The sequence below is a fragment of the Esox lucius genome, chromosome 7 (genome assembly GCF_011004845.1).
Source record: "Esox lucius isolate fEsoLuc1 chromosome 7, fEsoLuc1.pri, whole genome shotgun sequence".
NCBI lineage: Eukaryota > Metazoa > Chordata > Actinopteri > Esociformes > Esocidae > Esox > Esox lucius.
The window spans coordinates 8,319,613-8,460,841 of record NC_047575.1 but is presented as its reverse complement, the minus strand read 5'-3'; the positions used below and the strand labels follow the sequence as shown (position 1 = coordinate 8,460,841).

Genomic DNA, 141,229 nt, shown 5'->3' with positions numbered 1-141,229 from the left:
GGAAAAACATCCAGTATGCGGCAGTCCTGTGGGCGAAAATGCCTTGTTGATGCTAGAGGTCAGAGGAGAATGGGCCGACTGATTCAAGCTGATAGAAGAGCAACTTTGACTGAAATAACCACTCGTTACAACCGAGGTATGCAGCAAAGCATTTGTGAAGCCACAACACGCACAACCTTGAGGTGGATGGGCTACAACAGCAGAAGACCCCTCCAGGTACCACTCATCTCCACTACAAATAGGCAAAAAGAGGCTACAATTTGCACAAGCTCATCAAAATTGGACAGTTGAAGACTGGAAGTATGTTGCCTGGTCTGATGAGTCTCGATTTCTGTTGAGACATTCAGATAGTAGAGTCAGAATTTGGCGTAAACAGAATGAGAACATGGATCCATCATGCCTTGTTACCATTGTGCAGGCTGGTGGTGGTGGTGTAATGGTGTGGGGGATGTTTTCTTGGCACACTTTAGGCCCCTTAGTGCCAATTGGGCATTGTTTAAATGACACGGCCTACCTGAGCATTGTTTCTGACCATGTCCATCCCTTTATGACCACCATGCACCCATCCTCTGATGGCAACTTCCAGCAGGATAATGCACCCTGTCACAAACCTCGAATCATTTCAAAACTGTACTGAAATGGTCCCCACAGTCACCAGATCTCAACCCAATAGAGCATCTTTGGGTTGTGGTGGAATGGGAGCTTCATGCCCTGGATGTGCATCCCACAAATCTCCATCAACTGCAAGATGCTATCCTATCAATATGGGCCAAAATTTATAAAGAATGCTTTCTGCACCTTGTTGAATCAATGCCACATAGAATTAAGGCATTTCTGAAGGCGAAAGGGGGTCAAACACAGTATTAGTATGGTGTTCCTAATAATCCTTTAGGTGAGTGTATGCTTCACAGTAAGTGGTAAGGTCTGCAATCTAACTCAGTAGAGAGGATTTACTGTTATGAGGCTTTGGGAGAATCTTGGTCCTTTTCAATCTGAAAATAAATAACGTGATAAACGTATTATGAAGTGGAAAGACTGGACATGTTACATGAGTATGTAAGTTCTTAAATAATACACTATTCAGCATGGTCAGTGTTAAAGAAAACGATTCTGGAGACTACCAATTGTAAATAGATAATTTAAGAGTCAAAATGTGACTTGAGATAAAAGGTAACAAACTTTTTTTCATCTTAGAGGAGGAGATCATTTGAAGTTAACTGTCAGTACCATCTCTGCTCTGTTGAATATAATATTAGCATGAATCATGCATGAAATAAGTTCACTGTCTGTTTTGTTAGATCATGCTACTGTGGCAGTGGAACTGTGGAATGTCTTTTTCTTTCTGTCAGCCCCAGTGTCAGAGACCGTTTGGTCTCACCTCTGCCTCATGGAGAGACCATGGTCATATGTTCCTCAGAGGGTGACAGTCTTCAGTTCAGCTGGACCCTAAACAGTCAGATTCTGTCCAGGACTTTAGCCTCTGTTCACTACCACAGCAGTGTGTTCACCCTGAAGACTGATGTGACAGGAGCACTGACCTGTATGGTTCAGAATGAAGTTAGTGCCAGCAAATCCACTATGACTCTCCCAGCCTGTCCAGTTAATGTCAGGACAGTTTAATTCCTATATTGCAGAAATTTGAGTATGTAGAGTATGTATTTGACTCTTTATTATTATATTGACTAGTTGTGTATTTACATAAATGAACCTTTCATTCACATTGATAAAATAATGTCAGCAGAATAATGTCCAAAAAAATGTTTTAACAATCTGGATCAAATTACAATTTATCTCTTACATTTGGAAAGCCAAACACCATCGATTACGAAAGGTTTTCATTCAAAGGCCCAAAATCCAGGCAGGCTCGGCTTTACCCAATATGCACTATTATTGGGCATATTGGGTAATATAAAAAATATGTTACACATGCTTGATTCTCACAGTCATTCAGTGGAAGTCGAAGACTTATCATGCCTAATGAACCTTTATCAGTTGTTTTGTGCTCACCCTTACCTCTGCCAATATCCAGATATATGTCATTTTATTGTGAGACAATCTTTGAGAATAAGGCAAGAATAGGCAAGCAGCTTCATGAGAAGGCAACAACTGTTGGTGCAGTTATTAGAAAATTGAAGAAGTTCAAGATGACGGTCAACCTCCCATGGTCTGGGGCTCCATGCAAGATCTCACCTCGTGGGGCATCAATGATCATGAGGAAGGTCAGGGATCAGCCCAGAACTACACGGCAGAACCTGGTCAATGACCTGAAGAGAGCTGGGACCACAGTCTCAAAGAAAACCATTAGTAACACACTACGCCGTCATGGATTAAAATCCTGCAGCACACGCAAGGTCCCTCTGCTCAAGCCAGCGCATGTCCAGACCCATCTGAAGTTTGCCAATTACCATCTGGTTGATCCAGAGGAGGAATGGGAGAAGGTCATGTTGTCTTTTTGGTCTAAACTCCACTCGCTGTGTTTGAAGGAAGAAGAAGGATGAGTACAACCCCAAGAACACCATCCCAATCGTGAAGCATGGAGGTGGAAACATCATTCTTTGGGGATGCTTTTCTGCAAAGGGGACAGGATGACAGCACCGTATTGAGGGGAGGATGGAGGGGGCCATGTATCGCGAGATCTTGACCAACAACCTATTTCCGTCAGTAAGAGCATTGAAGATGGGTCGTGGCTAGGTCTTCCAGCATGACAACGACACGAAACACACCGCCAGGGCAACTAAGGAGTGGCTCCGTAAGAAGCATCTCAAGGTCCTGGAGTGGCCTAGCTGGTCTCCAGACCTGAACCCAATAGAAAAATGAATTAATGTCCGTATTGCCCAGCGACAGCCCCGAAACCTGAAGGATCTGGAGAAGGTCTGTATGGAGCAGTGGGCCAAAATCTCTGCTGCAGTGTGTGCAAACCTGGTCAAGAACTACAGGAAATGTATGATCTCTGTAATTGCAAACAAAGGTTTCTGTACCCAATATTAAGTTCTGCTTTTCTGATATATCAAATACGTATGTCATGCAATAAAATGCAAATTAATTACTTAAAAATCATACAATGTGATATTCTGGATTTTTTATAATTAATTACAGACTTTTACATGCTTTGTAAGTGGGAAAACCTGCAAAATCGGCAGTGCATCAAATACTTGTTCTCCCCACTGTATATATTCCCGACGTCCTGTGAAGATGCAGCATTGGAGGTATGGTAGAGGAAGGGTGTATGTTCATGTATGGATGTTTTAATACACAATCATTTTGCTCCCTTTGACCAACTTGTTAAAAACTTTGAAATTCCCAGGCGTAATTTCTTATCATTATCTAGAGGTACGCAAGTTTGTTAGTATATTCATGACCTTTCTTTTAGTTTCACAATTTTCGATATTAGATAATATTTTATTGCAAGGTCCGAAAAGGAAGTAAAAAATGGCTATAATGTATGTGGGCTCTAGTGGATCATTATTAGCCTCGTACGACTGTCCTGTTTGTGCGAGTGGTGAGTGAAACAGTGTGTGCTCGCAAGATCATGATGTCTGTACGAGGCTACCGTTATAGATTTGAGTCGCCTCTTCACTGTTGAGACTGTTTTGCAGGTATTCTTTGATAAAGCTGCCAGTTGAGGCGTCTGCTTCTCAAATTAGGCACTAGTTTGTCTCTGTATTTGTGCTCTTGCTCAGTTGTGCACCAGGGCCTCCTACTCCTCTTTCTATTCTGGTTAGAGAGAGTTTCCACTGTTCTGTGAAGGGAGTACTATACATTGTTGTATGAGATCTTCAGTTTCTTGGCAATTTATTTTATGGAATAGCCCAGAGACGTCGCTAGGTCTATTTTAGGGGGGCTTTAGCCCCCCTAAAATAACTAATCCAGTTTAAAATGATAAACTTGGATTAGCAAACACAACATGCCATTTGAACTCCGGAGTGAAGGTTGCGGATAATGGGCAGCTGTATGTTTATGTAGATATTCCATTAGAAATAAGCAGTTTACAGCTACAGCATAATAGTAATTTCCAACATTAACAATGTCTACACTGTATTTCTGATCAATTTGATGCTATTTTCATGTGCTTTCTTTTTAAAAACAAGGACATTTCTAAGTGACCCCAAATTCTTGAACAGTAGTGTAGACTCCTGACCAACTGTCTGATTTTATTGAATTACAGATGGTATATTTATATTTTGTTCTGTTCGATACTTTATCTAAAACACTGACAATAAAAAAATCAATGGTTGTAAAGTGGCATTGGTTTTATCATGGTTTCATCAAGTTTTTTTTCCACATTGGTGGGGCCTAAGGTTAAGAACAGGTGACATGCTAGTAACACTTGTAGTATACTGTGATGTAATTCAACAGGATTTTCCTTTTGATTGAACTTGAGATCCGTGTATTAGCAAGTAAGCAAGCAAGTTCATTTAAATAGCACAATTCAATGTGGTTTAGAAAAATAAAATAATAAAAATACAATAGAATTAAAACAAGTACTAGAATATAAACATACATAACGTGGCATACCTCAACCATGGGATTACGTTTATTGACAATTTCAATATCTCATGGAACTGTATAGACTGCTTTAGACCTGATGGGATTCATCCAAACATCATGGGATTCTGGCTGCTTGTTGCCAACATACATCACGTTCTTGGAATGCCATTCCCATAGGCAGAGTATCCACCCCCTGTCTCCTGACCCTCTGATTAAATCACCCAATGCTTCCAGAAGTTGTCCTTGTCCCAAACAGGGGCTCAATGACCCCCCCACTCCACTGCACTCACCCTCTCCCCCTTTACCACACTCACTGCCCCCACCTCACTCACCCTCTCCCCCTTTACCACACTCACTGCCCCCAGCTCACTCACCCTCTCCCCCTGGACCTCACTCACTGCCCCCACCTCACTCTCCCTCTCCCCCTCGACCACACTCACTGCCCCCACCTCACTCACCCTCTCCCCCTCGACCACACTCACTGCCCCCACCTAACTCACCCTCTCCCCCTCGACCACACTCACTGCCCCCACCTCACTCACCCTCTCCCCCTCGACCACACTCACTGCCCCCACCTCACTCACCCTCTCCCCCTGGACCACACTCACTGCCCCCACCTCACTCACCCTCTCCCCCTGGACCACACTCACTGCCCCCACCTCACTCACCCTCTCCCCCTTTACCACACTCACTGCCCCCACCTCACTCACCCTCTCCCCCTTTACCACACTCACTGCCCCCACCTCACTCACCCTCTCCCCCTCGACCACACTCACTGCCCCCACCTCACTCACCCTCTCCCCCTGGACCACCACCCTCTCCCCCTCGACCACACCCACTGCCCCCACCTCACTCACCCTCTCCCCCTCTTTTGCATTGAAGGGAGCCCCCAAAATGTTGTTTTTAACCATTTGCAGACCTCCACAATATTCTGCAAATTGTATTGATGATTTTGCAGAACTACTCTGTTATATCAGTTGATTATAACTTGTTTATCATTACAGGGGATTTAAACATCCACATAGATAATAATACGGATAATAATGCCAAATAACTCCTTGCACTACTTGACACTTTTGATCTCACTCAACATATGAAAGAGCGTACACACACTCAAGGCCACATTCTAGATCTGACCTCTAAAGGTCTTGATATTTCCTCTATCATGGTTAAAGACTTTCTGTGTCTTTTTTTAATCACTGATCACCCTGGTTGTTCAAGTAAACTCTGTTTCTGTTAAGAAAAGGTACATTAATGAGAGTACCAATGCTCAGTTTATTGAAGCCATAGCAACTGTAAGTGCTGAGTCAGTTGATGTACTCCTGGATAATTTTAATGCCAAAATATTGAATGTCATGGATTATGTTGCACCGGTAAAGGTAAAGAAAACAATAGCAAACAGAAAACACCATGAAGAGCCACCATGATGGTAAGCACCCTGAAAAGAGAATGTAGGAAAGTGGAACGTAAGTGGAGGAAAACTAAACTTCAGATCCACTTGGCAGCTTCAACTATGGCTAGACAGCAACATTTATCAACAAGAATATCAACAATACAACTGCACTGAGATCTAATAGAACCAGAATGGTTAATGTATCAGAATCAGTATTCAGCCATAAATCATTTAAAACTTTTATCAGGACTGTTTCAGTACTGTGGTGAGGTCAGAAGCCTGACTGAAATTTGTCTAAGGGACCGCTTGAGTTCACAAAACTGCTTAGTTGAAGACAACCTTGTCAATGATATAGTCTACAAAAAGGGAGATTTGATACAGGTCTATAGTTGTTCAATATAGATGCATCCAGTGTTCTCTTTTTTAATAGGGGGTTAATGGCAGCTGTTTTTAGAGACATTGGGAAATAGAGAGCTATTGACTATTTGCTGTAGGTCCATTGTTATAGAGTTAATATTGTTTTTAAAAAGTCTGATGGCAGTGTTGAGACAGCAAGTGGAAGCTTTAAGATGTCGAACTGTTTCTTCTAGGGATTTTTGATCAATTGTATTAAATTGTGGCATAACCAAGTTATGTCTTGGTGTTCGTAGTAACTGTACAGTGTCATTGTTTGATTGTTTAGTAAGGAAACCCGCAAATTAATTACATTTCACTGTGGACATGAGTTCTGATGTTATCTGCTTTAGGGGGTTTGTAAGCTTGTCGTCCGTCGCAAATAGAGTGCATGTATTGTTGATATTTTTGTTGATTATTCCCGATAAATGTAGCTGGAGAAGGAAATTAATTAAAATTAATATTTTTTTTATTCGTTTTTATGATTATTTGTTGATTACAACCTCATCAGGTGCACATAAAAATACATTCCTAAAAAATTACCAGTTGGAGCTAAAGAATTCTAAAATTAGGTTATATTTTCAGTAGTCTCTGAAAACAAGTAGGGGGTTTTGGTTTTGCTCTAAGACACACACAGGCTGATCTACAATTTTCAAGGTAAGCACAGTACACTGTTGGAATAGCGACCGCTTATGCCATTTATGCCTGAAGCTGGCCCAGACATCAGGTGAACTATCAAGTTATTTTTTTATATTTTATATTGAGTGGTTCATAAGATGGTTAGAGTGGTTAATAAATGTTTGTAGCTCAAACAAAATCAGTAGGTTGGCTTGGGCCTGCGGTCAACCAAAAAGTCACATGGTACATACTTGAGATTATCAAACTCATATGCTGTGATGTCTTGTGCTTCTGAAGTTCACCTTTGGCAGTAAGGTGGGAGAAGTTGCCTCATAACAGGAAACATAATTGTGACAGAAAATATTGCTATGTCAGCGTCATTAAAACCAAAAGTAAAGTTGACAAACTTTGGACTTTACAAACATGTCCTCTCCTCAGATTTTTGGAGTTCAATACAACAAGAACAACAACATTGTATTGGTGCATCAAAGATGGTGGAAAATAAGTATTTGGTCAATAACAAAAGTTAATCTCAACACTTTGTTGTATACACTTTGTTGGCAATGACAGAGGTCAATTGTTTTCTGTAAGTCTTCACAAGGTTTTCACACACTGTTATACGCTGGTATTTTGGCCCATTCCTCCATGCAGATCTCCTCTAGAGCAGTGATGTTTTGGGGCTGTCGCTGGGAAACACGGACTTTCAACTCCCTCCAAAGACTTTCTGTGGGGTTGAGATCTGGTGACTGGCTAGGCCACTCCAGGACCTTGAAATGCTTCTTACGAAGCCACTCCTTCGTTGCCCGGGCGGTGTGTTTGGGATCATTGTCATGCTGAAAGACCCAGCCACGTTTCATCTTCAATGCCCTTGCTGATGGAAGGAGGTTTTCACTCAAAATCTCACAATACAAGGCCCCATTCATTCTTTCCTTTACACGGATCAGTCGTCCTGGTTCCTTTGCAGAAAAACAGCCCCAAAGCATGATGTTTCCACCCCCATACTTTGGTCCCAGCTCTCTGCAGGTCATTCACTAGGTCCCCCTGTGTGGTTCTGGGATTTTTTGCTCACCGTTCTTGTGATCATTTTGACCCCACGGGGTGAGATCTTGCGTGGAGCCCCGGATCGAGGGAGATTATCAGTGGTCTTGTATGTCTTCCATTTTCTTATAATTGCTCCCACAGTTGATTTCTTCACACCAAGCTGCTTACATATTGCAGATTCAGTCTTCCCAGCCTGGTGCAGGTCTACAATTTTGTTTCTGGTGTCCTTTGACAGCTCTTTGGTCTTGGCCATAGTGGAGTTTGGAGTGTGACTGTTTGAGGTTGTGGACAGGTGTCTTTTATACTGATAACAAGTTCAAACAGGTGCCATTAATACAAGTAACGGGTGGAGGACAGAGGAGCCTCTTAAAGAAGTTACAGGTCTGTGAGAGCCAGAAATCTTGCTTGTTTGTAGGCGACCAAATACTTATTTTACAGAGGAATTTACCAATAAATTCATTAAAAATCCTACAATGTGATTTTCTGGATTTTTTTCCCTCATTTTGTCTCTCATAGTTGAAGTGTACCTATGATGAATTACAGGCCTCTCTCATCTTTTTAAGTGGGAGAACTTGCACAATTGGTGGCTGACTAAATACTTTTTGGCCCCACTGTATATGTATGTACAAGTAAGAAATGAATAGTTGTGCAATTAGGCAAATGCAAGTTCAAATGGCAAATCTGACTGTGCAAAACAAAATGCTAATACAATGGGAATTCTAAATGTGCATTGAAGGCAAGGTGAAGGTGCATGTGCAACTGAAATGCAGGGATGGCAGCAATAAAGTTCCCGAGGTAGACACGTACATGTAACAACTGAAAATGTATCCTTTGCATGGCAGTATCAGTGTCCAGTAGTACAAGGGAGTAGTGCAACAAGGTCCCTGAGAGGCAACAAAGACACCTGTTCCACCTGCCTGATGGTACGAAGGCAAACAGTTGGTGGCATGAGTGTGAAATGTCTCTGATGATGCCACACCCCCTACGCAGACACTGCTTGCGCTGGAAGTCTATGAATTGCTGGGAGCTGGGCACCAGTGATGTGCTGGGTGGTTTTCATCACCCATTGTAGGGCCTTCAGGTCAGCCACGGAGAATCTGCCAAACCACACTGTGGTACAGTTTGCCAGAATGCTCTTGATTGTACAGTGGTAGAAGTTCACAAGGATCTGGGAAGACAGATAGGCCTTCTTCAGCCTCCTCAAAAAGTACAGGCGCTGTTGCACCTTTTTGACCAGTGTTGAGATGTTGAGGATCCAGGAGAGGTCCCCGGAGATGTGGACACCTAGGAATTTGAAGCTGGACACACGCTCCACCTCAGTGCCATCGATGAGAACTGGGGCGACTGCAGCGTTTAGACTTCCTGTAATCCATAATGAGCTCCTTGGTCTTCTTTGGTCTTAACTGAGAGCCAGGTTTTTGTCAGCACACCATGCTGCCAGGCACTTTGACCTCCACCCTGTAGGCTGACTTGTCATTGTCATTGATCAGGCCTACCACCGTGGTGTCGTCTGCAGTGTTTTAGGTCTTCAGTCCAGCTTTATGTTTTAGGTAAATATACCCAATATTTCCTGAATAACTTCTTCACATTCATTTTTCTTCTGGATCTTAGCTAAGCTTCTATGGAAACAAATTCATCACAGGTGATTTGTAGATGTTTCCTTCTGATCCAAACAGTTTTTGTTCTGGGTATGAAAATAGGAGTGCCTCATACTAAAAGTTCTGCTTGAACACATTCGTGATAAACTCCTTAGTTTTGGTTAAAAAAGTATTCTCTAATCTCTGATTAAGTTTCCAATATTCTCTTTCTTGTGGAAAGTTTGCAATAGTTATTTGTATGGATAGCAGATAATTGTCTGATCAGGGGCATCTCCTGACTGTGTAATTTGTGTAATTTCTACATTTAATGTTAGTTTAGCACAACTACTTTTTTTGGAAAATTAGCATTTTGGCTAATTAATATCACAAAGGAAATGCTGGGTCATGACTGACACAATCTGGTTCAATTTGGGTCCAGGGGCAAAACCAGTTGAAAACCACTGGTCTATGTCATCGAGAGTATGCTCAGTAAAAAGCTCAGAGTAAAGCTCAACCTCCTGTTAAATGTATGCCCGAGTGAGCAAAACCCTGTTCTACCACTAACATCCACCATCTCTCCTTGGCCAACACTGGGCATTCAATCATCCTGACATTCTGAATGAGCCACAACATTAACCACATAGTGGTAACTCACTTCAGGGTTTGACTGCCAACTGGCCGAGTACCTCATGGGTGCCACTTTCACAGAGTCTTAGGTGCTATCCTCTCGGGTGATTAGACTTAGCAAGAAAAAAGGCTGTAACAGACATGGTTGCAGCTATTTTAAAATGTATAGTGTAATTCTGGCCTTTTTTTATGTGTTATTACCCTGAAAATAAATCTGCCATTTGAAAAAAAATTACATGCTTAGATCTAAAGCATTCCAAATGCATTACAGGAATAAGCATGAAATGCATGAATTAGGTGCAGGATTATTGTATGATAAAATTTCTCACATGTGATAGTTTTAATACTATTTAAAGATTTGACAATTGGCATGGTATTTTTTTAAATAATTAAATAGTAATGTCCATGGTATATGATAGGATGTAATAGAATAGTTTTCTTTAAAACAACATTATACAATCAGCATATTATTCTGCGGATCTACAAGACAATATTGTTCTTTTTGAGCACGTTCGTGTAGCATACATATGTACCGCTTAGTGGCAGTAACGTGACGGAGGAAACTTCCGGAAAAAAACTCTTGAACTCTCAACCCGGTAGCAGTGAATCTTTCCTTTCCTGTTTCGGCTTTACAAGAGACACACACAGGTAAATTATCGCAGAAGTTATATCCAAAGTAATCACGTTTCCATTAAAGAATATCATTCCCATTTTATTTTTAATCTATTAACTGAACTTGGATAGGCATGGAAAATGTGCAATTTGACTGAAAAAAGCTTTAGGAGTTTGTCGATTAGGTCTACATTATAGTCAGCTGAAAGCTGCGAGTTTTATCACTGGAGCTAGGCCTGAATGTTGCTCCCTCAAAGACATTTAGAGTGATTTATTGCTATGTTAACGGTATTGTTTTCATCGAATTGCTTTTTTTCTACCGTGAAGTCTTAAGCCTTTAAATGTGTGTACAGTTGTGTTACTAGGACTTTGCTAATGGTTAGCTAGCAAGATACTGTGGCTATCTAGGCTGCTGTCGTCGTGGTTGGTTGATGTGATTTGCTCGAATTTTAGACATTAGCTGCATTGCTTTGACATTAACGCAAGTTCCTCAAGTCGTGTTTTACGTTTTGCGATCTCTGGCAACGCCAGCTTACTGTTGGTCTAGTGCCATGTGATGTTTGGATTGCAAGTTGGTCTGTTGCAGTAATACCGTAACTAACGCTGATGCTTGTCAGACGTCGCTAGTCAGTGTAATTTGCTAACTACAAATGCAGTAGTAAAGGAATTGCGTGTTTACGGAGGTCCCATCTTTACCAGCACCTCCGTTGGTGACTAGTTAGTTCTCGCTACACCAGGGCGCTTGTTGGGATGCTAGTGATGGACTGGTGGAATGACCCTATGAATGCATTGTTGTTTCAGCTATGGCACCACGTAAGGGTAAGGAAAAGAAGGAAGAACAGGTCATTGCCTTGGGACCCCAGGTTGCCGAAGGCGAGAATGTCTTCGGAGTCTGCCACATCTTTGCATCCTTCAACGACACCTTTGTCCATGTCACTGATCTCTCTGGCAAGTAAGTACTGCACCCGTTGCCTTGGGACGCAGCATTCCCGGTATCGGAAGCTGTAAAATCTGTGTTCACATGAATGTTGTTGGCACAAGCTTTTTGCCCTTTTCTAACTGGCCCTGAGTTGTTAACTTGTGGTGTAGGGATGCCTGTTTTTAAGTGGTCTGTGTCCGTGCCCCCTCAAGGGAAACAATCTGCCGTGTGACCGGTGGTATGAAGGTGAAGGCCGACAGAGACGAATCCTCTCCCTACGCCGCCATGTTGGCCGCCCAGGATGTGGCCCAGAGGTGCAAGGAGCTTGGAATCACAGCCCTGCACATCAAGCTGAGGGCCACTGGTGGCAACAGGTAAGGAATCCCTCCACCTGATCTCATATGGTGGCCCTCTTGCACTCACCTCAGATGCGTCTTTTGCTTGTCTTCAGCCTATACGCTACTTCCCACTCATTTTGTATAGGAATTTAAGTTCACATGATCCTGTCAACATAAATTGTGCTTGTTTATTGGCCCACAGTTGTTTAGCGCTGACTAGTGCTATTGACTATCCACTTTGCCCATACTAGTACTTCTGAGATGTACATGCAGTCAGGTGGTTGTTTGTTTCGGTTGTTGGGGTTCTGAAGGGCTGTGTGAATACTTTAATGTTGGTCTCAATTGAATGTTCAGTGTCAAGGGCCTGACTGTAGGCAAGCCCTTTCACATGGAGTTAACCCTACATGTGAATCAGTTTGCTTTTACGTGATTGAATTTGGCAACAACTCTCATCCTTTGGATAAGTCAATCAGATGTCCGGTTGACTTCTGCATGTGTTTTCCTGAAATGGACCATCGAACTAGTGACCTCAGTTTGCTTGGCTGTCTGGAATAGTTTCTGTACTTGACTATGTTCCCATTTGTCTTTCAAGAACAAAGACCCCGGGACCAGGAGCACAGTCTGCCCTCCGTGCCCTGGCACGTTCTGGCATGAAGATCGGACGCATCGGTAAGATCTGGCTGGGTTCCACAAAAGAGAATGCCGTTTATTTGGTCTTGGATGTACTTAACCCAACTCCATGGATCCATAGATTATCCGCGTGTTAATGGTCTGCCCTGCTTTTGGGTGTATTTCTGAGGAAAGTGTTGGGTTTTATTGCTTTTATTTTATGAGGTTTTAAATGTTAAGTTGCATGTATTCCAGGCCTGTATATTTTTTCTTTCCGGCAATGTGTTTTGTCCTTTCCATAAGTGTGGCCCTAGTGTAGGACATTGTTCAATGCCCTTCAGAGAGAGAAATTGTGAGAGTCATTTCGGGAATATGTGAATCCCACTAATCCGTGGTCTGTTTTTTCAGAGGACGTCACCCCTATTCCGTCAGACAGCACCCGCAGAAAGGGCGGTCGACGTGGACGCCGTCTGTAAATGTGCTTATTTTGAGACTTTCACTCAATAAAAGGTTAATTCCAATATGTGCTTTCTGTAGTTTTTTTGGAGAATGAGGTCTTATTACAAATGGATATCCCTGTGCATCAGTGTTTTCATTATTTTATCAAGAGTTTGGTCTGACTGAATACTTGTCAATTTGTAAGAGTAGTGGCTTTATGATGACTTTCTTAAGTCCAATTGAATACATTGATTTCATCAGTGGACTCACTGATCTATTGCATTGTTTTACCAATAGATGGAGCCAGAGCTGCTTTGATCTATACTAATCAGATTTCCTGATTGAATACTGTAGTCCACCTTTAAATACATTTTCTGTTTGATTGTTTTACCAGAGTCTATGATGTAATCAGCTGCTGCCTTCCCATGTGGATTTGAGTTCGCATTTAATTAAGTAACCGCATTATAAATGTGTTCTCAATTTACTCCTGGTCTCCTCTTCCAATGTAAATGTTTTCCATTTAGTTGAGGTTGGTCCATATGTTTCTGGGCCCATTTCTAGAAGTGATGGCGCTATGAGGGCAGGGGGTAAATAACTGTTTTGAGTGCAGCTCTACAGAAGAACACTGGCCCCTTGGACAGAATTACTTGGACACCCCTGTGGTAGTTAGTAGGACAACTAAAACATGGATACAGCATGTACAGGAGTATCACTAAACCATATAACGGCTTAGTTTAGACATGCAACCTAATTGTGTTCTGTTCCACATGTTTTTGACCTCACCAGATCAATCACTTCATTTACAAAGCTACTTGATATTTCCAAAACAAGCACATGTCGGTTGAAATCGTTTTTTTTCTAGGCCTAATCTTTGAAAAGGTCTTTAAGTTCCAACTAAACATTGGATTACTTGAACCAATTCATGTTGACTTTAGTTGCAGCCAATTCAAGCTATGTACTTCCTTTTTGAGTCTAAGAAGATCTCCTGCCAACAACTGGTGATGCTGATCAGTTCACCAATCAGCAGTACTTAAATGTGACCAGACCTAAATGAAACTTAAACTCCTGTTAAATAGCTGGGACTTTCCATGAACCCGAGTAGTGTCAGTTCTCTTCAGATCGTTTATAAGTGGTGTGATTTGGCTAAACCATTTGAGATTAAAACACATTTGGAAGTTTGTAACCGAGAGATCGCTGCAGGATGGCCGAAGCTCAGCATGAACCCCTGATCCGAGCTCCAAGTGAGCAAACAGCAATAAATGTTGGAACTACAGCAGGGTAAGAAAGCTAAAAATACATTAGTTTGAAAATTTCTATTATTTTCATGTTATTTATATAAATACAAATGCGTAACTCAGATAAGAATCTGTGAAACAACTCAATTCCCTATTGTTATAGATCTTGTGTATATGCCAGCATAGAGCTTGCTGTAAGATAGTCTAATAATTGATTCACATCTTAAATAGCCTTTATCACTTCTATATGTATTAGTTCATATATAAGTTATTTCAGAGGAGCTAAAACACTACAAAACAATATTGTATTAAAATGATCTTTTGTATATTTCTGCATTCTTCACAGAGGGTCCAATAAGCGGGCTTTTAAGATAGCTGGTTTTACCCTCCTGGCCTGCCTGCTCATTGCTGGCCAGGCTCTGACTGCCTACTTTGTCCTGGGTCAGAAGGGTGACATTAAAAACCTGGAGGAACAGGCCAACTCCCTGAAGAAAGAGCTGAGTAAAGGGCGCTCTGGTGAGACTATTCCCTCATAATCTGGAAAATAATGCTAATTCAGAATATACATATGTATTATGTAATCTCTTTTAAATCTATAAGAAAAGTTCTCTCTGTCTTTAGTTGCTGTCCCCATGAAGCAACATGCTTCCATGAACAGCATGAAACTGATGGATGATGACTCTACTGATGAGGTTAGTCACCGGCTATGGACCGTGACATAAAACTAGTTATGAAGCTCAGCAGTCTCTTGAGTAGGCTTTCATTCTCTGTTCTGTATTTTTACTTCCTTTTTCAGGAGACCTCTACCCATGTTCACAAGGAAGGTATGAGATGTAGTGTTTTTCCCCAGCCTCTGCATCAGTTCTTGTTGCTTGCTCGTGGGTGTTTCAGGCTGGATGTTTGTTTTATCTGCAGATGGCTCAGCTACCAAGTGTCAGCTGGAGGCTGCAGCGGCTGAGCATTTGGGTTTGAAGTCCTTCCAACCTCAGTGTGATGAAGACGGCAACTACAAGCTCCAGCAATGCTGGGCGGACAAAGGCCTCTGCTGGTGTGTGGACACCAGTGGTAAGGCACTTCCTGGGACCATAAGATCTGGACCTGCACTTTGTGGTGCCAAATCTGGTAAGTTGGGGTCGGGTTTGAAGTTGATTTTTAACCTTTCAGAATCTTTTATTTAGTCATGATTTCCTTATTTAGATGCTCTACAGATGTTCATACTATCAACAAACTGTCGGTTGATAAACAACTGTTTGCACAGGTTAGGGTTAGAATAAGAGGTAGGGCAAGTTATGTGGATGAAATGTTACTGATTGTCAAATAAAGTTACCCAAATTACATTCATATTTATAGATGCTTGAGTGAATGAATCCATGTATTCACATACATGTTGATTACCTTTTGCAGGATTTGGACATATGATGGCCCTACCTAACAACCTTCTCATCGGTATGTAACCTGAAGCAGGGACTCTCCCGTTAATTAACATTTATTGTTGACCATTTTTCACAGCGCACATTGTTTTGATCTTGTGACCTCAATTGTATGCTGTTAGAAATAATTGATCTGGCTCTTCCACTGTTCATTTTCAGATGATGTGGAGCAGTGAAGCTTACCTTCTGGATGTCATATCTATATGTACGCGCTTCCTCTCGGAACTCCCTGATTCTCTGGCATTTAGAAATAATCTGGAACAGGGTTTTGGATACCAACAAGTTCTCTTTTAAATGTTTTTTCTGTAGAAAAGCTTCTCAAATAATCAATATTCTATATAATGTAGTCAGGTTCATGGGTGTACTGTTACTAAACTAATTGTTATAACTGAGCTGAAAGCAGTCCTAATGTTTGTGTTATTCTAGCTAATAAAATACATTTGAAAGAAATCTAAATAAATGCCACAAACTAAACTTTATTTATTGATTCTTGAAAATGGAACCCTGTATGACGTAATACTTCTGCAAGTTTTATATTGGGAAATTTTAACATTTTGGAAAAACTGAACTGAATTTATTTCCATGCCATCGAAACAGTCTGCCCGTTTTTACAGTTTAAATGGTGCCAATGCTTTTTTATTTTTCATTTCACATTCATACTACCTGAAGTAAATTGTTCTAATAGAATTGTAATGGTATATTATAACTGCACTATTTTATTGAGTTGTGATAGGGTCTGTAGCCTGAAACTGGTAAACCATTGTTAGAAATTATTCAGGATGTATTACCTGATATTAATTTGTCCTGGTCCACCTGGGTGGCCATTAAACATTGGAGTTCGCTGCTTTACAGTAGTGTAAGCTAGTTTTACATGTTTAAGTAAAAGTCTGGACATATCCAAAATGAAATTATGTTTTTAAACAAATTATTTTCTTTTAATGTTTATATTTATTTCTAATAAACACGCATAAAAACAGACAGACCATTATACATGATTCTGTTGTTTTTTTGTGGTTAAGAAATTTGGGGAACAAATAAGACCCATACAGAACAAGGGCATAAAAAACAGGAAGCACCTATATCACAAAAGATTATGTTCCAGTGACTAAATTGTGTCGTTTGTGGCATGTAAGTTTTTCTCAGACAGTCGGACTCAACATAATCAGCTGGCGGCCTGGGTATGTTGGATCTCAGAGATGTTTCAGGAAATATGCTATCCAACTTAGAGTTGTAGTGTAGTATACAATCTTTATATCTTCTATATGTGCATGGTGTAGGTCACTGCCAAGCAAACAAAATGACTATCTAGGAGAGGTAGAAGAGGTAAATGGGAGGTTCCTCACTACTGTTTGTAAATGATAGCATTTTAGCATTTCTGGCACAAATCCCATCTAAGTCCAGAGACCTATCAGTACCTAGAAAAGCTACTGAGATACTTGGAAATTGAAAGGGAAGCTGATCCTCCGATGGAACATTTCCCTACACCCCAGAGAGCGCATTTTTTGAAACAGGTGGGACTTTCTAGAAAGTAGACTATAGTGGTTCAGCACTATAGTTTTGGTTTAAAAATCAATAAATAAACGTATTTTAGAAACCTCAAGATTATATTGCTCAGGTTGTGTTGTTTTGTGTTTGCTTTGTATATTTCCAAAGGCTTTAAGTTGGTTTTATATTCAGAGATTAAACAGACATTTGCTGTAAACATATTTAAACGTTAAAAAATACCTTCATTCTTCACTGGACAACTTTAACAACCTTTGATTTGGTCAAGAAATCACACCTAGAGTGTTTGCAATTACAGCTCCAGAAAAAATGAATAGACCACTGCACCTTTTTCTTTCCTTTCCAAAAAAGTTGATAAGGAAGGTTTTAAGTGAGGAACAGAAGGGTTAAAATTAAGAGAGTTAAAATGTTAAAACGCTTCTGTTCCTCACTCAAATATTTCCTCTTCAACTTTTTTTAGAAATGAGAGAAAAGGGTGCAGTGGTCTTAAATTTTCTGGAGCTATATATTGCAATAACTTAAATAAATTATCATATATCATATATATTGAATAAAGTTTCTATGATAACATTGAAAAACGTCATTATATCGCAACACATTTTTAAAAAATGTACATAAAAACTTTATTCCAAATTCATCTTCTTTAGACTAGCTCAGTATCTTCTGCATCAGTGTTTATGGGTTCAATTACAGGCTCAAAATGGCCAGAAACAAATAACTTTCTTCTTAAAGTCATCAGGCTATTCTTGTTCTGAGAAATTAAGGCTATTCCATGTGAGAAATTGCCAAGAAACTGAAGATCTCATACAACGATGTGTAGAACTCCAGAACATACAGAACAGCGCAAACTGACTCGAACCAGAATAGAAAGAGGAGAGGGAGCCCACGGTGCTCAATTGAGCAAGAGTTCAAATATGTTAGTGTCTAGTTCGAGAAACAGACGCCTCACAGGTCCTCAACTGGCAGCTTCATTAAATAGTATCTGCAAAACACCAGTCTCAACGTCCACAGCGAAGAGGTGACTCCGGTACAGTTACAAGTTACCTGTCCACATTTGCAATCAGTAACTTTTTGATTACTCAAACTCAGTAACGTAATCTGAATACTTTGAATTTGATTTTAGATTACATTCATATTAAGAGGCAGTAGAAAACAAATAGGAATAGCCCGTAACCAATTGAACACCTTTTGCGGGATCAATCAATGTTAGAATTTGCATAGTATTGCCAGAAATAGAATTTGCACTTTACCTTATGGGTTATGTACAGTGCCTTTGGAAAGGGTTTCTAAACCATGGCTTTCTACTTCAATATGATTGGGCTGAATCTCTACATTACATGCTCAAGGTCTGTCAGATATTCAGTCATTCCAAATAATCCAATAACCCTTTTTCTTCCAGACCTGACTTTTTATCTGAACATAACCCAAAATCTAATGATGTGTTAAACTATTCTGTTATTTGTTTTATTCATGTTTTTTATTGCTTCAAAACATTGTTGAAAAATAAATGTCAATTTCCCAAAAAGGGTACTGACATTATTGTATATAAGATTTGTTGCAGATAACGTTGCAGAAACCCCAGGCATGCGAATGCACGTTTGCACACAAAATGTACGTTTTACCCGCACAAAAGTAACCTGTGATTATTAGGGCAACCATCATTGGATTTTCAAAACGCAAATGAAATAAACTGTAATTATACACCTGCACACTTAGCTTAAAGTCAATGTCATCAGCAGCCAATGATCACCAATTAACAAAACTTTCTGTGATGCAAAGCAAGCAGAATCACCTGGCCAACCTGTATGGACGGAGATGAGGTGGCTGCGTCCAATGTAAATCATCAATGGCGGACTCAGGCTATCTGAGGGGCAGGGGCGAAAAAAATTAAAAGGGCACCAAATGCATGTGGTGGGGCAGATATCTGTGATACATTTATGGTGAAACAGCTCCAAACCCTTGTTAAGATTACAATTTGTCATTGAAACACATTTTTGAAACACAGATTTAATGTTAACAAACTATAGTTCTGGCCAGTCGGTTAGGAATATTTCACCTATAATTCACTATATCACAATTCCAGTGGGTCAGAGGTTTACATCCACTATGTTGACTGTGCCATAGGCTAATTTACATAATTTGAGTAAATTGGAGGTGAACCTTTGGATGTATTTCAAGGCCTACCTTCAAACTCAGTACCTCTTTGCTTGACATCATGAGAAAATTTAAAATAAATCAGCCAAGGCCTCAGGAAAGAAATTGTAGACCTCCACAAGTCTGGTTCATCCTTGGGAGCAATTTCCAGAACTGTAAAAGCGTGTGTGAGCAAGGAGGCCTAAAACCCTGACTCGATTACACCAGTTCTGTCAGAAGCAATAGGCCAAAAATTACTTGTTGTTGTGGGAAGCTTGCAGAAGGCTACCCGAAATGTTTACCCAAGTTAAACAATTTAAAAGGAATTCTACCAAATACTCATTGGCCCTCATTTATCAAAAGTGCGTACACCAAATTTCCAGCGTACACCTGGCGTACACCCAAAACCACGGTGACTTTGAGATTTATCAATATGGACGTTGGCGTACCGCACTCTCAAATCCTACGCCAGCTCAGGAGGTGGTGTACGCACGTTTTGAGTTAGTGCGGAAATGCGCATGTTGAGTTATATGTTCTCATCATTTATGTTATATTATGTTGTTTAATTATGATACTGACTGTTGTATACCCAAAATTGTGCAAGAGTTAATTGTGCGCATGTGTGAAGAGACGGGACTTTTATTTTGACCTCAAGTAAAAAATGTGTAGCCGTATACTCAGCCCCTGCTGCAGTTCCCTCGTGCACTGATGTTATGCCAGTACAGAGATGTAAACTGAAAATAAAACAGTATTAATAGTTATATTTGGAGTGATCTTTGGTGGATGGATGACAACAAAATATTGCACATGGACATGGCGGAGAGAAATGAAACCTTAACAGCGCAGAAAAGAAAATCCTAACGCACTGACAAACTAAAAGATGTGATATATTATGACCTACTGTAAAAAAAAAAACAACAACATAATTACAAACTTCAGTGTTTATTTTTGTGCAACATGGACTTCAAGGTTTCATTTGTGTGACTTTACCAAAGCATTTGACTTATATGTATTCCTTCAGATGCGAGTCTGTGCGCTTTACATGACGTTTCAGGGTTAGGCCCGGCAGTTGCGCATGGACTGGGTTCAGTAATAAAAGGCTTTCAATTACCAAAATATAATTCAGACTGACAAAATAATAAAAATGACATTCTTCTTCTTTTAGACAATAATAGAAATAATAATAATAACGACATTCTTCTTCTAAATAACAATAAACGTCATTGATAAATATCATGAAATAATAAGACGAATATTACAAATTGTCATGCAGTTATTAATGTGAATGAATGGTACTCCACATCACATCATCATCTTTTATTCCGCTTTTTAAACTGCCAAATGAAACAATTTTATTTCTTTCTACCTCCCTGGTGATCGTCTCAATCTCCACGGAAAAGGGTCCAACTGCAGCTTGCAGCAGTCGCTCACGCCAGTCCCCCCTGCTCACGCCGTGCCCACTCACGCCGCGCCCCCGCTGGCACGCAACTTCCGACTTTCAGACATGTACGGTTTGTTTACAAGAGAGAAGGGTCCAACTGCAGCTTGCAGCAGTCGCTCACGCCAGTCCCCCCTGCTCACGCCGCGCCCACTCACGCCGCGCCCCCGCTGGCACGCAACTTCCGACTTTCAGACATGTACGGTTTGTTTACAAGACGCAGATGGACCATATTGCCATATTGAGTCATGGCGGCAACAACTCCCGGGAAGCACCTGGTAAGTTACTGATAATAGCAATATGGAGTTATTTAGCCCGTTACGGTTTGTTTAAAATTTATATTAGGCTACTACCGATAGCTATTGATTTCAGGTTGACGATTGCTTATAGTTAAAAGGGTGTTTTAGAAGTATGCTAACGTTAGCTTAAAATACCTATGTGTATGCACATGTATGCTAGCGTAGTGTGTGTGTTAGTTTGAGTGAGGTACTTCGCATTATATTTTTGGCTTTGGCAACCGTTGTTACCATACCATCTTTAGGTTTCGTAACATGACAAAAATCAGCCCTGTTCTGGGGCTTGTTCAGTATTGAAATCCTATAGAATTCATAGTACTCCAAAAATGCAGGTACAGATTGTCCAGATTTGGCCAATAACAAAATTCACAACCAACAGGTCTGCAACAGGGTACTATGATTTGTATTTGGATTCCATAAGCATGAAAGTAAAGCCTTGTTCAAAGGCTGTTTTAATGTTTACCCTCGTTCAATGGCTATATAAGTTAGTTTATTCTGTTTAAGCCCTGTGGGTGGCTATTGTAACTCTTCTATTTCAATAGCATACAGTGGTATTTTGAATATAAGGGAATCGAGTAATATGAATTGTCTTCAGTTTTTTGATACTATTACAAGTATAAGGTGTGTAATTTGTAATTTTGATTGATTTTGACAGTGACTTAGCTCATCACATTGCTCTGGGCCAGTGGACAACTAAATTTGGCAAAGACATTGAGGTGCATCTCTCCAACAACTTATGTACCTGGATGCACATGTCTATATTTCTGATTTGACCCAAAAACTTTTATATTGCTTATTTAACACTTTGCCCAATTGTTGCAGGGTTTCCCTCATCAAACTACTGTAAATTCTTGTGGCATCTTAATGTTGATGGTAAATTGCTTTTTAGTCTCTGATTTTTTTATTATCTGAAAATGATATAACCTCACAGATCTTTGCCTTTTACACTTTACAGTATGCACTCAGCCTGAGCACAGAGGCTCCATTTTGGTTCATTATTGTTCTTCTCACATAAGAGCAAGTATAAGAGGAACTTAAATCCACCCTAACATAACATTGACTTTGGTTAATTGTTTACAATTTCCAGAAGTCTAACTAAGCATGATCTATAAAGTACTTTGCACTACAGTATTAACCACACATCAAATAACTGTTTGTGGGACTATTTAACATGGCTCTTTAACTTTTTGTACTCTGCTGTAATTGACATGCCAATGGTTTGCAGACAAATAGTGATTTGTGACTGAACATGAACATTCCTCCTCAACTTAAATATTCTGGCACGCATCCGAAAATGGTGGTGCATTAGTCTAATGGAACAGTTCCAGATTGACGGGTAAGACAACTCTAAATGTTACTTCCTACAATACATTGCTTCTACATTAGTTTACTTTTTTTTATTATTTTACTAATATACTTACTCAAAAGCCATGGACAGAGGTTTGCATACTGGACTAATGAGGCCAGAGCATTGCTCCAAGGTTCACTGCAGCCGATATACAGGGTCCCAAAGGTCAGCAAGAGGGAACATGAGGTGAGCATGATGATGGCAGAGGACACCCAGTGGCCTTATCCGGTCTTGATTAATTCATAAAAAAAACGTAAGGTTGTTTTATATATATAAAACAACCTTATGTTTTTTTTATAATATAATTTTCTTTTTTTTATATATAATATCATTTTCCTCAAAAGGTTTCGATTAGAAAAGGATGACAGGTGCATCATATTGGAGGTAATGTTTACTTACTGCTTACACTTTTTACTGGCTATATTAGCCAATAAACATGGCACAACACCTCCCTTTATCCTTGCACTATTGGACTTATTTGCACTACCACCATGACACACACTATAGAGCACCTTATGCACAATAATTGCCCTGTCACTGCAAGAGTCTCATGCTTATACATCCCTTAGTACAGTCATATCAATATCAGGGCAATGCGTTATGATAGATGTTCTCACCAATAATTGTTAATTTTCATATTTCTGCTATGCTATGATTGTTGCCATTTGTACAGGCAATAGTGTAGTCAGTGTGTTGTCTTTACTATGCTTGATTTTGCCTGACCTGTATTTTACAGTTACTAACATGTGTGCTTTCTGTAATCCTAAATGAAGTGGTACTACAGGAAGGAGATAAGGCATACTTAAGATTGGCTCTTGTGTGTCCACTGACTCCTTCAGGAGATGGGCACATTTTCAGTGGCTTGACAGTAAGTGTTTAAATAAAGGGTGCTGTGGTATACAATACTTGAGTACCTCACGTGTGTTTTCACTAACCTTATGGAAATGTTCACTTTTGATTGATAATTTGTTTTTCACAGGTGTCGCTACATGGAGCAGGTTTTCTGAGTCCTAAAGAAAATAATTCTACACCATGTACTCCGTGGACACCTGTCGTGAATGTGGAATGCTTTTCAAAAACTGCACACCTGGTAAACATCTTAACACTGGATGGATTTGAATCTTTGTCATTATACTCAGTATTGATGTCATAACTACGCTTAGACCACATCCTGAGTCTAGTGGTCACTGGTCAGTATAATCATCATTCTGTTTTTTCTTTTTCTTTTACAGGATATGTTAGAACAGGACAAAGGTGTGTACTTGAAGCAGTTTACTCAGAAGACCCACATCCAGGTTACTGCGATCACTTTTGCCGCCAAATGCAATAGGTAAAAATAAGGTGTTTGTGTGTAACAAAGGGGTGTGGGGGAAAAAATAATTGAATATGTATTTGCTACATTTATTTACTTATTTTCTCTTTCAGTGAGAACGGACACGTATACTAACTGTTGGCAGACAACCCTGAGCCAGCTGGGTGTTTTTCAAGCTGCAGGCCCCCGTGAAAATTTGTGGCTGGAAACTTGGGATTGAATTTTGAATTCTCCAGTGTTATTACAGACTGTTAATTAATTGGTTATGACAAAAAAGAGATGTCATATGTTTAAACAACCTTTGGGTGAACTTTTTGTATAATTTTAAAAATGTTAAAACTAACATCTATTGAGAGTCTACTTTATGCTTTTTTGGTTTTAATAACATCCTGTTCAATGTGGAATAAAATTCAAATCCTCTGAATATTGAGTCCATTTCTGAACACTGGGGAGATCGTGTGTACAACTGGTGATCCGGTTTATTGAATGCATTGCACCAATATGATTTCTACCCAGTGCTGTACATTTATCATTTGTTAATATAATAATACAGACAGTCTGACATTTCCATACCCACAGGATTAAAGGGCCTACATCTACGTACAGATACTGATCAGCATAAAGTCCTTTGGAATCACATGTAAACTGCAGTAGAGGATTTTTCTTTCAGTGCTTCGACCCAGAGAGAGCCTTCTAGTCCTCTTGTGACCAGCCCACTATGTGATAGTACTGTCACATAGTACATAACTTACATCCACTTATTAAGACCAAGAATAATTAGATTGTTGAATTGTTACATTGTTGTGTGTTTTTGCTTACTTCTAAATAAATAGTTTTGTTTGCAGTTCAATTTATTATACATTAGCAAATACAAAAAGTAATCCCATACAACATGAAATGATTGTTTTTTTAATTGCATTCTGTAGTTCCACCCCAAACTATAAAGAACGGGCATTTATTTAGAAAAATAGAATTTAGAAAAACACAATTATAAATACATTTTTTGTACAGCTATAAATACATTTTTGTACAGCCAAAAGAAGAAGGGGGCTTTTATTTTGAAGGCAAAGAAAACGGGCAGGGGGCGCGGCCTGAGCAGGGGGCGCGGCCTGAGCAGGGGGCGCGGCCTGAGCAGGGGGCGCGGCCTGAGCAGGGGGTGCTGCATGAGCGACTGCTGCAAGCTGCAGTTAGACCCTATTGTCTCCACGTCAGAGAAGTTTCTCTTTTTTGCCGTCTTCCGTGTGTCAATGGCGTAAAATGAGGGCGTGGGGGAAGCGGAGACTTGAATATATAGGGGCGTGTTATTCTAATGACGATCGTTTTCATCCGAGGCATTTATCAAGGGAAGGTGTTGCGTACACCTGGATTTTAAAGGTACGCACAGTTTCATAAATCAGGCGATGAGAGGAGTGTAAGCAAAATCTTACGCCAACATATACGCCCGTTTCTACGCAAGAATGATAAATGAGGGCCATTGAGTGTATTTAGACTTCTGACCCACATAAGCTGAAATAAATCATTCTCTCTACTTTTATTCAGACATTTCACATTCTTAAAATAAAGTGGTCATCCTAACTGACAGGGACATTTTACTAGGATTAAATGTCAGGAATTGTGAACAACTGAGTTTAAATGTATTTGGCTAAGGTATTTATGAACTACTGACTTCAACTGTATGTTGAGGAGCATACTCAGGGTAGAATCAGAGTAGATAAACGTGACTACAGTTTCTGTTTGATTTGAGTTGGATCAAGTCCACCAGTAAGCATAGAAATGGCTAAGTAAGCTACATAGCAAGGCATCTTCTATCATATTGTATAACATGGTATACAGCTTAAAAACCTAAACAAAACAGAAAATGCAGTCTACACACATTAGTAATGCATCTTAAGTAAGCTGCAATCTTTCCATTGGTTTAAATGTAACACATTTTGCTATGTAACCAACCTCCCACACTATGGGGGTGTGAAGGTTACAGCTCAGACTGCACTAAACCCACTCACACCAATATTCTAAAGAGGGTGTGGCTGAGTGTGTGTGTGTGTGTGTGTGTGTGATGATTGTATTAAAAATAAAGGTGTTCTCCACCCAAGAGATGATTCTACCTCATTTCCACTCTCATTTGGTACCAATAAACTCATCCAGACAGTTTTTACGTTTTTTTCTTTCTAAATATGCTAACTTTTTAACTTCTACACGCTAACGATTCGAAAAACTGTCTAGATTAGTTTATTGGCTCCAAACAGAAAGGAAAGAGGTAGACTGTTTTTTAAAAGGATATATAAAAACAGGGGGCACCAGGTTGGCATTTTCCACAATAGGGTTTCCCTGCATTCAAAGTTCAAAGGCAACAGCCTCCCAAGCATGGCAAAATATTCAATTAAAACGTAATAACCTCAAACTAAATCTAATCCGCATAACTTTTTTTTTTTACTTTTAACTTTTTTTTTTTTCAGGTGACAGTAGCCTAAATTTACAGATTTGTTTTTAAAGAGAGATCTCGAGACAAACAAGATGACTGGTGAAAAGACCATCAGACTGGGGTATGTACTAATCACCAAAAACATTAGGGCTGTATATGCAATATATAGAGTAAAAAAATGTATATGTAATTAACATATTTAAGTTCCTCGCAATATAAACATATGAACGTGAAGACGCTGGATAAGCGACAGCAGCAGAGCCTAGTACAGCGCGAGGAAGATAAATGACTTGGCGTCAAGGCAAGGATGGGGAAAAAATTGCTTGACAAGGCTGTAATAAATACAGCTCTGTTTCGTTTTTTATGCAAGTCTATATTAACAAGAACATAGCATAACAAAAATAGACAAAAATAATTTTGAATGCGATAATTATAAAGCTCTTGGGTGATTTGATATTTCTTTTTAAATAACGTTAAAAGTTCAAGGTTATGTTAAGAAGAAATATATTGCTTGCATATTTTGGTTGATATTCGGGAGGACATTGTAGCGTGCAGTAGCTGCTCAAGTGGACATGGACAATAGATTTAACACTATAATAGTTGTATTTTTCAAGTGTGTAGCCAAATTATATAAAGTATTTCACAGAGGGGCGTCCGGTAATGTGGGTTACCACCTTTGCCTAATAGTGACTGAACCAGTGAACAAGACAGGTTAAGATGTTGCACACCATAGTCAGATTTTATCAAATAAAACGTAATTCTCCAACAACAAAATGTTGGCTAGTAACTTTGGAAAACCACTAGCCACAGGGGCTGATGAGCAAAAAAGGTAATGTCTAGCGCTGGTGACATCACAGGAAAACTGCCATGACTCCACCTCCAACGCGACAGGTGCTAATGGATAATTCCTTATTCGATGTAATTTTTTTATGTAGATAACGACCAAAACAGTTTGTTTTACAGCGGTTGTGACCCAAAATACAATGTCAAATCGTTTCTCGTTTATTGTGTTGAAACTAAAAATAAATTAGCAGAAAACAAGTTTTGTAAACAACAACATGTTTACATTTCCGGAATAACGAGAAAACAAATCGACTTTCATTATGTCTGCTTTTTTCTAATAACATTAAGCTGTTTAATATTTCGTTTCTGCAAAGAGGGTGGGGTTCAATGTGAAATGCCTGTCATTGGCCAGTTTTAAAGCCAAAACGTAGGTCCGCTTCCTTTCCAAATAAGAGTTTGAACTACCAGGCACTTCCACCAACAATATTACCAATCTGTTCCTAGATCACCTTCTCAAAATTTGGGACTGTGCCATGACTAAAATGAAAATGCCTTCAGCTGGGACTATATTACCCCTTTACTTTGAATAAATACATACGTGGATTTAATGTTTATTCATTCAAATTGCAATGTATCTTTATAGTGATTAAGATCATAGGACTGCTGGCAACATACACCGATCATCCATAACATTATGACCACCAAGTAGATAACACTGATAATCTCGTTATCATGTCAGTGGGTGGGATATATTAGGCAGCAAGAGAACATTCTGTCCTTAAAGTAAACCCATGTAAATGGACAAATATGATTTCAGCCATAACTGTCCTCCCACCACAACTGAACTGTACTGACTGTCAGTTAAACCGTTGCATGCAAAAGCCAGCCAATCTCCCCTTATCCCTTCAAAAAACAAATAAAATAATACTGAAACTACAGCACATTGAAAGAGTATAGTAATAACTGTGGTTTGGGAGTTGCTTCAGGTGGGGGTGTATCCATTGTAAAATACAGGGCCCTGGTGAAACAAAACCCTCATCTACTATTTTAATGATTCAGAGGTACACTGTACACACAATAATCCCAATTAATCATGTAATAGGTTATGTGTAATAACTACATTTCTATGCTAGTGAGTCACACCAAAGATTGGAAGGCGCCGCTGGAAAGACAAGACTCTCAACTTTCAGCAGACACCCTGGATACCCAAATAGGGCCTACCATTCTCACATAAAACTGAGGTACCTCAGATATGGGTTACTTACATTCAGGGAGTTAATGTGTTAAAATCAGGAAAAATGGGCAAGCTTATGGATCTGAGAGACTTTGGCAAGGGCAAAATTGTGAAGGCTAGATGACTGGGTCAGAGTTTCTCAAAAACTGCAGCCCTTTTGGGGTGTTCCCGGTCTGCAGTGGTCAGTACCTATCAAAAGTGGTCCAAGGAAGGAAAAGCGGTGAACAGGCATCAGGGTCATGGGCGGCCAAGGCTCATTGATGCACGTGGGGAGCGAAGGCTGGCTTAAGTGGTCCGATCCAACAGACGAGCTAGCTCAAATAGCTGAAAAAGTGAATGCTGGTACTGATAGAAAGGTGTCAGAACACACAGTGCATCGCAGTTTGTTGTGGATGGGGCTGTGTAGCCACTGATCATTCAGGGTGCCCATGCTGACCCCTGTCCACTGGCGAAAGCAACGACTTTAACAACGAATTCAAGGTGTTGACTTGGCCTCCAAATTCCCCAGATCTCAATCCAATTGAGCCTCTGTGGGATGTGCTTGACAAACAAGTCCAATCCATGGAGGCCTCACCTCGCAATTTACAGGACTTAAAGGATCTGCTGCTAACGTCTTAGTGCCAGATACCACAGCACACCTTCAGAGGTCTAGTGGAGTCCTTTGCCTCGACGGGACAGTGCTGTTTTCAGGGCAAAAGGGGGACCTACACAATATTAGGCAGGTCATAATGTATTGGTGTATATTACTAAGTTCCTGGTTATCAGTGCGACAATGAAACAATTGCTAACTATTAGAATGTAATGAGTGTCTTCCCTTAAAGTCTGGTTCCTTTATAGGTTTCTTCCTAGATTCCAACCATACAAAGGAGTTTTACAGTGCATCAACCATGTTGTTTGCTCTTGGGGTTTAGGCCAGGTATCGGTAACCAGGTTAAATCTGGGATAGTTAAAACGAGCCCAGGTACAGCAATAGATATGTCCAAAGAAAATCCTTCCCTTTCAATAGTAATCTGACATGATTGACTTAAGAATTTCAAGAGAGGACAACATGCAATAACAGTGATCCATGTGTGTGTCCATAGCAGACACCTTTTAAGAATCACCATGCACCAGGAGACTGCGAACTGTAATTACAGCGCTCAGTATCTAATAAATCTCATTTTATGAAGATTCAAGAGACCTGTGGCAAGTCATCACAGGAACAGAATATATTTGTCATGTCGACAGACATCAAATGAATGCTAATTAGTTTTTGCTGTAGTTTTGTAAGGTATGTAAGTTCCATCTTTATTGGGAATACAACCCTCATTTCTTTCAATTGCAAAAAAAAAAAAAAAATCTCAGGATTATACACGAGCAATCAGTCAGATAGAACTAAGCAGGTAAGTGTTGGGGAAATGGTATGTGAAGGTAATATCAGTGCATGCTACCAGGCAACTGCAGTACTGAGCAGAAGCAAATCAAAGGACCCCTTTTGCTCTCAGATTCAATAGGGCTCAATAGGTAAAGTAGTCCTTTTTAGGAAAATCTGTTTAATTTGGTCTTACTGGGAGGGAAGGGTACTACACACGTCTGCAGTAAAGCACTAGGATATGACCTCAACTGGCAGCACGGATATTAAATAATCAGTAGGACTTCTTTGTGTTGATATTGGTTAGAAATAGTTTTAGCTATTAAATCACTTTTATTCAAGTACAGCTGGTAAGAATAAGTAAAGAAAGAGACAATCATTGGAACATGGAATATTGGAATATGTTAAGGCATTACACTTCCACTATTAATAATATACTGTATTTCAAATAAATTGTATTAAGCTGTGTTGAAACCAGGAACAAATAAAAAAATATTATTATATTTTTACATTGACAATCATCTCAATATCACTCTAAGTTAATATGGGTCTAGATTTTACTAAGTTATACTTGTGTGAGGAGCTGTCATGCAGGCAGGGGAAAGTGAAGATAAAAGTGCTAACTTATAATTAAGATATGTTTCTGAATATAATATATAACATGGCATAAATTACCCAAAACCTTGATAAATCAGACAAACATGACAAAAGCGGACATTTTTTATGTCCCAGTTTTGATCAGGTCGTCTTTTGGCTACAGTGTTAGGGACAAAAGTTACAATTCAGTTTAGAGGAAGAATTACTGTTAGGTGAGTTGTACTGATATGCTTGCATAGAAAGTGCACATTAAGATGCAGACCAAATTAAACAAAGGTTACAAAATAAAGGAGACCCTTAGTAAATGAGTGGAGGATGCTTACATAGACACATTTTCCTGGCATGGTTTGGGTCCATGTGTCACCATAGAGCAAAGAGTAATTAGCTTTATTCCAAGGTGAAACATTTATATACTCATAATGGGGGGGTCTCTTCCAGGATTACAATGCCCCCATTCACAGGGCACAAGGGTTAATTGAATGATTTGTTTTTTTTTTGACAATTGAACATTGTCAAAACACCAAATGAGAGATTTATTTTTGCTGAACACAAGAATTGTGTTCAGTCCACCTAGTAGGGTTGTAGAACCTATGCAAAGCGCATTGAAGATGTTCTGGCGGCTTGTGGTTGCCCAACACCTGAGACACTTCGAGTTGGTGTTTCCTATCATTGGTCACCCGGCTGTGTAATAATACACAAGTTATCATGACTAATATATTGTTTATATTATGAGGCCAATTGTTTTATGACTTTTTTATTGTCTTATATGAATGAAAAGGTTTGGGAACCAATGTGGTAAGGTTTAGGGTTAGTAGTAGGATTACTGAAAGAAGTTCTTTTGGGGGAAATCTATTTAGGTGTCCCATTTAGATAGTTAATTTAACATGTTTGTGTGTGTCTGTATGTCTAAATATGTGTGTGTGAAAGTAGGCCTAGAAAGTAATATATTGGTCTTATTCATTTAAATCTTTCAACATACTTTATTTCAACACTGTTGTTGTTGAATGCTGTCCTTGACACAAAAAGTATACTGTCCTCCTTTCCCGAGCACATAAAATGGAATGACAACACCAGTTTTGCTACATTTCACCTATTCAGAAAGAATTGACATAAGACAAAAAATATAGATTACACTGATAGGATTACATTTTAGTGCTAAACATTGACACCGACATAAATTAAATAATAATTATAAAGAGATCAATGTATTGGATATAAAACATTTCTATTTTGTATTAATTTATTCATAATTAAATGTTTGAATTGATTAATTACAATATTGTAGATTAAAACGAGGTCCAACTCTTATTTTGAAAGGAAGTAGACCTACTTTTTAGCTTTAAAATTGGCCAATGACAGGCATTTCACATTGAACCCCACCCTCTTTGCAGAAACGAAACATTTAACCGCTTAATGGTATTAGAAAAAAGTAGATGTAATGAAAATCTATTTGTTTTCTCATTATTCCGTTTTTGGAATAAAACGAATAACAAGAATACGGAAATGCATCAGGTTGGTGATAGATTTGTTAAAATCGTTAATTTAAACAATGAAACATCTCCAGAAACATCTCCTTGTTTTCTGATAATTCATTTTTCTTTTCGACACAATAAACGAGAAACGATTTGACATTGGATTTTGGGACATAACCGTTCTACATAAAAAAAAAAAAAATCGAACAAGGAATTATCCATTAACACTTGGACCCGGTCACCTTTCGGTCATTATGTCTTAATATAGGAAAAAAGATCAACGGGAAACAATTCGTTTTTTGATATTTGACTTCCAATATTTTATTTCCGATTTCAAACGAATATTGACCAATCCGAAAACGGCTCGTTTTTTGATAATCATTTTTGGATTCATAACAAAAATAGATTTAATTCTCCTTTCCTCTGTTAAAATTGGAAATGTAATAATGGTTAAAAAATATTTTTCTTCTCCTTTTTTTATTAATTATTGTTTTGGTCATACTAGGAAGTTCACGCCTCCTCATAGAATATTCATAGCGTTCTCGCGTGTTCACAGCCTAGTTGAGCTGCTTGATGCTGAGCAACACTACAGTTCGGAGTGTATGTAAAGATAGAAGTGTGTTCAATACGATGCAGATGTTTTGTTAAATTAATATGCCTATATATGGCCTCAAATTACTGCCAAATGTCTTGTGGGTAAATAAAGCGATGTGCACATCTGTAAATCGAAATCCACGCGACAGTTTAGCATTTCGTTGTTGTATTAAAACATATGTGAATGAGTGATTAACTATTTGCGTCTCTACACATTTTCTTTTGCAAGTATTCCAAAAAATATCCACACATACACAACTTAAAAATGACACACGCATCTCCTTTTTTACGCAGACAAATCACCAAATACAAGGACAACTCGCGATCTAGATACAACACACTTTCTCTTGAGTACTCGTCCATTACTGGTGGGTCGGGAGCAGCGGTGATGTTAGCTTTATATTCAAGATTCGGACTTTGAACGTCAATACCTCATCAAAGAAAGCTACCAGAAAGACACCAATTACATATTCTGAATCTGCTGGCGATAGTGAACAAGCCACACTCCTTGTGTTTCCATTTCGGTTTCATATTAATCATTCAGAGTCAAAATTAAAGAACTTTTTCCTACGATGCGGGGGTTAAGGCACCGTCTTAAAAGTGCACCATTATGTGGTCATGTTGATGAAAAAAATAGCTCGTCTCAAAATTAACAACCAATATAGCTTCAGGGACAACTATGGAAAAATAGTAAATCTAAAGGATGTTGATGGTAGAGCAGGTCTCCCTGAAGCTACATCACTGTTTTTTTCAAAGTCACTGTGCCCCAATTATTTTTTTATAAAATTAATTTGATGAACAGAAAACACCAGTGGATGACTGGAACACCCAACATAAGGTCGGTATTCCAGTTATAAATACTCTTGCTCTGATTTGTATTAAACACGGAGACAACCTTACAGAATATTTATAGATGACCAAGGAGAACCTTTGTAGATTATACACACAGAAACTATAGCTACATTAGTGTTCAATTTTAAATGAGTGCTGACAAATGTTTCAGGTAGTAGGTGAACACAAATTACCAGGTATGGATTGGGTGGACAGCCTAGCAGAATTTCTGATGAAACTTGAGGACCTGCCTGACCCTCAACTACCAGTAAAACCTTTTATGTTCTAGTCCAGTTTGTTTATATATGACAATAACATGAATGCCTGGACCTGTATACCACACACTAATTTTGGGGTCATGATTTTTCCTTAGAATCTAACATCAGCAATATTGTCAGACTGTAGCAGAACAATTAAAACTCCCCAGTCTGAAATAAAATCTATTAAACACTAGTACTTAGCGTGAACTGTTATTTACATTTGTGATTCAATTAAGATCTTAATGTTGTTTATTCTATATCAGCTGAGTTGTATATCATTATAAACTGGGTTGTTCAAACACTAAATGTTGATTAGCTATAAAATCTGGTACAAGTTAGTAACAGGTTTATATTAGTAATAACACAGGAAGTTTCAGGTGTCTGGCTGATACACAATGTCAAAAACTGTATCCAGGCATTCTTCGTCACATTGTGCCTAAGAACAGACCTAAGTTGTCATATATTTGTCATACACTACACCCCTTCAAACCTATTTGCTTAAATATCTTACACTAACATTTATTATTCATAGATAATTTAAGTATGAATATTGAAGAATGACTGACCAACAGAACGGTAATTCAAAAATATTTATTAAATATGGAGACATTTAATGCATGTCAAACAAACAGACCATAAGGCCCATGGTAGTACTGAGTCTGTATACAGTATGTCAAAGCTGTATCCAACTACGGGACAAGATGCATCCAGACTGGAAAAACATTTCTCGTAACATAAAGAGGATGAAAATGTTGGTTGGAACTATAGAGGTACTGAGAGCAGTAAACTGAGGAGGACATGCCCTGAAAATGGCCTGGTCCTCCGTTCCCTCAAGATATCTAGTGTGTTTCTCTCTACACCCTCATGTGTCTAGGACTAATAGAAAGTCAGCACGAAATAAAATGTTCTAGTGGTTTGGATTCTGGACCGGAGATTAAATGGTGGGTGGATTTTTGCACTTCAGGTTGGTGGAGAGTGCCTGCCTCAAGTGGAGGAGTTTAAGTATCTAGGGGTCTTGTTCACGAGTGAGGGAAGGATGGAACGGGAGATTGACAGACGGATCGGTGCAGCTTCTGCAGTAATGCAGTCGATGTATCGGTCTGTCGTGGTGAAGAAAGAGCTGAGCCGCAAGGCGAAGCTCTCGATTTACCAGTCAATCTACGTTCCTACTCTCACCTATGGTCATGAGCTTTGGGTCATGACCGAAAGGACAAGATCCCGGATACAGGCGGCCGAAATGAGCTTTCTCCGCAGGGTGGCCGGGCGATCCCTTAGAGATAGGGTGAGAAGCTCAGTCACCCGGGAGGAGCTCAGAGTAGAGCCGCTGCTCCTCCACATCGAGAGGGGTCAGCTGAGGTGGCTTGGGCATCTGTTTCGGATGCCTCCGGAACGCCTTCCTGGGACAGTGTTCCGGTCCCGTCCCACCGGGAGGAGACCCCGGGGAAGACCTAGGACACGCTGGAGGGACTATGTCTCCCGGCTGGCCTGGGAACGCCTCGGTGTCCCCCCGGAAGAGCTAGAGGAAGTGTCTGGGGAGAGGGAAGTCTGGGCATCCCTGCTTAGACTGCTGCCCCCGCGACCCGTCCCCGGATAAGCGGAAGAAGATGGATGGATGGATGGATTTTTGCAGTGGTTGTCAAAACTCCTCTGGAACCCACAGTTATTCCATGTATTTGAAATTCTCAACAGCTTGCACACCTGATCCAATTAGAAGGGAACACTCACTAACATCCCAAACAAAGAAATCAACAATCATAAATGTGCAGGTAAAAATGTCTAGCCCTTGAATTTTTAATTGGGTAGTTCAAGGATTTTATCAACATTTTCCTCAAGCAGTAGCTGTCATAACCTACATATTCCAATCACCTCTCCATCCGCAAATGTTTAACTTTTGGTCAGTTAGCAGGTGCTCTGAGCCAGAGAGACCAACAGAAGCAATAAAGTTTAGGCCTTGCTCAAGGGTATACTAAGAACTTTCAGCTGGGGAATTTGAAACGGCAACATTTCAGTTACCAGCCCAACACTAAATGAAATGCTACTGCTCAGTTACCCTTTGTGACTGGATGTGAGCGGAGGTCATGTTTTGTAGATGTAGACTAATTCAGGCTACGGTATATTTGCAACCCATAAAAACACCTTCGTATCCATTAATCCATGGATTTGTAGACAGTGTGTCCGTAGATAGTGATTTGTATCAGTGTCCTAGGGTTTTTTTTTATGTAGACTGCGATTTACTAAATACATATTGTACAAGTACAGATCATTTATTACTTGCATAACTCAGGAAATTCAACTCTCAAGTGAAAGGGGGTTGTATCTGTAGATCACCAGGTGTCCTTGTCAAGCGTGCCGCACAAGCCCTGAAAAGTGAAGCCAAAACGTCTCGATCGGCAACTGAAGCGCCAACAGGCTTTTTTCGCGATCTTCGGAGGACTAAGGAGATTGGAGCTTTAAATTTAATCTCTACATTTCTATAATTGATATAATTTCACACGGACATAATGGGTTGTTCTGCAGTAGATTGTGCTAACCGATCTGGCATTTCAAATCGATCTTTGAATTTTTTTCGGTAAGTTAAATTTATAAGTTATTTAATTAGTAAATAAATGTAATGGGCTAGGTAACGTTAGCTAAAAGACAACATGCCTCGTTAATAGCCATGTTAATAGCTAGCAGGTGATCGTTAGCTAAAAGTTACCAATTATTTTTGTATTAGGCCTATTCTAAATTAAGGTTAAACATTATGTAAGTTAGGCTATAACATATCGTATTTTAATGAGGTTGGAGTGGAACGGAGCAGACAGAGTTCACAGGAGCAGGACTCCACTTCCAAAACAGTGCAGCGTGTGCTTGCGATTGATTACGGTATGCGCATTCTGCGAGGGAGAGTGAGGGCGGGGCACAGGGGTGGGGCCGTTGATTTTGGCTTTACTTCCTCCTCGCTACTGCGCATAACTACTGCGCAGAACTGGTCCCAAGATTGCTATCTGCGCAGACGCAAGTCCAAGATGTCAGCGCCATATCGGGACACTGGCGGCTTCAGTTTTCACCAATGGAAAAGAGCGAAGGGGCGTCGTCCATTTTTTTTACAGTCTATGGTCCTTGTATTTGCTGATTTGTCTGCGTGAATAAGGAGTTGTGTGTGTAATTCTTAAGTAGTGTATGAGTAAATCTTTTTTGAATACTTCCAAAAGAAAAATGTGTACATACGCAAATTGTTAATTCTTGCAATTAATTGAATCACGCATTCACAGATCTTTATATTCAGAATATGTAATTGCTGTCTTTCTGGTAGCTTTCGTTGATGAGGTATTGACGTTCAAAATCCGAATCTTGAATATAAAGCTAACTTCGCCCCCCACCCACCAGAAATGCACGAGTTCTCAAGGGGAAGTGTGTTGTATCTGTAGATCGCGAGTTGTGGTTGTATTTGGTGATTTGTCTGCGTAAAAAAGGAGTTGCGTGTGTCATTTTTAAGTTGTGTATGTGTAGATATTTTTGGAATAGGCTACTTGCAAAAGAAAATGTGTAGAGACGCAAATAGTTAATCACTCATTCACAGATGTTTTAATACAACTACGAAATTCTAAACTGTCGCGTGGATTGTGATTTACAGATGTGCACAATGCTTTATTTACCCACAATACATTTGGCAGTCATTTGAGGCCATATAAAGGCATATTAATTCAATAAAACATCTGAATAGTATTGAACAATAACACTTCTACCTTAACTTCATACACTCTGAACTGCAGCGATGCTAAACTAGGCTGTGAACACACAAGAACGCTATTAATATTCTATGAGGTTGCTATAAATATTCTATGAGGGGGCGTGCACTTCCTGGGAAACAGAAATAAGAAATATTTTAGTTTTTCTTTCACCGTTATTCCATTTCCTATTTTAACAGAGAAGTTGAGAATTTAGTATATTTTTGTTATGAAACCAAAAATGATGAATGAAAAATGAGCCATTTTCTGATTGGTCAATATTCGTTTGAAATCGGAAATCAAAAATTGGAGGTCAAATATCAAAAAACAAACAGGTTTCTGTTGATCTGTTTTCCTATTTTAAGACATAATCCAATGACCGAAAGGTACACGGACCCTACTGTACACAAGGCAGCCTACAAGGCTTCGTTTATACCGGTAGTAGCGAGTAGCACGTGTGAGCAGTAACTTTTGTCTTAATACATTCCAGTCTGCAAAAATGGTTAGAACGCGTGGTAGGCTGCTTCTGTTTGGCTTGACATTATTACTTTGACCAGTGCAACGTATGCCAGTTAACCTATAGAAAAACCCATAGGAGGAAAAAGACGACGTCCTTTTGTAGGTTACAAAAACAGTGCGTCTTTGTGGGTCTCACAGGGATAAAGAGTTGATTTCAATGCCAGTGCGTAGGTCCAAACCGAGAGGAGTTTTGGGAAAATACGATCACTTAAGTTACGAGTCGGGTCCTATGCACTGGAACTGAAATGAACCCATATCAATGCAAGAACGCCTGACACGGATGCGCTAAGAGGCGCCGTTCTCGTCCAAAACCATTCTCTGACACTTCACGGCTAACAGGCGTTGAGTCACTCTTGTCCAATCAGAAGTCTTCCGTGTTTTCACGTCACCTTTTGGTATCGCCTCAGCTCGCTTGGAACCTTGACGAAGCAGGTACTAAAAAAATACCTGGTACCAGTGGAAAAGCAAAAAAAATTTAGTCGAGCTGGTACCATGTAGTGGAAAAGTGCCATAAATCACATTTCCTCACACATAGGGGCACCCATGAGTACACTGCATCACAATTTTTCCACTGGAAGGGCATCCATTAATGCTCTGCATCACATTTTCTCCACTGGAGGGGCACCCAGAGAGCACTTCACATTTTCTCCACTGGAAGGGGCACCCAGAGGGCACTTCATCACATTCTTTTGCACATAGGAGCGCCTTGGAGAACACTTTACCACATTTCCTCACACATGGGGCACACGTTAGTGCACTGCATCATATTTTCTCCAGTGGAAGAGCACCCACAGGGCACACAAGTTATCCACACAAACCTTTGCGGGTATTATGATCACACAAAACAACTGAGGCACGCGATAATTATTTTGGTTCAAATAACAATATTTTTAGAACATTAAATAAAAAATCTAACATGCAAGGTGTCATAATTATTGTGCGCATCTATTTTTTATCAATTGAAGTAATCCAAAAGTAATCATAATTTATTTTAAAAGTATCTGTAATCCGATTACAATATTGTAGTTGGTAACGTAATGGATTACAGTTACTGTTTTTGTAACGGATTACTTGTAATTAGAGGAAACATAAGAAACAAAAAACAATTGTAATAGTGAGAAACAAACTGCATAAGCTTTAATGTTGACAAATGTCTTCATCAATACACAACAAATAAGTTCAGTAGTTCAGTATTTGCGCTTGGAGGGGGAATAAATGAAATAAGCCCTAAATAGTATATAATTTGACTGCAAAAAAGTTTTGACTGTGTACCAGTCTGTGATGACAAAATATTTGAATCCTGTAAAAATCGAGGTGTGATTTCTGTGATCAAATAAAAGGTTGAAAAAGTTGTCCAGCCTAATATAGAATATGTATAACTTGAAATTAATTTATGTCAATTTTTTTTAAAGTTATTGTGATACAAGAGTGTTTTTCAATGTTAGAAAATGTGTATAAAATCTAGGTGTCAGTGTTTTGATAAAATCAAAGGTAGTAGAAACTGTCCAGCCTAGTATAGAATATGAACTTGGAATGAAGTTCCTATGATAATATTTGAAAAAGTTATTGCAATATATTTGCGTATAGTTGGCAGGACTTTGAAGACTGCTGGTGTGATTTTTTAAATCAAATCGAAGGTTGTGAAAGTAATCATGCCTAATATAGAATATTTATAACTTGGAATACATTTTAATGTCAATTTCTGAAAAAAGTATTGCGATATAAAACACTATCCACAAACAAACACTGCTTGACTTTTGTTTGTCAACCAAATATTTGTGTCAATACAAAATTATTTGTAACTATGTCAAGCAGTGTTTGATTGTGCATTGTGCTGTGGCAGTATTCACAACCATAATGGCACTGTTCTATCTCCGGAAATGCTTTTTTTTATCAAAAGAAATTGAAATGTTTACAGAAGTGAGGAGGGAGGTAAGGAAAATGAGGATGTCTCTGGTAAAACAAGAGGTACCAACAAGCATGAGGGATCACTCAAGCCAACTTGCTAACCAAAATCTCACATTCACAATTATATTTAAGGTGCGATTTGCAGCACAGAGCAAAAACAATGAGCACAAACCATATGAACACAAGTTAAACTGGACTTAAAAACAAAATTTTGTTTTTGTCTAGTTGAATCAGTAGCCCAATTCTGACCACGTTTCATAAAACCTCTAAATAAGACATGAATAGAAAGTCAGTCCGTTACTAAAAAGTACAAAATAAGGGTATTATACTAAGAATGTGGGATCAATAAACACAAACATACTGGGAGGTGGTTTCCAAAAACAAAGATGAATCTACTTTAAGATTATGTTTAACTCCTTCGCCAAACTTCAGCTCTGTCTGAACAGGCCCTAAAAGTTCCAACTATTTGTCACTTTAAAAGAACCATTTTGAAATTATTGCAGCAAAGACAGTAGTTATTTTGCTCCCCTTAGTGTTTTTTTTTAAGAAATTCTGCCACTGACAACTTATGATCTGTATCAAAATCAGAAATGAAACCAAATCATTTCAATTCTCTCTGAAACAGATTATAAACTGTTTTCAGTGAGACATGACATAAAATGTTTTCATTTGATTCAGAATGTAGATAATGTTCTGCAACTTCAAATGGCTTTCTCCACAGCGACTGTTGACGTCACTATTTGTGTGACTCATTTAATTTAGCATAAAGATAGCTTGCTAACAATCTCAACTCCACTTTCACTTCTGATATTGCCATATACAAATCCAAAATAACACGTCTTCTGTGTAAAAAAAATATTATAATACTATTTATGAAACAAAGGGTCCAAAAAGTACTGGTTTTACACTAATTGCTGGCCAGGCTCTGATGGACTACTTTGTCCTTGGTCAGAAGAATTACATTAAAGGTGAGAAAGGGTGATCTGGTGAGACTGCTCCCCCACTTAGGAACTGGGCCTGTGAGGTGTAGTGTTAGTTAATGTCTATCACAGATACAAACTTTACTCGGGGGTTTTTGAACAGGAAAATAATAATAATTCAAATATGATGTAAACAGTGTAAATCTATAAGAAAGGTTCTCTCTTCTGTCTATTGTGCCTTTCAACATTAAGCAGCATGCCTCCATGAACAAAATGACTGACGAAGTTAGTCTCAAAACATGTAGACATGTTCTAACTGTGTCTATCAAGCTCAGCAGTCTTTTGAAAAGGTTTTTATTCTCAGTTCTGTATATATTCTCAGTTCTGTAATTCCTTTTTTTGGAGCGTCTGAGTACCCAAAGAAAGTATGACGTCAGTACACCCCACTTTCAAAGCTCCCCTGCCCCCTCTATTATTTTTTCTTGCCATGACATACAGTCACCTTTAAAAAAGATTGGCAGCCTTGACAAACATGAGAAGAAAAGTAAGACATTGTAAAAAGAAAGTGTGGAAATGATACTCTGTGCACCCTCCCCTTCAAAGACAAAGGCACAAATATTTGTACTATCATTTTTTAGGTTGGAAGACAGATTGGAAAGGGTCATAGACCCCTGTACACTTCAGGAGTCTGTATCTGCTGTAAATTCACTGTTCCTCCATACATAATATTTTCTAATCCATGAGATCCTTCAGTCTGCGCTATGGAATGGACTGCCCTAAATATACAGGTTTTCATTGGAAACCAAATGCGAAGACTGAGATGGTCAATAAACAATTTCTTGGTGAATTTCGATGTGTGTTTAGTGTCATTGCCTTGCTGGAAGAGCCTCCTGTCAGATGCAATACAGGTTTGTTGACCTTAACATCGGCCCCAGGAAGATGTTGTCTTTGTTTTTCTTTGTTCAAAATACTTTTTCTTTTCATGCAAATATATGTACTTCCTCTGAGCATTTGCATTAGTTTCCCAAAATGATCATTACCAGTGTTGTTTATTTCATACAGACTTTTTTGCTTATTTTCATCAAGAGTGCCAATCATTTGGGACATGAACATCTTTCATTCACAGAAAGCTTGAACATCCACTGGCAGCTTGTCTAAAGGTTTGAAGACTGTGAAGCTGTTTTTAACTTAAGTAAAATATGGATGGATATTCAAAGATGCTCGAGTGAACACATTCTTTGTGGCTCACCATACCTGGTTTTACAAAACTCAGTCATGTGGTGGCCATACCTGACACCCTGCCACAAGGCTTGTTGGGGACTTTCCCATAAAATAATATTTACTGTTGACCATTCAACACAACGCAGATTGGTTTGATTTTCTACCTACACTAATATGGTGTGAGGAAGTATTTACCAGGGTATTCTACTGTTAGTGTAGATGTATCCTTGTTTTCAGATAAATGGAGCCAGTGTGTTGTGAGGATCAGTGAAGCTTTACCTTTACACGTCATATATATGTACACACTTCCTCTTGGAAACTCCCTGATTCTGTAGAAATAATCTGCTACAGTGATGTGGATACCAACAAGTTCTTTAGCAAGCAACAAAGTGTATTTATATAGCACAACTCATACATAGAAGCAATTGTGCTTTACAAAGAAAACATTTAAAAATACAATAGCATAAAAACAAATACTGAAATTAAACATCAAAACCTCATAATAATTAAACATTGAATAAGAAAAAATAAATAGACTAAAAATGGGATAAAAACATAGGAAGCTATAACAGCTGTAAGGCTAAAAAGCACATGAAAAGAGAAGTATTTTAAACCTGGATTTAAATACGTTTGATACGTTTGAGGCACGTCTAAGATATTCTGGTAGTTTATTCCAGTTATGTGCAGCATAACTGCTAAATGCAGCTTGGCCATGTTTAGTTTGGACTCTGGGCTCTACTAGCTGACCTGTGTTCATGGATTTAAGAGCCCTGCTTGGTTTAAACTCTTCAAACTTATCAGAAATGTATTCAGGGCCTCAACCATTCAGTGACTGATAAACCAAAAGCACAACTTTAAAATCGATTCTGTAACTGACTGTAAGCCAGTCCAAAGATTTAAGAACCGGAGTGATGTGCTCTGTTCTCTTGGTCCTGGTTAACATTCTAGCAGCAGCATTCTGAATGAACTGCAGTTGTTTTACAGTCTTTTTGGGGAGTCCAGTTAAGAGGCCATTACAGTAGTCAACCCTACTAGAGATAAAAGCATGGATGAGCTTCTCTTGGTCTATTTGGGACACCAAGCCATTGATTCTGGCTATATTTGTAAGATCATAGAATGCTTTTATGGTGACCGCTTTGATATGACTGTTAAATGTGAGGTCTGAGTCTATCAGAACACCAAGATTACACACTTGGTCCCTGGTTGTTAGTGCCTAAGAATCCAGCTCTTTACTAATACTTGTTCTTTTATTTTTGTTGCCAAATACAATAATCTGTTTTATCTTGGTTTAATTGTAGACAGTTTTGGTTCATCCAGGTATTTATGTGCTCTATACAGTGACACAGAGAGTCTATTGAGCTGTTGTCATACGGTTTGAGAGCCATATATATTTGAGTATCATCTGCATAGCTATGGTAGTTCATGTTGTTGTTCTGTAGAATTTGGCCCAGAGGTAGCATATAGAGATTGAACAGAAGCGGTCCGAGAACTGATCCCTGGGAAACTCTGCATGTCATAGCCACCCTGTCAGATTCATGATTACCAATGGTGACAAAGTAACTCCGGCCATCTAGATAAGATCTGAACCAATCAAAGACTGTCCCGGAGAGTCCTACCAATTTTCCAGCCTATCTATAAGTGTTCTATGATCTACTGTGTCAAATGCTGCACTGAGATCTAATAGAACCAGAACTGTTATTTTATCAGAGCTGTTTCAGTACAGTGGTGAGGTCGGAAGCCTGACTGAAATTTTAGTTCACAAATTTGCTGAGTTAATTGAAGAAAACCTTCTCAATGATCTTGGCTATAAAAGAGAGATTTAGTTCAGGTCTATAGTTGTTCAATATAGATGCAGCCAGCTAAGAAGAGCGAATGTCTCTTACTGAGTGACTAACTGATTGACTTTACTTTAGTTTACTGGAACATTCGGGGTGATCAGTGATAAAAAAAAGTACAGAAATTATCAGACAAGGCCAAGTCTTCAACCATGACAGAGGAAATATTGAGACCTTTAGAGATGAGTGAGATCACAAGTGTCAAGTAGTGCAAAAGGTTATTTGACCATTATTGTCTGTACTATTATCTATGTGGATGTTAAAATCCCCTGTAATAATAAACAAGTTATAATCAACTGATATAGTGGTAGTTCAGCAAAATCATCAATAAAATTTGCAGAATATTGTGGAGGTCTTTAAATGGTTTAAAACAAAAGTTTGGGGGCACCCTTTAATGTAAAACAGAGTTATTCAAAAGAAATAAAATTACCAAGTGTTTCATTTTTTTATTTACATTTTTCAGGTGCTGTCTCGTTAAGAATAGTAGCACTGTTAGCCACATTTCAGTGAGAAACATAAAATGTAGGTTGCAGGTTATTATAATGTCATTTACCAAGAATGATTTGTTGATGAGAAATTTGATATTAAGTGAAGCCAGCATAATAGAGATAATAGGGGTTCCTGGACTAGTGGGTTGACGTGTTACAGGTAACAGATTAGACTGGTTTCATAAGTTTGCATGCACTCAAATCCTTCTGTTTCTAATCAACACAGTCCTAGCCTGTCCTAGCCTGTACTCAAAACAGTCAGCATTGTTATTTTCTCAATAGCAGGAACCCAAAGCACATCACAGCGTATATTCTGTGGAAATAAAGGACAAGGTTGTTCACTATGTGGCAGTTGTCTAAGCAATCGTTTTAAAAGGGGGGGTTGAGTGGGACATAGAGAAAGATGAGCTCTGTGATGGGCGGGGGTGGGGGCTGGGGTTGTTACACCCCTGTTTGGGACAAGGACAACTTCTGGAAGCATTTAGTCAGAGGGTTAATAGGTTTATTTTCTATTTGTGTGAAAGTACTTTAAAATTAAAAGTGTGAAGGCAGACTGCAACTAAAATAAATGAAGCCAGGCAAGCCGTGTAACACATTCTAGCTAGCTAGTGAAATAAAACTGACAGAAATCAAAATAAATACCACCACTATATTCTATTTTGGGCAGCCATTATTGAAGTTTCAGACCATTTCAAATGTTCAAAACAAACCAACCATCATGTCAAAAAAGGAAAAGTCACCACAGAAGAAAAGAAAGTGTCTTCTGACAGATATAACATGAATCATATGTATTTCTAATGTACTGTGGCACCCTTACATAGAGTACATTTGTGAGCTGAGCATCTTCTCCTTTCTCTAAGGTCTCCAATACCTGTAAATCTAGTGACAGCTGGTTACTAAGTAGACTAGAAAGCATTCTCTGAGAACAATATAATTGATCTAATAGTGCATGTCTCAAGAATTGGCCTAATAAGCAAGCATGGTAATCAGTTCAATATCTTCCATGTAATAATTCTGTACTGAGAAAGGAGTATTGGACACTAAAATAACTAATGTCCGGTCCAATGTCCAGAGTTCTATCACAAGGTAGATGGATCAGATTTAGGATTATTCACAGGAACCGCAGACAGACATATATGCAAACTGCAGGTCCTGTAGTTCCCCTGTAGAGGTCGCTATGCACCATTCTACAGACTCACCCTGGGATTGTACTGGTATACAAATCCCAAACTATCAACCAAAACACAAAGAACACAGGTCTACTGGAGATGGTCAATGTAGACTTAAGGGTCATAACTTCACCAAATAACCTGGTATCTAGCTGGGACATACAATATTTGTAGATAAACAGTATGAACATAATGTGCTTGTAGTCTGGTTGAAATTCTAGGTACAAACTTGACCTACGAGCAAGACAAAACAGAAATCTAAAGTGAGCATAGAATCTCTCACTATGAAGCACCCACTTCTATAAATAAGATACTGCATAACATAGGAACAATGTTGTCTTTCCTGTTAATATAAAATAAGCTAAAGCCCCTTCAGGACTATAGCACAAATGACAAAGAGATGACTGTAAATTCACTGAATGTGTAATTCAAGCAACCAGATAGTCCAGTCCAGTGGATCTACTTCAGGTGGGCACTGGGGTGGTTTATTGATTCAACAATCCATCTTTTCCCCAAAAAACGAGAATGGTTATTTGCTGGGTCCTTTAAAAGCGCTAAAATAGTCTTTCAGAGTTTCCTCAATGTTGGGCACACTAAAGTTTTGAGCTGCAAAGATGCCTGTGCAAGTCCCAATGATCATGCCCAATACCGCAGAGGATCGCAGCTTAGATATAACATAACCTGCCAAGAAGCCCTTGAGGAAAGGAGAGGCCAGCACACTGCCACCCTGGAAAAATGAGAAGTAGTCTTCATGTTAGATAACAAACAACACAACAGGTATGTGATCAACAGTTTCCATGCATCCATGCCAAAAAAACTTGATCTACAAACCCGATTCCAAAAAAGTTGGGACACTGTACAATTGTGAATAAAAACAGAATGCAATTATGTGGAAGTTTCAAATTTCAATATTTTATTCAGAATACAACATAGATGACATATAAAATGTTTAAACTGAGAAAATTTATCACTTTAAGGGAAAAATAAGTTGATTTTAAATTTCATGGCATCAACACATCTCAAAATAGTTGGGACAAGGCCATGTTTACCACTGTGTGGCATCCCCTCTTATTTTTATAACAGACTGCAAACATCTGGGGACGGAGGAGACAAGTTGCTCAAGTTTATGAATAGGAATGTTGTCCCATTCTTGTCTAATACAAGCTTCTAGTTGCTCAACTGTCTTAGGTCTTATTTGTCGCACCTTCCTCTTTATGATACACCAAATGTTTTCGATGGGTGAAAGATCTGGACTGTAGGCTGGCCATTTCAGTACCCGGATCCTTCTTCTATGCAGCCATGACATTGTAATTGACGCAGTATGTGGTCTGGCATTGTCATGTTGGAAAATGCAAGGTCTTCCCTGAAAGAGACGACGTCTGGATGGGAGCATATGTTGTTCCGGAACTTGGATATAACTGTCAGCATTGATGGTGCCTTTCCAGATGTGTAGGCTGCCCATGCCACACGCACTCATGCAATCCCATACCATCAGAGACGCAGGCTTCTGAACTGAGCGCTGAAGATCACGGGCATCCAGTATGGTTTTCCGGCCTTGACCCTTACGCACAGAGATTGTTCCAGATTCTCTGAATCTTTGGATGATATTATGCACTGTAGACGATGATAACTTCAAACTCTTTGCAATTTTTCTCTGAGAAACTCCTTTCTGATATTGCTCCACTATTTTTCGCCACAGCATTGGGGGAATTGGTGATCCTCTGCCCATCTTGACTTCTGTGAGACACTGCCACTCTGAGAGGCTCTTTTTATACCCAATCATGTTGCCAATTGACATAATAAGTTGCAAATTGGTCCTCCAGCTGTTCCTTATCTGAACATTTAACTTTTCCGGCCTCTTATTGCTACCTGTCCCAACTTTTTTGGCATGACATTACAAAATGTCTCACTTTCAACATTCGATATGTTATCTATATTATATTGTGAATTAAATATACGTTTATGAGATTTGTAAATTATTCCATTCCTTTTTAACTCACAATTTGTACAGTGTCCCAACTTTTTTGGAATCGGGTTTGTATAATCACTCAAGAAAGGAGAGCGTTTGTATGAGGTAGTGTTCATGTGTGAAAACAGCCTGTATGTCTGGGTGTGTTGGAGATCTGACTGCACACCTGTGGGATCCCAGCCTGTACTTCATTCTCCACACGCCGCTGGATATCCTCAAGTTGGTCCTTAAGCTCTGCCAGGTCCTTTAGTGGTCTTAAGGGGTCCTGTATAGGTCAAAATTCAATTTAGGTCAGCAAGCAAATAAAGGCATTCCATATTCAGTTAAAAATCAGGTCACATGCTGTACATGTTGTTATTCATATTCTGGGTAACAGCCAAAGGATATTCAACACTGACATAGCTGAAGAGCTTCTAATGTGTCCGAAAAAAACAGCCAAATGTCATACAAATCAAAATAATTTCGATGCACGTTCCCATCTTTGGAAAAGCATTCTAATTATCGATTCACAGTCCCACCTACTAACTGGCTTGGTAGGCACGCACACTTGGTAAGCAGGCACAAAATGCGTAAACCATGTTGTGTGGAGAGCGACATAACATGGATTTATTGTGCCTATTGGGAAATGCGACTATTGTTAAATATAATAATGGTTGTGTTTTTACAAATCTATGTTGAATGGTTTACGGTCTTGATCGACTATTGATTGGTATGGACTAATATCCAGAGTTTAGAAAACTTACGGAAAACTCCGTAACTACTGTACCAGCAATGTATAATCAGCTCACAGTTAAGATTCACAGTCAGTTATACAGCCGATTCAATCAATAGCCACTGGACTGCACTGCGTTACTGCCACAATGGCTCAGCAGGTCAGATTGCTATTAGCTACGAATGTAATGTTTCGTTAACGTTAGCTAGTGAACGAGCTGGAAAGCTACTACAGTTAGCTTGCATCTAGCCTGGCAGTGTCTGCGTAAAAACAGAAACCTAGCCAGCATGGTAAAAATGTGTAATTTTGACTGTCTGCACGTATAAGCTAAATTAAACCGAACAAAAGGAATTGAAAGCGCTACAACCATAAACACACGTTTGGACGTTAACTCTACACACAGTATTGCTAGCTAAACTTTACGGTACTAACCTTGTCGTTCGCCATGTCTTCATGTCAATGCTGCTGCTGATTTATGACTGGGCTCGATTTTCTTCCCTGAAGAAGTGAGTCGTGCGGACGTCTCGCACTGCTGAGACTACAACAGTGTTACTATACATCATTTCTTACAACGCTTTTCAAATGTACTGTTGTTGAGGCCAGTGGCGCTGTGAATATGGAGGCGTTGAACTGAGCTTATTTTTTTAATCTCCTTGCACTATTTTTTAAATATCGATGTTTTGAAGCAATGTATTTTTTAACACCGTTATAACACTGCAGCACCGTTAATTTCAGCTCACATAACAAGCAGACATCTTAATCTCATTTTTGGGGAATTGGACAAAAAGACCTAGTGCTGCGTAAAGCCCAGGCCTAACGACGATTTGTTTCTGATAGCCTTTTTAGGCGTATGTCATTATTTTAGCTTTGTGTGCCTAGAATATTTAACATGACAGGATATGTATGTTTGTATCGATAGTATATAAATAAAAATACAAGTAAAGGGCGTATACTACCGGGGAATATACCAGTGTGATACCACAGGGATGCATCATTGGCGAGTGTGCGGAATGAGCGATGGTTTTCTCAACCATGTCAAGGTGAGGAAATATATGACGCATGGACTGGACCACGATAAGCCGTCAATAAGTGAATGCTGATTAATGCAACTATGTAAGCAATAAAACAAGTGGGCATCTTGTAAATGGCCAACATACCACGGCAGAGCCTTTAGGTGCCACACATCGCATCGTGGTTATTTTCCTTAAAGCAATTAGAGCAGTTGAAAGTTGACGTGTAGCCGTGGTTTACGGTCCTATTTTAAAGCAGTGATTCAAATCCTGATTGCTGACTGAGTATTGGTATTTTAGCGATAATGTATGAGGGGACGTGATATTTGACTAATATACAATGGCCAAGAAGAACCCCACGTGGAGCATACATTTTTTAAATGGAAAAAGATGCAGCACAGTCTCTTATAAACCGGTCATATACCACACCCATTGTGCCTTATTGCCTACACTATTAGCAAATCGTCATTCAGTATTGGAACCACCCAGTTTATAAGAGACCATAACTCGGGTATGAGATTGACACATTTGTGTCTAAGAACAGCTATTAGCGGTGGTATATTGGTCTTGTACCACGTTGGTAGTCAACTAGTTAGGCCTAGTTAACTCATTAAGTTCCTATGAGTCGACTGTTTACCTGCAACAGTTCCTACAACACGGCCCCTAACGTTTGCTTTGTTTATTTGTGGAAATATCTTACTTTATAGATAACTGCCAACATTATAGCCGTTAAAGTATTCATGATGCAGCATTACCGCTATGAAAAAGAGATAAAAAAAAAAAAGCTGTAGCAACTACAGCATTTATACCTACCAGGACGACTGTCTGACCCCCATGTAAGTCTTAGCGTAAAATGCAGAGGAGATTGAATATTTACGTCTTACAATCCTGTTTCCTGTAAAGTGACTAGCATTTCTATGTGTCATAACACTCAGAGGATCTCTCATACTTACTTTCTTAACAGTAGGGCTTTAAAGATAATAATTGTTTGCAAGAGACACATTTATGTCACTAATCTCTGAGACATCCCCTATACAAAGAGAGGTGTGCATCTCAGCTCAAATTGAATTAAATCCTATTACGACTCCCTGAACAAATACTAAATATAGGTTACATAAATCGAATTCACTCTCTGAGAAAGCTTTTTGCCCTTATTTGGCCCCCATATAACTGTTATATAGTATTTTATATGGTCAGTTGACACAATAAAAGTAAATATAGTGAAAATATGAAAAATTATGGTTTAACATAAAAAATAACCTCTTCAATGCCAATTTTCATTATGACTGTAAAATATACCTTATAATATATTTTATTATTGCTTTTCAATTCTGTTTTCCTGATCTGCACTTTGCCTTAATGCTACCTTCTCTGCCTCATGCACAGCAATCCACATAGAAAGAGAGACTACCAGCAGACGACCAGAGGAAGAGAATGAGAGAAGAAAATGTGTGTGTGTGTGTGTGTGTGTGTGGAAGGGGGGGTTGGTGAGGGGGAGTGGCGCGGAAGCTGCAGGCATCACTGAGCACAATACAGTGAGAGTGAAACGAAAGGCAGCAGCAGTATAACAAATAGCTCCCCCCCCAGCACAGATAGGAAGATAGAGACGCAGTATAAGGAGAAACACATTGCCAAGACAGAGAGGGAGAAGAGCTTGTTTCTTTTTTTCCTTGCTTTTACTCAGACATTGCCGGCCGTGACTTGCATTGGGAGGAAAGAGAGGAAGGGGTTGAGTGACAGAGTTTGACAGAGAAAGAGAGAGTGGAGTGAAGATTGTAATCCTCTTGGCATGCAAGTGTGTGTCTGGCCGATTGGCGCTGTGTGCAGTTGGAGCGAGTGCACGGGGCAGAGTTGTCTTGGTGGCATCAGGACATTTTGGTCGGGAATGTGGTGCAGCTAACCCGGGCGACCAGGAAGGAAGGGACACCTCTCATCATGCTGGGGAAGGATTACATGCTTGCTATCATCATAGTTAATTATGACGGTGAGTAAACACACGTTCTCCTGTGCTTCTCAATATTTGTTTTTCCCCTACTTGTCCCTTGAGCCTGAGAGTAAAGGGGAGAATAGGATCTGGCCAGCCAGGGAGGAGGTAGTAAAACCTGGTCTGCAGGTGTGAGATCACTGTCCGACTGTCACTGTTGTCGGGTTCAGCTGTAGGTGCTGTGTCATATAGGGCCGTCATTCTGTCCTACAGTCATTGAAGAGTGTACATGGAGATACACTGAAAAGTTTTGAATTGTGCATGTCTTAAGGTTGTTCTGTGTTTGTATTTTCATCAAGGATTCAGATAGGGAACCAGTGGATCTCAACTCCTGGCCATGGGTCCCGGCTACTGCCGGTTTTCATTCTAGCCTTTTAATCAGGGTCGGATTTAGACCTGGGACAACAGGCGAATGCAAATTGCTGTCAGGTACAACAGGAGTTGAGAAACCCTGAGTGCCTTTATTAGACAAAGAAATGTAGATCAGAGGATTCTTTGTATTTTGTCTTTGTAAAAAGGGATATATCAACCAAAATACAAAATAACACATGGATTTCCTTACACTGTAAACAGTCGGTGGGCAAGGTATGGGAGTTATCCACACTTTTGTTTCTTTCAGTGGCAGTGTTTCCAAATGCTAAGTTTTAGCACGTGGCACAAGTTCCATTTAAAGTTATTATAATTTTTGTGCATCATTTTCAAATCATCTCATGGTATTTAATCATTTGATCATACTGCTCAGTAGTGACTTACAGATTATAGAAAGGACCAAAATCCATGGAAAAAAATGTAATATTAAAACAATGAATTGAATGCAGGTATTCATTGTATCCTACTATGTTAATATTTGGAAAACAATGTAAAAGAAACAAAACAAAAGAATGGATAGCTCTCATATCTTGTCTATAAAATGCATAAAGATTACAAAAAGGTAAACATTTTGATGATGACCATGGAATGGGGAGTTCACTAGCAGCAACACATTTGTTTGTTGCTTCTGATCAGTTTAAAATATAACAATATCAATGGCTGCTCTTCCACAGACCAGTCTTAATATGAGATCATTATTCCCTCGAGTCTCTCTAGACATATTTTTGCCATTTTGCCCTTGCACTCAGTGATCCTTGAAGTCTGACATACATTTTAAAATTTCAGTGCATGTATCCAGAATATTGAAAATGTCAGTGCATGCATCCACAATGTATAATCCACAAGTGTTGAAACAGACCCATTCATTTAAATTTAGTTTCATGTGACTGTTGAGGTGAGGGTAGTCTCGTTCACTGTTTAATTGAGGGTTCCCCACACAGTAAACAAAACCAAAACCCCAAAGATATTATTTCAAAAGGACGTTATGTTTCATGTTGGTGACTGTGTGGGTTGCCATGTGATTTGGTGTTGTCTTGGTAACTGTTGCCCTGCTAGTGTTAGGAGTGGCTGTCTGATGGTTTTATTGTAGAGAGTGATGGATGGTACAGTAGGCACAGGGTTTAGTTATAAACACAGAGGAGAGGACAGTCAATGTACTGTCAACTATATGTTTATTCACTAAAATGCTGATATTACTATTACTATTATTTATTCATTAGTATTGATTTATATTGTTTTAAGATTAATTAAATATATTTTTTACAATGCATATTGGCAAGTTAGAGAATTGTGAGCATCCTCTCAGTAGGCTGCAGAAGGCTTATCGCACTGTTACTGGACCTTGTTTTTTTTCATAAGCCAAATCACCACAGGTTCCTCAGTCAAAGCATCTGCCTTAACTGTGTACGTCACTGCTCCCAAAATAACTTCCCTCCGACGAGGGGGAGGCGGAAGGGAGTGCGGAGAGTGTGTCATCCTAATTCTAGTCATGATACATGCGAACACAGTCTCTCTGTGTCAACGGCATATATCCTTGTAAAATGGACACTACACTGTCACTGTATTCAGAACATCATTTTGGTGTTTTGGCCATGGAATAATTGACTGGTAGATCCAATGTAATAACCTGCTGATAGTCAAAGATATACATTTTATATGGTGGATTTCTGTGTTCATGTTTTGGAAGGGGCTTAGGATGGGGAGTCCTGATAGCACCTTGCCAAACATTAAAATGGTCCCGTAAATGCACAGTAGGCTTTAAACACCTTGAATACACTAGTCATACCCTGCATGTGTCATATTGGCATATAGGCTACAGAGCCGCGACCAGTCTGAAGCTACTTGGCGTGGCTGGTAGAGAAGGCTGCCCTGGTCCCTGATTGAGAGCTGAATCCTAGATTGATGTTGTGATCCACTGTGGCCCGTAATCCCTTTGACGGACGGACAGAGCCCAGCTCTGACCTTGGAATGCCGCGCCGTTGGGATTACTCTCCTCCAGATGTACTCTCACTCTCTCTTCAGCCTCTCTACTTTTATAGAGTTTATCAGATTACGGTTATTATTTGTCTCTACTTAATTCTCTTTCAGCATAATGTGATTTCTTGTCTTTGTCTTTAGTCTTCTGCATGTGATAAACATGATAATATTCTATCCTTTATTTATTTTGAAACATATAGCTCTTCTTTCTAAATCCCCTTATGCCTTAATATACCATACACAATGTTGTCCAAGTGCCCATTCTCTAATTTAAGGGGCATCTAAGATTAGAAATAAAATGGACGCTATCTTACTGCAATCATTGCCATCATGACAGCTAAATTACAGCTGTTTGCAGCTACATGGGGAGCTCAGTCTGCGGCTCTGTCTTGATTGGCCATTTGGGAGCATTTTTGTAACAGGCTTAATCCAAATGTGTGTTGAGAGGCTCGAGTGTATATAGGCATGTAGAGTAGGTAGACCCAGATTTCTCTGGTAACAGGACCAATCCATGACAATGACAAAAGCAGTGAGGACTACACTGTACTGGATATAGAGAATCTGCATCTCTATAGTCACTTACTGGAGGTGAAGTGTTTGAACAAGGAATTATAAACCAATCATAAACCGGGTGATTCAAACCCTGAAGGTTGATTTACTTGTTATAGGTTGTAGGTGAATACAGTGAAGGTTGATTTACTTGTTATATGTTGTAGGTGAATACAGTGAAGGTTGATTTACTTGTTATAGGTTGTAGGTGAATACAGTGAAGGTTGATTTACTTGTTATAGGTTGTAGGTGAATACAGTGCCTTCAGGAAGTATACAGAGCGCTACATATCCGCCACATTTTGTTGTTATTGACTTAATTTATAACTGATCAAATTGCCAATTCATACAAAATAAAAAGATGAAAAAACTAAGGTACATAAGTCGTTCAGACCATTTATTCTGTACTTCATATAAGTGTTTTTGGCAGCAATTGAAGCTTCAGATTGGTTTGTGGAGAGTGTGCCTCTACCAGCGTTGCATGTCAGAATCCCACACCTGAAAATAAATGACCAGGTGTGAGAAAAAATATAAAATGAAATGGAAAATAGTCTTGCAAACTGATAATGGTTATAAGTGTTATGATTTAATAGAAAACAGCAACATTTCAGTCAAAGCCCGTTGTCAGGTGTTGCATACCTGGATTTGGGGAGTATATACCATTCTTGTAGATCCTCTCAAGCTCGGTCAGACTTAATGGGGGAGCATTAGTGAATTACAATCTTCACATGTCCTTACAGATTTTCAGTGGAATTCAAGTTCAGACTTTGGCTCAGCCCCTCGAGGACATTGACAGACTTGAAGCCACTCCAGCGTTGTCTTAGCTCTGTGCTTCAGGCAGTCAGTCAAAATGGATTTGATTACTAGGTTTTGCCACTGAGGAATACAAGAAAGTCCATAATATCAATGTGAAAAATAAAATCTGCAAATAAAACAGGAAATAATTGCTTGCATAAGTATTCACTCCCTTAACACATGAATGAACTGTGGTTCAACCAACTGGTTTAACCAAATCATATGATTAGCTGAATGCAGTCCACTTGTATGCAGTCATGGTGTTTCACATAATTTCAGGTTAAATACATCTGTCTCTGGGAGGTCCCACAGTTGGTTAGTACAATTCCTAACAAAAACGACATCATGAAGATGAAGGAACATTCCAAGCAAATTCGGAATAAGGCTCTTCAAAAGCACCAATCAGGGGTAGGATATTAAAAAAGAATCCAAGGCAGTGAATATCCCTGGAGTACAGGAACGTCCATTATTAAGAAATGGAGAGATTGTGGCACAACTGTGAGTCTGTCTACACCAGACCGTCCTAAGCAAGAACGGCGCTAGTAGGGGAGACCACAAAGAAGTCAATGATAATTCTAAAGTTACAGTCTTCCATGAGACTGCACATACTGCAACAACAGCCTTCAAAAATTTGTTTTTTTATGGGAAAGTGGTGAAAAGAACACAACTCTAGGATTTGCTAGAAGACATGTGGGAAACTGAGACCACATGGAAAAATATTCTATGGTCTAATGAGGCCAAAATTGTGACTTTTGGCCTTAATACTAAGTGCTATGTTTGGCTCCACCCTCACACCGCTCATCATCCTTACTGTGAAGCATGATGGTGGCAGCATCAAGGCAAGTGGATACTTTTCTGCATTAGGGCCTGGAAAGCTTGTGAAAAAATAGGACACAATGGGTTCAGCAAAATCCTGGAAGACCTGGGACTTGGGAGAAGATTCATCTTCCAGCAGGGCAATGACCCAAAACATAGAGCCACAGTGGCTTAAAAACACAATGGTCAGTGTTCTAGTGTCCTCTAGTCAAAGGACCCTATCTAACTTGGCGGAGCTTGTGCAATTGTGCAAGTAAACTCACGGCTGTAATTGCTTTGACTTTATGGACATCTTTTTGTGCATCTCAGTGGCAAAAACTCCTAATTAATGCATTTGGATTTCATGTTGTAATACTGTAAAAGTCCAAGGGGACTGAATACTTTTGGGAGGCACTATAGTTTGGCTGGACGGTAAGAAAGAGTCCATCTCACAAGGTTGGAGGCCTCTGTGCTTCTATAAACTTTCTATAAAATGCTTAAGCAGTTTGTTTATGCCGCAACACAATTCTATCCCTGAAGTCAAAGGAGAGTTCATTGGACTTCATGCACTCTGAGATGCACTGTGAAGTGTTGCACCCTTAATAGGAAGGTGTGTGCCTTTCTCAATTGTGTCCAATGCATTGAATTTGCTACGGGTGGACTCCAGTAGAGTTCTAGAGACATCTCAGGACATCTCAATGCATCTGAGGAATAAGAAAACCACTTGGCCATGTTCAATACCCCTTGGTGCCATTGCTTAAATAAAGTCTGCCAATCAATGTAACAAGATACTTGGGAACACCTCGAAAGACCTGCATCGATAACTGTATTTACTTAACTAAAGGCAGGCAGTGGTTGTGGCTGCATAGTGGCCAAGGCGCTTTCTGCCTGTCACAGCAGTAACGTCTCAGCCATACCTATAGCGTTGTTTGGTTTTAATACAGCCACAGTACATTAACTTCCATTGGCATTTGCTTTGCAACATTGGGTTGCAGAGGCAAGAGCAGTATAATCTCTTCATCCAGTGTACGCATCATTTGTATGCAGAAGATGGCAGAAATGGTTACCAAAGGTGAATGTTAAACTTTTATTTCGCAAACACTGGACAATGGACACGTACAATTTGGCGCAACGGCCCGGCAGGGGTGCATCGATGGAATGCGCCTACGCAGCGGCGTACAATAAGGTTACGTCTGCTCCCTTGATTGCCCACTGGATCAGCTGGCTGAGAGCTGTAGTTGCTATAGGGAGTCACGCATTGCAGACTCTCTCTGGAATTCATCAATAATTCAGTTACCTCTTCTCTCTCTCCTGGCAGTTCACTGCTGCATGGCACACTGGTCTGTAATCCGCTCTCTACTCCCAAATGTGAGTTGTGAACATAAGAACATGTAAGGCTGAGTGTGGCTTCCCTTCTGGGTTAGTGGAATGTTAGACACTATCACCTTACAGTAGTCTACGGACAGAAGCCACAGCTCTGACGGGGGTCATAGTGAAAACAACATTTAGGTTGGCCAAAAGCTAGAATTTCGGAAAGATTATTTATAATACTAAACTGTAACTGGTACAAAACTGATGACGTACATTTGAAATGTCCTACCGCAGTATTATTTAATAGTGTTGAGACAATATACTAAACCATGAAGTTCTCCATTCAGTAGAAAGCCCTCTAGAGTCAAAAGAGCCATTACAGATCCATGCAAACTGTAAACAAGGGCTATTTGGTCTACAATGTCAACACCAAAATAGTTCAATCAATACTATTTGTATGCCGCAGGGAATTAAACGCACAGCACATTCAATCTGTTATTGGTAATGTACTTTTACTGTGGAGCCTGGACACTATGCATTATAGATTTTCTCATTTCACCCAGCTTTTTTCCTTCTCTGGCTGTTCCTAAATGTGCTCCATCACACGAAGCAACTAACATGACCACTAGCTAGCTTTAAATACTAATAATGTCCTTCTGACAGTCTTTGCTTATTGCCTGCAGGCTTTGCTGCTTGCTGGGGGAAAAGAGGAATGTTTGATTGGCTCATGATGGATAAAACCATTGTAGAATATTCATGGTGGAATGCCGAACTTTTGCCACCTTATAATGTAGCGCTGCTATTGCACGCTTTTGACGGTTTGTTTGACTCCGCCATGTAGGTGGGCCCACTATTGCTGGTTATCAGGCAGCCAACCGTGGTATTGTAATCCGATGATGGAGTTGCGCTAAGCCACCCAGTCGTAGGTGAGCAGGGATTAAAGCAGAGGGTTGAGGACACATCCTCAGGTACGGAGTAGGTGTTTTTGACAATCCTCACAGCCTGAGGGCAGCTTGTCAGAAAATCCAGTATCCAATTGAACAGAGTGATGTCCAGATTTAACGTTTTAAGCTTGAGGGTGAATTCTGAGGGAAGAATAGTGTCAAATGCTGAATTCTAGTCAATAAACGTCATTCTCACAACAGTGTTCCTATTCCTCATGTGTTATTTTGGTGTTCTGAAAATCAAGGGACATTTAACATTTTATATGTTGAAGCGGAAAGCACAATGGAGTGGGTCTTGCCAATCTGCCAATAGACCATTAAGTAACTTTATGATAACCGGTGTAAGTGTAATGTTTATTATGACGTGTTACTTTGGTTTTGTTGGGAACTGTGATGATGGTGGTCTCCTTGATGTAAGTGGGAGCTACAGCTTGGAACAGCTTCAAGATGTCTGTGAAGGCGCCCGCTAGCTGGTTGGCACTAACTCTGAGGAAATGACTGGCGATGCCATCTTGGCCACCAGCTTTGTGAGTATTCACTCTCATTGAGAGGGTAACTTACGCCAACCTCAGAGAGCGAGAGCACCCAATCATCCGGGGCATTGCTGTCAGCTTCAGAGTGAACGTAGAATGTGTTGAGCTCGTCTGAGCAAGAGGCATCATGGTACCATGCAGTTTGATTTGCCCTAGTGATCCGTGGTAATGTGTAATCCCTGACACATGCATCAGAAGTCTGAGTTGTCTAGTTTGAGGATGTGTTTCTGTTCCCCATCCCCGGTGGATTTTCTAAGCTCATACCTGCTAAGTGATATATTTTGGGAGAGTTTGTTTTAGATGTGCGTGTTTAAAATCTCCTCATCAGTAAAGACAGCATGCCTTTGAAACAACTGTTGCTAGGACCCCGGGCATGGTTGGTATGGTTACCTCTATTCAGGTCAACCCGGCCCTTCTCAAGTGAACTTCACATTCTGCTTGTCATGGGATCTTGAACATGGAAATGGCCCTATAAAGCCAGAATTGGACTAAAAACACTGCTCTGTAAAATAACTCATGACCTCAGTAAGAACCCATCCAATGAGCTGTCTCCTAGTACAACCTATGAAACAACGATTAGGACTAGGATAAATCACCAGACCCTGAGCCTTTGTCCTAACCTCAAGCAACAGAATAGGGACTAAAAGCCCTAAAAGCTCTTGTTCTATTCCACTTTTGGAATTAGTGACAGCATCAACTGTTGTGACATAGGGTAGTGGCTTTGTGACACATAGATGTAGTACTGGATAGGAACGTGCGATTCTGTTTTCCTAAGCAGAAAACATCCATTCCTTTCAAACTGCCATGCAGCACTATGGTCCGTTGAGGCTGGTTCTGAGAACCCCTCCCAAGTATGAATCACTGGTAATAAATGTCAATGATGTGAAAAGGCAGGCTACAGTAAGAGAATTGTGTGTCTTCTCTGGTGGGCTTATCCTCAGGGCTGCGATGAATTCTAATTCTGGACACAGTTTTGCCGTCACTCCCAGAGGGGCTTCACTAACCCATCAATCTGCCTGTGAAATGTGCTGAATTGTGCTGCTATACAGGGTCTTGACAAGGCCCGGTCCCAGAAGTCCTGGTTGGCCCCACACCCATAAAAGCTGATGAGTTCTGGCTGTCTTTATAATACTGTTGTCTCATAGGTTTTTTTAAATCTCGCTCAAGCTGGGTTCAGCTGATCCGCTCCATCCATTGGGTGTAATTTTCTCAGGCTGTTTTTATACCGGATATGGTTGTTCTTCCTTGTCCGACACAGGGCTGACCAGGGTTAAATGACTGATGAATAAGGATGAGATGTACATAGCGAGAAATCATGAGCATTTCATTTGGGTCATGCGCACACAAAGGACAGACCAGAATTAAATAAAGGAAAGTGCATTTTGCATGCTGGATTTAGGCAATAAATCTTTCTCAACCTGGCTGTTCCATGCTCTTAGGTTGACAGTGGAATTCTGCAGAGGGTGACTTGTGCTGAGGGAAGGCACCACATAAAGAAGAGGGTGTCATTTTGGACACAGCCCATGTGTCAATATTGATCCACCTCTGGCTTTCTCAAATTTTTTATAATTTATTTCCCACCACTCAAGCTCTCCTTTTAAGCTCTGTACAGATATGCCCCACCACGCACAATTCTGGCCTTGCCTCATTACAACAACTCTGTGATATGTATGGGAGACACATGTCACGATACACACCAAGACATTTGTGCCACCCTCTGCTGAACCCTAGGCACTGTCGGAAATCCACAGCCAGGATTCATACACCTGGGCTCTTGGGGCAGCTGTACTGGGAGGCAGTGACTTAGACCACTGTACAGCTTTACTGCAGGGCAGTGACTTAGACCACTGTACAGCTTTACTGCAAGGCAGAGATCTAGAGCACTGTACAGCTGTAATTGTGAGGCAGCGACTTAGATCACTGTACAGCTATACTGCGTGGCAGTGACTTAGACCACTGTACAGCTTTACCGGGAGGCAGTGACTTAGACCACTGTACAGCTATACTGCGTGGCAGTGACTTAGACCACTGTACAGCTTTACCGGGAGGCAGTGACTTAGACCACTGTACAGCTATACTGCGTGGCAGTGACTTAGACCACTGCACAGCTGTACTGCAAGGCAGTGATCTAGAGCACTGTACAGCTGTAACTGTGAGGCAGCGACTTAGATCACTGTACAGCTTTACCGGGAGGCAGTGACTTAGACAACTGCAACACTCAGGGGCTATGTCTCTACATCCCTTTGTAATTTCTTTTATAACTGACCCTGAGTCAGTTCCATATTTATTTGCCCTTTCCAAACTGTCAGTAGAGTCCAGCCTCAGGCACTGTGTTTTTGCCAGCCAGCCCTGTGTGATGCAGAAGGACTGCATTCTCATCTGGCAACTGACGGATTAAACATGTGGCCTGAGCTCTCCATTTCCGCTCCGCTCCTCACAGTCACGTGCAGCATGCCAGCCACCGGAGAGCCAGGGTCAGCCTCTGGGCTTACCGTGCCCTTTAGACAGGTTGACGCTGCTAATGTTAGACACTGATGAGACACAGCCCCCTGGGCACGATAGACGTTAAAAAGCTGGGTTCACGTCCAGCGGGCTTTATGAATGCTATTAAATATAGACATGACATTTAATTACGCTTGTTACATTGCTGGTCGTACTGTTTATGGCAGCAGATGCTGTGATGTTGCTTGTTTGTTAAGCCTACTTTCACCACATTGCTACGATCCCTGCTTGTTCTGTGTTCTTCAGACAACATCTGGGATGACCCGAGCCTTGACCTGGACTCTGACCTGCCGTCGGGTTGGCGCACCATCCGGGACACCACTGGAACCTACTACTGGCATGTGCCAACCGGCACAACCCAATGGCAGCACCCGTCGTACGGCAATGAGGAGGACCAGAATGCCATCAGTGGAATCCCAGCCAGGGACATCAAGGTCTGGGCTTCAACTTCTAAATTCAGTTCAGTCTCTCCGTTTGACTTTGGCAGCTGTACACTGAATGTGGTTGCATCCAAGGAGAGGGATCTCTGCTCTAATAATGTCCTCTTTTCCAGAGCCTGGAGGCTGGTAGCAGACGTGAAACAAGGCCAAGGCTGACAGAGAATCCGATGGCCTCCATAAATGACAGGTACTCCTTCAAAATCCTCCGCGGACCCAAGCTAGCACTCAGTCACAAGCACTGTGGCCTTGTTACAAACTGAACTATGACGATGGATATTTTACAAGGTAAATTAGTCCGAATTTGATGAGGTACAATTTGTTTCACCTGCAGATTAGGATGCTTAGAGAGCCCTTTGAAATAAACAACATTGGTAGATGGCGCAAACAAACAGTAGGGTTAGCATGCATTAGATGCATTCGCTCTCAGTTAATGGGTTTGATGTCAAGAATGTGGCAATGTGGCACAGCGCCTCGTGGAATACTACCCGCTAACCCATTCTCAGTGTTTTGAGCAGATGTCATATCTGTCCTCTGGCTGATAATGGCAGGAATAGATAAGTCCTCTGAGACGCAGATGGGAAACCCATTAAGGCCCTAGTTCTGTTACATTTTACCACAGTCCAGCTATGGCGACCAGGATCTGAATTCATTCAAATGATTAGGAAAAATACTGTATGATATAGTGCCTAAGGCTTAACCATCTGTGACACAACAAACCTGTGTTTAATTATAGATATATCGCAATGAAGTAGGCCCAGCCTATTAGGTCAAACGCCTGGATTACCTTAAAGCTGGGATCCTTCGTTTGAGCAACAACAAATAGGTCGCCCCACCTGGGTTTTGTTAAAAAGCTGAAGTCTGTGTCTCAAAGTCATGGACAGAGCTATATGAAAGACAGTCCTGCCCGCTCATGATATCAGCATGATCGCTCTAATGTTTTCAGACTATACATTTACATTATTAACAAACATTTTAGAAGAACAGTATGTCCAAAGGTGTAGAAAGGAAGGTTTGTAGGTTCTTTGGCATGATAAATCGTCGCTGACCCTCTACCCTTTAAGGAAAGAACTCAACGATTCAATTATGTGGAGTTCTTTTGGCAGCCCTGAGGGACACTGCCACGTGAAGGGGTTGTCAAGACCACCAATAAGTGTAGTTTCTGCCACAGCTATGAGTCGAACCAGCATGCATTTTACACAGAGGGGGCTGAATATTCTGTATAGACAAAGATTGTGGAAAACGGAAAAGCCCCCGCTCACTGAGCACCGCATCAACAAATGCCCCGGTCTTTTAACGGACACAATCTTATCATACTATGCTCCATCAAAGAGAGCAACAGAAAGGGAGGAGCGCTCCCGGCTCCAGGAATCGCAGTCTCCAGTTGACTGTGTCAGAGGGAATCTACCTCTGAGGTAATCAGAATGGCTCTGTGTTTTTCTCAATCATCGCCCACTCAACAGCTGTTTTTATTTATCGGTGGCAGGCAAGAACTTTACTTTGAAAGTCCAACAGATGGACCGGATTAGATGTAACACAACGTACCAAAGGACCGCATCGAGGGAGGCAGGAAAGACTGCAGTGTAATGTGTGGTGGTTGTGGACGGTAATCCTTCATGTCATTTGACTGTGCTGCTAATCTCCCCCACAGGGTCTCCTGGCAGGACGATTATTTCTGCACCAGCATGGATCCTGACTCCAAGGTAGAGTGGGCCTAGATGTTGTCCAAAACCCATCATTCCGCACTCAACAAAACAACTTCTGACCATTACCGTCTAACAACATCCAGATGTTTCATTCACGTTAGCTTGTGGTGAAAATGTTTTGGCTCCTTGAGACAATATACAGGAAGCTGATTCAGTCATTTATTATATGAGGGACACTTTTAGAATCATAACCCTGGTCAATAGGTTTTTGTCCATGCTGCTTTCAGTGCATTTTATAGATCATGTCCACTAAAAGGATGTGAAAGTAATCTCTCAGGAAAGGAACAGTATTGATTTAAAGTCGATAAATGAATTATATAGAAGCATCATGTTGGTATGTTTCAGCTAAATACACATTATACTGCATATTATTGAAAAGCTCACATGATCACAATCTAGGACCAATTACCTGGAGACAATTACCTGGAGACAATTACCTCAAAAATATTTGTGATTTTTTTTTATCCATCCCTCTCTTGCACCCTGTACTTTATTTTCTCTGGTTCGTCCTCCGCACCTCTACCACGCACTCCTTTCCTTTGGGGGGGGGCGGCGTTCCTCCGCACCTCTACCACGCACTCCTTTCCTTTGGGGGGGGGCGGCGTTCCTCCGCACCTCTACCACGCACTCCTTTCCTTTCCTCCGCAGTGTTTTGCTGTGCGCTCTCTGGGCTGGGTGGAGATCCCAGAGGAGGAGCTGGCTCCAGGGAAGAGCAGTCTGGCAGTCAATAACTGCATCCAGCAGCTGTCCAGCAGCAAGGCGGAGGCCCGAGATGCCCTGGGTGCTTGGGGAGAGGTGAGAGGAGGGGTGGTGATGGTGAGAGTACCTCAGATAATGGCTAACTGAGGTTTAAATGTGATTCTAATTATAGATTATGCACATATATCACCCATCCAGAACCCAAACATATTTTGTTCATTGCAAATGTCCCAGACTATATATTTAACCAGGTACGCCAAACAATCAAACATAAAGACAATCCAAAAACGATGTGCAACCCATACAATTACCAATAACTTAATCACAAACATGGACAGACACAAAATGCTGTTGCGATGCTACGCCATCTTGGGTCTATTGTTTCAAGCAGTGCACCTGAGCTTGGCTGGGCAGATTACCTACACTGCCCTGACAGAGTGGTCTCATTGAAGCCTCTGCCGTCCACAGGGCCAGGACATGATGATGGTACTGAAGAAGGACACCCTTAGCCTGATGGACCCAGTGGACCGCAGCCTTGTCCACTGCCAGCCCATCATCAACATCCGCGTGTGGGGCGTGGGCTGCAACAACGGCAGGTGGGCCAACCTGGGGATCGTATGGGCAAATACTCAAGTCCTCTCTGTTTCTTATGGTCAGTGTCTGTACAGTACCTGCAATGTCGCTTAACCAAGTAGTTTTGCAACATTTGGTAATCTGTGTGGTGTAGTGGGCCAGGTTAATGCGGGGGCTTACAGGCAGTGGTTAAATTGAAATTTGGGAGGCGGTGGGGCCCTACATTTGTGGTCGGGGGGGCATCTGTGTTAGTATAATGTATTGGCAAAGAGGTGCTTGTTCTAGGATATTGACATATTCAAAACTGCCATACAGACACTCATTTCTAATAAACAAGAAATATGCTAACTATTGAAGTTAAAGGGAATTAATTGAGTTTATGCATAGCCCATGTGTTTATGCCAAATACTTTCTAAACCAAGAAACCAAATTAAAACAGATGCCCTATATAGTTAAGATATATGGGAAGCTATACCAAACATATTTTTATATTGTAGCTAAGTGAAAATTAGGATGATCACAGTGTTTCAGGTTAGAAGGCATATGTGAATTTACACAGTTCCAATTCATACAGTAGCCTAGCTGATTATCTCTGTTGTCCTACTGGCCTAAAGATTTCTCATATAAATTCTTGCATAATAGAACACAACAAGTCTTGTTTTCATCTGACACGTTTCACTACTTAAATCATTCTGGCATCAAGACAGTACACTATTGTTATACCAAAATGTATGAATGGAAAGAGAGAGAAAAATGTCTAAAAACATTGTTTAGCTATTCTATCATAAGGTCAAGTATGTAGCCATAGTGTATTTGTGCCCTATGTCAATCTCATTACAAATATACACAGGCAGGTTTTCCAATGTATTTTTTTTTTGTTGAAGAATTTGAAGATGGTTTATTGGGCAGGAAGGTGGTAATTTCTTGCTGAAAGAGCATAAGGTCGGATTCAAACTCATGTTGCAGCAGTGTAAGTGGGAGACTGCAGTAGACTGCTCTGCCACCCTAGGCCACAAGGGTGGGCCGAAATGTCAGAACAAACTAGAAGACAAAGACTAAAAACATCAGAATAACAATCCCCCAAAAATGAAACAGTCCTATCCTCTTCCCAACAGACTGACCAGGTTGGTTTTGTTGATCTCAGTTGGACATTGTCAGAGTAGCCACTTAGTGTGCCCAAATGAAAAAAGATGTGGTCTGTAGTGCAAACGACAGAATTCTTTGTTTTTTTTAATTAAACAGAGAAGAAGAAAAAAAAACTTGGCCTATGCTAATTTCATAAAAATACAGTCTTAACGGCACATGTTATTATCTCTTTATTATTATAAATATTATTCTTTGTGTGTGTGTGTGTGTATGTGTGTTGGCGGGGTGGTCTATTAAACAGATGTACAGAGGTGACTTAGTAGGAAGGTGAGCAGGGTAGTGAAAGCCTGACTGGGAAGTGGCCCCCGGTCTCTGGTGGGTGACGGTATCTAGCCTTAATCTGGCCCTGGTAGATTAGTTCTGATCCATACGTATTAGAGAAGGTTCCAGTTTGGGTAGTCACCACAGGAACATACTCCGTTCTAAGAGATATTTCGACATGATCACATTTAAAAAACAGTACAGTAGGGTGGAACTGACTGACAGACGTACAATGCTATAATTTGGTAAACCAATGCTCTTGGGTTGTTCAGTCAAGAACTATTTAACGTGTAAAGTTTTGATAACATGTAAATATTCCATTAAGTATTTGATTTGTATTGTTTTTCTATGGGCTGGGGTAAGGTTAGGTTCAGGGTCACAGATAATACAGTCACAGATTATGGTAAATCCATCTGAGGGCGTAAATATTCACCTTGCGTTTTTGAAGTGGAAAATTCCAGCATTGACCTGATGATGGTGTCAGCAGTGCTACAATTCAGATACCGGCTGAGTAGAATAGATGAGGCCTGGAGAAAGAAACGTGATGTGGATATACAAAGAAAAGGCGTTTGAAAGACCCGGGCCAAGAGTCAAAATATAGGTTACACATAGATGTAGTTCTGAGCCAATGCCAGCATTTTGTCTCCTGCCAAAGGCAGTTGTAATAATTCACTTTCTTTCACTTTCTTTCTTTCTGCCACTCACGAAAAACAGAGACAGGTAATCACCCTTTTCTTGGTCAACTAATTTGCTGTTGACATGCCATTTGTGCCAGTTTGCATCATGATCTCAAGCGAAAGCTCAGTGCCTCATTAGGCTCTATGTAATCATGCTGTGTATTGTCTCATCAAATATGTAGATATTGTTTTGTTGATATGCTACTGTACTGTATATAATGTCTCTCGTGCTGCTCATGCATGTTCAAAAGAAACCCTGTCCGTTTTTTCCTCAAACTCTAGTGGCCCTTAAGTCTTATGCAGTGTGAATCCTGATCTGGCATGTACTTGTCTCACAACAAATGCCCATTCAGCACTATCCCAGACTGTCTTGCTGTATTCTCAAATTAGTATGTTAGATGATAGATGTATAAAGCAACTCTCTCAACGGTTCAACTCCCTGAAGTATATTCAGCTCAGACTACTGTCTTAATTAATTGGAAGCCATTGTGATTTCATTCTGATTGGACAGAATTTAATCACAATGTACAGAGGAGATACAACAAAAACAGTAACAGGTAAGACCAGGAAATGAACCCCATTGGAAGTACAGTATATGTGAACTAGAGCTGTGACGAAATTGTCCACTTAGCCTGACTTGTGTAAATTAATTAAACAGGTTTTACAACACAGTTGAATGGGCATTTTTTGATGAAAGGACCAGGATGGCTAGCTGGGTCATGTCCAAATGAGCATCCCCCCTGCCTCAGCCAACACTCCCTTCTTTCTCCTGTGCCAGCCAGAGTCAAGCTGCAAGGTCGCACCTGCCACTATGACAAATTCTCCCCATGTACTGCTCGCTTAAACTGTATTATACCCACACAAAAGACATGGATTATCTGTCATAAAACAGCTTCCATTCCACCGTGGACAGAATGCAGAGACATACACAAACACATTTTACATTTTATTGTCCTGGCAAGGCCCCCCAAAATAAATTTCATCCGAATTCTATTTTATCCTACCTCTAAACATAACCTTACTCAATTCTAGCTTTTACCCTAAAACTAAGCCCTTAAGCCTTATTGAACTTTCTGTATTTTGCTATCCATGCTCTGATTTCTATTACTAATAAGTGTAGTCAAACATGTAATTTCAACAACACAGACATGCCAACACCCACACACAAACACTTAATACAATGCTGTGTGTACAAGACCAGAGGACATGCTTAGTGGAATGTGCTGACTGCCAATCTGTTTGAGTGGTTCCCTGAGCGGTAGTTGGGGCAGTTGTGGGCCTACCGTTCATGCGGATGTGCAGGTCATACTACTTCAGTATTTTCAATAATTGAAAGACTGTGGGTGTCAACAGCCAATTCTGGTGCAGCAAAGTTGTGGCCTGGATAAAAGCACTGTTGCTTGGGATCATTTTCTGTGTTTAAACTAACTAATTCCTGACTGAAGGGCTAGAAGATTCTGTCAGTGCAAAGCTTAGTTCTGAGCATCAAGGTTTTCACATCCCAGACCTCAGAACTGTTTTGTAGAGAATTCTTCTTCAAGAACCCAATGAAATCAAAATGAAAATGAAGCCTTATGCTTCTTGAAGGACAATCTGGGTTCAGGCATAAGGTTCAATCTGCACAAACTGGCAAATATATTTAAATAGAAAAGTACAGAAATGTTTGGCCAATATGATGATTCTTAATTCTTCCTAATCAAACGGTGGCCTTGAAGTGCAAATCACAACAGCAATAAGAAAAACGCAACAACAAATCAGAAAACACAATGGAAAATCAGAAAACACAACAACAAATCAGAAAACACAACAACAAATCATCAAACACAACGGCAAATCATAAAACACAAGACAAATCATAAAACACAAGACAAATCATAAAACAGAACGGCAAATCATGAAACACAACAACTCATCATGAAACACAACAACACATCATGAAACACAACAACAAATCCTAAATTTAATAACATAAAATGTTAAAGTTATGGGCATTATGGAAAGGTGGTGAAAGAAACAGTTACAGAAATTGCAAAAGAGGATAAGAACCTATGAGATGCATTGTTGTTTTCTCATAGTATTTATTTGGTTTCTGTTTGTTTTCTGTTCTATGTGACTTTTGTATAGCGTCTTTGGGTCCCTGAAAAGCGCTATATAAATATAATGTATTATTATAATTATTATAATGAAGGACTTTCACAAGAACATTCTGAAATATCAGACTTAAAAATACGAATTATTTCAAAATCATAAATGTTTGCAGATAGAACCTTATGAACACAAAAAGACAGAACCTTCTTGTTCCAAGGTCAAGAATTTTATCTCCAAGATACATAAAGACAACTGCATCCACTGAGCTTTGTTTCAATAAGCAACTGCACATGGGATACAGAACAGCTCTTCATTAAATAAATCTGAAAGTTTACAGTACCTTGTCAGTTGGGTAACTTTGTTCTGATAGTTCCTCCATTGCAAAAAGTGACTTTTAAGCAAAGCCTAAATCACTTGGGTCAAAGATTAATAAACATAAATTGTTTTTTTCCTGCCTTATACAGTATATACAGTATGCCAAAAAAATATTTTACTTAGTCTTCAGAAAGTATTCAGACCCCTTAACTTTTTTATATGCTGTTACAGACTTTGGGCATCAGTCTAAACATAATACCCCAATAAAACAAAATGAAATATCTCTTGTACATAAGTATTCAGACCCTTTATTCAGTACTTTAAGCTTTAAGACTTCTTCGGTATACCTCCATCAGCTTTGCATACCTCGATTTGGGCAATTTCTCGTATTCTTATTTGTAGATCTTCTCACAGATTTTTAATGGGGTTCAAGTCCGGGCTTTGGCTGGGCATTAACAGACATTTACATTGGTAATTTTTTTAGTCTCATCACACCAGAGAATATCCGCTTTTCACTTCCCATTCTACCCGCTAGCCATCTAGCTAACTAGGTAGTTCTTACTGCTGATGCTTGGCCCCTTCCCCTTTCCCACAAATTACTTTTGCCACTTCCCAGGCCACAAGTACGTAACAATGACTTGCTTGGTCAAATGACTTGCTTGGTCAAATGAAGGTTAAATAAAAAAGAAGAGTCTTGGCGGTTCTAATCTTCTTCCATTTCACAATGATGGGGACCACTGTGCTCCTGGGAGCTTACCATGCTTTAGCAATTACTTCATAACCTTCCTCAGATCTATGCCTTGACACAATTCTTCAAGGTTTCCAGAGAGTTTCTTGGACTTCATAACTTAAGTTTTGCTCTGAGATGCAGTGTGAGGTGTGGAACCTTATATAGGCTGTTCTGTGTTTTTAAATCATGTCGAATCAGTTGAATTTGCCCCAAGTGGACTCCAATGAAGTTGTAGACAAATCTCAAGGATGATTAAAGGACAGTATGCATCTGAGCTTAGTTTTGAGTGTCATGGCAAAGGGTCTGATTATTTATTTACATTAAATATGTTAGTGTTTATTTTTCAATAAATCGGCACTCATTTTTAAAAACAAATTCACTTTGTCATTATGTGGTATTGTAAATTGTGTAAATTAATTTATCACTAGTACATTTTCAACAACATTAAAATTATGTGAATATATGTATAAATACATGACTTGAAAATCACTTTCTGCAGGATAGAAATTTGTGATGCAGTTATAATGTACATTCTTTGTCTCTGTTCCTTAATGTGCTGAGAAAGTTATCGGTCCATGAGGATAGCTATTACATGTCATCTGATACAGCCTATTCATCCCAGCTGCTGATGAGGGGAGAAGCATGAGGTCACATTGTGTTCTGTTACTGATATACTCAATGTCATGAGGGTCTGTGCTGTGTTCAGTGCTCTGTTGCTTAGTCGTTGGATGTTTGTGCATTTTTAAACGTTACGTGATACGGATTGGTGCAGCACTGGCTTTAGTTGAGCACAGTCATGCAAAAAAGCATAACGTTTGATTTATAACATGCTTTTGAATTCCATTCCATTTGTATTCGTATCCGTTTTATTCAGTACCGGATCAAAAGAAAAAGTCATCTAAAGTACTTTTCTACACAAGACATAAAGGCAACGCATGTTGGCTGTGTTAATCTTTGCTCTGGTGTTCTCTTCATTAACAGAGACTTTGCCTTTGTGGCTAGTGACAAAGACACATGTATGCTGAAGTGCCATGTGTTTCGCTGCAGCGCCCCGGCAAAAACAATCGCCACAGCTTTACACGAAATGTGCTCAAAGGTAACCTCAAAATCTGAAACAGGATGTGGTTTTAAGTCCCTTTTAGGCCACCGTAATTCATTCTAGAGTGAGCCAGTGTGAATGATGTATCTGTTTGTGTCCAGATCTTGGAGGAGAAGACCACTGGAAGCCCATCTATGGCCCGCTCCCTCACCATGGAGAGTATCTCCCCAGAGGACCTGCCACGTCAAGGTACAGAAACCTGGCCAAACTCAGAGCCTATAAAAACCTGCAGTTACATAACATGTATGGATTTTCTGACTGGATCAATGCGTAGTTTATTGTAAACTTCAAAATATGGCAGCTGTCACATTAATAATGTGATTATTATTTGGATTTTTGCTACAGTGGACTTTCTGGATGCAATGAAGCAAACAGTGCAGAAGTTTGAGGTGCAATACATTGGAAACCTGCCTGTCTCCAGGGCAATGGGTTGGTTACCTTATTCTATTCTTGTCTATTTTTTTTACTTGCGCTTTTCGATGCAGTCTAGGATCTGAAGCACAAATCTGTAACCTATAATAAGAATTGTCTTTGCACATTAACAAAATATAATTTCAAATGGCAAAATAAATCAGTAGGCATCTATGTTTTCTTTTGCAGTTTCTAACAAATCACAAGAAATCAATTACACACAAAAAAAAAACAGGGACCAGTTTTGGCTTATGAGCACCACTTTCAAAACTACTTTCAGGAATTATGGAGTGCTTCTTTCAACTGGCAAACACCGTCAAACTTTACCATTAATTTGAGCCAGGTCTCTCTTGGAGCATAGATTTGTGAATCTCACTGACACTAAGCTGTAAAAATAAAAGAAAGGTTAAAAGTGTTTCTATTTCTTCTATGTATTAAATCTGAATAAAGAACAGAGAGCTAAAGCTCTTCTCAATAACAGCCTTAAGAATCATTGGGGAACGAAGGTTCAGTAATAACCACCAGATATTGCTGGTGGACTAAAAATCCTCTAGGACTCACACAAACATTTAAAATCAGGACCGTTGTGAGACCAAGGACAGCAGCTTCTTATCCTCCACACAAACGCTGAGTCACGTTGTGTACCAGGCTGCCGGCACTAGCTAATGCTCCGGTTCAGTGTGTCAGTTGGCTGGCGCTGGGCTAGGCACCGTCTAGCGATAAAACTGAAAACAAAGTATACATTACAGGCTTCAAAAACAGCCTCCATCAAGGTGCCCTGCCTGCTGACCGACACAGAGCCCGCCATCACACACATTATGTCAGAGATATTAAGGTCCACTGAGATGCTGTCATCTTGTTAATGATGACAAGCCATTTTTCTTCATTCAAAATCAAACACCTGAGGGCATGACCACTTCGAGTAACAATCGCTGGAAGGATGTTTGATTATGACCTGTGGTACAGAGAGTGGATTCACCCTGGCCTTACTGGTTTTACTTTAAGAAGTCAGTTTGTGGTTGCTGAAGCGGCTTTACTAAGTTGCTGTGTGTGTGTGGGTGTGATCCTCTGGCAGGAATGGAGGTGCTGAACAGGGCCATAGAGAGCATCATGAACACATCCGACAGCGACGAGTGGGAACCCATCGTCATCCACATCTCTGATACCGTGCTTTCGCTCTGGAAAGGAGAGGTGAGGGGGGCTTACTGCAAACGCTGTGGTCAGACTAACCAATGAAATGACTACCTTTCTTTCTGCACTCATTCCAAACTCTATCACCAACTAATCTCTTTCTACCCGTTTGTCTCTTCGTTTGAAACTGTCTCTCTCTCTCTGTCCCTCTGTGTCCCCTTCCTCTCTGTCCCTCTGTGTCCCCTTCCTCTCTGTCCGTTCTCTCTGTCCTTCTGTGTCCCCTTCCTCTCTGTCTGTTCTCTCTGTCCTTCTGTGTCCCCTTCCTCTCTGTCCGTTCTCTCTGTCCTTCTGTGTCCCCTTCCTCTCTGTCTGTTCTCTCTGTCCTTCTGTGTCCCCTTCCTCTCTGTCCGTTCTCTCTGTCCTTCTGTGTCCCCTTCCTCTCTGTCCGTTCTCTCTGTCCTTCTGTGTCCCCTTCCTCTCTGTCTGTTCTCTCTGTCCTTCTGTGTCCCCTTCCTCTCTGTCTGTTCTCTCTGTCCCTCTGTGTCCTCTTCCTCTCTGTCCCTCTGTGTCCTCTTCCTCTCTGTCCCTCTGTGTCCTCTTCCTCTCTGTTCTGTTCTCTCTGTCCCTCTGTGTCCCCTTCCTCTCTGTCCACTCTCTCTGTCCCTCTGTGTCACCTTCCTCTCTTTCTCTCTCTGTCCCTCTGTGTCCCCTTCCTCTCTGTTCCGTTCTCTGGGACTTCTCTTCCAGGACAGAGATGATCCTTTCTGGGAATGTCAAGTGCGTTACTTGACATTTTTGGGGGTGGGCCATGACACACACACCTTTGCCGTGATTGTGGACGGCGGGACGCAGCGGTTTGAGTGTCACGTGTTCTGGTGCGAGCCAGACGCTGGGGTCCTCTCTGAAGCTGTGCAGGCTGCGTGCATGGTGAGTGAAGGGATGGGTTGAGAACTGATGTACAAAATGTCTTCCGTGCAGTAGCCAATCTAGCAATACTTGATTATTATACATGATACCTTGGTTGAATGATTCATATTTTAATGGGAAGTAGTAGATACTTCTAAAGAAAGTAATTAAGCGATGACTCATGTGCAGTATCTTTCTGACATGGAAAGAGAAGTGAGGTCATTGCTTAACATGGCTTTATTGTGCCCCCTGCAGGTCCAGTACCAAAAGTGCTTAGTGGCCCAGACTCCGCCGCCCAGGTCCAAAATGTGGCGGGCAGGTTCCAAGGTGAAGCGCGCCAATTCCATGGATGGCTTCACTTTCACGGCTCCCTGTCACCAAGGACTTTCCCCCCCGAAGACAGGCTCCACCACCGCCAAGAAGGGCATGCTGGCATTTTTCGAGACTTTCAGAAATAAACAGTCAGCAGTTTCCACACCCTAACAACCATAGAGGGAGCGAGGAATGGAGGCAAGGGCAGAAGGAGTTGTAAAGAGGCGTGAAACACATATGTAACGACAGATGTATAATCAGACATTAGAACGTGACGTGTGATGGACAGCTGAGCTTAGATTGTATTATGCCAGGCAGGGATGGCCAAAATTATTTTAGACAAATCACACTGGCGGCGCTTCTGTGGGTATACAACATATCTCAACTACGCTGGTTTGTGGTACAGTTTTAGAAAAGAACACTGAGGTGCTGTACTTGGACATTCCATACCTTTCTTGTCAAGGAATATATGAAGTCATTAGGATATACTAGACTTGTACTTATAGGGTGAAATGACATCCAAAACAAAATAGCGAGCCCCACTTCTAAGTGCAACATACAGTAGCAAAAAATGTTGTGCAATAATTGACAATTCTTACCTGGAACTGAACATCAGCAAAGTGTAACAGTGACATTATTCTGGTACAATAAATGTAGCTGCATAGGTTGTATTAACTACTTCTACTGTTCTTTCTGTTAAGTCTAAAATGATATTTAACTTCTGATCTAGAATTAATCACAGTGTCTCAACATATAGTATATACTACTTCTGATAATTGATCAAAAATACCTTTCAGTCCTCCTAATGTGAGATTGTGCATCATGGATTGTGCATCACTTTATTCTGCCAATATTATATGTTTCAGTTTCAAATTAGACATGGCTAAATTGAAAAGCAGACCAATGAACAAATTAAGTCCAACTAGATGTTGGCTTCGTTTTAAGCTTTCTTTTATGATACAGCATACTCAGATTTATTCTTAAGCCAGGAACCAGGAATGATGCCAGTAATAAAATGGCCGGCTCATTTGAGAGGAAATTAAGGTGTTTTAAGGTAAGATTCTGTTCTGTTAAACAGAATACGGTACAACACAAAAACTTTGAAAGTGAATCAAGATCAAGAACAAAAAAAATCAAGAACAAAAGTCTTGATTTTGAAATATATGGAGACTGTGTTATTTGAATCTGTTATTTTGCTTGATGGCCCTGACGCTCTACAGAAGCACTGCATGCGTTCGCACCCCCTCTGGAATGAAAGGCTTTGCTCAGGTACTTTACATGCTGTCAGTGATGAAAACAAAACTCTCAAAAGCAAAAGTAAAAATGTGTAAATTACTTACTAAAGTTTAAATGCAACCAGCCACCACAATGAAAACCTGTGTTTGAATGTTCCTGTTGGAGAACATCTTTACTTGAACAAATGTACCCTGGATTGATATACTTTACATGTATATCAGATCATTTCTATGATTCCTCCCAAAATGTAAATGTATTTACACTGCATAAAATGAAATATCTAAAAGGCTTAACAACAGATCAGGGCATGCTGAAATTCAAAGTCATTAGCGATATTAGACTTGGGCACACAAATAGAATGGCACTTCAGAGAGGGCATGCTAAATACTACTGATATGCATCTGCTCTTCCTCCCCGATTCGTAATATGTTTTATGAACTAAAACAACTCAGGTCTCCTCATTAATCAAAGGATCATGTCAAAGTCGGAAAAATGAAAAGTCAGAGCTTTGCTGTAAAAGAACATAGACTGAGAAGTTACATCCTTACTATCCAGGAGAATTTGTTAAAGGTAATGTCATAAAATGGTCATGTAGCACCTTGAGATTTTTTTCCTGCTATTTATACTACTAGTAAATAAATGTCTCTCTATATTTGCAGTACTTTAGCACAAAATAAAATAGGATGTCATGTAAAGGCAGTTTTTTAAAATTGTTAATATATTGCACAGCTGTACCTAAATAGGTCCACATTGTGGTGGTCTATGCTGGAATAATAAATTGCTTGGAAATCCTCTTTTCCGTTTTTTGTGTGGTCGATTAATCTTCTCTAACAGATATTATTTTCAAGTTTTAGTTTAGTTTAATTATCCAGAATCTGGGAACTGGGTTCACAAAAAGTTATTCACTGATCAGTAGCCAATACCAGAGAAATGAAATAATATACACTACCCATGCACTCGACAGTATTCTAATTCTCTCTTGATTATTTACATGTTTTGTACTGTTGTGTTTTTGCGCTAATCTATTGATCAACCGGACATGCGTCATGTTAATGTTCAATATCCTGTCCACGTGTCCCGGAAAAAACAAGTGGATTTGTTTTTTTTATGAAACTCCATGGAGGCTGAGGACCTTTACATCAAACCAGGTATTTTATTTCCAAGTGAATAATTCGACTTTCCCCAGTTTATTTAGCGATAAAGGTTAACCATACAGACATGTTGGTGGTATCAGTTTACTGCGGCTGTGCTACGATGTGATTAAGCTAGCTAGCTAAATAGATTTCTGAATTAACTTGCTACTGTAGCTAACCCTAACAAAGTTGTAAAACATTTTGAGGACGCTTTTGCGCGGAGTATCAACCTCTTCGCATTACAGTTATGTATTTTCCCCATTACTTTATGTTGGTGCTGATTAATTTAAACCTTTGCCGGAGTGTCACTACCATACAGTACATCAGTGGTCGATGTCCTCACTTATTGGTCATGTGTATGAATGAGTACTAGGCTAACTAGCGATTGGTAATTGGTATGTCTTTATTAAATATCTTATTGAAGGAAACCATGAAAGAGGCTGGAATGACCCTCCACAGTTCTCCTATGGTTTGCAGACTGCAGCACAAGGTGGACCCAAGAGAGCTCCTCTCAACAAGAGAGTGCCTCCCCCTCAACTCACTGGTTCCCTATGTATGTTCAAGGCTGAGAAATGAATAATATACCCTGTTGTTTCATATTGATTTGTGTTTGATATTTCTTAAGGCTTGTTCATCGTCTTTTCATGAATGTATTTTCTAGAATATATCAGAGGAAATAATGAATCATCCTGGTTCTATTAATCCGCAGGTCCGGTATCAAGAGCTACTCCAATGATTCCATTTTCTCCTCCGTCTAACCCACTGGCCCCTCCTCCGTGTAGTATGAACACACCCCTTCAGTCGTGTCTGGTTGCAGCCCCTCCCATTAGTGGTATGATGATGGCCATGCCTCCACCACCTTGCCCTGTGGTCGAGCAGACTCACTCCGCCAGTGGCCAATCAGAAAGTGAGCCAGATGTCGACGATGTAGTCGCTCTTCTCAATTGGGCACTGGCAGCTTGTCGACACACAGTAAAAGTAAGAAGCATTTCTCTCGCTGTAAAAATTCCCAGCCACAGTTTACACACAACAGCACTGTGTATGTAGCTGTCACCCTGCATTAGATAAATGCCAATTAAAGCTTAACTAGCAAGACGCTGAATGTTTAATGTCTGCCCCTTGCAGAAACAGGTGTGCGATGACGTGGCCAAGCGCCTGAAGCTCTTTGAGGACATGTGGAAATCTGGGAAGCTGTCACTTCCTGTTAGGCGAAGAATGAACGGACTTGTGCAAGGTAGGCGAACATATTCCTGTTCAATAGATGAGGGGACATTTCTGCTGCGGGTGGGGAAAAAGAAATCACTGTCTATGAAATGAACAAATCAAGCTAATGTGGTGAAGTGTGTCCTGTGTTGCTCCTGTCAGAGTTGAAGAGCCGTAACTGGGATGCTGCTGATGAGATCCACCGCGCTCTGATAGTGGACCATGTGAATGAGGTCAGCCAATGGATGGTAGGGGTTAAACGCCTCATCGCTGAAACACGCAACTTAAACCCAGATCTTCTGCACACACCAGAAGCAGACCCGATCATAGACAACCGCAGCACGGCTGACTCTGAATAGATAAACACTTCGGGAACATTTCTGTTTGGTGGTGGAATTGTGCACCGGCACTTTATCCATTTGTCTTTTCTTTTGGAGGCTCTACGGTTTAGCCACATTATGCGGGAGCAGGCAGTGAAAGTATAGGGAACATTCAAAAATGTTTGACTGCAACGACCCTTTTTGTCTAGCCATCACTGAAGTTTCCTACATCCGTGTTTACACTGACATTGTTGGTGTTTGATACAACCTACTCCATCATGTGATATCAGAAGCGTCAGTTAGTGAACATTAATCTGGGCCGTTCTCTTTTTCTTTGAAATCATGTAGAGTGCAAACTCTGATGTGTGCAGGATTTTGCTGGGGCTAGGATTAAGAATAAGATTAAGAACATTTAGGGCTGGTTTCACAGACACAGAATAAAGCTAGTCTAGGCTTAAACAACAAGCTCAATGGAGTTTTCTATAGAACTTAATTTATTTTTTTGTCCTAGAGGCAAAATCCTTGTTTGCGAAACTGGCTCTTATTCATCCAATTGTACCCAAGGTCCAATGAGGGGCTAATAGTTGAGCATATAGTTTAGTGATGGAGTGCTATTTCTCTATGATTTGTCACATCATCAGGCATATGAGAAGAGGGAGGATTGATATTAAATCAAACCGTTATCTCCACCACTCAACCCTTTAGTTCACAAGGCGACATGGTGCATTGTCCTCAAAGACTCTCTTCCATGAATCATATGGTATATTTGAGTTATTAGTTTTCCAAGGTAAAGTGGATGAAGTGGTTCTATCACCTTAGCATAGAGTAGGATTCTGTGAAAACCCAGAAACCCTGATGTAGCCCCCAACATGAACTTTGCATATTCATAAGAGCAATAATAGCACGAACATTGTTTAATCCCATGATTTGCTTCTGTGGGCAATTGCATCTTTGAATCTTGAACACGGTAACACCAAATAAACAGAATTGTGGTGGAAGTATTCCTTGTTAATTTTTTGGGGGGGTGGGTGGGATAGGGGGTTATCCTACAGTGGGTCAATGTGATATTGTCATGAACTGTTATTTCTGTCTGTGAGACTGTCATGTCATGTTCAGTGCTTCCAGCTTCTGAATTATCTACCCTGATGGAGACTGATGTCAATGCCCACACCCACCTATAGGTGGCGACATAGCCCTACTTTGTGTTTCCTTTCTGAATGAGGAAAGCGCCCTTTCTGAGACAGGTAGACACTTGATGTCTTAATCTTGTAGCGAGAGATAAAGACGCTGTTTGTCACTGCTACAGGCAACTACAATGAATGTGAATTTATTAAAGCGTTTGTCTCCCGTCTCCGCATGACTTACTTTAACCCTGCTTCTCAGTAATGGTTGAAATGAATGATTTTAAAGTGGTCATGGGGCCTTCTCTTTCTCCTCTACCTCTACCTCTACCTCTACCTTACTGTGTGTGAGTTGTTTTAGTCAATAAGGAGATATCTTGGCCACTTTGTTCACGACATAGTTTCAGATTCCAGTTTCCTGTGCTGTGTTCACGGCCTTAGTTGGATAGCTTGGACTGGGGTAGTGGAAGAGGTTGGAGTTGCATGTTAACAGTGTCCATGTTTTGTTTAGTGCAATCTGTGTTTACTGATTCCTGAATCTCAAAGACACCAAAAAGACCAGAAGTACAAGGTGTGGGACTGTAATGGTTTTTCCCACGTCTTCTGGGAGTTGCGAGTCGGCGCTTCTCACCGATATCATCTCTACACTCCCTCAACTGTGTATACATAAACAGTGGTGTCTGTTTGGTGTACTGAAGGAAGCTCTTTTGTAGGCTAATCATGTAATGCAGCATGTACAACGGCCCTGGCAGTGAGTGCTGTCATTAGGCCCAATGCCAAAGCCACTCCTCTGTCTTAATGTCTTCTGTGAGAACATTGAAATAAAAAAATAGAGGGACGTGAACTTGAATGTAATGAAAGGAATGTGCATTTACAGTGTTGATTTCGACACGTACTCTATAATCTATAGTGCATGCAGACACTTGCTGTGAAGGTTGAGAAATGCTTGTGTTATTTAAAGGGCAATCTGCAATTTTTGGAGTTTTAACCAAATAATGTATACCTGTTGAACATTATCAATGTTAACGAACATGGCATATCTAAAACAGTCAAGTAAAACTATTAAGTTTGATACCACACATTAGGTCCCTTTTATCCATGTCTGTGGCCCTTATTTTAACTGTGGAAAAATATTTCCAACCCCATCCCTTAGCTGATGAGGTACCCACATTGTTATTGTTAAAACTGCAAATTGCACCTTTAATGCACACCTCACACCATACCAGTAGAGTCCTGAAGGACTGGCTGGTTGGGATTGGCTGTTAGATCGGATGTTTTTGTTATCCAACTTGTATTGAATGGTGAAATGCTTTCGCTATTTGGTTTGTTTCCTAATCCTTCTATTAGTGTGTGGCTGTTTTCGTTTCGCAACGTACACTTGCACGGCACATTCATAAATCCTGGCCAGTGTGAACGCATTAATATGGAGTAACTCAGTGACATCTATAAATGGATTTATGTTGAAGTTAACACATTTTTCTTTTGATCTTGTCCAGATCTTATATTGGTCCCCGTAGCATGTAAAGACATACATCCATTTACTTTAATGTTTAGTTCAGCAGCAACACAAGACAACCATTTCCAGGTGAATGTATGTCCTTATAAAATCTTTGTTGTTGGTTAATCAATAGTTTAAGTTGCTCTGTTTCTTGCAAAAGTAGAGACAGTATGTCATATGTTTTACATAATTCATCACCTCAGTCAATAACCTAAAAGTCAGTTGTTACTCATCCCTTTTATATTGTGTGTTTGGACAGGAATCTTTTTTACATTTTGGGCTATATTCCAACATTTTGGATTTGCAATACATTTTATGTCTCAGTAGCAAATATCAACTTTTATTGGGGGTTATTTTTCATGGGCTTTTTTATTGTTTCTATTTAAAGCACTTTGTTTATCCAGTCCACCTGTTTGAATACGTCATGATTATTTAGATAAATGCACTTATAGTATATTAAATTAGTCAAAACGGTTGTATTGGTACTTGCATGTGATGACTAAGTTACATTTGTGGAGGTTGGTTTTATGGATTGTTGCTCAGGAGGAAATGAATATATTTTTGTGAGTAATCATCAAGTAAAAAGGTTACAAAGCCAAAATGACATTCTCCTCCAAATGCCCCCTTCACCTTAGTGGTTAGCATATTTATTTTGAACAGCATCTCTCCTGTCATTATTCCAAGATTCATTCCTGATTTAATTAAAGGGATAGGTCAGATAAAATAGAAGCTATCAGATAACATTTCTTGCATCATTTTGAATTCCACCCCTTTTTAATAGCAAGGAAAAAAATGTAAGCCGCAACACTGTAACTCCACCCTAGTTTTCAAAATGTTATTCAACTCCCTCACAGAGAGGGAAAGACCACAGCACCTCCACCACTATCCCATTACCTGTGGTTCTGTAGTACTCTGTCATTAGTTAAACTACCGATCTCAACTCCAATCCACCCATGACTACAGGTCCACCCACCCATGTCTACAGGTCAACCCACCCATGTCCACAGGTCAGTTCACCCATGTCCACAGGTCAAGCCACCCATGTCTACAGGTCCACCCACCCATGTCCACAGGTCCACCCACCCATGTCTACAGGTCCACCCACCCATGTCTACAGGTCCACCCACCCATGTCCACAGGTCAAGCCACCAATGTCTACAGGTCCGTCCACCCATACTTCCCTATCATATTTATATCCCACTTTGTTGAGAATCACATTGCATTGCACAAGTATTCTTCTCTCCAAGGATGTTTTCAAATGGTGTTACAAAGTGTGATTGATACTGATTTATTTGGGAGTATAAGACTCATTATAATAGAACATGTGTTTCAATAAAGAATACATTTTAGCCTGTGAATGCTTACATTTTGTGCAATATTATGTTACTGTCTTTTTGTGTATGGAACGTTTGTTTTTAAAATATATTAAAATGTTCTATGCGTTCATGCTTTCCACTTTATAAAGTTGTTACGGTGGTGTCACTAAAATGAGAATGGATCAACCTAATTTCTTTCACCACATCTATCAATCTCTTTTAAAATCACCAATGGCTTCATGGTGACATCCCTTAGCAGTTTCCTTTCAGTTTTGCATCTCAGTTCAGAATGACATATATGTTTGATGTGTTTGGATGGCATACAACCTACCCACAGCTAAAAGAGATACTGTCTAATTTATTATTGTTGCCCGTATTACAATCACTGCCCTTCTTGTGTCTGGGCTTGGAATTGAAAATCTGACTGCAGGAGCTTACAGATGTTTAACTGTTCACATTAACCTCTCCACAATGGCCAAGACCAGAGGGCTGTGTAAGGAAATCAGGGATAAAATTGTAGACCTGCAAAACGCTGGGATTGGCTACAGGACAATAGGCAAGCAGCTTGGTGAGAAGGCAACAACTGTTGGCGCAATTATTAGAAAATGGAAGAAGTTCAAGATGATGGTCAATCTCCCTCGGTCTGGGGCTCCATGCAAGATCTCACCTCGTGGGGCTTCAATGATCATGAGGAAGGTGAGGGATCAGCCCAGAACTACACGGCAGGACCTGGTCAATGACCTGAAGAGAGCTGGGACCACAGTCTCAAAGTAAACCATTTGTAACACACTACACCGTCATGGATTAAAATCCTGCAGCGTATTCAGGGGAGGATGGATGGGGCTATGTATCTCGAGATCTTGGCCCACAACCTCCTTCCCTCAGTAAGAGCATTGAAGATGGGTCGTGGCTGGGTCTTCCAGCATGACAATGACCTGAAACACACAGCCAGGGCAACAAAGGAGTGGCTCCGTAAGAAGCATCTCAAGGTCATGGAGTGGCCTAGCCAGTTTCCAGACCTGAACCCATTAGAAAATCTTTGGAGAGAGCTGAAAGTCTGTATTGCCCAGCGACAGCTCTGAAACCTGAAGGATCTGGAGAAGGTCTGTATGGAGGAGTGGGCCAAAATCCCTGCTGCAGTGTGTGCAAACCTGGTCAAGAACTACAGGAAACGTATGATCTCTGTAACTGCAAACAAAGGTTTCTGTACCAAATATTAAGTTCTGCTTTTTTGATGTATCAAATACTTATGTCATGCAATAAAATGCTAATTAATTACTTAAAAATCATACAATGTGATTTTCTGGATTTTTGTTTTAGATTCCGTCACTCACAGTTGAAGAGTACCTATGATAAAAATGACAGATTTCTACATGCTTTGTAAGTGGGAAAACCTGCAAAATCGGCAGTGTATCAAATACTTCTTCTCCCCACTGTATCTTTGTGAAAATTTTACTACAGTTTGATGAGACAGTTATGAAAGTTGGTGTACCATGATGTGTTCAGTGTTAACGTCAGCATAGTTTGCTAACAGAGCAAAGCCGGCCGCTCAAACAAGATTAACTAAAATTTAGTAGGGGATGTTGCTGAACAGTGCAGCTTACATGGTGTTTTTTTGCAATAATGAGCAGTATTTCTGAAGTATGATTTGTCACAGTTGGCTAGGATACTGAGTCAGCCTGTCAGTCCAACTTAATATGAAATGAATGGCAATAACACATAAGGGTAAGATCCCTCACGTGTCTATAATAACGTGGAAGGTAACAGGCGACAAGTTTGATTTTCACAAGTTTACATTCTAAAAATATATTGCAGATCCACATCTCATAAATAGTCTGGTTAAACTAAATCAGATCTAGTGTGAATAGGCCCTTACTAAGGGGAGAATGCGTATGCAAAAGCTAGATATATTAGGGTTTTTTTAATTGTAAAATGGTTTTGAGTTGTATTTTCATTTCACAGAATACTTTGTGTAGTCCAATCACAAAATCACAAAGGCCATTTCAATTACAAACTGTAAATTCTGTGTAATGTGAAGAAGTCAGTACAGGGTAAAACTTCACTCATTGGAGTGAATGAACATGTCCATCATATTACTGTCAATCTCACTTCCAAATATTTATTTTTCATTTCACAGAACAGATTTAGACTTGATCATCAAGTCCTTGACTTAACATATTTGACACAATTTACACCAAAGGTTCTTAAAAGGACTATCAAAGAGAACTTGTATTATCTATTCATTATTCTCCCTCAATAATAGACCCTCTTGATGGATTAATGAATAAGGAAGAGCTTTTGCTTCAGGTTTTAGATCAACACAGGGTAGGAAGAGAAAAACACAACTGTTGACATATTATGTAGGATTTAGCTTGAGCGTTAAATCTGAATGTTGTTCAAAGTTAATTCAAAGTATTTAAACTTGCAAAATGGTGAATGTAGTGATTGGTGTCTGAAGCACAGTATTTACAGTATAACGTGTAAACACTATACATAAACTATTGGCTTATAGTTTGGCTTCTACATGCAGCAGCTACTCTTCCTGGGTTACAGTTTAAACAAGAGAAATGACAGAGTACAAAACAGTTACAGATGAGACAACGTAAGACTATATTACATTAAATAAAAAATTAAATAAAAAGTAATATTAGTAAGACAACAATACTATATAAACACTGTATATACTAATTCATATTTGTATACACAATACAGTCAAATTTTTCTTTAGGAAAAGCTGTGGCATTTTGTTGAAATGGGAATTCTCTTTTTATTTTTCTTAAAAGTAATGGAATAATAAGTAGCTATTGGGCACAGATGTGCAAAAAAACTATTTTGGAGTAACTCTAGACAGCTAACAATATATGCATGCATGCATGTATATGTCAACCCAATAACAGTAACTTCCCAAAATTGAGATATCATTTAGTAACAATAGTGATATGATACAAGGCTTAAAACGTTTATTATAGGTTCAGACTCTAATTATGACATTTTGGCATTTTGAGCCCAACAGCCCCTTAAATTTCAATTATATAATTAATTAAAGGTTGATTAAAAAGTAGTGAGTTGAGTGATATAATGTAGTAGTTATACAGATGTGTGTGTATATATATATATATATATATATATATATATATATATATATATATATATATATATATATATATATAGTAAATATGCTTTGAAAATCTAAAAGGGTGCAACATGTCATTCAACAGATGTCACCTTTCTTCTTTAATCCCTTAAGTCAACATTCTTTTCTAAAGTATAGTGTCTAAATGTATGTATAAATCTAACTATTTTGGTTATCACAAACAAAAGCTCCTATCAATCAGTTTAGCTATGTCGTCAATTTTCTGTACAGAGGAATGAGCTGGTTTTGACTACCGTGGATGGCAGACAGAAACTAGACAGGAATTAGATCTCTCTGCAATTGACCCGGCCATGGTGTGTTTATTTTTCCGAACACATATGGCTGGTAGGAGGAATTCAAGACGAAAGTCTTGGATCTGTTTCCACTGCTGGGGTGTGTGTTTTCAATGGCCTTTTTTGTGATTGGATAAGGTGTTTTTAACACAGAGCATTATGTCTGCCAGACCTTGTTCTCATAGTCTATGGCCAAACTCCCTGACAAAAAAGCCCCTTCTAACGCATTGTATACAACTATCAAAGCCTATGACACAATTGTTTTTGACAGTATTTAAATAGAATATGTGGCTTAGATTCTTGCATCTAAATATACAGTTTATATACAGAGTATATTGTCTAAGTTGGACTTCATTGTGATCTGGCTATCTCAGTTGAATCCAGAAATGTTATGTTACCTGAAATGTGGTTATCTTAGAAGAGAAATTATGCAACTATTGCATTAGATAGAGACAATGTATTTAGAGCAGATAGGATGGATAAAAATTGAAGGATCTGCTATAGTATTTCCATTCCAAAGCAACTGGAACTGTTAGCCCTAAGCCTGTCATTAGGAAATGTTACAATCCTAGGTGTATATTGTCCGTTATGTTTTACAGTCCTTAACTGTTTAACTGAACTTTTAGCCTCTTTTTTATTTGAAGCAAATATCCTTTGAGATTTTTACTTGAACTGGGAAACACAAGATTCAGACAGCACAAAATAATTCTGTATGCTAAATCTTACCCAGCTAGCAGGCTAACACACATAGCCAACACAGGCTAACTTAAAGTTTACAAGTCTACTCTTATACTAACCAATGTCTCCGATAAATGTATGGCAAGGGGTGTAATACCAGTGTTGGGGTGTAATTCATGTCCCCTATCATATGTACTGGGTCAGAGATTAAATATATCAGAAATTTTATTGAACTAACAAGCTTGAACTTTTATTAAACTTACCTCTAATTAACTTGACTGTATTTCTGCTATTCCAGAAGCAGGCAAATGTGAATACAATGTAAACACACTGTGATGTTAAAAGGAATCTGTCCTACATTCTGGGAAACTTTAATGAAGTCTGAAGAACAGTTTCTCTATCTCTCTGGGCTCATTACAAAAAAAAAATACAATTGGTGATGCTTTCAATTGCCATTATTGCAGTAGCCTATCTGTTTGAGAGAATTTCTATGGTAACCCAAAATGAATATAAACATTTATGCAGGGCCACTCAAATGTTAAGATTTTTCACTGAGTCTGTTTACAGGAACATTTTTCCATAATGTTTTGCTGGCTGTAAACACTTGGAATGCAGCAGGAGCTGACAAACTTGACCAAGTCTGTTGGTTACTGCTGCACCACTTATCTTTGGGCTCAAATGCATATTTGTAATCAAACCCTAATTTCTGGGGCTGTTTATAATGTAATGTATAGGAAACCACCCATTTGCTGCTACTTAAGGGTGGGGAGAGCGGAGACCTTGATAACTAACGTCCTCTTCTAAATTGTGTTGGCATGCAAAAAGTCTGGATTCATTGGTAAATACATAATTGCATAATTTTTTATAGTTGACAATTGCATTTTGAAATCGTATTTGTTTTTAGACTTGGGCAAAGTACTGTTACAACTTCATTGTTGGCTTTAAATGATATTGCCATACTGTAGCTTTAATTAATAATCGAACTGTGTGGCTCTTTTTATTGACCTATCAAAGGCTTTGATACAGTTGATCGTTCTATGTTCATGAAGAAATTGACCTCTCTGGGCTTGGCTGTGTTAATGGTTTCAGAAAAAATTCAGGCCTTAGTTATCGATGGGGTTGTATCTGATTTTATTATAGTTCACAAGAGTTCTCCAGGGTAAAATTTTAGGTCAAAATACAGATTTGGTGGAATAAGAATTCTCTTCTTTTCGGCCTCAAAATGAAATTGTACTGGCCAGTAGGATGTCTGTACTAAACTATGATGATATGCTATATATGCATGCGTCAGCATCAAAACTGAAACCTCTTGTTGCCGTCTATTATGTAGCTTTGGGTTTTATTACTTTTATTTATTATGTTTTTATTAATCATATGGACTTTCACACACATTGTATTTTATAAACATTAATTTGCTTGGACTCTGGCTTCCAGAAGGGCTAGACATTGGTTGATGTTTGTATATAAGGATTAATGCAAAAACTTCCAAACCTCAAAAACAAATAAGAAAATCTGAACTTATCAACCTCACTTCAAATACTGGCTAGTCTTAAAGATACCACAGGTTCATTCAGTTCAGTAAAATGGCTATTGGCTACTACAGTATGTCCCCCACTCATGGAGTGTCTCACAGTGACCTTAAGCAAGACGTTTTGGTACCTATAAGGCAACTCATATGTTTGATAAATTACCAATATGACTGCTTTTGATAATGTTTTTATTTTTGATTTGCTGTAACATGGCCTCAGCTGTAAAAAAGACCAATGACTGACTTCTATTTATAAATAAGGAAAAAGAAAATATACAATAGAGATATGATATTAATTCACAGCCACTACTGATTAGAGTATGAAAAACATGGTTGTAAAATGCAGTATATTCTCGTGCTTTACTTTTCAGTCTTTTTTCTTCTTTCTCATGTCAAAATGACATCACAGCACTGCCATCTCAGAGAAGGACAGGGTAACTTGTAATAAATATGAAGGTTAGACCGTCAAACAGAATTTCATTTTATGGAATACAAATGTTTCTAAGCTCATTTTTAAAAGGCAGCTGAGAATCTGAAGGGATATCCATGATTCAGTACTTGAACTGCAGTATCAAGAGAACTCCATTATCTTTTATAAATAGATAACAGGGACTGTGCATCATTTTAGGTTCCCTTGTCTGAAGATTTAGAGCTTTTAGATCAAGTGAATGTATGCAAACATTCCCATATTAGCTCTGTCGCCTGCCTTTCCTTGTCGGAGAGTGAATATGAACTGGTTCTGAGGGACATATAGTACATAGTTGTTGTTCATTGCAAACACACCTGTTCTTGGTCAATTAAAAAATGTGAGTTCCTGTGTCCCTAAAACGATATAATTGATAACACACCGATCGATACAGAGGACGTTGGTCACAATATTAACTAACTGACATGAAAACACAAATCACCTGTTTTCCGCAGCTCGTTCTTTTTCCATCTCAGTACATTCTTACAAGCAGATTTAATTTAGACTTCCCTTCACAGACGTAGAAAACCAGTCAGTACGTCTCCTCAGCCATCCGTTCCTCTTCATTCAGTCTCATGTCATGTTGACCGTGGGTGCGGTCAGTCTTCATTTTCTTCTCCACTCCATCCTACTGCTGCTGTCCATATGCCAGGAGTTTGGCAGCAGTGCTAGGGACACTGTTCAGTTCCACTCCCCCGACCTCATGTAGTTGGGCATACACTGACACACTGTGTGGCTGTAGTACTGGCCACTTGGACAGTTCTTGTGTGGCTTTCTGCAGGGTTCCCGGTAACAGCTTGGCATAGGGAATAAGAAAAATATAGAACGGTTGTTTTTTAACATGATGTTCGGAAGCATAACTGTGAGCCACTTGCATTAACCTGCATGTGCAGTGTAATTGTGTGGGTGATCTTGGACCTATTCCCATCGGCGTAAAAACAACTACTTCCTCTTTTTGGATGAAACAAAACAAGTTTCAACTCTCTGAGGAAAGGGGAATTCTGGGATTCCTGGAAAATCTGGTTTCTTAAAAAAAAAGTGTCAGGTGCCTTGGCTTCTTTGACGAGATACATTTTTCAGAGAAATTAACAGGATGTGAATTCTCACGCTAGAATAGTTAATAATCAAAAGCTTGTCATTAGGGGATTGTGACTCCTGTTTGCGTCATTAAGTTTAACAGAACTGAACTATACGGATCTGATGTAACCGTGGAATTAGTATTGTCGTCTACTTCAGTCTGTTCTCCTCTTTATGTGATCCGGTTAATGTTTTGCTTTTGCCAAATGAAAACAACATGCCCCTATAGCAGTTATAGGGTTGTGGTGTTCCTGAGCTGTCTTGCTTCAAACAACAACTTATAATTAACTCGACCACGTTGACAGCATGGTTCTTTAACCCCCCCCCCCCCCCCCCCCCCCAACACGTACTTTCCCGGGTTCTATTTCTTACCTGCAGTTTTGTGCGATGAACCTCTTGCCCTGGCGCAGGCATGTGTGAGGGCTCTCCCTGCATTGACACAGACAGGTCTCTGGATTGAGGGGCTGGCTACGCGGGCACTCTGCCCTGCACACGCAGCCACACAGTCCCGGGTCCCATAGCTGGTTGGGTGGGCAGGTCCCCGAAGTGGGCTGTTTCTCACAGAGACACTCGCAGGTCTCCTGGTCCAGACGCCTGCCCTGACCGCAGCTGGCCTCTGTCAGGCCATTCTGACACACACAGTCACAGCTGTCCTCGTCCAGGACTTTGTTGGGGCCGCACAGAGCCAGCAAGGCAGACTCCAGGGGCTCTGTGCCAGACGGTACAGAAGGGAGATGCTATTTAGTGTCACTATTTGACAGATGTTATTACCATCAATGTTAATGTTCATTCACACTTTATTTGTTGGTGCTTCGCTGCCGACAGGCACTATAGCATCAGGGGGAGGTAGGAGACAAAATGGGAAGGAAAAACACTGGGATTTGAAGCCTGTTCCATAGCACAAAGCCAGAATGTGCATTTCCCATAATGCATTGTCGTGCGTTACATTGTCATTACTTTACTATCAGTGGGAAACATACCGACAGGGCTGTGGCAGCATGGGTAGCTGAACTTACCCAGCTCTCTCTCTGAGTAGAAGCTTGCCTCCACAGGAACACACAAGCAGCTGTTAAGGTCCCAGACCAGTCCTGTACTGCAGGGAACATCTGGCGGGGAACACCTGGAGAGATAAGGAAGGAAGCACACACAGGCCAGGATCAGATCAGAGGTCCTGGCTCAGCTTAGGACGACCGCTTTTTCCTGTTAATGGGCTGGACACCATGGGCAGTCGGTGGCCCCTCCCTGTGAGATGGAACTCAATCCCATAACCTTCCTCCCTGCTGGCCTTGGTCTGGCAGGTTGCCTGCACGCTGCAGTCTGGAGCAGTCGGGCAGAGAGGAGGGCTGGACACGCAGAGAGGAGAGCAGGGGGGAAAATGCGGCCTCTTCACTGTGGCCTCAGTTCAAAAGGAAATGCACATCAGCAGTGACGGAATATCTGATGATAGAACTCATTTACTCGCTTCATTACGCCCTTGCAGCAGTCCGCATAAGATAGCCAAAGAAGGGAGGGTTATGTTTTATTACAATGCATTACAGTTAGAGACTGTGGTTCAACATGAAGAAAAAAATACTCAACTATCCAAATTGATGAATGATTAATGAAATTTAAAGGGTAAGGTCACCCAGTTTTGCACCTGAGCTTATTATCACCTACATGTGCTTGTAGGTAATTCTCAAAAAGATTTCGATGCATTATGGAAATTCTCCTAACCAACTCACGTTGCGCCAGAGTACCAGTCAGCACATGTTTTTGGGGAAGATTTTCCACTCTTCCATTAATCAGTGTTTGACCTAGGTGAAGGGGGACAGGTATTGAACCCTGGTCTCCAGCATGGAGCCTCATGAATGAGGGCGGAAATAGACCACCAGACCACGTCTCTGCCCCCTTGAACTCATGCTTGAATGACTCTGTTTGCAACAACAACAACAACAACAACAAACATTCATTCATTCAGGTAGAAACATATTTCAAGAGTGGTGTTGCGTTCAGAATTAGATTCCCATCCAACTGCAGGTGTGGGCCATGCTGTGTGTCGGCCAGCGGGGGCAGCGTTGCGTCTTCAGGTTGGCTGGTCCTCACTACTCACTCACACGGTGCGGTGGGCTGCTGCGGCCCTCCTGATGACCGAGTGCAGGGGTCTCTTGGACAGACACTGGCAGGACGTGTGGTTAATGAAGGCCACCATCACCACGGAGCCGTCGAGATGAGAGATCTCTAGTAGCTGAAGCCAAAGGGGGAACAACACTGTTTCAACCACCGACATTTGGATCTGAGGTCCAAATATTTTAGAGAAACGTGAACACGACAGTATGTGAACGTTGCTACTAAATGCTGTTCAAAATATTTTTCCTTGAGCCTCCTGGTAAAATCACACATGCCGTATTGAATTCTGCTGTAGTTTGTCCGTTGCCTCTCACCGTCTTGTTGACATAGGTGTAGCTGGTGTTGGTGCAGTACAGCCCCTCGTGGTGACAGCAGCCCCCACAACGGTGCACAGACACACAGCGAGGCCTGTACGAGTGACTGGTGCTCTCTGGGTACTCCTTGGACACCTCCAAACACACCTCTCGGGGACTACACATAGTGCGCTGGATCTCTTCCAGAATGACTGTGGACAAATGGAGTGGCGTTGCCAGTGACAGGTGTTGAATGGTACATGTTAATTAGCAGATACAATATTTAGATATGGGCGGCCCCCAGTGGGAAACGAACACATAATGTTTGTTGTTTCAAGCACTTTGCCCTACTAATTGAACCATAATGAACCACTTATGTATCCAGTATGCATAGATGCATATATATATACATAGTGGGGAGAACAAGTATTTGATACACTGCCGATTTTGCAGGTTTCCCTACTTACAAAGCATGTAGAAGTCTGTCATTTTTATCATAGGTACACTTCAACTGTGAGAGCAAAATAAATCAACAAAATATTAAGTTCTGCTTTTCTGATGTATCAAGTACTTATGTCCTGCAATAAAATGCAAATTAATTACTTAAAAATCAAATAATGTGATTTTCTGGATTTTTTTTTAGATTCTGTCTCTCACAGTTGAAGTGTACCTATGATAAAAATGACAGACCTCTACATGCTTTGTAAGTAGGGAAACCTGCTAAATCGGCAGTGTATCAAATACTTGTTCTCCCCACTGTGTATACACACATAAAATACCCTGATGAATGTGATGTTAATTATTTTGGAAAATTCAATATCCATGCCAGTCAACAATGTAGCTGCATTAGGCTGTGCTGCATAATGTCCCCACCTATAATGGATTTTTCCTCCTGGAACGCTGATCACTGTAACTGAACGACGCCTCGCTGTGACACATTATGTCACTAGGCCAAAACATTTGCTTTTCTGTACCAGATGACCTCTAAGTCGAGTATTACAGCAATGTTTCAGGCAATTTATTTTGTCTGTTGTAAATTGCCACCAGACACTGAAAAGACAGGAGAATGATAAAAGCAAGAGTGGCAGGTATCTTATTGGTTAGAGCATCTAAGTGAACATTTAGATGGGATCCCTGAGGTGTTTGACCTAGGTGAATCCTAATTGCTCCCAGGTGGTTGCTGTAACAGTGAATGTGTTCTCGGCCAACATACCTGGTAGAATTACCTTCTAGACTGTTCATGTCTGTTATATTATCTGGCAAATAGAAACATGAGTTGCTTCTTATTGTATGTCATCCTGCAATGTCCTAAAATGAATCCTTACTGGCACTAATTTGACCTGTTGTTTTAAAAGAGCTTGAGGAACTGGATCTGACTGTTTTCTCAAGAAAAAAGTATCAGCTACATTTCCTATCCTTTAATAGTTTCTGAAATCTATTGGGGATAGGAATGGTCAACGAAAGGCGATCATAGCGTTGTTCCAGTTTCAATATGATATTATTATTAGAGGTATGTTTTGTACCACCTCTTATCATTGTGTTTCTAGAGGTCAACTCAGCCTTTATCTAACTTCCACAGTTCATCTGGGATAAAATCCTGTTAGGAAGCAGACACAGCTAGTCACCATAACCTCTAAAGCTATGTAGACAGCCGATAAAAAGACAGAGACAGGCAGAGGAGAGAGAGACAGACAAAGAGAAAGAAGAAAAGAGACAGGGAGAAAGAGAGCACTCCATCTCTAATATGCGGGGGGGGTGGGGGGGGGTAGTGAGGGGCCTCTAACTGTTAGGAAAACAAACAGAGGCCTTTTCTCTCCTTTTAACCAAAACACCCAGCTGTACTGCTCCCCTTAGTGGGTTTGGTGAAAGAGAAATGGACTGTTATGCTTCCAGTTCCCCCTGTGGGATAGGAATATAATGTTCTGTCTTCACTGGTGTCCCCAATCAAATGAGAGGAGCGTTACCTTCGATGATGCTGGCGTCATACTTGTACTGGGGCATCTCCCTGGGCTTGGCCCAGGTCCAGATATCGTCCTCAGCATGAAGAGGAGAGGATGTGCGCAGGGCTTTCTGACGTAGACAGTGCTGGACCAAGCTGTACTCAGGGTAAAACAGCTCAACCAGGTCGTCGACACTGGACACTGGGTCCGAACCTCTGAGGCTGTCCCCAGCCGGTGGGACCTGGCGAGGAAAATGAACAGAGACAACTTTAAATGTTCTGTGAACACTCAATAAGAAAATGAACACCACTACAACATATGAAGTAGGATATGTGACATTTGGAAAGTTCTCATTGATCTGTGAAATGACACAGGTGGGCTCATGAAAACATGGGATTTAGATTATTATTGTTTTTTTTAAACACTTGTTTATGGTAAAGACGATTCGATAAGCCGCGACAGTCTATAAACAACCTGTAATCTGTCACTGCTCATATAAGATCACTTAGGGCAACACTTTGACAAAATGACTGTTTCAGAGATGAACACCCAGTAAGCAGCCTGGCTGCTACCTTCTCATTATCTCTAATGGAAACAAATGCTGTTGTTATTTTTCTCTGGGTCGGTAAACCTAGGTTGGCACTTCTGGCAGTGCTGGGATGGAAACTGAGCCTCTATGGAGCACAGTGTCTTTCTGAGCCTAGGCTAAACAAAGTAATACAGGGTCATATTTCTTCTATTGACATCGGCCAAGTTTTTTCTCTGAGATAACGAATAAGGCTATTTTATTTGCTACAATCAAAGTTCTGCATATTCTAATAGACACTTTTATTTTGCTGTCAGACTTAATATGTAAAGTGCAGTGAAAAGGTGTTTTTCCTCTGACTGAACTGTTGGATTTTGGCATATTTTGGCACTGGTTGTTTTCATATCTTCAATCGAAACCTGATTTTAGATACAAGGGAATCTGAGTGAGCCAGGAAAATAAAGTGTTGATACGTATTTCATGTATGTATTAGTTATACAACACGACTTTCCCTTAACAACCTCAAAACATAAAATGTTTTGAACATAACCATACTTTTGAAGATTTTCTTGTGTGTTTTGGATTATTATCTTCCTGCATGACATGGCTGCGATTCAGCTTCAGGTCATTGATGAATGACCTCATATTATCATGTAAAATTCTCTAATAGAAAGCAGAACCCATGGAACTATAAAGGATGACAGATTGTCTAGGTTCTGATGCAGCAAAACATCCCCAAACCATGGTACTCCCACCATCATGCTTATTCACTGGTGAATCCAGTTTTTGGTTTTTACCAGACATAACAGGGCCCATGTTGCCCAAAAATATCCACTTGACTCATCTGTCTTGACAAAATTGTTCCAGAACTCCTAGAGATAATCCAGTTGTTTTGGCAAACTCAAGATGAGCATTTATGTTCTTCTTACTGAGTGGTTTCCGCCTTTCTATTCTGCCAAGAATCCCATTGTCTTTCTGATGATGGAGTCATGAACACTGACCTTAGCTGGGATGAAAGAGGCCTGCAGATCCCTGGATGTTGTTTTAGGGTTCTTTAGTATTTTGTGGATGATTTAACACCTTACTTTTGGAGAGATTTTGACAAGCCAGCAAATGCTGGGAAGATTCACTACTGTCCCATACTTTCTCCATTTGGACAATATGGCTCTCACTATAGTGGAGTTCCTGAGCCTTAAACATGGCTTGTGGTGGCTTTGGAACCCGTGTGCTGACTTCATTTTGATGATTTATATTAGGCAGGGCCAGCCCAAATCAGGCACGATTACCAAGGAATTCAAACACCTGACCTCAGTAATAAGGAGGAAACAACTTGTTCACACCCATTTGTATTTGTGATTACCTGGCACATCAAAGAATTATCATGGCACCTGTCAGTGGGTGGGATATATTAGGCAGCAAGTGAACATTCTGTCCTCAAAGTTGATGTGTTAGAAGCAGGAAAAATGGGCAAATGTAAGGATCTGAGAGACTTTAGTATAGTGATGTGATGGCTAGACGACTGGGTCAGTGCATCTCCAAAAGTGCAGCCCTTGTGGGGAGTTCCCGGTCTGCAGTGGTCAGTACCTATCAAAAGTGGTCCAAGGAAGGAAAAGCGGTGAACCGGCGACAGGGTCATGGGCGGCCATGGCTCATTGATGCATGTAGGGAGTGAAGGTTGGACTGTGTGGTCCGATCCAACTGATGAGCTACTGTAGATCAAATTGATGAAAAAGTTAATGCTGGTACTGATAGGAAGGTGTCAGAACACACAGTGCATCGCAGTTTGTTGCATATGGGGCTGCATAGCCACAGACCAGTCAGGGTGCCCATGCTGACCCCTGTCCACTGCCGAAAGCGCCTACAATGGGCACGTGAGCATCAGAACTGGACCACGGAGCAATGGAAGAAGGTGGCCTGGTCCGATGAATCACGTTTATTTTTACATCATGTGGCTGGCCTTGTGTGTGTGCGTCGCTTTCCTGGAAAACACATGGCACCAGGATGCACTATGGAAAGGAGGCAAGTCGGCGGAGGCAGTGTGATGCTTTGGGCAATGTTTTGCTGGGAAACCTTGGGTCCTGCCATTCATGTAGATGTTACTTTGATATGTACCACCTACCTGAGCATTGTTGCAGACCATGTGCACCCTTTCATGGCAACGGTATTACCAGATGGCATTGGCCTCTTTCAGCAGGATAATGCACCCTGCCACAAAGCAAAAATGGTTCAGGAATGGTTTGAGGAACACAACAATGAGTTGAAGGTGTTGACTAGGCCTCCAAATTCCCCAGATCTCAATCCAATCGAGCATCTGTGGGATGTGCTGGACAAACAAGTCCAATCCATGTAAGCCCCACCTCGCAACTTACAGGACTTAAATCAATCAATCAAATGTATTTATCAAGCCCTTTTTACAACAGCAGTTGTCACAAAGTGCTTTACAGAGACACCCGTCCTTAAACACAGTAGTGTTGGATTTCAGTGGCTAGGAAAAACTCCCTAAGAAAGCTGAATTTTAGGAAGAAACCTAGAAATGACCCAGGCTCAGAGGGGTGACCAGTCCTCTTCTGGCTGTGCCGGGTGAGATTGTAAGAGTCCAATTAGAATAATAAATACATTTCTCTGGGCTAAATCCAGAGTCTATTTGATTCTAGACTAGGTCAAAAGTATGACCAAGGACAGGGACAGCAACGGGCCCCCCAAACCAGGTACTCCGCAGGTGTGGACCAGGACCTCATCTCCTCCTAAAATTTTAAAATGGAGGAGACTGAGAAAAGTTAGAAAGAGAATTCCTCATATGCCCCAGCACAATAATTTAGCAGCGTAACACCTTGGAACTGAGACAGGGGGGTCCGGCGACACTGTGGCCCTACCCGGGGGAGGCCCCGGACAGGGCCCAACAGGCAGGAAATCAATCCACCCACATTGCCAGGCATCAACCAAAGGGATACCCACCAACCGCAACCCCCCTGAATGAGGGCCGAGTATTGCCAGCAGCGTACAGCCCAATTGCACAAGTGCGCAACAGAGAGTCAACAACAAGCCAGTGACTCTTCCCCCGAAAGGCATTGGAGGGAGGCCATCCCAGTGGCGACGAGAGCCCACCTGGTAAGACAGCAAAGGTGGACAGTATCAAGCCTACTGGTCACCTTCACGCCCCCAGGCCAGGCTACACCTAATTATAAACCGTGCTGTTAAAGGATCTGCTGCTAATGTCTTGGTGCTATATACCACAGCACACCTTCAGAGGTCTAGTGGAGTCCATGCCTCAAAGGGTCAGGGCTGTTTTGGTGGCAAAAGTGGGACCTACACAATATAAGGCAGACGGTCATAATGTTATGGCTGATGGGTGTATTTGGACACATGGACATTTCAGCAAAATTCCAATCAGATCCATTGATGATGGTAAGCCAGTTTGACATATGAAAACACCCAGAAAACACCCACATATCACACAACTTTGAAACTTGTTAAGCAATTAAAATAGAAATGCAATTTCCTTTTGTGGAGAAAATGATTACACATGTACCTTTACCATATCATAATATGTCTAAAATTCAAATCAGTAACTAATGGTAAGAAATCATTAGACCGTAAATTGGTTGGTTCCAGTCATCTATAAACTTGGTTTGATTTGGTATTAACCATACATTATGGTTGTGTGATAACACATCATGCAAAGATCAAAAGACCTATTCAAGGGATTCAGAAGACAGATTATTGAGCCCCATGAGTTTGGGAGGGGTTACAAAGCCATTTCCAACCAATTTGAAGTGCATTATTCCACTGTCCAACGGATCACCTACAAATGGAGAAAATCACAGACCACTGGCAACCTACATGGCTTGAATCCCATAGAATTCAAGCAAAGAGCTGACCCAAAGTTGCTCACAGAAGGCATCTACAGACCTTACTTTCCACAATGTTTGCCAGACAACTCCTGGGTATCGAGGAGTGCCTGGATATACAGTGGTATATTGATAATATACCGAAACCCCAGAAATGCTTTATTGCTATTTTAAGTATGTAATATTTATATCCTTGGTATATGGTCTCTAATACCATGGCTTTCAACTAATCAACATTCTGTATTTGAACTACCCAGTTCTTATTGAAATCCATGGCTACTTCTTAGCTTGGGATATGAGCTTTATTTAACTGGTTTGTGTGACGGCGCTTCCACTATACTTGGAATGGGAAAGTGTCATCCCTTGTGGCTAACAGTAATTCCTGCTCATCCCCTTGGCAACATGAGGTCATGGCTGTGCAATATATAAACAGTGTATCACTCCCACATGATCTCTCAGGGCCAGTGTTCATCATGACACACAACGTGTTCAAGTTAACCTCACAATGTTAACAGTGTAGCCAACTCTTAATGTCTTTTGCGTCAACTGTAAAAACCTACTGTTACTTTTTCTATTCAACTTTGTGTCTTCAGACAATCCCTCACTTGACTTGACTGACTGAATTGTTCCAAATGACAAACCTGTAATCCCTCTCCATTCATATTTCTTTTGGAAGTAGACGTGTCTGGCTAAAGGTATGGCCAACTACCCTCAATAGTGGAAATAAACAGGAACCGCCTGATTCATCATTCAACGTTGATGACGCTCAGTGTAACAAGCAGACAAGGATGTTGTGTAGCAGAATAAAGACACACCCACTATAGTGAAATCACAAACCCACCTGTGCAACAAGGATGGAAAACTGCCTCACATTTTCACACACACGAGTCAACAGCCTAATTTAGTTAACAACCTGACTCAGTCAACAGCAAATCTGTTATTTTCCTATGCCTGTTCGTCAATGTTTTGGAAACCGAGTTCTTAGCATAATGAAGGTGGACCAAAGAAGTTTAATCACGTTTCTTGTCTCTATCACTCAGTATGACCCAGAAACTAGCAACAGCAGTGACCTTTTTGCCAGTTACTCACTTCAGAGCCCTTTTCACCTGGGAAGTACTCCTCACTGTCATGTCCATGAGTGAGATTGGTGAAATTGACAATCCATATGACTAAAGATAACATCCGCATAGTGTGGCGATGATGAAGAGGAGGAGCAGGAGGAGGACGATGGGGAGATGATGAAGGATCAGCTGATGCCCCACGGTTCAACTCTCCTCCCACAGAGCACAAGGATCTCCTGGTTACTAGCCCGGAACTGACCTTGATCTCCCGGTTCCTAGCCCGGAACTGACCTCGAGTGTGGATAAGACGAGCCCCCTAGAGTGCCTTTCAGACACAGCATTTTCCCCCGGAAGGATTTTTCTTTCACTTCGCACATACAACTTTCATTATTTCCCTTTCATGTGTTTCCATCCTTGCTCCCTTGAAATCTGTCATTGGGTTTCCCTTGTAAAAGCTTCGGATTTGGGGAACAGATCCTTGAAGATGGGGTTAATCAGAAACGAGGTGTGGAGGCCAAATTCCATAGAAGTCCTTCAGGGCTGGATTGGGGTGAGAAAGCGCAGGTTTTTGTCTCTCTCCTGTGAAGCTGGGAACGGAGTGCAGAGGAGGTGAGGGCAGACACGTGTGACAGCAGGCAGTCTCCCTCGGCAGTGTGTGCTCCTCTCTCGTCCCCTCTCCCTCTCTCCCTCTTTTGGTTTTGGGAGGAGCTGCCTCTCAAAACTGCGTGTGTGTATGTGTCTTTGTGCATGTGTGTCTGTGTGTGTGTGTGTGTGTCAGTGTAGCAGTGGGTATTGCGTCTTTGAGCCTGGTGAGCAATTTTTTTTTAAGGTGCTTTATTTTCCTCATGTAGAACATCTTTATTTAGAAATTCTCTGTAACAAGTTGCCCTGTAACATGCTGAGGCAACATGCCCCTCCAGGAAGTTATTTATGTCTGTCTCTTATCATTGTACAACCTGGCTTCCTGCCTTTCAGGGTGGTGCTCTGTATTCAGGGGTGAAAAAGCAGATGCAATTCTATGATTGACTGCTCCAAAACCACCTCCTAAAACTGCATGATGGCCCTATAGCCCTATTCTGTAGCTAGTATGAGTTACATGATTGTCAACTAGCCTCCTGGATCCTCACATCACTGACAGACTACCATTAACTTTAGATATGTCTGGCCTATCTTTGTAAATTGCAGTTCTTTCCTTTTCAACCTTTCTGCTTCCCCACTGATCCTGAAATATGCTAGGAATTTGACGTCTGTTTTTAAAATTAGATTTTATAGGTATTGAGTAGAGTTGCTTTTTACCAAAATTACCAGCAACTTTGGTCATTTTGTACATTTTTATCTGTGGCTGTCATTTTTACTCAAATAACTGTGTAATATAATTATGTATTCTTATTATTCTAGTATTTGTTTATATATGTATCTATATTCACTTTCATTGGATAATCAGTAGGTCAAGTGAGAATACCCTAATTATTAAAAAACAAATCTAATCCAAAATGACATTGTGGTGAATTCATTCTGCAACTATTGTCTTTATGCACCAGTTTGGCCTTAAAACACTTAAGACACTGACGTAATACAGAACATTTGTGTGTAAGTGTGTAAAGTAGTTGGGAGATATAGATTTTTAAAGATGCCTTTAATCTAAGTACCCAGAAGGCCACCAGATGTCGTCTGACAATTTTGTACATCCCTTGAAAGACATCTTTTGGTAGTTTACTAGTAAATCTATAATGTTTTCAGTAATATTCCTTCCCATTGCATATTTTGACACAATACTCCTTGATTTGACACTCTGGTAGAATGCGTGTGTTTGATTCCACTTAACGTACAACTGCTATACATCATGCTGCTGGCGTGGGGACAGCTAGCTAAGCAAGCACGGATCTGCTCCGGGCAGGCCAGCTGCAGTCATCATTACTCTTAACGAGCTCAATCCTTCCAAGTGGGACCATATTTATCCAGCTCCTGATGAACATCTCCACATCTAAATTATCTTGGATATCCATTTCTCCTACAGCCAGAACCCTAATTTCCTCCTAACAACCACTATTTTTCTCCTAACCTTTTCCCTCCTGCTTGATAGAGACATTTCCCTAGAGGTCTTTTTTTATGGGTAGCTGGGTGTTTTCAGAGGTATATTTACATGATACTGTATAGTGATGGAGCTCCACTGTATGGCCTACTGTATAATGTCTCCGGGGGGAGCAGCAGGCTAAGGACCAGGGGAATGGGATTATGGGGTTTCAGAATCTGTCCCATAACATCAACAGTAGGAAAGCTAGCAGCTGGACATTGTATACTGCACATTCCTTAGCTATTCAATGGACTACCAGTTGCCCCAATTTGTAGACTGGGACAATATTCTGCTTGGCACAATGGCGATGATGTGTTTCTCTCTCCGCCATCTACCTTATGGCTTTTATTATATGATGAATTTAATGAAAGTACATTCATACAAAAGTGGATATTTTTTATGTGAAGCAGAGTGCTGAAGGCAATCAAGGCATTTTCTATTGCACAGTAGCAGGTCTTGTCAGTGCATAGCTGAGATATCTGTTTGCGGTGGATCTCGTATGATAGGCGACGTGTTGGAGCTTGCATCTAACCAAGCTCACAAGCACGAACTTGCTTAGGTTTCGGAGACTACGGTTTAGAGGAAGGCAAATTCCAATATGTCTGGAATGGTAGAGAATAACCATTGAGTAGGTAATAAAACCTGTGTAATGGTTTCGTCTTTTTCCGCTGCAGAGCATTAAACTGATAACAGGAGTATTCCAAGGAACAATGGGATGGATTATCATGTCAGAAATGCTTGCACATCCAGTTTGATCAGTTTTTAAGGATGTGAGAAGCATTTAACAGTGAGGTAGCTGTTTCGTATTCGCTGGTAGACGCAATAGATCTCTGTACATTGTGATAACAGTGCTTCATATCGAAGGCTTAATGGGCGACGGGTGGAGGAAAATATGTATGTATTCTGCCTGTTGGAGAAAGACGGACACCACTGTCATTTCGGTGGGTAACATCACAGACAAAGGCTGCAGGTGAGACAAGTGAAATGGTCCAAGCTAAAATCTAGTAAATCCCTGTGATGTGAGTGACAGGCAGTCGACAGCTCCCAGGAATCCCCCCCCCCCCCCCATTTTCTACCCCCCTTCTGGATTTACTGGCAGGAAACACGATGGAATGTTGTCTTTCTCCCACATAAACTGTTGGCTATGGCCTGGGGCCCTCATTGCTTTCATACAAAAACATTAACCCAAACCCACATGCCGGATATATAGCACCAAGAATAGCCTTGATCTACTGTAGGTACCCATAATCAGTGGATTATTCAGAACATTTGGGATTGGGAAGTTCGTTAACGTTTTGGGATGGAAATGGTGTACGCGCCAGTGATCCAAAGCCATGTGCGATACGTGATGATAGTACACTTTATGGGAGGTCTCTCACAACTCATACTGTGGACCCTTATAGGATAGTGATGGGTCGTTTCCAAATGAACTGTTCTTTTTTAATGGCTTGTTTTGGAGAACTTTGTTAAAAGAATCTCATTGTTGAATGGCGCATTTCATTTGGCACCATGTTTTTCTTATTTTTTTGCTCAAACAAAGATTATTATAGCAAATCCATACTGCACAAACAGTAACTAGTGGGAGAGTGCATCTTTGTGTTCCATGAACATTATCCCAGTATGGTAACATCAGCAGGAAATCTAATAATTTGGATGGATAATGTAACCAATTTGAACGTGCATTTCCCTCTGTAACATTATTCTAGATTTCTTTCACAGATTTACATTGGAAGTTTGCACATTTCATGTTGTTCTCGGGTTATTTTTAAGCATTTTACAATAAGAGCCATTTGGGATTCAAGAGAGCTGGCTCTTTAATGTAAAACTGAGCCACAAGAGCAAGCTCACTGAAAAGACTTGGAATGCACATCACTATTAAAGGATAGACAATTGCCCTAAGACCTTTTTGAGACCAGTAAGCGGAAAACCCTATTGCAATCGCTGAGGCAAGAGCCAAAAAAAACCCCACACAGTCACAGTTTGCGATTTTGCGTTCATTCAGGAATGTTGTGAAAAGTTAGACTCACCATTCACATTTCACAATTGCGTTCTTTGTTAGATCACCATAATTAGAAAGAAAGTATACCAGTCACCATCTATGATTCTGCATTCTCCGTTAGATTAAAATAGTGAAGGGGAAACTGTATATCTAAGATTATTGTTTCAAGATTCTGTTATTTTAAAGATGAATCTAGTATGAGGAAAACCCTATACTCTCCAGGCTAAATATATAATCTTGTCCTTATATCATCATGGCAAAATAATAATCTCTAGCTTCCAATTTGCTAATTCAAACCCAGACAAAAAGTGTATATGTTTTTGTAAGCACTATTGGTATGTTTCCAATAATTTATTTAAAACATTTTGAATAAGAGTGAGAACTTAATTAAGTAAATGTATGCTCTGAATAAATTATGTTTTACAATTCTGCCTTCTTTGTTAGATTAAAGAAGTGAGGAAAAATATAATTCAACATGTTGCCTTCTTCACGATATTAAAAGGTTACACAGCATGAGTTTTTAGTCATCAAAGCAACAACAAAGCGTGATTAAATACATACAGCAGATACAATAAATCCAACTTAGTTGAAATTAAGATATAGTTACATGCAGTAAAACTCCAGAAATAGTAACATTTTTGGATAATTTTTTTTTTTACTAATTTTTGTTTATCTACAAAACAACACAGAATACCTTAATAAGGACGTTCCATTGATTGAGAAACAATGCTCGAGCTAGTCTTAAGATAACCACTAATCATAAACTGTGCTTTTGTGTTGAGTTTATACTGTCATTTGTGGTTGGCAGGCTATCTTTTTGAAAAAATCGTTTTACCTACCCTGATTGAGAGAGGAATTAATGGATACATGGAAATCAACTAATCATGCAGGAACACAGATGTGAAGAGCCAAGGGTTTTCACTGAGACTGTTCAATTAAAAGGAGGACCTTGTTTCTGTGCTAGCTATAGACAATTAGAAAACATCAGGGGCTAATACATTCCATCTAGGCTTGTAAATTACCAGCTCTAACACATATACAGTATTTAATCTAACATTCTTTCCGGGAGTCATCCCTAAAGTTTGGAAAACTGGTTATCCGCCAGTTGGGTGGGGACTCTAGAATCCTTGATAATTATCGACCTACCTCTAAATTGTCATCCCTTGCAAAAGTCCTGCAGGCATTGGCAAATAAACAGATTTGCACCTTTTTATCAGAAAAGCGTCTGCAATCTGAGGTGTAGTTAATTGCTGATTTCTGTGGCTGGTAACTCTAATTAACTTATCCTTAACTCTAATTAACTCTGGGTCCTATTTCCAGTGGTGGTTCTCATGAGGGACAGTTTCATCAAGCGCTTGCTTGTTTTTGTGACTGCAGAGGTTTTGTTTTTGAAACGTTCAATGTCCTTGAAATCTTCCAGATTGACTGACCTTCATGTCTTAAAGTAATGATGGATTGCCATTTCTCTTTGCTTATTTGAGCTGTTCTTGCCATGGATTGTGGTTTCTCTTTGCTTATTTGAGCAGTTCTTGACATAATATTGACAACTACAGAACAGACATAATAATGGTATTCTATATACACATCCTGCACATTAAGAAGGAACGAAATTACACAAATTAACTTTTAACGAGCCACACCTGTTCATTGAAATTAATCCCACATAACTACCTCATGAAGCTCTTTGCGAGAATGCAAAGAGTGTGCAAAGCTGTTATCAAGGCAATGTGTGGCTACTTAGAGTCATCTACAATATGAAATGTATTTGTGTTTTAAACTTATTGGTTACAACACAGTCAAATATTCTGTTTTCATTGTTATGATGTCCTCACTATTTTTCTATAATGTGGAAAATAGTAAATAAAAAGATATACCCTTGAATAAATACAGTAGGTGTGTCCAAACCATTGACTGGTAATGTATGTCATTATGAATTTGTACTGACTTCTATTCTGTATTATTTAATATTTTAGGAACAGCTGCTTTTTGCCATAGATAATGGGGATCCTAATAAAAGTATAATCCTAAACTCTGAAAGTGAAGCCTTTATTTGGCTTTGTTTTGTGTTATCTGTAAATACAGAGGGCCCCCTAGACAATTTATCTCTGACTAATATAGCCCCCTGATGTCTCATGAAATGCTAAGCTTTCATGAAAGTTTGGGAAAGGGCTCGAAAGGTTAATACAGCAATGTCCTTTTCTTAGTGAGCAGAGTCGGCAGAATTATTTGTAACACTGTTTAACACTCTGTAAGCCTTAACCCACCCTTATCTTAACCTAACCATAACCCTAACAAGCAGTTACTTATCAGCGGTTTCTTGATATATTGTTTATAGTATGACTATCTGTATGGCATCTTCAGATGAGCATCAGTTCTCTTCTTATGCAGTGCTACTATGATGTAGCTAGATTGCTAATAGACTTATGTTAAATGTGTGCAATGGTGCCACCTAGTGTTGCAAACAGTTACAAACAGTTAATTATTATGATGGGGGCTACTGTTCTTCCTTATACACTCACCTAAAGGATTATTAGGAACACCACACTAATACTGTGTTTGACCCCCTTTCGCCTTCAGAACTGCCTGAATTCTACGTTGCATTGATTCAACAAGGTGCTGAAAGCATTCTTTAGAAATGTTGGCCCATATTGATAGGATAGCATCTTGCAGTTGATGGAGATTTGTGGGATGCACATCCAGGGCATGAGGCTCCCGTTCCATCACATCCCAAAGATGCTCTATTGGGTTGAGATCTGGGGACTGTGGGGGCCATTTCAGTACAGTGAACTCATTGTCATGTTCAAGAAACCAATTTGAAATGATTCGAGCTTTGTGACATGGTGCATTATCCTGCTGGAAGTAGCCATCAGAGGATGGGTACATGGTGGTCATAAAGGGATGGACATGGTCAGAAACAATGCTCAGGTAGGCCGTGGCATTTAAAGGGGCCTAAAGTGTGCCAAGAAAACATCCCCCACACAATTACACCACCACCACCAGCCTGCACAGTGGTAACAAGGCATGATGGATCCATGTTCTCATTCTGTTTACGCCAAATTCTGACTCTACCATCTGAATGTCTCAACAGAAATCGAGACTCATCAGACCAGGCAACATTCTTCCAGTCTTCAACTGTCCAATTTTGGTGAGCTTGTGCAAATTGTAGTCTCTTTTTCCTATTTGTAGTGGAGATGAGTGGTACCCGGTGGGGTCTTCTGCTGTTGTAGCCCATCCGCCTCAAGGTTGTGCGTGGTGTGGCTTCACAAATGCTTTGCTGCATACCTCGGTTGTAACGAGTGGTTATTTCAGTCAAAGTTGCTCTTCTATCAGCTTGAATCAGTCGGCCCATTCTCCTCTGACCTCTAGCATCAACAAGGCATTTTCACCCACAGGACTGCCGCATACTGGATGTTTTTCCCTTTTCACACCATTCTTTGTAAACCCTAGAAATGGTTGTGTGTGAAAATCCCAGCAACTGAGCAGATTGTGAAATACTCAGACCGGCCCGTCAGGCACCAACAACCACACCCAAAATTGCTTAAATCACCTTTCTTTCCCATTCTGACATTCAGTTTGGAGTTCAGGAGATTGTCTTGACCAGGACCACACCCCTAAATGCATTGAAGCAACTGCCATGTTCAACATGCCATAATTGCATTAATGAGAAACTGAACAGGTGTTCCTAATAATCCTTTAGGTGAGTGTATATTATATATATAAGGATGTACATATATATTATCCTTATAGTATATATTAAACGTTGGGGTTTATTGTCACTCATCATTTTAATAACCAACTCATGTCATGCTCACTTTTATGGTTTGTTTTTGTATGTATAACAGGGTGTGTCATCAGTTCCAGAATTGCAAAATAGTTTTACAGGAGAAGTAGCTAGCCTGGCTGCTTAAGCAATATATGTTTTCTTAGTTTTTAGGAAATTATGGCAAATTCAGCACTTCCTGATAGCAAAAATAACAGATTTTTGCTTGTCCAACATGATGAAATGCTGATATTGCTGAAATTGGGGATGGATTTATTGACTCTCCCAAAGCTTTCTCATCAGAATGGATACCCTTAAAAGGTTCTAAGTCTACTATTGACAGTATGTAGTATAATGCACCTGGTGTTATTTTGTGCATCAACAGTTTTTATATTGTTTAATGTTAGTCAGTGAATCACCTAAAAACAGTTTGAGCCCAGCTGTAGTAATAATGGCTGAAAAACATATGCCTCTAGGTGTCCCCCCTTTGATTTAGATGTTGTTAGTAATTCTCACTTAATTATCATATATAAGGCCCATCCAATTGAACGTTTACAGGGCTAAACGAGCCTCAGACAAATAAGTTGCTATATGATATTTCAAGATTTTTCATTACATACAGTACGCACACAATTACAATTATAAAACCTATATGGGGGCTGTCGCATAGCATATGTCATGGCAACTTGCAGGAAATTAGCTTCTTAGCAATTTTTCTCTGCCTTGTGGCAAAATTAGTTGATTTGTATCACGCTTGTTGTACAATTTAGACATGCTCTTTTTGCCCCCTAACAAATCGTATTGTGTTTAAAAGCAGAACTTGATTGGAAACTGCAACTCTTTCTTTCTGACGTCAAAAGGCTGCTAAAAAAAAATTCACATCAGATGGGAGACTCCAACACCAAATCTTGGATAGGGCGGTCTTTGAATAATAGATTTCTGAGCTTACTGTCATTTTCTGTTTGAAAAATAAAAGCTTAGTTCCTGTTGAATTAGTTATCGCATACTGGCATTTTGTAACTGCTACTTTGTAAGAGCTGCCATATGGCACAGACATCATGGTCTGTTAACTGAGAATCAACCAGTGTGTCCACCCAGCACTTATCTATTCTGTCTTCTAGATCTGTGAATTCCAACTGTCAGTGTCTAGTCATTGAGGATGGACTGATGTTCCCTTAGCAGAACTGGTAGTTGTTCTTTTTCATCAGGGGCTGGTCCTCTCCCACCAGGCTCAGGGACTGATCTCTATCCTCTCTAATCTTAGCTCGGTCACAGTGCTCTCCTTCCTCCTGCTGTTGGGATGTTTCCTGCACATTCCTGTAGGTCTGACAGAAAGAAAGACACTTAGTATCCCATTCATAGAGAGGGAGAGAGAGAGATTGGAAAGAGCAAAGATGTCACAGGACTCTTATCTCTCTAAAGTTAATCTTACCTGGTCTGGTTGGCCATACAGTAGATTATGGATAAGATGGCTGATGGTATTAAAAGTTGGACGCACTGTTGGTTCCAGGTTCCAGCACATCTTCATGATGGTGTATCTGAGGAAAAGGCTCAGTATCAAATACAGCATCTTATGTCATGTCTCTTTGCGGATTCAGCCGTCCAACTGACAGTGTAGTACTCACATCTGTGGAGGGGCAAAGTCTGGCTGAGACATGTGGCATCCATCTTTGATCATCTTGTAGAACCGAGTGTCCACTACAACATTAGGGTACGGGCTCTTACCTAGCAATGCCAAGAAAAAAATTGTAATTGGTTTTCTTTCACAATTCATTGAACTCAACCTTTCTTAATGTTGTCACACATACGCTGGACCAACCCAGAGAGAAAATCTCCCAAAGCAGTATGCCGTAGGACCAGACGTCACTCTGGGCAGTATACACGCAGTCAAAGATGCTCTCTGGAGCCATCCACTTCACTGGAAGACGGGCCTAGGAAAATCAGGGAGGGTTACAGTTCAATGACGTCAAAGGTCATGAGTGAAGATCTGAGCCACCAAAATGAAAGTTATTTTTTTACAGCGATTTTCCAAACTCACATTTCCTTTTACCACATAACTGGAGTCATTGTCAATGTCCCGAGCCAGCCCAAAATCGCAGATCTTAGCCACACGGCCTTCGGTCAGGAGGACATTCCTAGCCGCCACGTCCCTGTGAATGCACTGCACAAAGGCAATGAACGGCTTCACCTTCACTTTCTGGTAAACGATTTGCAAAATGACATACAGATTTTTCTCTTACATTTTTGGATGCCAGGAAGTTCATTCCCTGAGCCACCTGGAAGGAGAAGTTCAACAAGTCTTCTATGTCCAATGACCAGCTATCTATCTCTGGATCGTCACACAAGGAACCTGGGAAAGGGAGATTGAGAATATAAGACATAGGCATACAGGGAGATTTTTTTATCACAATCAATATGTGCAGTTTAATTGTAAACTACAGACATTTCGGAAACAATTAAGGTTTTTATGAAACATTCATGGCATGTAAAACTTAACATATGAAATAATGAATATGATGATTTGAACAATAAATAAAATGACTTATCTATATAAGATAATCCTAGAAAACTACAGATGTTTTGGAAAGGTTTTATTCAATATTCATAGCGTGTAAAATGTAAAGTATAAAATTATGAATGAGGTAGTTTAAAGTAGTTTCTAAGAAATGGAATGACAAAACTATGATTGATTATCATAAATACAACAAATAAATACCACTGGTATTTAATATGAGTATTAACTACACATTTAGTTTGCTTTTATTTTCTTTAGCATCACAATTGACCTTTGTTTTAAATGTTTGTTACCATACTGACAGAAACTGTGAAAAAAGTAAATAGTTGGAAGAGTCGTACGGAATCCCAGAAGTGATGTGAAGAAGAAAAAAATATTTAGAGGCCTCAAAATACTATTATGATGGCACAAAATGCTAATTTGAGACATTATAATTCTTTTTTGAGGGAGAAGGAATTAAGTAATAATTTTGAGGGAACAAAATACTATTTTGAGGCCTCAAAATACTGCAAAATAGTTAGAAGGGATACAGCTCAGGGCCCAGTAGCGTGGCACTTGATGTGGCCTTACAATGGATTTTGTTATGACGGAAAATCAGGCCTTCCCAAACCATCATGTAGGTCGCTCTTTATGAAGTACATTGTTGCTATGTTATGGCCGTTTGTAATGGAATTAGGCCATGTTTGAGGTTTGAAATGGAATTAGGCTAAGCATACGTTTTACAATATAGCCTATTGCATCGAGCTTGCTTACTTATCAGAAGCATATAATATCGCTAGCGATGTATGCTACAACTACTTAAGCATCAACAGCAAAATGGAAAGCTCAAAGAAGTTTTAGGTTGGACGAAAAATTATACCAAACCATTGGAATGGACTTCAGTCAATCAATATTATATCTTCGGGAAATCAATCACGTGTCATGAAGTTATCAGTTCCTCCGGTAGCTATATAGAATATATGTTATAGCAATCAGCCCATGGTTGGTTAACTGGGAATATAAAGCACAGTTGGAAAATACATTCTATCGATTTGAAATAAAAATAGAAAGCAAGAGAAAACAAGCATTCAGAGCTGAGGAAATCTATGTTCTTCTTGACGAGGTAGAGGCACCAGCACCTCTCCATCAAAGACTGCGGTCAACCTAGCCGACTCTTGAAAATACTCCATACGTAAGAATTGTGTGCGCGGCTACACCATTACATACGTGGGAGCGCTCTGAAAGCAGTCTGATTTACAAGGCACTAGACATACGTGGACATTAGCCGCTAGAAATAGTAGGTTGAGTAGGTTGAATATTTAGTATTTCGAGATACATTAATGCATTAAACATTTCTGAAGATGCGATGTAATAAGAAAATGTTTCAGTGTTTATAGATCTGATCCGGACATCTTTCGAAAATAAATATGAATGTCCTCTTGGGGATTCTATTACATTACTTTTATTTGATGCTACACCACAGACTAATTTGTAACTATTAGTTATTAATTTCAGTTGATTTGTGTTCAGTCAGATATACACACAACACAACACTTATAGAGACATTTTACATTTAGGCTCATTTTACAAAGTTTATATTTTTTTATATATAATGAATCTCTATGGAGATGTTAATGCTGCAAAATTTAAAGCTACATTAAAGGCACAATTCCTATAATTAGTTAATGAATCCATTTGATTTCTGTTAAGGAAGGTCTCCTTTATATATACACCACACATGAAGAATTTTTACTGTAACATTTTTGAGAAAATTTAATTTAAAGGTATTGTGCATCTCTACAGTATGGAGATGTGATATTGCCACACATAAATCTACATTACAGGCTCAATTCCTGTAATTAGTTAATGATTTGAGTTAAGGTAGATCCCCTCTTTATGTACACCACATAAAGATAATTCTTACTGTATCATTGTTAAGAAATGTATATTGAAAAGTATAATGCATCTCTATGGCGACTGGAATGCAGCTACACTTAAAGCTACATTAAACACTCCATTCCCATAATAAGTTAATGATTCACCTTGATTTGAGTTATGGTCGGTCCCCTCAATGTGTCCACCACATATAGAGCAATTATACTGTAGCAATTTAGAGAAATTCACATTTAATGCATCTCTATGGCAACTTGAATGTTGCTATATTTAAAGCTACAATATATGCTCAAATCCCATAATTAGTTAACGATTCTACATGATCTGAGTTAAGAAAGGCCCCCTCTATGCGTACACAACATATAAAGACATTTTACTGTAGCATTCTGGAGAAATGCACTATATATTGAACACAATAAGGTGTCTCCATGGAGATGTAAATGCTCCTACATTTAAATGGTCAAATCCCGTAATTAGTTAATGATTCAACTTAATTTTAGTTAAGGTAGGTCTCATCTATTTCTACTTCACATGTAGAGCAATTTTACTGTAGTATCTTGGAGAAAGGTATAATGCAGCTCTATGGTGACTTGAATGCTGCTACGCTTAAAGCTACATTACAGGCTCAATTCCCATAATTACTTGATGATTCTACATGCTTTGAGTTAAGGAAGATACCCTCTGCATGTACATCACATATAGATCAATTTCATTGTAGCATTTAGTGAAAAATTCACATTTAATGCATCTCTATGGCAACTTTAATGCTGCTACAGGACATTAGAAGCAACAGTAAATGCTCAAATCCCATAATTAGTTAATGAATCCACTTGATTTCTGTTAAGGAAGGACTCCTTCACATGTACGCCACATATTGTGCAATTTTACCAAAGCATTTCGGAGAAATGAACATTCCAAGATCTATTGAATCTCTATTGAGATCTGAATCCACTTTATTTCCTTTCCATGTCTCCACAGTGATGCCCTTGATCTTTAAAAGCAAAAATCTCCAAAACTCTACGGTAAAGGTGCTCTATATGTGGTGTACATATAACGGAGACCTTCCTAAACCTAAAACATGTGTGTTCATTAACTAATTAAGGGATTTGAGTGTTTATTGTGGCTTTAAATATAGCAGCAATCACATACCTATAGAGACACATTATACATTTCAATGTGAATTTCTCAAAATTGCTAACGTAAAATTGCTCAATATGTGGTGTATGTATAAAGGAGACCTTCTTTAACAGAAATCAAGTAGATTCATTAACTAATTATGGGATTTGAGCGTATAGTGTAGCTTTAAATGTACTGTAGTAGCAGTTGCCATAGATATGGATTTAATATGAATTTCTCACAAAAATCGACAGTAAGATTGCTCTGTATGTGGTGTACACATAAAGGGGACCTACCTTAAGTTATACCAAGTAGAATCGTGATGTACACAATGAGGGGACCTACTTTATCTCAAATCAAGTGGAATTATTAACTAATTATGGGAATTGTGGCTGTAATGTGGCTTTAAGTGTGACAGCATCAACGTCTCCATAGAGATGCCATATACCTTTCAATTTCTCCAAAATGTATGTTTGCATACGTACATATTTACACCTCTAAAACTGGATTATATCTGGACCTTAAGATGGACTAACGAATGGTCTGGAGCAGTCGTTAAATAACGAGCGATGTTACGCGCCACTTAAGTAACAATGCTTTCGCGAAACGCACTGATAAAATAATGAGGCACTTACGTGCATCTTATTATCATTGGGAAACCAGACCCAGTTCAAACTGCAGTCACACTTACTCTGGTCTCTTGAATTGGCATGACTAGAAGGGATACAGCTCTTGTCAAAATGGCATTGCTCTTCGGTGAAGCATGAAGCATGTCTAGCTAGATAGCCCCGGGGGCTTGGCCACATGGGTGGCATGGAGTGGCAACTGCCACCCTTAAAGTTAGCCTTGCCACCCCAAATGTCACCTCAATGTTGGCCAGTATAAGTTTATAATAAAAATAATAAAGTTGTAGCTCATATTGTCATTCATTAAAATATTATCAAAACAAAGTGAATAAACTACAACACTCTAAACATCCCATAATGGACCTTTAGAAAAAGCAAAAGGTGCATCTAACATAGACTCATGTATAGACATAGGCTCATGCATGAATGTGTTGTCTGTCTGTTGAACAATGTCAGTCCGTTCATCATTCTTCAGAATTGTTTGTTGGACGCAGGTGAGTAGTAAGGAAGTGCTGAATCTGATGTAGGAAAAGTAGGATGACATACATTCTCTTGATATGAATATTTAGTACACGTTTAGTATTCATGTGATTTTGTAATAGTTTTTTTAACAGTGAACAGTTTCTATCACAGCTAGCGCGACAGAGCAGACATGGCTCAACATTTCACGTTACAAAGCCTTTGTGACAGGCTTTGTCGGTTTCTCAATAATATTAAAATAAACATTGTTGTGTTACCAAGCATGTCATCTTCTGGTCCAAAACATAATTTATGTAATCTTCTTAGTGTAGTTAAAGCAGACACAGTGCCACATAAGAGCAAGACTGGCTTAGCCTTGTCAGTTATTTTTTCTGCCCCCTCCCAGTTTAGGTTTTAAATACCCTATTGAAAAATAGCCCAAAAAAAAGACAAGCCCCATCGCCCATTTTTAACAGTCCCCTCAGTCACTGGTGCCAGGCCTGAGTTGCCAGCAGGGTTAAAGAAAAGCAGAACAATCTAGTGTCTTTATTAAAAACTCGAGGGAGGGCAATGGAGGGCACGTTTGTGTGTGGTTCTGGGGAGGATATTTTAGGATATATATATATAATTTATTTTTAAGTTGCTGGCTAGTATTTAAATTTTTTTATCTAAACTGTTTTCTTGTTGTATTTATGTACACAAAAGCCATTTAATTGTCAGGGGCCTAGTAAGCTACATGTTGAATAGTGTATTGAATAAAATATCTGTTTGAGTGCTCATTTTTGAACTGCTTACATATTGGATTTTAAATGTTAAAAATAACACCCATTTTCTGAGTGTTATTTTTGTAAAGCAAGCCTTACCTTTCTTTCAGATATCGAGTGAGCCTGCAGTTAATTAATATTTAACTTATTAAATATTGAATAATAATGAGCTAATATTAAATTAATACCTGCACATTTTTAAGGTAATTTATAGGTAATTGTATCTTGGCTAGTCTATATTTTCTTACTTTGTCATTTTGCCGGACCATGTAAGCGGAGCCAGCCAAGAAGAGCAGATGTCTCTTACTGAGTGAGTGAGTGACTGACTACTCCTTGTTAAATAGCGTAGTATTTAGAGAAGCAGACCTGCGAACTATAGATCCCGAGTTTGAATCTCGTCACTGTCAAAGCAAATTATGAATTAGGATTTGTTCTGAATAGATAAAAACTTTGCTGGGTACAACCTTCTGTAGCTGCAAATTAAATTGTTCACAGTTATAATGCAACTATTTCTGGTGGATTTTCGAAGAACGCATCCATGTATGCTCTTTGGTTCAGGATAAACAAAAACTTTGTTGAATACAACCTTAAGTAGCTACGTTATATTAAGCTTAAAATAAAACTGTTCACGGTTATATTGTGACTATTTCTGGTGGATTTTTGAAGTATGCATCTGTGCATGATTTTTGGTTGTAATATAGGCTAGATAAAACCACTTGGGCAATAAAAGAGTAGGTGTTTCCATGATTCTCTCATCTTTTCACTTGACGGAAAAGTCAGTTATTGTCAACTATATTGATAGTTATTATATCAATGTAATTCACGAATGAAAGAAAAACAAATGTTTTTGTTCCATGAAATAGCTTTGGCTGTGTTAAGCTCATATTCAGTCTCGGTAGAAATTGTTCAAATCTCATGACTGTTCCAAGTAGTAAGTTAGATACTAATAAGCCTATTACCGGCTAAAAAGCTGTTAAAATGGCCAGTGGCAAAAGCCATACATTTCATAGATATTATTTGTGGTGGAGGTAAACTTAATAAGAAACGTTAGTCAGTATAACACAATGCTCAATGGTGCCTAGCAAAATATTCAAGCTAGGCGTGAAGTTAATGCGTGACAAAATTATGCAGTTTCGAGACGCTATAAATGTAAAGCCCCGTGATGTAGTGCTTAAAGACACAGCCTCTCACATGGGAGACCCAGGTGTGAATCTAGTGAGGGCAACAACATCTATCACTTTTAATTGCGAGCCGGCTAAAATAGGCCTGCCTGGTACCTTTTCTGGTTTAGTTATGCAAGTCCTTTTAACACATATTTGTAAATAGTAGGCTATTCACATTATGTAATGTAAAAAAATACATTTAAATGGACAAATTAATTGTCTGTTGTATTGTGATTATTGTTTGAATATTGTTAGAATTTTCGAAGTAGGTACATTTTATACTGTATGTCTCATGCATATTTTAAATCACCTCCTATTATATTTTTAATGTATGATTTTTAGCTGATGCTAAGTAACATTATTTCTGAATAATTTACATTCTAGGTATTGTGACACATTTCTATAGCGCTAATATAGTACCAGTACAATAATATCATTACTTGGCCATTCATGTTGTTACAAAGTTACGACTAATAAATTAAACTGCATTTACCAAGGGTGCCAATTTTAGTGGAGGGCTATGCAGTGGCATGCCCAATATTGTAATCTTGCCACCCCTTTGCCACCACATGTCTAAAATCCTGGACATGCCAATGAATAGCCCTCCACTAAAATTGGCACCCTTGATAAATGCAGTCAGGTCCAGGAATCTGTTGCTGTTTACTATCAATATGAAGTCTGAAGAGCTGTCACTTCCAGTGAAGCGAGCCACCAGGCTGAAAAATCAAAACCAACCCAACAGAGAGATAGCAAAAACTGGCCTAATCAAAACAGTGGGCCAGATATGGAACACCCTCTAGGAGCTAGTCTTATATGTGTCAAAGTCAACAATCAAGAGAAGACTTTACCCAAGTAAATACAGGGGGTTTACCACAATATTTAACCATTGGTAAGCCTAAAAAACAAGAAGATCAGAATTGAGCTTGCCAAAAAACACCTGAAAAAACTTGTACAGTTCTGGAACAACATCCTACGGACAGATGACACAAAAAAAAAAAAGTAAGTGAAAGATCAACTTGTACCAGAATGATGGGAAGATTAGGGTATAGAGATGGAAAGGAACTGCTCATGATCTGAAGATTACCACCTCACCTGTGAAGCATGGTGGAGGTAGTGTGATAGTGTGGGCATGTATGGCTGCCATTGCAACTGAGTCCCATGTATTTATTGAGGATGGGACTGCTGACAAAAGCAGCAGGATGAATTCTTGAGGGTTTAGGGTTATATTATCTGCTCAGATTCAGCCAAATGCTTCAAAACTCATTGGGCGGTGCTTCACAATGACCATCTGCGAAAGCAACGCAATACATTTTAAAGGCAAAGAATTGGAATATTCCCGCAATGGCCAAGTCAATGACCTGACCTGAATCCAATTGACTTACTGAAGGCAAAACTGAATGCCAAACCCCCTAAGAAACTGAAGACAAGCAGAAACTAAAGACAGCTGTAGTGAAGGCCTGGCAAGGGCGTCTACAGGGAAGAAACCCAGCATCTGGAGATGTCTTTGGGGTCCAGACTTAATGCAGTTATTGACTGCAAAGAATTTGCAACCAAGTATTAAAATAGTATTCACACCCCTTCATTTAATACTTTTTGCAACCTGACTTTGAGGTTGCAAAAAAATATTCCAACTTGGCATGATGTTAATGCTTGACAAAATGATCTAATGTTGAGACACAATGTTAATGATGAGGTTTGTCCCAATCAGTCCCCAGAGTAAACTCTTTCTAATTTATCATGTTGAGTATAGTGTACCAACCCTGTTACACCTGTTGTTGGTTTGGATGTTAGCTAATGTAGGGAACTAGTTTCGAGAACCAGAGAGTTTTGACTAATTAGTTTAACAATGCAGAATACTCTGTACACGTATAGCTTAGTGGCGTAGCTTGTCACATTGGAGACCCTGGGTCTAATCCAATCGCGGACCCGCCAGAATAGGCTTGCCTGGTTCCTTTTTCTTGTTTTTCAAACAAGTTACAACTTTTTTAAAGGGATGACAACAATTGTTACACACAAAAACACTTGTTTTATGATAAGAATTTAATGATAAGAATATTTCTAGCCATGAGAGTTGAAAAGACCAGAGTGAGTGTGACGACAGTGTGACGTGAGCTGTATCCCTTCTATCTGTTTTGCACTCAAAATAGTGTTTTGTTCCCTCAAAATATTTTTTGGGTTCCCTCAAAATAACTAGTTTGTTCCTTGAAAGTAGTTTTTAGTTCCCTCAAAATAGTATTTTTCTTCTTCATGTCACCTCTGGGGCTCCCGAGGTATTAATATTAAGCTCTTTCCTGACACCATATGGTCTATCCACTGGAATTTGTTTGACAATGGACAAGAAGCCCATTTACTATAAACTTGCTTTTGATGCAGATACTGTGTTGAAAGTCAATGTCGGCAGAATGTGGCACTCAAGTCAAAATCCACTGGTGGCCAATATGACCCCAGAAGAAACGATTTAGAAATGTTTATGATGATGTATTTGTTTAAAGGCACAGAAGGTGAAGGGAACATTTGTTCACACTCATCCTAAGCCAAAAAAGGAGAATAATAAAGTGCATTATTTTGGAATCATTTACTGTATACTGTACTTCAGTACACTAAATGGCATTACAATTGTTTTTAAGTACCCTTTACATTGTAATAAGTATACTTCAATATGTTAAAATGGATCTACTAATTTCATACTTCAGAATACATGATTGGAAATAGCATTTTAGTACAATTACAGTAATACTCCTAATGCGTTTTGAATATATAATGTATTTAAACTAAATTCTGAATAAATGAAATACTATTTTGTGTACTAAAGTACAATATAAATGTTTTTTGGCTTGGGAATGCCCAATTGAGAATTCACTTTTTTATTTAATACAACCCCTCCGGAATGGAGAGGTGCAGAAAGGCCACCATGATGAGCACACAAAGACTAGTTAGGGTTAACAGCCTTACTTAATGGCAAATTGATGGTTTATTTAATGTTGCTGACTCAGGGGAATCGATTTAACAACCTATTTGTTACAAGTCAGATGCGCTATCCGTTAAGCTACCTTCCACTCAGTTACCATAGATTGTCTGAACTTAAAAAATGCCGGTAAGTTTACAAATGCCCTACCAATGTACATTGCCTCTGTTACTGTTATAAGTAAAAGGATTACCCATAAGGCATTGTTTAGGCCTCTGTGCAGGATGCATTTCCTGGTAGTCTGAGGTGGAGCTGGAGATTCCACTGTCACTGGAAACAGACAGGACTACAAGGTTACGATGTAGTCTGCACACTATATACTACTCTGTGAAGGCATTAGAATTTTTAATAAAGTGAGGACAAAGAGCACTGACGGCAGAGTACACATCATACAAACACTTGTGTGTGGACACTGAAACTATGTCTCACATCTACTTCTCATTTCCTTGTTTTCGTACCCTTTCACTAACACAAATCACACGGCTGGGGGGAACCTAGAGAACAGAGTTTGGCCCACCTCCTTCCACGACACTCCTGGGTACATGTGTTCTTATAGTGAATGCTGTCCGCTGGAATCCCTGTAGCCCCTGGAATCTCGAAAACCTCGGGTCTGCTCAGGATGGAGTCCAGGAATTGCTTAGCATTGCCACGCAGGAAGTTCAGCAGGTCGCCATGACTACAGTACTCTGTGATCATCAGCATCGGGCCTGGGGTGAAACACAATGAGAAGTTGACCGATTTGGTTAACCAATGAGTCTCACCTAATCACGTATACCAAAAAGTGTTTGTCGCACCTCCTTGTGTACATGCCCCCAGCAGGTTAACTATGTTGTCGTGGCATCCGAGGTGACTGAGGATCTTCAGCTCTGACATCAGAGCTTCTTTTTCCTCAGAGTGGGCACTTGCTGAGGAGGAGAAGCAAGTATTTCGTTATTACTTGTGCTTAGGTGCTGCTTCTTCAGTGTACCAATTTTATACGTATCACTTTGACTTCTGTAAATGACGTTTAATACTGTGGAATAACCTTTATACACAGCTTAAAATATAGGCTTACTTACGCTTCAGCATCTTGACTGCCACACGTGTTGTCTTGTTCTCATCAGTGCCTAGACCATAGGCCGTGGCCTCCACTACTTTCCCAAAAGCCCCTGCTCCCAGAATCTGGCCTGTGGCATGGAATATTCAGACAGTCATTACTGTTCAGTCTACTTATACCTGGTTTAACCTGCAAAACTGTAGTAAGAAATTGGGTACCGAGCTTCAGCTTATCACGGGGGAACTCCCACTTCTTGTTATATGGAAGTTGCACAGGGTCAATAAAGGTGTAGTTATTCCCATCATTTGTCTCAATGATTTTCCACCGGACTTCATATTTTGGTTTCTGTGGGATAAAGCACAAGTTGGGTTAACAGTCTAACTGCATATGTATTCATCCATTTACAGCCAGTGAATGAGCCACAAAATGCAACTTACCTGCTTATATTTGTAAAGGACGATGACAAGTAGAAGCAACAGAATGGCTGCAATGCTGGTGGCTCCAATTAGAGTGGGTGTGAACAGCTTGGTTATCGGGTGTTTGGATACATTGGCAGGGGGAACATCTGCAGGAGTGCATGACAAACACATTTGATGTTCTTGAGGTCAGCTCATGTTATTTTTTAATACTCATCAAGGAAATGAGAAATGGCTGTCTACCACCGAAGTTTAATGCCAGTTGTAACTGGTCAGGACCAGCGCCAATTGAGAATCTCGCAAATGTAATGTACTGTGTGCCTGAGATGGTTGTCTTACATGATACATATGTTTTCCGCTCTTCACCGACCGGGTTAATGGACACACACTCCACTGTGAACTCCGAGCTAGAGGGACTTAGGGTCAGCTCACTCTTCACTTCATTTGGCCCTAATTCTCCTGTCTGCACATCCATGGGCCAGTTGAGAAGAGGCTGAACCTTTATGGTTTCGTTATTACCATCACAACTGACAACAACAGAACAACAGGATTAGCACAGTAGAACAAAACAGCTCTAGTTCTCCTGATTAAAGAACTTACTATCAATCAAAAACATGTACTTTTACACTTGCACTTTCCACCTACGTGTTTTGTATTCCTGGGCACTGGTACCAGAGGATTGTGGGAGCTGGGTAACCGGAGGAAGTGCAGGTCAGGGTGGAAGCATTCTTCCGAATGAGCATTGTGCTGGGCTTCTCTAGTTAGCGAGAGAGGACAGACATCATCGCATCACTCATACTAAACATCTCAATTATACACTCCTTAGTTCCTCTCTTCAAACCCATTGGAGGAAATGGTCAGAATCGAGGGACCTCTGGCTTTCTTATCTAGTGGGTTTTTCTGAGAGGCTGACAAGATCACTTATCTGAACAAATGGCTTTTTGAGAAGTAGACAATAAAAATCTTCTAGGAGAACACAGCATATATTCAAGCTAGTTTGTATGGGGATTTGATGAATGCCATTAGAATGCGATCACTCACGGGAGACTTGGACATTGAAGGTGATGGACCCATTGAGACCGGTACTCCTAGTGTTCAGGGTGTATTGACCTCTATCCTCAGACCTCACCCTCTGTACCAGAAGGCTGCACTTGTACCTACAAGGTAATATAGAGTGTGTCCAATAAAGGATCACAGTCTTTTAGCCTTCTGCACATATTTAAAGTATGTGATTCCGAATTAGATGGTTCATCTACGGTAGTTATAGACAAAATTACCTGTTGCTGTCACGGATGACCCATGTCTTGTCATGTGTAGACATGTTGTGAGACACAGGTACATCCCACCAATGCTCCTTGATTTGGGGGTATGCTTCAATCAGAATGTTTATTTCAAGGTTTTCCCCTTCTTTCACTTCAACTAAGGAACCATTTTGGTAGAGATTTGGAGACAGGTGGGGTATGAGCCTGATGTAAGGCTTATCTAATGAAAAATAGAAATTATAATCAGAAGAACATCATCTTAATCACAGACTTGAAAAAAACTGATGGTCAAGATTGTCACACCACAATGTCCTTTGAGGAGACTGAGTCGAGTTTCACTTTTAAAACAGGTTCCAATAATAACTTTGCACTACCATCCTGATCTCTCGGGGTAACATGAGTGAAACACTGTATCTCTCCTACTTACCTACAACCTGCAGGTAGGTTGTGGAGCTGTTGGCCCCGGCCTCATTAATGGCTATACATGTGAAGTTTCCTGTGTGAGACATGGCCACAGCTGGGATTGTTACGGTGCTGGTAATTTGAACCTGCTTACTCTGGCCCTCTGATATAGTTTTTTTTGAGACATTCAATGCCTGTAAAAAAAACACCAACATATCGGTTCAGATCACAGAGAAATGCTGTATCATGCTAATTTAGACCAAACCCACATAAGGACAAATATCTCTGATTCAAAGATGAGAGCCTGGTGTTGAACTTACTTTGTGGTAAGAGTGTTTCCAGGTATGGTTGTAGAAGTGGTCAGGGTTGCTTGTGAAGCAAGTGATTTGCAGCTTCTCTCCAACAATACGTACATTCCCATCTACCTCAAGGAACACCGAAGGTGGAAAACGCAACCCTGGAATAGATGTTGACAAGTGTTTAGACGATGTCACATTAACCACCTTAAGGTCCAAGAAATGCACAGACAGTTCATCTTACTTTCAATAACGGTGACGGTGACCTTTTCTGAATGGTTCTTGACCCCATTGATATTTGCACTGCAGATGTAGTCTGCGCTGTGTCTGGCAAGAAGGTGTCTGATTAGGATCCCCCTCCTAGGGAGGACGGTGTACTGCATGTCGGGGGGTGTAGGGTGTCCGTTGGTCATATGGAGGGACAGGTCTGTGGCACTGGGGTCTGTCACCTGACACAAGAGAAGCTCACTGCCCTCTTTCACATCTCTCAGGTTGCGAGGGGTCACCCAAGGTTTTTTGGGATCTATTAGGAGCACACATTAACATGTAGCAAATTAGTGTCAATTGAGCAGCTTATATGGCAACGAGGACACATTAGCTTATGATGACAAAATGTTTGTGTCTGATCATACTGTTGACATTTGTTGAGTGCATTTGACACAGACAGTGTGCATTGAAGATACCGACCCATGATGATACGACACTTACCGATCACATAGATGTGGACCTCTGAGGTGAGGTTTGGTTGGTTCTCATATGCACACTTGTATGTGCCAGTGTAGTCTGCTGTGAGTTGCTTGATTTCTATCACACTCTGCAGTTTAGTATTCCTCATGAGTTTGAATGATGTGGTGGACCAGGTGATTTTGCTGTCTCCATCACAGGTCAAACTGAGAGACGAACTGACAGGCAGAGTGATCTCAGCCTCCTTCAGCACCACAGAGTCAAGCTTGATCACTGGAGGGCTACGTTCTGTCAAAAAACCAAAGACATATACCAATATAGATTTTAAAAATGAAGAAATCCCTCATACTTCACTTATATTCTTCAGCAAATGTACTGTACAGTGGGGCCAAAAAGTATTTAGTCAGCCACCAATTGTGCAAGTTCTCCCACTTAAAAAGATGAGAGAGGCCTGTAATTTTCATCACAGGTACACTTCAACTATGAGAGACAAAATTAGAAAACAAAATCCAGAAAATCACATTGGATTCTTTATGCATTTATTGGTAAATTATGGTGGAAAATAAATATTTTGTCAATAACAAAAGTTAATCTCAATATTTTTTTGTATACCCTTTGTTGGCAATGACAGAGGTCAAATGTTTTCTGTAAGTCTTCACAAGGTTTTCACACACTGTTGTTGGTATTTTGGCCCATTCCTCCATGCAGATCTCCTCTAGAGCAGTGATGTTTTGGGGCTGTCGCTGGGCAACACAGACTTTCAACTCCCTATAAAGACTTTCTATGGGGTTGAGATCTGGTGACTGGCTAGGCCACTCCAGGACCTTGAAATGCTTCTTACGAAGCCACTCATTCATTGCCCGGGTGGTGTGTTTGGGATCATTGTCATGCTGAAAGACCCAGCCACGTTTCATCTTCAATGCCCTTGCTGATGGAAGGAGGTTTTCACTCAAAATCTCATGATACATGGCCCCATTCATTCTTTCCTTTACACGGATCAGTCGTCCTGGTCCCTTTGCAGAAAAACAGCCCCAAAGCATGATGTTTCCACCCCCATGCTTCACAGTAGGTATGGTGTTCTTTGGATGCAACTCAGCATTCTTTCTCCTCCAAACACGACAAGTTGAGTTTTTACCAAAAAGTTATATTTTGGTTTCATCTGACCATATGACATTCTCCCAATCCTCTTCTGGACCATCCAAATGCTCTCTAGCAAACCTCAGACGGGCCTGGACATGTACTGGCTTAAGCAGGGGGACACTTCTGACACTGCAGGATTTGAGTCCCTGGCGGCGTAGTGTGTTTCTGATGGTAGCCTTTGTTACTTTGGTCCCAGCTCTCTGCAGGTCATTCACTAGGTCCCCCCGTGTGGTTCTGGGATTTTTGCTCTCCGTTCTTGTGATCATTTTGACCCCACGTGGTGAGATCTTGTGTGGAGCCCCGGATCGAGGAAGATTATCAGTGGTCTTGTATGTCTTCCATTTTCTTATAATTGCTCCCACAGTTGATTTCTTCACCCCAAGCTGCTTACCTATTGCAGATTCAGTCTTCCCAGCCTGGTGCAGGTCTACAATTTTGTTTCTGGTGTCCTTTGACAGCTCTTTGGTCTTGGCCATAGTGACGTTCTGGAGTGTGACTGTTTGAGGTTGTGGACAGGTGTCTTTTATACTGATAACAAGTTCAAACAGGTGCCATTAATACAGGTAATGAGTGGAGGACAGAGGAGCCTCTTAAAGAAGAAGTTAAAGGTCTGTGAGAGCCAGAAATCTTGCTTGTTTGTAGGTGACCAAATACTTATTTTACAGAGGAATTTACCAATAAATTCATTAAAAATCCTACAATGTGATTTTCTAGATTTTTTTCTCATAGTTGAAGTGTACCTATGATGAAAATTACAGGCCTCTCTCATCTTTTTAAGTGGGGGAACTTGCACAATTGGTAGCTGACTAAATACTTTTTGGCCCCACTGTATGTCAGGGGATTATTATTATTATATATTTATTTTTTAAAATATTCAAATTCTTATCTTCTGAGTCACAATAGTTGGGCCTTTTCAACTGGACAATTGTCTAGGTATTCAAGTTTACATTTTTTGAGTTTATTTTATTAATTTTAAATCACAAAACATCCTATGAATATATGATTTTAAGACATTTGTTGGAGTCTTGCATATTACGTTAAACATAGAGTTTTTTTTAGAATGTCAAAAATGTTTGTTCTTGATACATTTTTTAGATTCTTTCATTTTGTGCTGAAAAAGTGAAAGCAATTGACAAATAGTAAAAGAGAGACACTGTAGAAACATAAAAACAAGATTGAAGGCATTATATGAAAAACCACACAATGAAAATAAAGCTATTATCTGGGCAGTTATTGTGTCTTTGCTCAAACAAAACACTATATGATATTGGAATAAATACAAATAATCATGAATACAATAAAACTTAAGACATCTTGTGTTGTCCAAAAAAAAAAAAGAGTCATATTTTCTGTGATGGGTAGAAGAAATTTCATGAACAAATTGCAAAAATTTGAGAAGTTGAAGGCTTAAAATGCATTGAAAAATGTGTCTGAATCTGATTGAACAGTATTTAAAAATCGTCAGAACTACTTGCTTTTAAACTTATAATTTTATAATGAACTTAGGTATGACGGCGATTCAACATATAGTTTATGCATTTATAAGACATATTACACATCCAGCACAAAATGGGAGGTTTATAACATTATTTTGTTAATTGCAGAAGTTCCAGGCAACATCTTTAAAATACACTTTCTTGAGGGAGATTAAGATATCCACTTAAATATGTCCAGAAAAAGCAAATTTATTTTCCCAAAAAGCTCCAAACAGAAAAGATTGCAAGATAGTTTTTTTAAGCTGGAATGCCCTACAAGGCTAGATCTTAAGACTTCTCACCATGGAAGCATATATTCTGGTGCCAGATGAGCAAAGAAACTCTAACTTCCACTAATGTGGTAAAATGACCCAAAAATATGTTTTCTTTTTTGTTGTTGTTATGGTGTGGGTTGTTCTCCATCTCCCCGATTCCCTAAATCTTACTATGTAAAAAAGAAATGTGCCATACATTTGAGATAGTGATTTGGACATAGATGAAATCCCTTCAAATTAAAGTTGATAATCTAGACTTTAACCTTATAGTCACTGTATACCATACAAAGCAGTGCTACAATTTAAAACCCAATGTGTTACTGTCTAAATACTTTTGATGTTTACTGTGTGTCTACAGTGCATACGGAAGGTATTCAGACCCCTTCTCTTTCTATATGTTTTGTTGTGTTATACAATTAATTCATAATTTATATATTTTTTTAAATGCCATAAATCTACACGCAATACTTGATAATGACAAAGAAAAAGCGTTTTTAGCAAATGTTTTTAGAAATTCGTGCTTACTTTCTTGAAAACAAAAATAGCTCTTGTAAGTAACCATTCAGATAGTTTATTCATTTTTTTTAACAATGAAGAGGCAACTGTGGTGCCAAGAAAAAGCCATACCTCAGACTGGCCAATAAAAAGAACAGATTAAGATGGGCAAAAGAACACAGACATTGGACAGAGGAAGATTGGAAAAAAGGCCTGCATCCTGGAGTCGCACCTTCACTGTTGGCGTTGATACCGGTGTTTTGTGGGTACTCTTTTCAGGACCTGTGAGGTATTTTGTTTTCAAACTAGACACTCTAATGTATTTTTCCTCTTATCAGTTGTGCACCACAGCCTCCCACTCCTCTTTCTATTCTGGTTAGAACCTGTTTACACTTTTTTGAAGGGAGTAGTACACAACGCTGTACGGGATTTTCGGTTTCTTTTTTCATTTTAAGCTTTGCAATGGACGTCCTTTACTTCCATTTTTACATTATAATGTACAAATACATTATATTGGTAATGCTGTATGGTCATATGGATTTGTCTCATCAGTTAAACAGCTGGTTGGATAGAGTTGAACAAACATTTGAGGCTTGAACAAATAGGTGTTATTTTAAATATTTTTTATTTAAGCGATTTGAACAGTGACAGCACTTTTTTTATTAATTGATGATCAATCATTATTGTTCTGATCTAAAACAAAAAAAAAGTCTCAATATGATTCACAGTATATTCACATAATTGGGAAGACAAGACTGTGATTGATTAAGCAGTTAATTGTTAATTCAATCAAATGAACTGTATCCGTACATTCTCCATTGTAACCCATAATGACCAAGGTTGGATTAATAGCAGATTATTACCTACATTATCTAACTGGATTGAGCACCTTAGTCTATTATTAACCTTATTAATCCTGATTGGACGTTATGTCTCAGGCAAGTTAAGATCTGAGTGTCTCATTTGCTGGCAGAGGACAGGCCAGCGTTGGGTTTCTTGTCCAGGAGGTCCTGTAAGTGGGTGGAGATTCGGGACACCTGCAGCAGCAGGGCCTGGTGGTTCTCAACTAGGAGACTCTGGTGTCTGGCCAAGTTCTGCAGGTCACTCAGGTGCTGCGCCCCCTGGTCCTTCATGGCCTTCAACAGCTTGATGACCTCCCCCTGGCCACTGGACACCTCCCGTTGCTCTTGGACCAGCTGAGACAACCCCTTGACAACTTCTCCTCTCCAGCTAGCAGCCTCCTGTTGGTCCTGGGTCATTTGGAATAGTAGCTGTTTCAGCTCGTCCACGCCACAGCAGACAGAGGGACGGGCTTCCACCAGGGGAGCCTGACTGGACTCTGGGGAGGCTGGAGGGATGACTGATTTAGATTCCCCCATAGTCATGCCAACTGGTTTACCTGTAGTGTCATCGTTGTTACCTGAAAGAGGGTGACAATGCTTTGTCTCATTCAAGTGGTGGATGAAGACTTTCTATTTCACGATAATGAACCTGCAAGATTTTTTTGTAGATTTCTGTTACAACATAGTCAACTTTTATATAATACTAAAATGGCCATCAAACAATTCACTTACTTTAAATCAGTGAAGCGCATCTTCTTCAATTTCTCCTTTTTCATGCCAACATCCAAAATTATGTGATTTGCTGTTACTGACATTAACATTGTATGGTGATGCTGAATAATAAATTATTGGTATTGCAATCATCCAGTGTGGCTGCCTCCGGTGCACATATACTGCTGCAGAATGGTTTCATAACAGGCCAACTACTTCTTCAATAAACAGTTGAAGACTTACTCAGCTTTCCTGTCCAATAAAATAGGCCGGACTTTTTTTAACCACATATAACATTTACATAAAAGATTCAAAGAAAATATAATTCGTTGGTATTCGTTTACATTACCAGCGAAAAAAAATTAGCAATCAAGACATTTTCAGATTAAAAAAAAAAAATTCAAGGAGAAAGGGGAAATGAGAGTATGCCTAAACTGACGTTACGTGTATGTCTTTGAGTGTTTGCGTTTGTGTGGAAATGGTTGAAACAAACCCCCCACACAAAGCATCTGGCTTCAGGAAACACATTGTGCTATCGACCCACTCGACGGATCCAGGTCTCGGGGGGCCTGTTTCCCATTCCCACTTTCGTTTCTGCTTTTTCTAGGTAGTCAGGTTGGTGAGTGGGGTACCCAAAAGGAGCTGGACATGTTCTGTTAGTTTTGTGACCCCCCTGTCTCCCCCACAGCTCTCAGATGTCAGAACCACAAAGCTGAACACCTGTTCTCACTCTTTCACTCCTTGTTACCAGAGAATGCCTCAGACACCCTCACATACCATCAATTTGATCAAAAATCAAGTCACATCCATGGTCAATTGTTTTGTTTGAAAAATAAAATTTAAACTAAATGTAATTAATGTAGTTTTGAACAATTTAAACATCATAAAACCAGATACAATATTAGTTTGTAATATTTTGGAAAATCTTCTGGAACACATGATAAATGTAATTTATATGATTTATGATGCCTATATTAGGAGTGCACAATATGGATGACACACTTTATTGATTATTTGCAGTATCATGAGATGTAAATGAAGTCTCATTATTTTGAAAATTACCATATTTTCCTATTTATAGTAATTTATTAAACTACAGTAAAAGTGGAATAATTTGCTTACCTTCAGCTGTACAGAGCATGATGCCCAGAAAAAGGGCTATAAAGAGCATCTTCTTTTCCTCTGTATGTCTTTATCCCTCTGTGTTTAAATCTCTGACTGCTTCACTCAAGATGCGTTAAGGAACTGGTTGATTGGTGTGGCTTGTCATACCGTAATGCCATTACAACTTCCCCTTACTGTCACTCCCCAAAATACTGACAAAGTAGTACTGTTAAAGTACTTTTCTTTTGTTTCCATTAATTCTTTTTAATCAGATTTTAAAATCATCCCTCTGTCTAATAAATCACTTTGTGCTTATTTTTTTTTAAATGCAATCCTGATTGTGTTGGTTAGAAAACCAATGTAATGCTTTTTTTTGGCGCACAGACCGTATTAGCTGAGAGGATGGGCTAGAGCCCACCCACTAAACTGTCATTAATCTATCATAATATATTTTTTTACAGCTGGCCAAAAGCACAAACACGCCCAAAAAGGTGAAATTCCAGGCCTTTAGCTCAAAAAGCTTGTACACAAATAGGGCATTTTCATAGTCTTAAAAATATCAGTGAAAGCGGTGAATTTATATAATATCAGTGAAAGTGGTAAAATAAAACAGAAGTAAAATGTTTTTTACTGTACTGGGACTTTACTTCTTTTGATGGATGTGTCATTTTCTTTAACAGTATAACAGACATCACGGTTAACAAGAAAGATTCTTAAGGAAGTAATAATAACCATCTTTAATGCATTTACAATATTATATTCTGCCTCATACTCATTTAAACCGATAACCAATTATGCAAGCAAATGCCACTGAAACCAAGGGAACACATTTGCTGTGTTGCAATGTATGCATCTGGTTAATGGCGTTAATAAATGTTGTAATTACGCAGACCTTTAGACAGCAGATCTTTTGCCCAGCCTGCCGCCTCTCTTCCCGATGAGCACAACACCTTCTATGCACGGTTTGAGGTGACCAACACCATTCCTTCTGGTAGGCTTGCTGAGGACCAGGACAACTGTACTCTGCCCCTAACCACAGCTAACGTCAGGAGAACCCTTGGAAGTCAACAGGGCAAGATTACATTGCAGGCCGTGTCCTCAGGGGGTGAACTGACCAACTAGAGGAGGTTTTCACCTCCATATTCAACCTCTCTCTGTCCCTGTCTGTAGTCCCCTCCTGCTTCAAACAGACAACCATCACCCGGTTCGAATGTTATCATTGGATTGAATGGGCGTTATCAGTGGTTATAAGCCTCATAGATATGGGTCAGAAGGGGCCTGCTACGCCTACTGGTAGGCTCAGAAGGCTGTTATCATCCATAGAAGGGATCAGCCCAGAACTACACGGCAGGACCTGGTCAATGACCTGAAGAGAGCTGGGACCACAGTCTCAAAGAAAACCATTAGTAACACACTACGCCGTCATGGATTAAAATCCTGCAGCGCACGCAAGGTCCCTCTGCTCAAACCAGCACATGTCCAGGCCCATCTGAAGTTTGCCAATGACCATCTGGATGATCCAGAGGAGGAATGGGAGAAGGTAATTTGGTCTGATGAGACAAAAATAGAGCTTTTTGGTCTAAACTCCACTCACTGTTTTTTTTGAGGAAGAACAAGAATGAGTACAAGAACACCATCCCAACAGTGAAGCATGGAGGTGGAAAAATCATTCTTTGGGGATGCTTTACTGCGAAGTGGACAGGAAGACTGCACCATATTGAGGGGAGGATGGATGGGGCCAAAATCCCTGCTGCAGTGTGTGCAAACCTGGTCAAGAACTAATGGAAATGTATGATCTCTGTAATTGCAAACAGGTTTCTGTACCAAATATTAAGTTCTGCTTTTCTGATGTATCAAATACTTATGTCATGCAATAAAATGCTAATTAATTCATTCATACAATGTGATTTTCTGGATTTTTGTTTTAGATTCCGTCACTCACAGTTGAAGAGTACCTATGATAAAAATGACAGACTTCTACATGCTTCGTAAGTGGGAAAACCTGCAAAATCGGCAATGTAACAAATACTTGTTCTCCCCACTGTATATATCCTGAAACATGTGCCCATCTACTATGATGAACACTGTGTAAAATATATGTTCATAACATTAGCCATGGCACATTATAATAAATTGAGTTATGAAAAAACTAAAAGTGTATTTAACATGTGCGTGAATGTGAGTCAATGTATTTTTTAAATGAATGTAAGAATATAAAGATCACTTATTTGAGGAACATAATTAAATCCTGTAAAGTAACTCAAGTGAAGCTAAAAAACATTTCTCAATGCTGATTGAGAAGGAAGGGTTCTCAGCTGCAACATGCTGGATTTGTACACTGGGTTCACTCCATATCCTTCTGTACTTCAAGAAAGTGACATTTAAGTACAAACATTTAAGTCTTCCACTGCATTTTTGGTCTTCAACTTGAAGTTTCCTCTGTGTGACATGGCCACAGCTGGAATTGTCACCGTGCTGGTGATTTCAATCAGCTCACTGAGGCCCCTGTGAATTATATTCTATGAGACATATCCATTCGCATCTCAGAGAAATACTGTTTCTGCAAGTTAATAGCAAACACACATTAGGAAAAATATCTGATTGACGAGAGGCTCATTTTTAACTAACTTTGTGGTAGCGTTTCCATGTATGAAGTGGCCAGGGTTGTTTGTGAAGCAAGGGATTTGTAGCAGCTCTCCTACAACACGGACATTCCCATCTACCTCAACGAACACAGATGGTGGATAACACAACCCTGGAATTGATGTTGAGAAGTGCTTAGATAATTGGACACAAATAAATACCAATGCACATTTATCTAGATTACTTCATCCTTCTCTCAATAATAGTGATGTTCTTCTATGTAAGTGAGTGGAGATTTGGTACACCTGCAGCAGGGCCTGGTGGTTCTCAACCAGGAGACTCTGGTGTCTGGCCAAGTTCTGCAGGTCACCCAGGTGCTGCGCCCCCTGGTCCTTCATGGCCTTCAACAGCTTGATGACCTCCCCCTGGCCACTGGACACCTCCCGTTGCTCTTGGACCAGCTGAGACAGCCCCTTGACAACTTCTCCTCTCCAGCTAGCAGCCTCCTGTTGGTCCTGGGTCATTTGGAATAGTAGCTGTTTAAGTTCGTCTACGCCACAGCAGACAGAGGGACAGGCTTCCACCAGGGGAGCCTGACTGGACTCTGGGCAGGCTGGAGGGATGACTGATTTAGATTCCCCCATGGTCATGCCAACTGGTTTACCTGTAGTGTCATCGTTGTTACCTCAAAGAGACGTTACTGTCACCACCTCTGTCTTTTGTTAACTTTTAGGTTTTATGTTTATTATTTGTATGGTGTCACTGTCGTTGCCCACGTGGGCGTTGAAGTCCGTGGCACCAGGACACCCAGGACACCCTAGGCCGTAGGTCGATAATCGACTTTGTTGTTGTTTCATCTGACCTGCGGCCGTATGTCTTGGACACTCGGGTAAAGAGAGGGGCGGAGCTGTCAACTGATCACCACCTGGTAGTGAGTTGGATCCGATGGCGGGGGAGGAAGCTGGACAGACTCGGCAGGCCCAAGCGTACTGTAAGGGTCTGCTGGTAACGTCTGGCCGAGTCTCCTGTCAGAGAGATCTTTAACTCCCACCTCCGGCAGAGCTTTGACTGGATCTCGAGGCAGGCTGGAGATATTGAGTCCGAGTGGACTGTGTTCTCCACCACCATTGTTGAAGCGGCCACTCTGAGTTGTGGCCGTATGGTCTCCGGTGCCTGTCAAGGCGGCAATCCCCGAACCCGGTGGTGGACACCGGAAGTAAGGGATGCCGTCAAGCTGAAGAAGGAGTCCTATCAGGCCTGGTTGGCTTGTGGAACTCCTGAGGCAGCTGATGGGTACCGGCAGGCCAAGCGGACTGCAGCCCGGGTGGTTGTGGAGGCAAAAACTCGGGCCTGGGAGGAGTTCGGTGAGGCCATGGAGAAGGACTATCCCAGCAATTGACCTCAACTGGGGATGTCGTCGGGCAGTGGAAGAAGTACTTCGAGGATCTCCTCAATCCCGCCATCATATCTTCCATTGAGGAAGCAGAGGATGAGGGCTCAGAGGTGGACTCGTCCATCACCCGGGCTGAAGTTACAGAGGTAGTCAAGAAACTCCTCGGTGGCAAGGCACCGGGGGTGGATGAGATCTGCCCTGAGTACCTCAAGTCTCTGGATGTTGTGGGGCTGTCTTGGTTGACATGCCTGTGCAACATCGTGTGGCGGTCGGGACAGTGCCTCTGGGATGGCAGACCGGGGAGGTGGTCCCTCTTTTTAAGAAGGGGGACCGGAGGGTGTGTTCCAACTATAGGGGGATCACACTTCTCAGCCTCCCCGGGAAAGTCTATGCCAGGGTACTGGATAGGAGAATATGGCCGATAGTAGAACCTCGGATTCAGGAGGAACAGTGTGGTTTTCGTCCGGGCCGTGGAACACTGGACCAGTTCTATACCCTCTACGGGGTGCTGGAGGGTTCATGGGAGTTTGCCAAACCAATCCACATGTGTTTTGTGGATTTGGAGAAGGCATTCGACTGTGTCTCTCGCGGCATCCATTGGAGAGTGCTTCGGGAATATGGGGTCCTGGGTCTTTTCCTAAGGGCTGTCAGGTCCCTGTACGACCGAGCAGGAGCTTGGTCTGCATTGCCGGCAGTAAGACAGACTTGTTCCCAGTGCACGTTGGACTCCGGCAGGGCTGCCCTTTGTCGCCGGTTCTGTTCGTAATTTTTATGGACAGAGTTTCTAGGCGCAGCCAGGGGCCGGAGGGTGTCAGGTTTGGGGACCACACGATTTCGTCTCTGCTCTTTGCGGATTATGTTGTCGTGTTGGCCCCTTCAAACCAGGAACTTCAGCATGCACTGGAATGGTTTGGAGCCGAGTGTGAAGCGGTGGGGATGAGAATCAATACCTTCGAGGCCATGGTCCTCAGTCGGAAAAGGGTGGCTTGCCCACTTCAGGTTGGTGAAGAGTGCCTGCCTCAAGTGGAGGAGTTTAAGTATCTAGGGGTCTTGTTCATGAGTGAGGGAAGGATGGAACAGGAGATTGACAGATGGATTGGTGCAGCTTCTGCAGTAATGCGGTCGATGTATCGGTCTGTCGTGGTGAAGAAAGAGCTGAGCCGCAAGGCGAAGCTCTCGATTTACCGGTCAATCTACGTTCCTACTCTCACCTATGGTCATGAGCTTTGGGTCATGACCGAAAGGACAAGATCCCGGATACAGGTGGCCGAAATGAGCTTTCTCCGCAGGGTGGCTGGGCGATCCCTTAAAGATAGGGTGAAAAGCTTGGTCACCCGGTAGGAGCTCAGAGTAGAGCCGCTGCTCCTCCACATCGAGAGGGGTCAGCTGAGGTGGCTTTGGCATCTGTTTCGGATGCCTCTGGAACGCCTTCCTGGGAAGGTGTTCCGGTCCCGTCCCACCGGGAGGAGACCCCGGGGAAGACCTAGGACATGCTGGAGGGACTATGTCTCCCGGCTGGCCTGGGAACGCCTCGGTGTCCCCCCGGAAGAGCTGGAGGAAGTGTCTAGGGAGAGGGAAGTCTGGGCATCTCTGCTTAGACTGCTGTCCCCGCGACCCGGCCCCGGATAATCGGAAGAAAATGATGATGATGATGATTTGTATGGTCTTCTTTCCAGCACTGACCTTTGCTGATAACTAATTCATTGGTTAGAATGCACTTACTACTAAACTGTTTGGTTGTTTCATCTAGCTCCTTTAAAATGTATTCTAACTATACAGTGAGGGAAATAAATATTTGGTGCCCTGCTGATTTTGTATGTTTGCCCACTGACAAAGAAATTATCAGTCTATAATTGTAATGCTAGGTTTATTTGAACAGTGAGAGACAAAATAACAACAGAAAATCCAGAAAAATGCATGTGAAATCTTTTATAAATTGCATTTTAATGAGTGCAATAAGTATTTGATCCCCTGAAATCAATCTGAATAAGTCTGGTAAATGAGTAAAATGTAAATGTTAAAAACGGTTGCAAATCTTGGTCTAATTCAAGGGGTGGGTGAAAACTTTTTCTTTCAGGGCAACAAACATGCTAGATTTCTTTGGAAGATTTCTTTAATAACAGCAAAGCCATTTTGTATATAATACTAAACTGGCTATCAGACAATTTATTTAATGCTGATCAATGAAGCGCATCTTCTTCCATTTTCCCACTTTCATGCCAACACCCAAAATGATGTAATTAGCAGTTACTGACTAGTAATTGGTAGTGAAAACCTCCCTAGTGGCCCAAGGTGTCCAGTTGGCAAAGCCACTGCCTCCGGTCACATGTACTGCTGCAGATTGGATCTTTCCATACTTCCTTGTCCAACAAAGCATACCTTTGTGTCTGTAACGTTTGTATACCCCTCTAACCCATTGCATTTAGCTTCAGGAAACACATTGTACCTCCGACCCACTGGACGGATCCAGGTCTCAAGGGGCTGTTTCCCATTCCCACTTTCGCTTCTGCTTTTTCTGGGTAGTCGGAGTAGTGAGTGGGGTACCCTAAAAGATCTGGACAGATTCTGGTAGTTCTGTGACCGCCCGTGTCCAGCACAGCCCACACTTGATCTCTCTGTTCCACTCCTGGTTACCATAGAATGCCTCCGTCACCCTCTCATACTATCAATTTGAATAAAAATCGAGTAATAGCAAAAGTTGCACTTTTTTGTCTAAAATAGTCAAAAGTGTCTGAAAAGTGGAAGATAAAGTTTTTTTATGACTAAATATAATGTATCTACTATAGAATAATTTAAACATAAGACATACATTATTATTTTTCCCTCTATGTTTTTTTTAAGTTTTCTGTAAAAACATAAATGCCTGAATGACTAATGATGACAACATTACCAGTATGAAATACAAATACGTAAGTAAAACATTAATATAATTTTTTTTAAATGAATATTACCATTACCATTATCATAAGATGTAAATGAAGTGTCGTTGTTTAAATAATAACATCTCCTGTGTAAAGATTTACAGCAGTTTACATTTACAGTAGTTTTTGATATAACTACAGTGCACTTTGAATGAAGCTACTTACCTTTAGCTGTGCAAAACGCAATGCCCAAGACATGAGATGGGCTAGAAAAAGCATCTTCTTCTGTCATTCTTTTTTTCTGTGTAAATCTCTGTCTGCTCAAAAGTTCTTAAAGAACCGATTGATTGACGTGTCTTGTCATACCGTAATACCATTATAACTTCCCTTCACTGTAACTCCTGTCGGTACATGTCAAAGAAGTCTCCATTTAGTCATATGCAGTGTATATAAATATAAAATGCATATTAATAAACATTAATAATGCATTTGCTTTGTCGTACATTTCCTCAATGCATTTCCTGATTGTGTCGTCATTAGCAAGCCAATTTGAAATTGTTTTGGGACAGGGACCTTATTGGCTGACAGGATGGTACTTAAGCCAAACTGTCATTTATCTACTAAAATAAAATGTGACATGCTTTAAAGTTGTCGCATCATACACTTGACAAAAAGTATAGGAATATCATGCTTTTGACTGTACTGGCATTTAATTATATAGGTGGCTGGATGAGTGCATAGTTTTACAGAGAAATAATGTTCACAGTTAACATACCAGGCACTTAAATGAATATGTGTAAACGTATCTTTATTGTATTTACAGTTGAATATGCTGCCCATTACTCATTTAACTAACTGGTAACAAAGTATGCAAGCAAATGCCAATAAAACCATGCCAGTAAATTTGCAATGTATAAATGTATGCATCTGAATTAATGAATGTAGTTCTTTGAAAATAGAAATGTGTGCCTTTTTCATATCAAAGATGATTACATATTGACAGAATAGTACAGCTTCCCTATTACAAGTAGCAATTACAGGTACTTAACAAAATTGACAACACATACATGTTTTTGCAGTACCGCATAGTCCATATAAACAGGTGCTGGTCATAAAATTGAAATATCATCAAAAAGTTGATTTATTTCAGTAATTCCATTCAAAAGGTGAAACTTGTATAATGTATACATTCATTCCACACAGACTGATATATTTCAAGTGTTTATTTATTTTAATTTTGATGATTATAACTGACGACCCAAATTCAGTATCTCAGAAAATTAGAATATTGTGAAAATGTTCAATATTGAAGACACCTGGTGCCACACTCTAATCAGCTAATTAACCCAAAACACTTGCAAAGGCCATTAAATGGTCTCTCAGTCTAGTTCTGTAGGCAACACAATCATGGGGAAGACTGCTGACTTGACAGCTGTCCAAAAGACGACCATTGACACCTTGCACAAGGAGGGCAAGACACAAAAGGTCATAGCTAAAGAGGCTGGCTGTTCACAGAGCTCTGTGTCCAAGCACATTAATAGAGAGGTGAAGGGAAGGAAAATATGTGGTAGAAAAAAGTGTACAAGCAATAGGGATAACCGCAGCCTGGAGAGGATTGTGAAACAAAACCCATTCAAAAATGTGTGGGAGATTCACAAAGAGTGGACTGCAGCTGGAGTCAGTGCTTCAAGAACCACCACGCACAGACGTATGCAAGACATGGGTTTCAGCTGTCGCATTCCTTGTATCAAGCCACTCTTGAACAAGACACAGCGTCAGAAGCGTCTCGCCTGGGCTAAAGACAAAAAAGCACTGGACTGCTGCTGTGTTATGTTCTCTGATGAAAGTAAATGTTGCATTTCCTTTGGAAATCAAGGTACCAGAGTCTGGTGGAAGAGAGGAGAGGCACAGAATCCACGTTGCTTGAAGTCCAGTGTAAAGTTTCCACAGTCAGTGATGGTTTGGGCTGCCATGTCATCTGCTGGTGTTTTCTGAGGTCCAAGGTCAACGCAGCCGTCTACCAGGAAGTTTTAGAGCACTTCATGCTTCCTGCTGCTGTCCAACTTCATGGAGATGCAGATTTCATTTTCCAACAGGACTTGGCACCAGCACACAGTGCCAAAGCTACCAGTACCTGGTTTAAGGACCATGGTATCCTTGTTCTTAATTGGCCAGCAAACTCGCCTGACCTTAACCCTATAGAAAATCAATGGGGTATTGTGAAGAGGAAGATGCGATACGCCAGAACCAACAATGCAAAAAAGCTGAAAGCCCCTATCAGAGCAACCTGGGCTCTCATAACACCTGAGCAATGCCACAGACTGATCGACTCCATGCCATGCCGCATTACTGCAGTAATTCAGGCAAAAGGTATTGAGTGCTATACATGCTCATACTTCTCATGTTCATACTTTTCAGTTGGCCAACATTTCTAAGATTCCTTTTTTTGTATTGGTCTTAAGGAATATTCAAATTTTCACAGATACTGAATTTGGGATTTTCATTAGTTGTCAGTTATAATCATCACAATTAAAAGAAATAAACATTTGAAATATATCAGTCTGTGTGTAATGAATGAATATAATATACATGTTTCACTTTTTGAATGGAATTACTGAAATAAATCAACTTTTTGATGATATTCTAATTTTATAACCAGCACCTGTATAGCAATATACCTATCTGATATACCTATTTGATATATAGGCACATAACATTACATACAATATGCAAACAATGCAATAATGAGAATAGACACTGAAACATTATGCAACTTTCTGAACAATAAATGGCAGTTCATTCAAAATTAAACAATATGAAATAGTTATGGAAATAAACTATGTAATTTAGTCATCTCAAGAAATTGCATAAGGTATAAAATGCCCTTTTAATGTGGCTGGGTTGACTTAGACAGGAATACTGTTCATGCCATAGACCTTTAAGTATAGAACTGATTACTCAATGACATACTGTACAACACTAGCTAGGAAATAACAAAGAAGTAGTAACCTATTGGTTAAATAAAATTGCACTTAAATCTTATATTTACAATCCGATCCTTTAATATGCTACCGATACCTAATAGAAAAGTTCTGTCCAACAAAGTAACATGACAAATAAAAACAAACAGGATCAACCTGCTATTGTTTTTGATAAACTGCTCAGTAATGGGGCATGAAAAACACAACCACACTCAAATTCATAGACAGCACAATTGATGGAAGGATATTAAAATTATCATATTATGATATTAAAATTATAGTTGTAATTTTAAGGCTTTACATTGTCTACAAGCACATTTTGGAAACAGCTTAATAAAGCATGTTTTATTTGGACTTTTTTGTAAGTGTAACGCAGAAGTTAATTACATCTTGAGGTCACCAAGTCACCAAAACCAAGTTTAAATGTCACTTCCCTGCCAAGATGTATTTGGAAGGGTTTCCAGAAAAAATCCCCTGCAACCAAATCAGAAACTTTTGAATTTGCTAAATGTCATTGACATTTTTAAACCATATTCTATGGTATGATGAGACTAAAATTAAGCTTTTTGGTGACTAACACCAGAGATGGATTTGGAAATAAAAGGGCCATAGTCATGCAGAAAATAACCTAATTCTCACTGTGATTATGGTGGTGGCTCTGTGAAATTGTGGGGCAATTTTACTTCCAAAGACCCTGAGAATGTTCTTAGGATACATGGTAACATTGAAAAAACTATCTGGATAAATGCAGACCGTCAGCTTTAATTTCAACAAATTTACATCCATCAATCATGAACACTGACACCCAAAATCCTTTATTTTAAAGTGACATTGTTATTATATTTGTCAATATTTATAAGAAAATAAGACAGAAATATGTCGCTTTCATGAGCTTTTAATCCTATAGTGATTTTAATATATTGTACTTGAAAGATTTGCTTCAAGATGTTCAGGTTGGTTAAATGATGCTTGTGGAATCCAATTTTCAATTTGTGCCACATATTCTCATGAACACAGGCACATTTCCAAAGTTATGCATTGTTCCACTTTAAAACTGACATTTAAGGATAGCATTTATGATGGATTTTTTGTATTTTAGGCAGTTCTTAGTTATTTCAATGTTATCTATTTCCATGTCAGTTCTATCCTGGAAATGCGCTTAAGCAAAGGATTTCAATTTAAACTCTGCCAAAAAATGTTTTGTAATTAATAATAAAAAAAAAAAATCTATATATATATTTCTTGAAGGATTCCTAAAAGATTTGTCTATATCCTGAAATAAAAGATTTAGCAGGGTCAGCTATACTACAAGTATTTTTTTCACAAAAGAACTGTCAATCTCCCTCGGTCTGGGGCTCCATGCAAGATCTCACCTCGTGGAGTTGCAATGATCATGAGAATGGTGGTGGAAACATTATGCTTTGGGGGTGTTTTTCTGGGGACAGGACAACTTCACTGCAACAAAGGGACGATGGACAGGGCCATGTACCGTCAAATCTTGGGTGAGAACGTCCTTCCCTCAGCCAGGGCATTGAAAATGGGTCATGGATGGATATTCCAACATGACAATGAACTAAAACACCCAGCCCTGGCAACAAATGAGTGGCTCAAGAAGAAGCACATTAAGGTCCTGGAGTGGCCTAGCCAGTCTCCAGAACTTAATCCCATAGAAAATCTGTGGAGGGAGATGAAGGTTTGAGTTGTCAAACGTCAGCCTCAAAACCTCAATGACTTGGAGAAGATCTGCAAAGAGGAGTGGGACTAAATCCCTCCTGAGATGTGTGCAAACCTGGTGGCCAACTACAAAAAACATCTGACCTCTGTGATTGCCAACAAGGGTTTTGCCATCAAGTACCAAGTCATGTTTTGCAGAGGGGTTGAATACTTATTTCACTCATTAAAATGCAAATCAATGTAATAAATATCCAGAAAACACATGTCAAAAATGTTATACAGGGGATATAAAAAGTATACACAACCCTGTTAAAATGACAGGTTTTTGTGATGTAAAAGAATGAGACAAAGATAAATCATGTCAGAACTTTTTCCTCTTTTAATGTGACCTATAATGTGAACAATTCAACTGAAAAATAAACTGAAACCTTCGAGGGGGAAAAACATTGCAACAACCTGGTTGCAAAAGTGTGCACAGCCTCTTATAACTAGGGATGTGGCTGTGTTCAGAATTACCCAATCACATTCAAACTCATAAATAAAAGTAATTACACACTTGCCATCATTTAAAATGACTCTGATTAATCACAATAAGTTCAGCTGATTTTCCTGACATTTTCTTAGTTGCATCTCAGAGCAAAAGCCATGGTCCGCAGAGAGTTTCCAAAGCATCAGAGGGATCTCATTGTTGAAAAACATCAGTCAGTTGAAGGGTACACAATAATTTCCAAAGCATTAGATATACCATGGAACACAGTGAAGACAGTCATCATCAAGTGGAGAAAATATGGCACAACAAAGACATTACCAAGATCTGGACGTCCCTCCAAAATTAATGAAAAGACGAGAAGAAAACTGGTCAGGGAGGCATCCAAGAGGCCTACAGCAACATTAAAGGAACTGCAGGAATTTCTGGCAAGTACTGGCTGTGTGTTACATGTGACAACAATCTCCCGTATTCTTCATATGAATGGGCTATGGGGTAGGGTGGCAAGACAGAAGCCTTTTCTTACAAAGAAACATCCAAGCCCGGCTGAAGTTTGCAATAACAAACATCAAGTCCCCCAGAAGCACGTGGGAAAGTTTGTTATGGTCTGATGAAATTCCAAAAGGTATTTTGGAATACTGCACATCACCCAAAGAACACCATACCCTCAGTGAAGCATGGTGGTGGCAGCATCATGCTTTGGGGCTGTTTTTCTTCAGCTGGAACCAGGGCCTTAGTCGGGGTGTAGGGAATTATGAACAGTTCCAAATACCAGGCCATTTTGGCACAAAACCTTCAGGCGTCCATTAGAAAGCTGAAGATGAAGTTCACCTTTCAGCATGACAACAACCCAAAGCACACATACAAATCCACAAAAGCGTGGCTTCACCTGAAGAAGATTAACGTTTTGGAATGGCCCAGCTAGAGCCTAGACCTGAATCCAATTGAACAGCTGTGGGGTGATCTGAAGAGGGCTGTGCACAGGAGATGTCCTTGCAATCTGACAGATTTGGAGCCCTTTTGCAAAGAAGAGTGAACAAATATTGCCATGTCAAGATGTGCCATGCTAATAGACTCCTACCCAAAAAGACTGAGTGCTGTAATAAAATCGAAAAGTGCTTCAACAAAGAATTAGTTTAAGGGTGTGCACACTTATGCGACCAGGTTATTGTGAGTTTTTTATTTTTCATTTTTCCCCCTCAAAGATTTCAGTTTGTTTTTCAATTGAATTTTTCACGTTATAGGTCACATTAAAGGTGGAAAATGTTCTGACATGATTTACCTTTGTCTCATTCTTTTACATCACAAGAATGTGGCATTTTAACAGGGGTGTGTAGACTTTTTATATCCCCTGTATAACATTTTTGACATGTGTTTTCTGGATATTTCTGTTGTTATTCTGTCTCTCACTGTTGGAATAAACCTAGCATTAGAAATATAGACTGATAATTTCTTTGTCAGTGGGCAAACATACAAAATCAGCAGGGGATCAAATATTGTTTTCCCTTACTGTATATAACTAAATATAAAGAAGTTTACAGATATATATTACACCCTTGACTAATTTAATGTTAGTTTTAAAGAATAAGGGTTTAAAATACTTGTCAAACAATACATTTAAAAATGCCTTTCATGATGTTAGACAGCCTGAACATAAATCCAGTCAGTTGCATTTAATAAAAAAGGCAATTAAGTGAGTTTGTCTATATACATGTTGTGATAGTGGGTCTATAAAAAAAAAAATTGAAATTAAAAAACATAATTTGAAATATTTGTTTTGTTTCTTGAAATTGTTGCACTTTTCAAGAAAACCTGAGTTCACAAAAATCCAAAAATGTACAGCAATGTATTAAGCAATCATAGATTTCAAACAACAAATTAATCTGTATGCGTGCACAATTATTAGGCATTCTGATTGTATAATTATTTCTATGCACATTTTCCAACTCCAAACCAAATAAACTTGAATGCTCATTGGACTGAATCATTTGAAGGTAAAATGTATTTGTGTAATGAGGGAG

General features: G+C 40.1%; 7 protein-coding genes and 2 long non-coding RNA genes across 12 annotated transcripts; 6 read left to right on the top strand and 3 right to left on the bottom strand.

The window, feature by feature from the left end:
• Positions 1-10,754: 10,754 nt before the first annotated feature.
• Positions 10,755-13,134, top strand: rps14 (ribosomal protein S14). Its single transcript, NM_001303880.1, is given in 5 exon segments — positions 10,755-10,785; positions 11,551-11,701; positions 11,881-12,042; positions 12,599-12,675; positions 13,024-13,134. Coding segments are annotated over 4 exon segments (456 nt in total). The 5' UTR covers positions 10,755-10,785; positions 11,551-11,552; the 3' UTR covers positions 13,092-13,134.
• Positions 13,135-14,137: 1,003 nt separating this feature from the next.
• Positions 14,138-16,694, top strand: cd74b (CD74 molecule, major histocompatibility complex, class II invariant chain b). Its single transcript, XM_010866047.4, has 7 exons — positions 14,138-14,331; positions 14,635-14,804; positions 14,910-14,980; positions 15,085-15,112; positions 15,204-15,410; positions 15,693-15,734; positions 15,878-16,694. The coding sequence occupies exons 1-7, from the start codon at positions 14,255-14,257 to the stop codon at positions 15,892-15,894; spliced, it is 612 nt and encodes a 203-aa protein (XP_010864349.1). The 5' UTR covers positions 14,138-14,254; the 3' UTR covers positions 15,895-16,694.
• A 4,191-nt stretch (positions 16,695-20,885) lies between these two features.
• LOC117594707 lies at positions 20,886-23,190 on the top strand. The gene is made up of 5 exons (XR_004575921.1): positions 20,886-21,070; positions 21,744-21,961; positions 22,314-22,424; positions 22,517-22,622; positions 22,781-23,190. It is a non-coding gene; the product is annotated as an uncharacterized LOC117594707 (long non-coding RNA).
• Positions 23,191-23,269: 79 nt separating this feature from the next.
• LOC117594706 lies at positions 23,270-24,172 on the top strand. Its single transcript, XR_004575920.1, has 4 exons — positions 23,270-23,304; positions 23,416-23,526; positions 23,669-23,766; positions 23,862-24,172. It is a non-coding gene; the product is annotated as an uncharacterized LOC117594706 (long non-coding RNA).
• A 19,074-nt stretch (positions 24,173-43,246) lies between these two features.
• LOC114839515 (SLC35A4 upstream open reading frame protein) lies at positions 43,247-49,584 on the bottom strand. Of its 2 annotated transcripts, XM_034293370.1 has the most exons (4): positions 49,567-49,584; positions 48,176-48,281; positions 47,198-47,296; positions 43,247-45,789 (listed from the first exon to the last, which is right to left on the bottom strand). In XM_034293370.1, exons 2-4 carry the CDS (start codon positions 48,188-48,190, stop codon positions 45,592-45,594), a joined length of 312 nt encoding a protein of 103 aa, XP_034149261.1. In that variant the 5' UTR covers positions 48,191-48,281; positions 49,567-49,584; the 3' UTR covers positions 43,247-45,591. The 2 variants fall into 2 exon arrangements, with proteins under 2 accessions (XP_034149261.1, XP_028976929.1); XM_029121096.2 differs by lacking the exon at positions 49,567-49,584 and having other exon boundaries at positions 48,176-48,354.
• A 401-nt stretch (positions 49,585-49,985) lies between these two features.
• On the top strand, positions 49,986-75,034 carry apbb3 (amyloid beta (A4) precursor protein-binding, family B, member 3). Of its 2 annotated transcripts, XM_020044009.3 has the most exons (13): positions 49,988-50,737; positions 60,758-60,945; positions 61,065-61,138; positions 62,600-62,651; positions 63,303-63,449; positions 63,822-63,949; positions 66,048-66,053; positions 70,125-70,239; positions 70,344-70,431; positions 70,588-70,671; positions 71,729-71,844; positions 72,532-72,711; positions 72,946-75,034. In XM_020044009.3, the coding sequence occupies exons 1-13, from the start codon at positions 50,689-50,691 to the stop codon at positions 73,171-73,173; spliced, it is 1,455 nt and encodes a 484-aa protein (XP_019899568.1). In that variant the 5' UTR covers positions 49,988-50,688; the 3' UTR covers positions 73,174-75,034. The 2 variants fall into 2 exon arrangements, with proteins under 2 accessions (XP_019899569.1, XP_019899568.1); XM_020044010.3 differs by lacking the exon at positions 66,048-66,053 and having other exon boundaries at positions 49,986-50,737.
• A 259-nt stretch (positions 75,035-75,293) lies between these two features.
• Positions 75,294-78,245, top strand: sra1 (steroid receptor RNA activator 1). Its single transcript, XM_010903641.2, has 5 exons — positions 75,294-75,386; positions 75,796-75,924; positions 76,081-76,349; positions 76,497-76,605; positions 76,737-78,245. The coding sequence occupies exons 1-5, from the start codon at positions 75,356-75,358 to the stop codon at positions 76,931-76,933; spliced, it is 735 nt and encodes a 244-aa protein (XP_010901943.2). The 5' UTR covers positions 75,294-75,355; the 3' UTR covers positions 76,934-78,245.
• Positions 78,246-86,047: 7,802 nt separating this feature from the next.
• Positions 86,048-98,637, bottom strand: LOC105030013 (vascular endothelial growth factor C). The gene is made up of 7 exons (XM_010903642.3): positions 97,807-98,637; positions 92,368-92,584; positions 90,425-90,615; positions 90,098-90,228; positions 89,021-89,124; positions 88,377-88,713; positions 86,048-87,723 (listed from the first exon to the last, which is right to left on the bottom strand). The coding sequence occupies exons 1-7, from the start codon at positions 97,903-97,905 to the stop codon at positions 87,609-87,611; spliced, it is 1,194 nt and encodes a 397-aa protein (XP_010901944.2). The 5' UTR covers positions 97,906-98,637; the 3' UTR covers positions 86,048-87,608.
• Positions 98,638-105,533: 6,896 nt separating this feature from the next.
• Positions 105,534-127,573, bottom strand: csf1rb (colony stimulating factor 1 receptor, b). Of its 2 annotated transcripts, XM_010903643.5 has the most exons (21): positions 127,248-127,570; positions 121,212-121,475; positions 120,748-121,026; positions 120,528-120,664; positions 120,233-120,401; positions 119,821-120,025; positions 119,585-119,700; positions 119,189-119,300; positions 118,883-119,070; positions 118,565-118,692; positions 118,346-118,472; positions 118,150-118,257; positions 117,886-117,996; positions 117,609-117,798; positions 117,285-117,361; positions 107,852-107,961; positions 107,650-107,772; positions 107,431-107,542; positions 107,237-107,336; positions 107,044-107,149; positions 105,534-106,936 (listed from the first exon to the last, which is right to left on the bottom strand). In XM_010903643.5, the coding sequence occupies exons 1-21, from the start codon at positions 127,294-127,296 to the stop codon at positions 106,787-106,789; spliced, it is 2,961 nt and encodes a 986-aa protein (XP_010901945.4). In that variant the 5' UTR covers positions 127,297-127,570; the 3' UTR covers positions 105,534-106,786. The 2 variants fall into 2 exon arrangements, 1 of the variants encoding a protein (XP_010901945.4); XR_002196195.3 differs by lacking the exon at positions 105,534-106,936 and having other exon boundaries at positions 107,046-107,149; positions 107,420-107,542; positions 127,248-127,573.
• Positions 127,574-141,229: the final 13,656 nt, after the last annotated feature.

Bases quoted from the DNA above. Each gene is read 5' to 3' on its own strand.
- cd74b (XM_010866047.4), top strand. From the start codon at position 14,255: ATGGCCGAAGCTCAGCATGAACCCCTGATCCGAGCTCCAAGTGAGCAA. The intron at 14,981-15,084 runs GTTAGTCACCGG...TTCCTTTTTCAG, and splicing joins ATGATGACTCTACTGATGAG to GAGACCTCTACCCATGTTCA. The intron at 15,113-15,203 runs GTATGAGATGTA...TTTTATCTGCAG, and splicing joins TACCCATGTTCACAAGGAAG to ATGGCTCAGCTACCAAGTGT.
- csf1rb (XM_010903643.5), bottom strand. From the start codon at position 127,296: ATGCTCTTTATAGCCCTTTTTCTGGGCATCATGCTCTGTACAGCTGAA. The intron at 119,701-119,820 runs GTAATTTTGTCT...ATTACCTTGTAG, and splicing joins GTCATCCGTGACAGCAACAG to GTACAAGTGCAGCCTTCTGG. The intron at 117,799-117,885 runs GTGCGACAAACA...GTTTCACCCCAG, and splicing joins GGGGGCATGTACACAAGGAG to GCCCGATGCTGATGATCACA.
- LOC114839515 (XM_034293370.1), bottom strand. The intron at 45,790-47,197 runs GTGTGCAGTCAG...TCATTTTTCCAG, and splicing joins TACAGGCTGGGATCCCACAG to GGTGGCAGTGTGCTGGCCTC.
- sra1 (XM_010903641.2), top strand. From the start codon at position 75,356: ATGGAGGCTGAGGACCTTTACATCAAACCAG. The intron at 75,925-76,080 runs GTATGTTCAAGG...ATTAATCCGCAG, and splicing joins TCAACTCACTGGTTCCCTAT to GTCCGGTATCAAGAGCTACT. The intron at 76,350-76,496 runs GTAAGAAGCATT...TGCCCCTTGCAG, and splicing joins CTTGTCGACACACAGTAAAA to AAACAGGTGTGCGATGACGT.
- LOC105030013 (XM_010903642.3), bottom strand. From the start codon at position 97,905: ATGCGGATGTTATCTTTAGTCATATGGATTGTCAATTTCACCAATCTC. The intron at 92,585-97,806 runs GTGAGTAACTGG...TTTCCTCGCCAG, and splicing joins CAGGTGAAAAGGGCTCTGAA to GTCCCACCGGCTGGGGACAG. The intron at 90,616-92,367 runs GTAACGCTCCTC...ATTTGTCCACAG, and splicing joins TGACGCCAGCATCATCGAAG to TCATTCTGGAAGAGATCCAG.
- apbb3 (XM_020044009.3), top strand. From the start codon at position 50,689: ATGCTGGGGAAGGATTACATGCTTGCTATCATCATAGTTAATTATGAC. The intron at 70,432-70,587 runs GTACAGAAACCT...TTTTTGCTACAG, and splicing joins AGAGGACCTGCCACGTCAAG to TGGACTTTCTGGATGCAATG. The intron at 71,845-72,531 runs GTGAGGGGGGCT...CTTCTCTTCCAG, and splicing joins TTTCGCTCTGGAAAGGAGAG to GACAGAGATGATCCTTTCTG.